A 139,632-nucleotide genomic window follows, 5' to 3' on the forward strand; every position below is an offset into this window, starting at 1 on the left:
TACCACTGTGAACCCCCAGGTGCATCGGGATATTGGGGGTACTGTCCACTGAGGAGATCGATGAAGCTTGTGGCATACATTGAAATAGCCCAGTCAAAATCATGTGTACCGCTCCAGCTAGGCGTCTACTGCGTGGAGTCAACGATGTCCTCATGATGCATCGAAGCTGTAGACGGAGGTGTCATCGTAGTATGAGGAGGTTGTGTCCACTGAGGGGCCTATGAACCCAGTGTACACTGCTCGGGCTCAGGTGCCTGCGTGCACTCCTCGGCCTCAGCACCGGAACGTGACACATAATGTTCCGAAGCCGAAGGTGCCTCTCACGACTGTGCGTAAATGGGTTCATCATGAGCACTGGATGAGCGCCTACTATGGGTGGCACAAGACGAGTCCATTGCTATTAGATAAGGTGTTATACTCAACGACGGCACAATTTAGCAAACCAGCACCACGAAAGTACTTGATCGCCGACACCGGGTCGTCATTGTCAGCATCTTCTTTATCCCTGCTAACACCGGCTTCATATCCATGCATCCTGCATCTACATCAGAATGATCCACTCTAGCTCAATCTCTACCGGAACTGCCCTCCCCGACATGCCCTCCGTCCTCTTCATGCATCACCTGCTGGCCTCATCCTTCCACAATACTCACTGCATCACCATGCACCAGTCGTGCCACTATGTTTATGTACACCCCTATATCAAAGTTCTCCTTCAATACCTTGCGTGAGTACAAAGCCCATGCGTTGTTTTTTCTTATCTCGAATAATGTATGGACAATGACCGAGTTGTTTGAAACAACTCGTGGCTGTACACCCTCTTGGACAATAGTATAAGATTGCTGGTTTACATGCAAAAGTCTTATAACATATGATTTCAGGTTATCTAGGTCATTAGGTACTTCAACCGAACTCTCTATGTGCTGATAGTTTTGAATTGTTACGAGCCTCCCGTGCAAAACTGCGGGACATTTTCTATAATAAATATGAAAAATCATATCATATCTGATAAACAAAGGTACATCTAATAAAATTACGACTTATATGTTTGCACGATACACATGCTAAATATATAAGTAATTAACAATACTAATTAAATAATCATTATTAAATAAAAATGAAATAATTAATATTCAATAATGAATTAAAATATTATTTAAATTAACATGAAAATTATATTGAGCAAATATTCAATCTCCTTATAAATTGAGACTGCACTATTGACATATTCATAGATTTTTTTGAGCTGAGCTGAGGTGCCCGAGTTTTTTTAACTAATCAATTTCGCGCTAATTACTATTATACAATCTACTAACCTAAGCAAATAATTACTATTACACAACAACATGCTAATTACTATTACACTACCTGAGCAAATAATCAGATTCATATAATCAAACTAAACAAATAATTGAACAAATATAATTATCGAGTTAAACACTCTAATTACTATTATTGCTGCAAGTACTAATTAAAAACATAATTTTAATACTTATGTATCTCGCGTTGCTGCTGCTCCTCTCATCGGGCTGATTCTCCTCTCCTCGCGCTGCTTCTCTTCTCTCAATGCGCTGCGTTGCAGCTTCTCCTCTCCTATCCACCTTAGCGCTTCTGCTCTCCTCTCGCGCTTCTGCTCTTCTCTTGCGCTATAGCTGCCCTCATTTTATAGCATAGAGTGGAGAGACAAAAAGTGACACAAATTGACCGATTTGATGGGGTGCCGAAAGCACGGACAACATCATGTGGGCAGGGCACCGAAAGCATCCTGACTGTATTCAGCACCTAAAGTGCCGAATACGGCACTATTTTCCCATATTCGGTACTCGGGCTAGACTTTTTTCGATATTTCAGATCTTGAAATCGGATTTTAGGATTTTGAGGTGCCGAATACAGGTGCTAGATTTACAAATACGCTGGTCTGTTATCTATTTTGGCAAATACACCGATGTATGTTGTCTATTTTTCTATTTTTACCCTAAGTTCTTTGTTCATTCGATGCCATTTTATTTTTCAGTACAAATTTTTCCTATTTGCTAATCTAAGTGAACATTGAGAGAGCCTCTACAGAATGTTGGATTAAGAGAGGAACCATAATTTCCTTTCAAGTTGTCAAGTCTCCCATGGTGTTAATAGTCAGTCGAACATGATTTCACTGAGCTGGCTCAGGTTTAAGCTGATTTGAGGCTTGGCATCCTCTTAATAAAATCCCAGCGGATGTCCACTCCTCGGTGCTCATTTTTTTTATAATTTCCTTACAAGTTGCAATTAAGGCATTTGAACAGTGACACAGTCCATTTTTTATATAAAAAACTGTATAGAGTACACTAAGTTCTTTGCTATGGATGTCATTATACTCATAGGATGGAAGTAGAATATTTACTCCTATCTGTTAATCTCAGTTAAAATATTGAAGAGAAAGAGCCTCTAGAGAATGTTGTTGATAGTGGAAGAAATTAATATGCTGGCTGTGATAAGTAGACATATCAGTGGGAAGGCATATACGGATCGACAATATGCTTACAAGTTTTTTTCGATAAAGAATATGCTTACAAGTTGCAGTACCAGTATGCCACATCCTCTGTTTCTCTCTCTCTAAATAAAAGAAAAAGCAACGCCACAAGTTCCTGGGAACCGGAAAGATTATCCTTCGAAGTGTGATATTCGTCAGATTAATGGAGATGGTACGATGAGAAACTATTTAACGCACCCCGTTGCAAACCAAGGTACATGGCCATCACCTGCCGTAGTCAAATGGCTCACTAAATTTCTAGCAGTATATATGGTTTTTCATTCGATTATAAATATTTATCATTTTTTTAAGATCTAATTAAAATTTTAAAATTTTATTGTCAATAGCTTTTAAAATATTTAATTTAGAAACATAAAAATATCATTTATAGATTTATCTTAAAAAATATTTTCATAATATTATATTTTTATAATAATATTTTAATAGAAAATAATAGTCAAAATTGTATATCAAAGATAAAAAAATAAAAAACGATAAATATTTATGATCAGAGGGAATATGTGTTTAGCTGTTATGCAAGATCTTTGTTGTTTTTGTTTTTTTAGACGCGCCACTTTTTTATCTTCAGAGAAAAATCGACGAAGTAAACACAAACTCTTTATTTTTTAACTGAAGAAGTACATACAAACTCAGTGACGACATCGCTGCCGCCCCAAGCACTACGGTTGACTTGCATAACAACACACACGAAAGGCAATCCTTTCATCATCAGAGAGGCACGTCTTCATTAAACAATGCGCTCTGATGTCAATCCGTTCGGTCCGGCGTCGGAACGTGCCAGCGACCTCTCTTGATGCGTACATCTGAGGCCAAGAATATCATAACACTTCAAGCTAATCTCCTTGCCGTCGGTGAGCTCAGCTGGAATAGATTAACGCAGCGCCCCTGCAGGCTGCGAGAGGCATGCACCTTACCGACGGGTATGGAGCCGGTGGTAAGACTAAGGGAGGAGTCGAACCGGCAAGGTTTGAGTCCCGTCTCGCACCCCTGGCCTCCAAAGCAGTTGGGGAAGCGTCGATAAAAAAAAGCACCTAGCTAGCTTGCAGATAAGGCCGTCATGTGCCGACGTGCCGTGATGTAGAATTAAGGTGTTAAACAATGTAAAGCGACACACTTAGCACATAATCATTGTATGTTTGTAGTGGTGGTATTATATATGTACTGGCCTAGCTTATCGCTAGTACTGGTATATGCATGATTATGCATGGTGTAATCTGGAGTGTTTGACTAGGAATAGAGGATTGGCAGATTTTATTTTTCTTTATTTCGATCTGATCTCTGGCGTTGACGGAGTCATGGAGAGGAAGCTGTTTCGCCAACTAATTGGTGTGATTGGTGTGCTTACCTTTGTCCTGGAAAGGTGATAGGTCTGCCTGTGAGTTGGGTTAGAGGGCGAGTGAAGCATTCGTTGTTGCTTTTTTCGTGTTTATCTCTGCATATTTTAATTTATTCATGATGGGTTGACATTTTTGAAATGACTACACAAAACATATCTTTGAAAGAAAGAACATAGTTCTTGAAATCGCTCATCATCACTGGACGCTGGGGCTTCCGTGGCAAAATTTCTTACTAGGTTTATTGCATTTTTCATGCAGGTGATTTTTTTTGGCTCAAGTACTTAATTAGGTCGTATATCCAATGACCACCTTAATATGAACAAATTTGTTAGATTTCAGGTGACTAAGATATTGCAAATTTTTTAGTCATCTAAATTTGAACTAGCTTTAGGGTTTAGGGTTATGGATTTAGGTTTGTAATTTGGAGTTTTAGGGTTTGAGGTCGGGATTAACTTGCTCGATGGGTTTAGACGGATGGCCAGAGGAGGCCATTTGGACAGGCGGTGGTGGCGGGCAGCGGGTGGGATGGCTAGGTGGCATAGTGGATGAGGGCCGGTTGGCGTAGAAGGTTGATGGGGGCATTGCACTCGCTGTGGTTAGCGAGGTGGAGGTTGACGACAGCGGATCGTCAGAGATTGAGGAAGAGGGCAATGCGAGGGAGCTTCGCTGGACTTGAAGAAGAATGGGGTGAGGAGGATGTTGGCGAAAACAAAGGGAGGAGGCACGTCAGGGAGGGAGAAGAAGCTCCGGTGAGCCTTGCTGGAGACGGGTGCCAGCAATGGCTAGAGACATCATGCATTGGACATGATAATGGCGTTGAGGTAGGAATGGGTTCGAAGAAAAAATAACGGGAGAGAGAAAGAGGGGAGGGGAAATGTAAAAAAAAAAGAAGCCGATCGGAACGGTTACATTTAGGTCGAACAATTTCAAAAAATGACCAAGCAAAATACATGACCTCAAGCAACTAAGGAGATGGACCCATAAGCAGATTTGGCCATCTATTTGTGTAGTAGTAACCATACTCGAAAGAATTGGTTATGCGAATTCTAGAACCACATCTATTTTGATTACATCTAGGTAAAAGATTTTGTATTAGTGACCATTGACTTCTTTCAACAAAATATAATACTACATCTATTACTTTATGTAACATACCCACACGTCCAAGGATTCAAATTTTTTTTAATGACAGGATAGCATTATCTTAGCCTCTGTATCATTAGATGCACGTAACTGTTCATTATTATCAATGTTTTAAATCTCCGGCTATAGCTGCCGCTATAGCTAGATATCTCCGCTGAAAAGCAATGACGCTAGGAGAGTGCAATTTAGCCGCTACGGTTTGAGCGGCGCTATTAGCGGGCGTTAGTCGGATATATCCGCTAAATGGGGCGACAAATAGCTGCAGCTAAATCAGCCTGCGGGCCTGAAATCAAGCGCGGGCGTGGCCCAAATTTCCCCAGCCTCTCCTGCTCACACTCGAAAAGGAGGAGGCGGCGGCGGCTGCTGCTTCAACCAGCGGCGGCGGCGGCGGCGGCGGCTGAGACCGGAGGCGAGGAAGACCACCTGCTTCCCATCCCCACTCCTCAGTCCTCACTCCTCAGTCCTTCCTTTCCCCCAAGCGTCAGCGGCGGCAGTGGCAGACTAGCAGCTCACCATGTCTCAGCCAGAGCAAGAGCAGCAAACAGGCATGTTTTCTTCTCCTCTCTTCGACAGATTCTAATGTTCATACTTCTTATTGTAGATTCTCAAGTTTTGGTTGATCTTGTTCTTGTGTGGATATGTTGGCATCTAGGACAGAGAGGCAAAAGTTCATTTTTTTCTATGTGCGCTTGTACAGTTACCAGTTAGTGAATGAAATTGAGACATTCATGTGCACAACAGTAGCAATTAGCAAATAGTTACAGACATTTACGTGGACTGCAGTAGCAATTAGCAAATGAAATGTACCTACTATGTACTCTGTAGTCTGTTCAATTGTTCATATGTTTTGTGAAAAAAAAAACAAAGGTCCTGTTTATAGCTTCTCATTTATTAAGATTCATGTAACTGATATGACTTATGAGTTATGAGCAGAAAGTTTGTCAAAAACTTAAAATAAGCATGACTGATATGTTGCATTTTGTGTTTGCATAGGTAACCCATCAAGTGCTGCATCTGCCTCAGTAACAAATGCACCAACACCACAAGCTGCTGTCAACTCAGATGACCCTGCATGGGCTCATTGTATTTGCCCAGATTTAACTAAGAAGCATTGGCTGAAGTGCAAGTATTGTGACAAGCTATGCACTGCTGGGATTACAAGAATTAAGTACCATCTTGCTGGCATTAAAGGATTCAATGTTAAAAAGTGCTTGAAAGTTCCAACTCCGGTGAAGGAAGAGATGTTTGCTTTGCTCACAAGGAAGACAGAAGAAAAGGATCAGAAAGCTAAGGAAAAGCAAAGGGACAGAGACGAAATTGACATAGATAACTCAGAAGATGAAAGTTGTGGTGAAGAAGATTCTAATCATGGAAATGAAGTCCTTGTGGTGAAGCCAAAGCCAACAAAAGGATCCAGTAGCTCCAGATCTGTGGCAGGTGGTGTCACTATTGACAAATTCTACAAGCCTCATTCTATAGAAGAGTCTGTTCAGATGATGCATAAAGGAATTAAGCTCAGCAATAAGGTTCAAACAACATTGACAACTCAAAAAAGAGAAGAGAGAAGGGATAGAGCTTGTGAGTACATATGCCAGTTTTTCTATGAAGCTAGCATTGCACACAACACTGTCACCCTTCCTAGCTTTGCCCACATGCTTGAGGCCATTGGGCAATTTGGCAGAGGTTTGAGAGGGCCTAATCCTTATGAGATGAGTGGACCATTCTTGCAGAAAAGGAAGCAAAAGGTATTGGATGGTTTCAAGAACCACAAGGAATCATGGGAGCTCACAGGATGTACAGTTATGACAGATGCATGGACAGATAGGAAGGGCAAGGGAGTAATGAATTTAGTTGTACACAGTGCTCATGGGGTTTGCTTCTTGGATTCAGTGGACTGCTCAAGTGAGAAGAAAGATGGCAGATACATATTTGACCTTGTGGACAGATGCATAGCAGAGATTGGGGAGGAAAATGTTGTCCAAGTGGTGACTGATAATGCCAGTGTCAATACAACAGCAGCAAGCTTATTGATAGCAAAGAGACCCTCAATATTTTGGAATGGATGTGCTGCTCACTGCCTAGATCTCATGTTAGAGGACCTTGGAAAGCTTGGACCAGTGGAGCAAACTATTGCTAGTGCAAGACAAGTGACTGTGTTCTTGTATGCTCATACAAGGGTGTTGGATTTGATGAGGAAATTTCTTAAGAAAGACTTGGTTCGCTCTGGGGTTACTCGATTTGCCACTGCTTACTTGAATCTGAAAAGCTTGCTAGACAACAAGAAAGAATTGACAAGGTTGTTCAGATCAGATGAGCTCAATGACTTGGGTTACTTGAAGAAGGCCAAGGGGAAGAAAGCCAACAAAGTGGTGAGATCTGAAGGATTTTGGAAAAATGTTGATATAGCTGTTAATTTCTTTGAACCATTGGCTAACGTGCTGAGAAGAATGGACAGTGATATACTAGCAATGGGATTCTTCCATGGATTAATGCTTGAGGCAAAGAAAGAAATTTCTGAGAGGTTTGACAATGATGAGAGTCGCTTCAAAGTTGCTTGGGATATCATCGATAAAAGGTGGGACAGCAAGCTCAAGACTCCACTACACTTAGCTAGTTACTATTTGAATCCTTACTTTTATTACCTAAAGAAGTCAAAGATTGAGCATGATGGATCCTTTAGAGCTGGTGTGATTGCATGCATTACAAAGATGGTTGAGGATGAAGAAACCCAGGACAATATAATTGAAGAACTCAACACGTATCAGGATCAGCAAGGGACATTTGGACATGAAATTGCCATAAGGCAGAGGAGAAACAAGAATTTTAATCCAGGTGAATATATGATTGAAGAAGTGAATCTAATATGAATATATTATATGATTGATGAAACCATTGTGTAACTCTTCTTAGCTTGTTTATGCAGCAAAGTGGTGGCTAAACCATGGCACAAGCACACCAAATCTGAGGAAATTGGCATCAAGAATTCCGAATTTGACCTGCAGCTCCTCAGCCTGTGAGAGGAATTGGTCTGTATTTGAACAGGTAAAATGCAAAATCTAAGAAAACTCCTGAAATTTTCATTTATGTTTATCCCTGCAATGCTACGTGTGCAATGTTTATACTAGATAACTACTGTCATATGCATGTTTATACTAAATCTGCAATCTTTGCTCTCCAATGTTGTCATTGTTATTTGCAAATTTTATATTATCTATCCATGACTTATGTTCACTACTTCACTCATAGGTTCATACAAAGAAGCGCAACAAACTACTTCATGATAGGATGAGAGATCTTGTGTTTGTGAAATTTAACTCCAAACTAAGGAACAAGAGGGAGAGCAAAGACAGAGATCCTTTACAGAGGGAAGTAGATAATGTCATGGGTGATGACGAAAATGAGTTCATTACTGGTATTGTAGCTTTACCAAATGAGCTTGCTGAACAATCGTCAGAAGATGGACCATCACAGGGAGAATCAACATCACAAGCACAAGTACAAGCAAAAAGAAAGAGGCCTGTGCACCCTAGGAAGAAGAAACAGAAAATTAGGAGCCTGCAGTCTTTGTTGCATGATAATTCAGTGCAGCAGTCCTCATCCGACTCAGAAGATGGTGATGGCGACGTTTCAATGCAATCCTCTGATTCTGATAAGTCTCCTTGTGCCTCTGATTCTGACTGATCAGTAGATGCACTATTATGTTTATTAGTTTGTGTCAAGTCATCAAGTGTCTTGTTGTGATGAACTGATGATCCAATAATATCTATTTCAAGTGTCTTGTACTCCATGATGAGTAAATGACTATTATTAACTTGTTAAGTACTTAAGTTATGATCTTGGAGCTCATATTTGATCCTGTATGAACTTGAACTTGTACTCAAATGTTACCTGTATGGTTGTATTGTATCAGATTATCATTTATGTCAAATTTCCACTCTATTTTTTTGCAATACCGCTAAACAGTTTAGCTGCCGCTATAGCCAGCTATAGCTGCTCATAGCTGGTACAAAACCTAACAGCTAAAGGTCTTAGCCGGAGATTTTAAACATTGATTATTATAAAGTCTGAGCAAATGACCAATTGACAATAAGGTTGCAACATAACTTTCAGAAGACACATAAAAGATAGAAAAAGATATTCAAGCACAAATTCTATTACTACACTTCCACCCATACTTGGCAAAAATTTCCATCACTATTGTCCATAAAAGATGGCATGCAACCTTTAAGTGATAATGTTCGTCCTCCTTTTGTAGTCCCGACCAGAAACATGCCCAATGTGTTGCCCTAAAAAGAACCCGCATAGAAGAATGAACTTGTGCTTTATCAAAAACCACATCATTTCTGCTTAGCCATATTGCCCAGCATATCGCACTTACCCCAACAAGTATTTGGTTCTTTAGTTTAGGTTTTACGCCCCCTAACCAAGTTTCCAGCATATTAGCCATACTAGTTGGAGGACTCAAACCATAAGACACTTGAACCACACGCCAACTGAATCTATCAAAAGAACAATCAAAAAATAAATGTTGTATCGTTTCATCAGCATTACAAAGACAATACTTTAGAAGACCCTTCGATTGTCTTTTAGCTAGATTATCTTCTATTAAAATTACCTCTTGTTGCAAGTACCACATAAAGATCTTTATCTTCAACAGAAACTTTAACTTCCAAATGATGTTCTTGTGGGGAACAGCATTGTTGTTAATTAAGGCCTTATACATGGACTACACAGAAAATCTTTCATTTTGTAGAAGAGACCACTTAAAAGTGTCTTGCTGGTCCTCAAGCTGGACATTAAACAACAATTCTAACCAGATCATGCCAAGTAACCAAATTTTCACCATATAAAGGTGCACGAAAAGAACATTTAGAGACACCGAATTCATCACTTTAGCAACTTCCCTTTCCTCTTCCATGCCCAAATATTGACATTCAACTCAGAAGGGCGTGAGGCCAAGTTCCTCATCGGGTGGAGACTGAGGATGAGATAAGAGGGCACTGGCTGACTATTGCGACGACGATTAGAAGTCGGGTGAGGGAGGAGCAGCTAGAAGTGAGAAGGAGGAGAGGTAGAGGAGAGTTGTTGGATTGATAGTTAAGCGGCAGTGGCGGCAGGGAAGGCCTTGGAGTCTATAGGCACTGATGGAGGGGATGACGAGTGGATGCCGGTCGGGGCAAGGCAGACTGCTCATTCCAGTCTAGATCCGCTTCATGATCACCGGATCAGTGGCTCTGGGTCGAGATTTTGGCTAATCGCAAGAGAAGAAGAGGAGGACTATGATGATGTGGGGTTGAGTGTCATCCATTTCCTCGGGTTGTTTCTTGGGCATAGCTTTGGGTGCTAGTTACACAAAGGAGAAAGTGATGGAAGCTGAGACATACTTAGAAAGTTCTTTGGTGAAGGCTAAGGTCGCAGCGGTGTTGGCACCTCCTAACTCAGATCATTGAGTTACACTACCAAGGAAGATCATGAATGTAGTCTCGCAACATCGACGGAGGAGAGACAATCCATGTCAGGGACCTCTGCCACCACGACGTTTCTCACCGTTACGGTCTCTTGGTGATGTGGTGGTGTCCGATCAGAGGAAGGTGAGTGAGCTATCTGGGGGTTGCGATTGTTGGAGGCAGGAGATTAGTTGAGTAGGGGGATGAGGTCTGCCATCGGGAGTGGTCAAGTTCAGATTCTTGCATCACCAGAGCGTAAAGAGAAAGTGTAGGACCGAGATAGATGACTAGATAGGGGTGAATAGGTGTCTTAATAAATTTATTTTGAAATTGACAATTTTCTCCTATTTTATTACCCAACTCGCTTCAAAACCTCAGCGGAAGCAAAAACACTAGAGGGACTATTTAAGAAGGGAAGTTTCGAGGCAACATGACTTCATGGATGGTATATGACCTATAGGTTCGATTCAAGACTATTCCATATGTCTTTGTGCACAAAAGCCTGCAATTTTGAATCAACACGAGTTACCTACAAAAAAACCCCCAAGTTGATGGAATAGAGGTAAGGGAATCTAATACCCACTTGTATATATATGTGTGTGAATTTTGTGCCTCGAATAACAAGGTAAAAACATTCAGCTTAAACAAAAAAACAAAAATCAACTTGAAAGCCAGAAAGACTCGCACCCGAGGCAAGAGAACCAAAAGAAAGAGACTAGAAAGAGATGTATATTTGCAAATGCGAGAAAATAAACTTCATTAAGCATAGAGATCAGCCCAATTTTAGGCAGATTATAAAATATTTTCCTCTCACAAAAACTCTAACCTATTAAAAAGGCTAAGCCTATCTTCTGCTCTCCTCCAAAACCTATCACAAGGCTCTCAAATGGCTAGCTCACCCTCTCCCAACAGCCATAACCCTCTATTTATAGGTCTTTGGAGCTTCCTTGGATACCAAATTTTCTTGTTCCAAAAATAATCCCTCGCTTACAATAGCTTCCTACCTACCACGAGTGCATTTTGGTCCATATTATGCTCCATGCAACGAACGACCATGACACCTTCACGATTTAGCTTCACTCGATGCTAGCTTCGTGATGATGCCATATGCACTTCACCTTTTCACAATTTTGAGGCCAAACCGTAAAACCGCCTCTCAGGCTTCTCAGAGCATGACTCACTTCTGCTTTCTTTGACACCAAGCAAGCATCCCAATGTCAACACGTGTACTTCATCTTGCGATCTTCATCACCGGTAAGTCTCTCCCGTTCCCGATCCCTCAAGCCACCTTGTCACTTGCACCGGCATCCTATTCATTTGACTTTGTCAACATGCCATCTTCATCATTCTTTTCAAGTTTTGTTTGACCTCCATGTGCACAGCTAGGATCACCCTTGACTCTGTCTGGCCTCCTCAATTGTCTAGCACAAAGCACCCCACTCGGCCCTGATCATCCCGCCGTCGACCGCTAAGTTGTATCCATCACCTGCACACAATGAGATAAGCAAACATATTTTTCCAAACCCCATATCATCTCCAGGTTAGCCAAACTCAAAATGCTCAAGCCAAAGCATGTCTTAGAAATTTTGTGAACACCAGATGTTCTAGTGTGCAGCCACTAAGCACCGAAACATCCAATGTGTGGAACTTCCTCTGTGCCCTGCAATATATGCTCTCTGCAAGAAATGGTCTGGTGAGTTACTTCAGTGCTCACAAATTATCACACTGGATCATCTGGTGCATGTAAAAAGCCTCCAGACCAATTTTGCATCCTTTCTACAACAATAGCTCTGGTGTACACCCCAGTGCTCACAGTGCAATCGTCGAACAATCCGGTACACCTTTTCAAAATTGACGCCAAGACTTTCTTCTCTGCAGGAAATGCTACGGCGCTCCTGTTGCCCTTACACTGGACCATCCAGTCAGTAGACCACCATCAGACCATGATTTTGCACTTCTCTGTTAAACAGTCAGGTGTTCTTCCAGTGTTCACACTAGACTATCTGGTGTGTAGAACAGCTCTAGCGCTGAAACCTACATCTCTGTTAAATGCTATGGTGCTATCACTAAGTGCTCACCGAATCTTCCCGTGTGTGCAAATACACACGCACTGGACCATCCAGTGAGTGCAAATTTTCCTAGACTTTGACAAAACTATGCTAACTCTATTTCCTCCAATTTTGGTTAGACTTATAATTGCAACACATATACATGCTTATGCAATAAAAATATCATCAAACCAAAGAAACACTTTATCAATCACTCATCATGTAAATCAAGGCTCATTTCAACTTGGTTTCTCAGAAAGGTATTCAAATTTTGAATTCATGGGAGCGTGAATATCCTAAAATTATGGAATTCAAGAAGGTGCCGAAACTAACACCCAATAGTTTGTTTCCTGGTGGGACCAAGGAAATCCCATTTCGATCGCTACCGGCTCTAGTAAAACTCTACACCTGATGCGGCTACCTCCCGAGGTGTTTTTCGTTCTTCTCTAATATCTATTTGCGGGGCTCTCTTCGGGGAATGTCATGCTCTAGTAAAACTCTGCACCTGATGCGGACTAGATGAACGTCATGCTCATGCAATTCGGCCCTATTCAGCGGAAGGGTGACGGACCCGCCTACATGACTGAGTTCCTGTCGGATCTACAAGGACCCATGAGAAAGTGGATCCTCCAGTTCCAGGTACCTTGCAATATACCTTTTCATTTTCTTTGCGATTTCTAATATATTTTACTCATCATGATTTGCATTATTTCAATCCCACATACATCCACCCAGATGCCAGTGTGTACGCGGTCGCGAGGCACTTAGAGTGCTACCTACTTTGGTTGTTCGGCTGGGTTATGTTTACCAGTGGCCAAGGCCACCTGGTGTTAGGACCCTTCTTCCATACGCGAGGGGAATCGCAGATGCGGATCCCGACGAGGTCCCCCAGTTCAGCTGGGCCTCCGCTGTCCTGGTGGTGACATATCGGGCCTTGTGCGACGCAAGCACGAAGAAGGAGCCACTACCCATATTTGCTGGGTGCCCACTGCTGCTGCAGTAGTGGTCGTACAAGTGGTTCGCGATCGGCCAGCCTATTGGAGAAGTCCCCGGACCCTGAGGAACGGTACGGGGAACCTGAGGAGAACGGCCCACCATGCGCTTGTTGTGGTGTCGATGTCATGTACGTAGGAAACATAGCTCTGCTTTACTTGCCACATGTTTTTAGTCCGGTTTCTTACTATTTTTCTCTAGGGCCGCATTGGGCGCACAAGCAGGTCCACAACGTGTACGAGCTTTTTAGTTCGCAGTTCGACTGTTTGTGTCCAAAAGACGTGGTATGGACCCCCTATAACCACTCAAAGATACACCACTGTGTGCCTATTGGTCTGTCCCCATTGTGCGGTCGCGACGAGGACTACTAGCTTACAAAGAAGTCGCTCGTCTTTGACATCTATGTTGAGGAGTACTCATCCCATCGTGTGATGAGACAGTTCAGTCTCTTCCAGGTGTTCCCCCTCATCAACGTTCACACTATTCCACCCCACATTCACAGTTTACTAAAATAAAATATATAATCCATAGCATTCGTCTCATTTATAGTCTATCTAATGTGGTTGACCTGCAGGTATACTCGTGGCCAACTAGGTGACAACCTTTGGGCAGATCGCTTGGCGTCATACGTCTCAGCATGGGCCCATGCCCTTGAGGATGTCGTCGAGAAGCCTCATCCTTTCACCGACTTAGCCTATAAGGAGTACATGCGGTGGTAGACCTACGTACACTTACATGGGTCACCTACACCCCAGATATTGTCCGGCTGCAAATCGCTTCAACTACGGAGGCCTACATAGGCCTTTGGGATGAGGATGCTCCATTAGCGGTATGTTTAATTAACTTTTCATTTTCTAAATATATAATCTCATATGAACCGCTACAAACTAAAAAAACCTATTTTATGTTTGTTTCAATAGGCTGATATCATATACGATATCCATAGGAACACGGCTGGAGCCACGGGATGCCTCATACAAGGGATCCAGCTTAGTGTGACAGATGTAGCAGGATTTGTTGAACGGGTTTTTGATAAGACCATGTGGGCCCTGAAGCTTATACCTCATGCAGATCCACCACAGACACCATTGGTGCCCCTTCCAGGTCCAGTGGGGTCCACGCAGAGTCGTGTAGGAGGTTTGATGTGCAACGACCTCTACTGGGGCTAGCATCCACACCGCCACCTCGACCACGCCCTGTAGAGCTGGTAACAATAGGTACGTCTTATTCGCACGCACGTCGATTAGAGATATTCTTTTTGTACCGATGTATTTATTTTAAAAAATATGGTAGGTGCACCTACACACTTAACGCCACAGAGACCTAGACCATGGCCAACGCCGACACCTTCACCGTTTGTAATCCTCTCAAGTAATGGGCGCCAATATACTACCTCATTCAATATATTCAATACTATATCTAATATAATCATATGTTTGCAGGTTACTACAGTGATGAAGTCGGGACGTCTGCATTTGCACCTCCACCGTCCACACCCTACTTCGGTAGTCCGATCTGGCTGTCTACAACTACCCATGTGTACCATACATGTACAATATTTCATTTTTGCTAATACATTCATTTTCACATGTATCGTGTCTAATAAATTCATCCGTTCGTAGGCCTCGCAGATGATTATGCATGGACGTCGGCGGCAACATCACAGTCGTCATACCTGAGTTAGGAGGATGAGCTTGGGTCGGACCCTTCATTTGACATCGTGAGGGACTTCTTCGGGGGCACACTAGATTACGACATCATCACACGAACCTAGTTGGCCAATGCTCCCCTACCAATGCGTCAGACCCTAGAGGAGGCCTCGACACCCGTGATCGCTACAAGACCTACCAGGCAGGTTGTTCTATTGGACAACCTGACCTACTCTATGGGCCATGCGAGGGCAAACCAGTGGTAGTGACGACAAGACCATGATGGTGGGAACAGTCGACATCAGCAGGGAGAAAGTAGTAGGATTTTGTCTTTGCTTTCGTAACTTAGATGTTTGTTTCATGATACAACTTCGATTCGCAAACTAGTCTTACATATTCGAACGTGTCTACTTTCTATCTACTACATGTTCAGACATTACTACTTACCATGTCATTAATGCATTTCTTCATCCCATGTGACATCACGTTACCAGCTTCTCAGAGTAAAGTCACCTCTCGCTACCACCTTTTCAGGGAGATCCGACCCCTTACTATCAACATTTCAGATTGACGTAACCGCTCACTACCACCTTTTCAGAGCGATGTGACCGCACATTGCTGACTACTTAGAGTCCAGTGATCGCTCGCTACTGTAAAGCATCCAATGCATGCACTATCTACAAATTAGATACCTACACTTGGTCCATATACCGTCGGTCCTGCTTATAAAATACAAGGCCGAAGCAATGAGAAGGTCATGACATCATAATTTTCCAAAACCGCACTAGCATCTGATAACTAATATCACACCATGGCTGCCTCCTCAAGTAGACATTTCTCGTGAACATCCAAATTCTCAATGATAGCCCTATAGACTATGAGAGAAACCCAGGCAAAAGGTGATAATATGTTTAAGGAGGAGAACCTGAACAAAGTGCTGTTGAAATGACATACCATGACCCATTGTCCCTGTTTCATCACAAAGGAATGGTGACAAATGGTAAGCTATGTGACCTCCATGGACTTTAAGACACTTGTTAGAGTGCCGTTAGAGATATATCAGGGTGTGCGAACTAGCCGACTTAACAAAGTATTTTAGCAAGTGAGTACATACCATATTTATGCACCCTCAAAAGTACGATGACACATTAAAGTACGTTCATCGTTATTACATGTCCTAGTTATTTGTTATGTTGCACTTCTAATATACATTTATATTTTCATATGCTCTTTTTGTATACTAGGTATTTCCTTGTGATGAAGAGTTATTGATCAAACCAATCGATAACTTTTTAGAGTTGCATCTGCCTTTTGGTGACGACTGCCTACCTGAACATAACTAGAGATGCAGAGGTGATCATTCGAGACCTTCATGCCATTGCGAAAGAGGTAGTGGTTTGAGCCGCCTTGAAAGAGGTGGTCGTTCGACAATCACCCCAAGAGGACGTGCTTCTACCACTTATGCCACAATTGAATAGGTTGGCTCCGACGATGATGACTTCGTGTTTACTCCTCAGAGAACTCCACGTCATTATGAATTCTCTGACGACAGGGCAGATGACTAGGATCCTAACTTTGATTATTTTTAGTATACATCGGTACCACGTAGACCAAAATCCTCAAAATAAGATTGCCATTGGATGACCCAAGAGATAAGGCACAGATAACTTCAAAGACCATTTTGTCCATAATATTTATGCTACTAATTGTTTGACTTGTAGAATTTAAGGTGGTTCTATCATTTTTAATCTATTAACTAAGTTGTGGGTGCATCTTAGATATAGCCTACATGCTAGTAGTGATGTTTAAATTCTATATACTCATCTTATATACACGTTCTATTTAACATTCAGTTTGGTTTTATCATTTCACTTACATAGAATTATTCTATTTTCATCAAGATTTTTTATTTTTATCTTACATAACTTATAATATTTTTGTTATTTTTATTAAAAAATTAAACTAACCGTCCCCTCAGCCGATGATAATGATGCTTATCGTACTCTGAAAAAGCGATAAAGGAAGGGTGCATGGCGGGGCTACCTCAAATCTATACTTCTCCATCCTAAACTCTTCTCTAAATCAGTTTGTATCATCGAACAATTGTATCCTTGTGTCTTTTAGCAATAGAACTATCGTTGCTTGGTGTGAAATTAGATTTGACAAGTGGATACGTGACAGGTACAACCTTTTGAAACTCACTGGATGCCAATTGGCACGGCACGACCGACTCAACCGCGCATGATTAGCGCGTAGGTGCGCTGCGGGCACGTGTCGACGCGCCGTGCGGCTCAAGCGCGACGCCCGTGTGGGGCCTGGAGCTTGACGTCGGGTTCGGGCTGAACTGCTTCGTACGCGCGGAAGTCCGCCCGCCCTCGCGCGACGGGCCGCCGAGTGCCGAGAGGCGAATTACGTGCGGGGCCAGGCGCCCAGGCCTCCCCTTGGTTCCGCCCGCCGGCGGACGCACAGAAGTACAGCACGAAGTCGCCTCGTCGCGATCACGGGAGTTTGGAAGGTTTGGTGGTGGGTGGGGCTGGGCGGCGGTCCATCGTCACGTGGTGGTCGCCGGCCGGCGGTGGCGGTGCCGGTGGAGCCCGGGTCGGGCATGCTGTCGTGGACTTCTGGTTAGAAAAATGCGTGCATGGTGCCCGGTGTAGTTTTCCGGATCATGCGTGCCGAAAGCGAGGTGCCGGAACGTGCTGGGACGGACGAAGGCTCTGGATATTTGTCACGAAGCGTGCCGCTACGCATAGACGTGCCAGAAAGCGTGATTGAGCGGTGCCTCCCTGTTTGTGTCGCGTTTTCCCGAAACAGGTTTAACGATGGAGTACTTGTTGCCTGCTTGGCATTTTGATCCGGGCATTTTTCCCAAATACCTGGCACTTTACTATACCTTTTCTTCTTCCCACTAGCAATCGTACATGTGTTTTACATATGTAAAGTTTATAATAATATGATGAGACCAAAATAAATTTTATGGAAAAAATAATTAGAAAATGAAAAGTTAAGGATGTACCTTATTGATCATGTATTAATATTTTTTAATGCTTATAACGTATATTAATTATAAGTTTTTAAATTGATTTAAAATTTTCAAACAATTGAGATGGATGAGACGGAGAACAACTTTGATTGCAGATCGTTTGATCATATAAATTATACGGTGAAAATCGTTTGAGTCCCTATTTTATAAAAGTATAGATTTAATATATTTTTTCTGGAGTCATTTTCTACGTAAAAGAGTAGGGAGATTTCGCGAAGGAACGCTATACGCATGCGTAAAGTTGCAGATCTGTTAGGTATCTTATTTCTTGTTGCTGCGTCTCTGGCTGCATATGCATATGGCCTGCAAAGTGCTAGCAGTAGCTATCTGGCTCATGTAGCGCGTCTTGATCATTCGGAAAACCTCCAAAATGGATGTTTATAGGTCATTTTTTAAGGCAACGCAAAAGTAGTTAATTGATGATGCATACACAGCATCGACACAAATTAATGCTACCTCCTTTGTGGTTTGATGGGTAGCAGAATTAAACAGTAGAGTAGTGTTCAGATTCTTCAGAACTCAACGAAAGGATGGAACGGGGATATGTCCAGTTGAGGGCACGCGTAACCTAGGATTTGATTCAAGAGATAGAATAAAAACAGTACACGCATTTTTAGTGGGAGAGAGAAAAGGATCATGCTAAACCAAAGCTGATCTTCGATTCTATTATTATTTGAGAAAGAAAAAACCATCATATTTATTCTTAAGATCACGAAATTACATGTTAATTAAAAAAAAATCTAGATCGCTCGTTGTAATGGATATCTAACAGTCTAGATTAAATCAAAGAGCGCATATCAAATATGATTAATAAATAGCTAAATTTAAAAACCAAAAAGTTTATATAAATACGATTAGTAAATATCTAAAGTTTGAATTAAAAATTATAAAAAATACCATTCAATTTTCATACGGTTTGAGAAGCAAAATATCTAAGTAAAGGGACTAAATAAAATTAATAATAATTAAAATGGGGTTAGAATAGAAAAAAATAAAGATACGTATCAAATATAGTCTTATAAAAAATCAAATTATTATAAAAATTAAATGGCTAAATAAAGAGTCCATGTAAAATACAATTAATCAATAGCTAAAGTTCATAATAAAAAATTTATATTATTATTTGAGAGGAAAAAGGAGCCACTACATTTGCTCTTAAGGCCACGAAATTATCATGTTAATCAAAATAAGAAAAGGATATAGACAACTCATTATTATGAATATCTAACAGTCAAAATTAAACCAAAAAGTCCACATCAAATACAATTAATAAATAGCTAATTTGAAAACCAAAGAGTCCATATCAAATATGATTAACAAATACCTAAAGTAAAAATTAAAAATTATTGAAAACTAGCAGTTCAATTTTCATACAGTTTGGAAAGTAAAATATTTAAATAGAGAGTCCAAATAAAATCATTAATAATTAAAATTGGGGTTAGAAATAAGGACCCATATCAAATATAGTCTTATATAAAATCAAATATCGAAATAAAGAGTCCATATAAATACAATTAACCAATATCTAAAATTCATAATAAAAAAACTAAAATCCTTAATAAGATAATAGATTAAAAAGCATCGTGTAACTTAATGTTGTCACATCAAGTAGGCAGCAGGCAAAGCACAACATGCAGGCAAAACAAACCTATTCTGATTTTTATTTTTATTGAGCTACTTACATTTGACACATAATGTTAACAGTTAATCAAAATATGTATGAATCGAACTAGTACATGTATATGATTTGGTACAAATTTGTAGTATAAATAATTTTTTCTACTAACATAATTTTTATTTTTTTTAATTTTATGTATTTTGTAACTAAATGATATTAACATCATAAAAAATTAAAGAAACTGATTTTTTAATCAAAGATTATTATAATAAAAAATTATAGAAAGACTAGCTACGTTATTAGTACGAGTCATGTTACTAGTTGAAGCTAATAAGTGGTTCAACATTGTCCAGCACGCATTATTCCACGCGAGTTATTCGAGTGTTCAAGGAATGCATCTCGACCTCATCTTGAGCTCTGCATGGAGACGAAGAAATGGTCGCTTAATTGTTTACCGAGCAAATCGCAATTATGTCTGCAGCTCGTAGTTATCCTTAGCACCCTGCACTAAGTTAAGTCCTTAAGCTACGTACAATTAGTTTTTTTTTTTAAACCTACACAGAGAGATATTTGACCGCCACTTGTTCGAATCAGTCATCAACCTCCGAAGGCATTGCACTCCACAACAACAGCGAGATGCGCACGAAAGGATAACGAAAAAAAATGAAGGAAAGAAATGACATGAGAACAGTAGATATTAGTTTTTTAAGTAAGTTCAGTCTTCTGTATGCTAAACTAAGCTACTGATTTCTAAAACAATTCAGACGACAAAAGCTGATCTAGCTGCTGATTCACTCCCCTTTCGGCATGCAGCTCTTTGATAACCCAAATCATGCATACACTGATCCTTCATAGCAAATGCAACAATCGGTTGTGATGTGATTAATAAACTGCACAACTGCTTCAAACTCAGCTTGAACCCACTATTAATTGAATCGATCATACCGTCAAATTATTGTGAGTCTGGTCGGATCGCTGAGAGTCTAGCCCAGAGCAAGAACTAAACCGGATGCGACTTTAGCAGTACGCAGGCGAGCTGCGGGCGCGGGGGTTTGGAGCGCATGGAAAGCAATAGACGCACCAGTCTACGGGTTCTTCTCGATCAGTGCCGTCCAACCATGTCCCAGTGCGTTTTTGTTAAGAAAGTGCTACCACCGAGGGTAGTTCAATGATTCTTTAAGAGAACGATTTTAAAATAGAGATATAATATAAAGAAAAAGTTATCTATTTTTTATTTATCTATATTTATAATAATAATTGTTGTCCTGTATATATAATATTAAAAATCTTAAGAGATAAAGAACTATTTTAAGAAGATCAAATCTTTATAGATCGAGACAGGTCCAAATTCTGTTGTAAAACTCCAGGTTTCCTAACACTTTCCTTTCAACACTTCTCGCGAAATGTATATCTCTCATCAAAACTCCCAAAAACCTAGTAGAAAAAATTAGGAAAAAAAAGTAAATAGCTCATGACACAGTCACACGAATTGCCTCGTTAAAAACCTTAACATGAGAAACTTCAGGAAAACTCATCTAAATAAAGAAGAATACAATTCATAAAAAATGATTCATATAATCTTCATGATTAATTTTAGGTAATTAATCTTCTTGGCTAAGATTTAATTTTTCATACGGTATTATATGAAAATTCTCTTCCTGAAATGTTCAACTCTCTAAGTCTCATCATCTCAATTCCTTGAGCACATCTTTCAAAAGTAGATACAGGGAGAGACTTAATGAATATATCTCTATGATTTTCATATGACTTGATATGCATTACCTTTATTTCGTTCATCTTATACAATTCATGATTATAAAAGAACTTGAAGTTGATATGATTCGTTAAGTTGTTTTTTACATATCTCGATTGTACTTGTACGACACATACATCATTATCTTCATAGATAATGGTAAGAGTGTTAATAGTGATCAAACCACATGATTGCTAGATATGATTGATCACTTTTCTAAGCCATACGTATTTTTATATGACTTTCTGAAAGTGTATCTAAGCCTTATATGTGGTTTTGGTAATTAATAACAATACCTATAGATTAACAATGGTTGTAAGAATTGTTAGTAGGTTGTTTCATAGGTAATGCATGGAGAAGAGATATGCATCAAGATAAATGAGCTATAAGTGACGCTCGGGTAAGTCAATAACAATATCTATGGACTGACAATTATGTTTAGAATTGTTATTAGATTATTCCATAGGATATGCTAAGTAATGAAGCATGTATTCATTGAGAAATGCTATGAGTTCAATAAATTGCATCAAAGTTATTGAGATCTTGAAAGTGCCTAGAGGGGGGGGGGGGTTGAATAGGCTTTTCTGAAATTTAAAACTAAAAACAGCGAATTAAACTGCCGGATATTCCGGTGAAGTCCGGATACTCCGGTATGGTCCGGAGTATCCGGTCTAGTCCGGAGTATCTGGCCTGACAGGAAATTTCAGAATAAATTTGAACTAAAGGCTACAGCTAGATTCTAAGAAGTACACTAGGTCAAGTAGATATTACTAAGCTAGAATAACAGTTAAAACTAGCAAAATTGATACTATAGCAAATTAAATGACAAATTACCAAATGCACACGATCAAGTAAGTTTAACAAGTAAGAACACGAGAATATATCCCGGAGTTCGGCCACCTCACAAAGAAGTGCCTACGTCTCCGTTGAGGAGCTCACAAAGAGCCGGGTCTTCTCCAACCCTATCCTCTTCTAGCGACCACAAAGATCAAGCTAGAAATTCTTACTCAATATGAAGATGCTTACAAACTTCCCGAGGCACACCACAAGTTTTGGGTGCTCTTCAGGCGACTCCTTTCCTTCTAGAAACCCAAAGCTTCAAAAGAGATGATCGCAGTAAATGCTCGATGAAGAAATCAATGCTCAAGTGGCTTGAACCCTCTCCAAACACACACTCTCAAATTTGTGCAAGTTTTGCTCTAGAGATGATTGGAGGGGCTTTGAATGCTCTTTAAGTGCTCAAGAGTTCTCAAGGAAACCAGCCACAGCAAGCTCTAAATGCTATGGAGAGAGGGGGCATTTATAGCCCTCTCTCACAGACTAGCCGTTACTGTTTTTTGTCAGAGCTTACCGGAGTATCCGGTGTACACCGGAGTCTCCGGTCCTAAATCCAAAAACGGCGTCAGAACGGTCACGAATGTGTCAGAACTAGCCGTTACAGTTCTGTTTCATTACCGGAGTCTCCGGTGAACACCGGAGTCTCCGGTCCTGACAGATTTTCCAAAACAGACTAAGTCCGGAGACTAGCCGGATCCTCCGGCATCTCCAGGTACCGGAGTATCTGGTGAACACCGGAGACTCCGGTCTTTACTATTTTTTATCAAAAAGATTAAAAGCTAACCGAGAGCCTCTGCCGGAGTCTACCTCGGAGACTCCGACTGCACACAAAACATTTTACCGGAGTATCCGGTGAACACCGGAGACTCCGGTCTTTTTCTTGAAAAGATTAACCCGTAACCGAGACTCTCTACCGGAGGCTAGCTCGGAGACTCCGGCGGAACGCTGAGTACCGGAGTATCCGGTGAACACCGGAGACTCCGGACTCAGAAGATTTTTAGAAAGAGTTTCGTGTCCGTGAGTGAATGTGTCTCTCAATTGGGTGATTCTAAAGGATCTCTTGAGCATTGAGACACTAATCAAGCAAATGGATTCATCCATCTAAGAAAAAATCTATCCTAGACTCAATTTCAAAAGAAAAAAGAATTTAAGCCCTATCTTATATCCTTCGTTGATTCTTCAATTGTTTCGACGGGCGTCAAACGTCATTTACCTTCACGACTAATGCTCATACCTGTTCAATACTCACAAAGCATGTTAGTTCTTTAATCGTTTTGTCATCAATAAGCCAAAACCCACTTAGGGGGCCTAGATGCACTTTCAGATCTTAGTGATGCTTATGAGAAGAAGAAAAAACTCAAAGAAGAAGCTTGAAGTATGAAGGCTAAGTTACTTTTGGAGATCAAGTAACTAAAGGTATGAAATTATCAATTAAATTTTATGAACTAACCCATGTGCTTTGTGCTTGAGAGTGAGTTGGGGTTAGGATCTGTAAGAATGCATAAGTTGAATTAAAATCATATATGCCAAGAGTGAAGAACAAGATTGGACTCCATATTTGATAAAGGGAATTCCTTGACTATGTTGAATATAAAGTGGTTTTCTATGGTAAGACGGTGAAGGGAAGCAAGACTCGGCCGCGATGGATCATTCGTAGTGAAGGGCAAGAAAATAGCTCGACGCTGAAGGACCTAGGCGATGGTGTAGAGCGAGTGAAAGCTTTGCGCCAATTGACTGTGTGAGGCTATGGGAAGCTATGAATGATTCATATCAATCATATAAAAAATTAAGAAGAAATAGAGTGAAGATTATATGAAAGTTGGCAACCCTCAAAGTTTGAAAGAAAGAAGCGGTACTTGAAGGTATTCAAAGGCTCAAATTGGTTAAGACGAGTTTTATATTTGAATTTGAGTATAGGTATGCCGCGCTATTAAGAGGGATGTAACGTAGAGCTAATTGTCATGTCTCGGTGCTCAAGAGTTTCTAACCAAACCCAAGTGAGAGTTCTTTTTAGAAATCCGGAGCGGGAAGTATGGAAGTGTCCGAATTGGGTTTCAGAGTGTTCCTAATTTGATCAAACATGTTTGGGATCATGAATTTTGTTGGGATTGTAGACCTCTGAATAAGCTTTCCATAGAGTCCAAAATCGTTGAAATTCGACTTCGGGATCAATAGTTATCGTCGTTTTTTAGGGGTCGGTTCTGTTGAACTCGGATACTCCGGGTTGTCCGGAGTTTCCGTGTGATGTTCTGAGTCGAGTGGTCTGTTAAGGTCTTTTTGGTTTACCCGGATACTCCGGGTGAGATTCTGAGATAGGGTCTCGGTTTGGGCTTTTTTAGTTTACCCGAAAGACTCTGGGTTGATCTGGAGACTCCGAGTTAGTACAAAAAATGCTATAACGGCTAGTTTTTGGCAGGTTAGGTATTTATACCCCCTCACCCTCATCCTTCAGAGCTGCTACAAGTGCACGAAAGAGAACACATTTTAGAGCCAAAAGAACCCCTTCCCACTCTATTTTAGTGAGAGATTTGAGAAGAAAAGGGAGTTGGGTTGAGAGATTGAATGCAAGTGAGCTAAAATCTATTCTTGAGCACTTGAGTTCATCATCAAAAAGTTCATGAAGCATTTGTTACTTTTGGAGGTGAAGTCTCCTAGATGGCTAGGCGTTGCCCGGTGAGCTCCCGTGCTTATGGTGAGCCATGGGAAAATTTGTGAAGGTCTATCTCGCCTCCGCATAGAAAGAGATAAAATTAATGGATCGTGAAAAGCGATTGAAAGAGATCCGGCTCTTTAGAGCTTCCTCAATGGAGACATAGGATTCATGGTGGTGAATCCGAACTTCGGGAAACAAATCTTTGTGTCTCAATTTCGGTTTGTTTATTTTTTTTTGTTCTTGCCTAATATGTTTTGTGCTTTGAGACTAATATTTTTTAAGTGAAATTTGTATTTAGTCTCTTGGTAAAATGGAGGGTATTGGAGACTTGGCTAAATTATTTGAAGATTTATCTAATTGATTAAAGAGCCAAATTGTGTAGAATTATATCTATTATTTATCCAATATCACTCTATGAAGGTAATATTCTATCACAATATCTTAAATTCATATTCTTGTTCATTGTGTTAGATTTTTGTTCAACACAATTTTCTGAAAAGTTCCAGAACTCGGAGTTTCCGGGTTAGGCCGGAGTATCCGAGTTTTCCAAAACCCGGAAGGTCCGGGTCAAGTCGGAACATTCGGGTTTGACAGAAACCGGAAGTTTCGGGTTCTATCCGGAAACTCTGGATTCTGAAAGTTCTAGCTCTTTGCATATGTAGGTTGTGTTTCTATGCTTGTTTAGAGCTTGTGCTTATCCTAGCATGTGTAGACTTTATTACAAACTTGTCATACCTATATTTCATATCTTAGTTGGTAAGAAAAGCTATGAAATGTAGACTTACACATACTAGATTGCTTGCTAAGTGTGCTATGAATTTGTTTCAGTGCATCTAACTTTTCTGACCAACTAGTATGTGTAAGTCACATAACTAGTATGTGTAGAATACATTGCACATTCATTTGTTGATTGTGTGGTTTTTTAGCCTCATTCGATCTTAATTGTCTTTGTTGAATTTTATTTGGCTCTCTTTTGGAGACAAGCAAAAAACTACTGCTAAACTATTCCTTCTCTCCAATTTCCTTCCTCTCTTTTATATTAACTCCAAAGGTATTCTAGAACTCCAAAAAAATTTGTGCCTCGATATCAAAACGAGATGAACCTAATTTAAATTGGATTCACCCAAAATCCTAGACGAGACTTAAACTAAACGAAAACTCTAACATCGGTTATTCTAAAAATGCAAAGCAAACATCAAACCACCATCTGAAATAACAAGCAAAATCCAAAATGCTTAACAATTAACATGATGCTTATGTTGCTTATGATGCATAACTATGCTTAAATACACGATTAGGAAATTGGAACGTGACAATAAAGTATCAAAATAGGCCATAAAGCGGCTAAATAGTACCACAAATATTCCCTGGATTCGATCCAGGAATGCAGGGATTTCATCTTGTACCTTCAAGGTAATCAGTCTTATTATTAATTTTCTAGTAGCACATGCAAGGCATACAAAATCTTCATGATTTAAGAAATTATTCACATTTATGCCGTGACATTGTGAGTTAGTAGTTATATTCCTTATCAACCTAAGAACAGGGTGACCTAATCTATCATATCATAGGGAGAATAATTCTGCATTACGAAACACAGTCTTCAAGGTAATAAACACTTTAGGTACCCTAATGCGCTTGTAGTACAAGCCACTGCACATGGAGAGAAGTTTTTCTAATATTCTCAATATCACGCTTAGTGATGTGTAGGTACTCCCTACCATCTTCTTCACTAATTTCCACATGGAAACTGTTAGCGCGGATGTCTTTAAAATTTAAAAGACTTTTTGTAGATTCAGGGTACAACAATACTTATTTAATATGCAAAGTAGTTCTCATATGTAGTATGACTGTGGCTCTTCCAAAACCTACAATACATTTATCACTATTGGTGACAATCATCACTTTTCTAGGACTATTTCTAATATATTGAAAATACATATTTTGTCTTAAGATGGTGCTTGTAGTTCCACTATCCATAATATACACTTCTTCCGTTTGGGTGCAACACATATTTTATAAATAAAGCATTCAATCATTCATATGCAAGGAAGTAACAACAAGACTAGATGCTTCATTAACTATCAAAAAAATTATTTGCTGCTAGGTTTGCTCTTCTAGTGCTTACATTTATTCATTCAATCCTCCTAAATTCAGCAAGTAATTAAATAGCTAATTACTATAATTCTAGATAGAGTTTGCGAAATATCCGGCTACTTCATCTTCAATGGATTTTTTTCCGCTTCATCATTTATGGCATCTTCTATAGCAGTGGAGGGAAAAGTAGAGGCCTCCACATTCTTTATTGGGACGTCTTTCATTGCTAGGGTGGGAGCATCATCAACTTCCATATGAGATGTTTCTCTTTCAACTAATGATGCTATGTCCACTTCCATCCCCACTGCAATGGTGAGGTGTGCTTCTGGCTCCTCCTTTTTCTTTTTCTGGTATGCTTCCATAATATACTTTGGTGCTTTGTAGATTCGGGACCAATAGCCCCCAAACACCGCATTTATAGCATGTCTAGTTCTGCTCACCATATGGCCTGACTTCTTCTTTGTCTTACCATTATCATCAGTAGGCTTGGCTTTGTCTGCTACCACTTTCTTTTCTCCCTTCTCCCGCTTCTTATTGTGGTTCTTACGTGCTTTGAAAGAGCTGTGATTGACTTCTACGCCATTGCTCTTCCCTTATGGTTGGGATAAGAAGTTCTTGTTTATGAATTCGTCCTGAACTTCATGTAGTTGCAACACATCAATCAGTTTAGAATACTTCTTGTAATTCGATTGACAATGATTACGTGCAGATTTTGACGCATTCGGGTGGAAAGTGGAGAGAGCCTTATCAATTTTCTCCTATTTTGTGATCTCTTTCCCACAGAGACACAGTAGTGTGCGAATGTGGTGCAACGCGGAGTTGTGATCTCTGACATGCTTGAAGTCACATAAATGGAACCGAGCTTATGCTTGAAGTCACATAAATGCTAGTGATGAGGATGTTGAGATCAACTGTCAAACTTATGTCGGGCACAAGAAAAATTGGAATTTAATTGAATATACTAGAGCCCAAAATACATATTAGTATGATCTCAATAATGATGCAACTCTGCCTCACTTTTATACCATGACACAACAAGATGCTTTCTATGGCCATCTCCTGTGCAAAAAAAATATTTGATCACAAATGGATTGATTGTGCCTATGTAAGAAATCAACCTAGCATGATTGTCTTAACTAATATCTTCCAAGAGCTAGGTCTTTATGAGTTTGTCAACTTCAAGTGTGATTGGAATGCAACGGTCATTCGTCAATTTTATGTTATTGTTGAAATATCTCACGATTCTCAAAAAATTGAGTGGATGACCGGATCTAGGAGATATGAAGCCTCATTCAGAGAATTTGATCATGCCATCAGAATTCCTTTTGATATTGTCGATGATATTATTGACATCAACAATGAAGAATGTTTGGCAGAAGAAGTTTGAAGTACTTTCTATGAACCAATAGGGGTCGTTCCTAGAGTCACTCTTGGGACAATTACAGTCTTGAATGTCCTCCATGCTACAATCAACAAGATTGCTAGAACCACTTTTATTGGAATATCATAAATCACATCATGAACAGGAGAAAGATCAACGTGATCAAGTTTATGCTCAAAGCCATTGATGATATCACGGCAAGCATAACTCTCAATCTGTATTTTACTCCACACATTATGTCCCTTATTCTTATGAAGACAAAGTTTCGAAGATCTTCATGTGATTGCAAGCACTTGGGATATCAGCCGTTCAAAGTAAACCCAAGTATTCTACGGAGGGGTCAGGATGCAGCTCAGGGAGGATAGCATGATGAGCCTCCGCACTATGTTCCTCCACCTTAGCCTGCTCCAGAGCTAGTTCCCCCTTAGTGGGCACCTCCGGTAGGGTTCTTTGACCCCTATATGGTCTCCATTCAGTAGGGATTTCAGCAAAATTTGGATTCTTTCCAGGCTAGTTTTCAGCAAAACTTTTATCAGCCTGTGATGTCAGAACTCCAATCGACTCGTCAGTCCATTTCCCTAGCTCGTGAGGACATGGCCGCACTTCATGCTCAGAACCAAGAATTGCATGACATGTTTCACACTTTATCTCTTGTATAGCGATAGCTTGATGATCGGTTCACTGCTTTCTCCGATCACTTCTACAGTGTTTATCCTCGTCGTCCTCCTCCTCCTCCTCAAGGTGACTAGATCTTTTGGTATTTGATGCCAAAGGGGGAGAAATGGAAGAAGTGAAGAAGTTTTTTTCTCATTTATCCGTTTTGCATAATTGTTTAAACATTGTAATGGACTATGTTTGCATCTTTACTTCCTCTTTAGTTAAGAACTATGTGATGAATCTATGTCTAAATATTGCAATATGTTGAAGTACGTTTATTTGCTAATCTCTATGTTCTAACCTTATTGGATGTCTTGAGGAAAATGCTATCAAGTGACATATTGATTTTTAGATATCTCAATAATTATATCTCCTTCCTCGGATCCATATATACAAGGTAAACTCCGTCGAAATTCTCTTCTAAATTTATGACTTGTGTCATTTATCCTCTCTTTATTCTTATGGGTATATGTGTAAGGGGAGCTTACCTTGACTTGAGTTCTTTATAGCAAGCTATCCTTTTCAATCTCAATTACTTAAAACTCTTGCTATGAACACTCACCATCGAGTCTTCTTTTTGCTAATGGCTAAAAGTAGGCTCAAAACTCAATTTACATCACTTGTTAGATTCATTATTATCAATTACCAAAAAGAGGGAGATTGAAGCATTTAGACCTCTAATTCGAGTTTTGGGAATTAATAACAATATATCTTTGTGGACTAACATGTTTGAATGAGTTATGAAAAGGTTAGTCACAAAGATGTTGCAGAGCTAGAAGGTGCATAAGTAAAAAAGCATGAAGAATGGCTAGCTTAAGGCAAATGTATAATTGTAGGGTATTTTCTTTTACCGGTCAATAGTGTTTAGAGAAAAAAAAATTAACCGGATTGATAGGATAAGTGATGTACTATTAAGAGGGGTTAAAGTGTTTACTTAAGGTTTCTATGGTACCAAATTGCTCAAACTTGCATATCATATAGGGTTGAAATTTATAGTTTGAGAAAAACCATCGAAAAGACTGCTTTTGTGTGCTCCTGTGTGTTGGCGGTCTGACCGAGCCAGGCGGCGATCTGACCGCTGTATAACAAACCAGGGCAGTCTTGCCTCTTTGAGAGTGGCGATTTGATCGGCCCTTCGGGCGGTCTGATCGCTGTATAAAGTCCTCTAAAATTCTAAGCAAATCTAAGTCTCGGTCTGACCGAGTGCCTTGCCGGTTTGACCGAGAATCATAGAGAGAGTTTTTGTTCCTACGGTATGATCGCAGGGTCCGTTGTTCTGACCGCCTAGACTGTTCCGATCTGACCGAGGTGGATGGCGGTCTGACTGCCAGGATGTGTCAGAATTTATTTCGACTGTTGCTTGTAGCCGTTGTACGGCAGTGGTTTGACCGCCACTGGTGCTGCGGTCTGACCACCACTTGCGCAGAGATGTCAGAATGACAGTAACGGTTAGATTTTGTGAAGATGGGTATAAATATGGGGTTGGCTGGCTCATTGATGGCACTTCTTGACTCTAGCATATAAATATAACACTTTGAGCTCTAGCCCTTCACTCTTCCTCTCCATTAGCTCGGTGATTGCATCTTTGAGAGGTTGAGAGTAACCAGTGCATAATTTTCAAAGAGTTTGAGCAATTTGGTACTTGTAATCCTTCAAGCAAGCATCGTCAACTTATTACTCTTGGAGGTTGCCGCCTCCTAGACGTCTTGGAGGTTGTGGCACCGACGAGCCCTTCAAGGAAGATTGTGAAGGAGCCGCGATGATGATTGTGAGAGGTTTGAGCACGCCTTGCCGGAGTGGTAAAGTGCTTCACTAGTGAAATTGAGGTTTTGAGTAGTTCTTGTTCATTGCTGGATTAAGGTCAAGTTGATCGAATTAGCCCTTCCTCGTGTGAGAATTGAATACTTGATACAGAAGCGGTTTGAAGCTTGAACTCACCTCAATGTGGATTAGGGGTAATCGGCAAATCACCGAGACCACGGGAAAAAATCTCTTGTGTCATCTTTAAGCAATTTACCTTATCATTGAGTTATTTACTTTCATGCAATCTACTTCAAGTAATTTATCTTCCTAGATTATAAATTGTTGCATGTCACCCTAGATTTGCAAATATCAACTTAGGTCTTAGTTGTTCTTCATATTTCTCTAGTAATCTTTAGTTTATTTCCGGAAGATTTCTTGATCGCTTAGCAATTAGTTTTAAAACCGCCTATTCACTGCCCTCTAGTCGGTATCCTTGATCCTATAGCAGCGGCAATTCTCATGCGGGATCTGTGGAGGCCGATGAGGCGGTGGTGCAGCGACAGTGCTCGTGTGGGATCTGTGGAGGCTGGCGAGGCAGTGGTGCAGCCGCAGTGCTCGTGCGGGAGCTACGGAGGCTGGCAAGGAGGTGGCACAGCAGTGGCGCTCATACGGGAGCTATGGGTCCGGCGAATCGGTGTGTGGCTCGCTTCGTGCGACAACGACGTTCTACAATAATGGTGGCGTCGCGCTTCGAGCCGGGCGACTGCAGGTGCAGGGGTGGCACTGGCGATAAGGCTGGCAATTTCTATGCCAACGGCAGTGCTGCTTCGGGCAGAGATCTGGTGGAGATTCGGCGGCACTGTAGCTTCAAGGCGGCGGTATGATCAAGACAGCTGGAGCAGGCGACAGGGCAAGGCGGAGATGGCTTTTGGCTTCATGCCGCCGGTATGTCCTATTTTTTTCTTCTTTCTTGTGGTGGTGGCCTTTGATCCACCGTGTACATGGCCGACTTCATGCTATCGGTAGTGGTGTGGCGAGGCCGCCGGCTTCATGGCGTGGACCCCCTCCCTTTTTTCTGATCTGTGCAGGGTGGTCACCGGTATGCCAGCCGGTGGTGTGGTGGTCGGTGGCTGCGGGCCCCACCATCTCGCCATGCAGGTTCATTCATGTGTTGTTACTTTTTACGCCAGGATGCCATTGCTTGAGCTTATCGATCTTGTGAGCTACTGTTCATTGCATACTTGGTGCTATTGATACATATACGATGCTATAGATTTGTTCTGTATTATTCATTGTTACGGGCTATACGATTCATAGATCTATTTAGTCGTGAAAACAGTAGCATAGAGAAAACGTACCGGACGATCTCATACCTTTTAATCCTTGCAAGTGAGACGATCTGATTCCCTAGCTTCTCCTAGCAGAGTCTCGTGTTGATAACATGTTAAGAAACTGCTACTACCAATTATAATCCAACGATTCCTTAAGAGAATGATTGTAAAAGATAGACGCAATGTAGAGAAAAAATTGTCAATTATTTATTCATTTATATTTATAATAAGGGTAATATCTTGTATATATATATAGTATCAAAATTTTCTAAAAGATTGAGTTAATCGAAAAAGATAGAGAACTATTTAAAAAACTAATTTGTTAAAATTAAAATAGACCCAAATTATATTATAAAACTACATGTTTCCTAACACTATTGACGGCAACCGAAAGCATCATCCCAGCACCCAGCGCAGGCCTCACGAATCTCACATCCGTGCGGCGTCCTGCGCACGCATCGCGACGTCCGCCGTGGCGCGAGGCGATCGTCGCCGAAGGGTGAAGTGCGCGTGGGGCCCGGCCACCGACCACGATCCCGTTCCCGCCGCACGACGACACCGCGGCTTTTTCTTTGCCCGCGTGGAACAACCCCGCGAGGTGAAAAAATCGCCCCGCCTTTTGGTCCGATCCACGCCGGGTGCCCGACCTTTATAAGCGCGCCTCGCGCGGGGCGCCCCTCCGAATCAGAACCGCGCGCCCCATTGGTTCGCACACCGGTCGCCCGCTTGGCAGAGCCTCGCTCCCCGTTTCCACGCGCGGCTTGTAGGCTTGTAGCTCGGTGCAATTTGCGGCGGGCGGCCGGGGTACACACGCACGACACACCTAGTTTGCAGTTCGGGGAGTTGGAGGCAGAGTGCGTTGGGATGGAGCCGGCGCACAAGGGCGGGGACGGCGGTGGAGGCCGCGGGCGGAGGTGGAAGGGGAAGGGCGTGAGCGCGGAGAGGCAGCTAGCGCCAGTTTTAGAAGACGCGCCGGCGGCCGCATTGCTCCGGCCCCTGAAGAAGATCCGCAGCCCCGATCGCCGCCTCCAACGCTCGATGTCCTCGCTGGCATCGGCCCCCGCCTCCCCTGACTCATCCTCTGTTTCCAATCCCTTGTCGCCGCCGGCGACATCGTTGCCATCGACGCGACATATATTTCCGTTCGCGTACGATCTGGCTCCGGCGGCATCGGCGGCCCCGATGCTCCTGCCGTTGTTGCAGTATTCCAGCGTGTACCAGCAGCCTCTGCCGCCGCAGCAACGGCAGCCTTTTCAGCACCAGCAGATGATATCCTTTGGCAGCAGCCAGCAGCAGTTCGGGGCGGCGAGTCCTCTGCTCCCGCCGCAGCTCGTGGCGCCGGAGGTGCAGCAGCAAATGCTGCTGCGCTACTGTAGCGAGGCGCTGAACCTGAGCCCCCGAGGATTCCGTGGCGGGGCCGTGCCGCCGGCGCTGTACCAGCAGCTGCTGCGTGCGCCGGAGCGGCTGAAGCTGTACCGCGGCGTGCGGCAGCGCCACTGGGGGAAGTGGGTGGCGGAGATCCGCCTCCCGCGGAACCGCACGCGGCTGTGGCTTGGCACCTTCGACACCGCCGAGGACGCCGCCATGGCGTACGACCGCGAGGCCTTCAAGCTCCGTGGCGAGAACGCGCGGCTCAACTTCCCCGACCTGTTCCTTGGCCAAGGCCGCGTTGGCGGGAGCGGACGAACCAGCGCCAGCGCCGCTGCGTCGTGCTCCTCCTCCTCCTCGTCTGCTCCCCCGACGCCGGACGAGACCACGAACGCGCAGCAAGCTCAGCATGAGCAGCTGCTGCGCGAACAACAGCAGAACCAGCATAGAGAAGAATCCTCCAAGAGGGAAGCGAAGCCTCTGCTCCCTGAAGCAGAGCAGGCAAAGAACTCGGAACCCGAACAGAATCCTCAGCTCCAGGCAGCGGATCAACAGGGCGGCGAAGGCAACACGGCCATGTTCCAACCGTCGGTGACGTCCAGCGGCGTGTGGGGCCCGGCCGACGAGGCGTGGTTCAGCGCCTGGGGTCCCGGCAGCTCCGTCTGGGACTACGACATGGACAACGCCCACGGCCTCTTCCTCCAGTCTCGCTTCGCCGGTGAGCCGACCGGCATGGACTACGTCTCCAGCGGGCTGGAAGTCCCCGTGACACAGGCTCCAGCTTCTGCTTCCTCGTCTCTTCTTCCTCCTCCTCCCCCTCCCCACGGTCCAACATACATGTGTCAGGACTGAACACACATGCCCATCTCTGGTCATCGCACACAATCTTCACACACAGCAAGTAACTAGGTTGTGGGATGCTCACAGGCTGCAAGTTTTAAGAGACAACTTGTGGCATCGCACAGTATGGTCACATTCACATCGCAGGAGCATCTGAAGGACCTCCCTTTTATCTGGACCTCTTTCTGACCACTTTCCTCCTGAAAAGTTTTCAGTGAAAACTACAAGGAAGCCCGGCTGCATTTTTCAGGCTGGGAGATAAGGATTGGCCTATATTTCAGTCGCCATCCTTGTTGATCATTCCATATGATTCATGGTTCCACATCTCATCATCTGTTTGCTGCAAGATTTGTGTTTGCATGCTTGCATATGCAGTAGTGTTGTGGCTTTAGGGATTCCTAAAGGCTTAAAAGGGGGAGACGAGTTTTATGCTCTCCTCTGCTCTTTAATTCATGTTTATCTTTTCCGCAAATACTTCATAGTTTATATACGAGTGTCAGTGTGTGTGCCTTGACTTGGAATATGTACTCTTATGTAGTGTCAGTTTCATGATTAATGAGTTGGTAATTGCTACACGAATTGTTGTAGTACTCTCCTCCCTGTCTTCGAATTCATCTCAAATTTTATGAGATGATCACATGAACAGCTTAGTCGCACATCCGGATTAAAAATAATAAATCATATACATTTTACATGTATATCAGAATTAAGTTTCATACGTACAGTGGCTCTATAAGTGATAACATAGCAGTGTCATTATATAACGATAAGATTTATTACAACAAAATCCATAGGTCTTAAAGAAAAACACTAAGATTACTTTCAGCGATAGCGGGTATTTTATTCATCCACAGGCGTTGTTCAGGGGAACACCAGCCTAAAACGTAGTCTTTAGGTTGAATCTTCCTTCACCTAAAACTCAGCTCTATTGGCCGGGTTGTCCTCGAAGTCCTCACCTTTTTAACAACATTAAGAGGTTGGGAGAAGGCAAATTTTTGTGAGTATATAGAGTACTCAGCAAGTGTGAAAAAATATGACATAAAGTCTTAAGGCAAAAAAAACTTAACTCAGGTTTACTGGATCTATGTTATTCAACTCAGGGAAGTCCTCACCTTTTGAACAGCATTAAGAGGTTGGGAGAAGGCAAATTTTTGTGAGTATATAGAGTATTCAGCAAGTGTGGGAACATATGACATAAAATCTTAAGGCAAAAAAAAAACTTAACTCAGGTTTACTGGATCTATGTTATTCAACTCAGGACTCAAGAAGAACTTAGCAATCCTATTTACTATGTGTGACGACACCAACATTAAAGGAACAGCTGATCGGATTCCATCCGACAACCTGACTTACTAGATATTCTATATCCAGCTACCAACTCATTAGATTATCACCACCCAACTACCAGAACTAACCATCCAAGATCCCCACTAATCATGAAGAAGCTCAAGACCACTCTTGACTATTAGCACGACTGATCGATTAGTTTTATACTCTACATAAGTTACACACTTTACCCACGAGTCGTGATTCCCATTTTGCTTCACACTACAAGGCCTTTACAAAGCGTCTCCAAATCCATATACATCCAATAAGGTTTCACCGCTAACAGAGATTCCATCCACTGCAGAGGCCCCCTCTTGTGCTACTCAACAGTCAAATGGTGTGTACAGAATAAGGAGGATATCTAATTAATTGGCCAGGTCGTACCCATATAAGCATCGTAGTTGCGCTATTTAGCCAGGTTACATGCTCTAAAAACCGGTCCCTATGATCTAAAGCAGGTACATGCACATCACCCATGCACACACAACGATCATATCAACCAAACTAACCTGCCTAGATCCCTATGGTCCATATTGCAACAAAAGATTACCCAAATCGGTTCATGCTTAATAGACCATTAATCAAATTAACATTTATCCCACCCGACTTGATAGCACAACTAAACATTTCTACCCATGACACCCAAACTATAACACCAGCGACGAAGATAACCATGGAAAGTACTAATAAACCCTAAACATAAGATTCATATTGACAAAGCATGCAATTAGAAAATAAAAACACACTTTCCTACAATAGGGCCAATGTGATCAAGGGCACTTGCCTTCAACAACGTGTTGCTCAAACTCCTCAAAAGTCTAGTCCTGCATATTCACGAATCGCTCGCCTCCTGATGCAATCGCGTTAACCAGAAACAATCAAGCACAAAAATCTAAGAACAGTATACCAAACAGTAGCAAAGCATTATAAAAGCCTGCTAACAGAGAGTACTCGCTGCTACGATCACGTGGGCGCAAGAATCACCTAAAATGGAGCTATAATGAAAAAGTTATGAGGGTTTTAAGCTATAGAGCCTTTTCTGTAAAAGAACAAGGGCTATTGGATAAAAAGTAGAAAGTTTCAGGGGCTAATTTGTAAAAGTTTAGGGACCTATATGCAAATAAAGAAAACTATAGGGGCTAAATGTAATATAACAGGGGCTGATAAGGGCTTATTTGTGAAAACTGAAAAGTTTAAGGGCCTAAATGTAAAATTACCTAATTTTTGAGAATTAAAAGATTTGTTTTTTGACTGAAAATCCAATTTATTGGGTCATGGTGATGTCACTGTCTTACTAGACAGCTAACTGGGCTCAGTTGCTGACGTGGACGTGCCACGTGGGACGAAAGCGCACGTGTGGCATGCACATGTGGCAGCACTGACTAGGCTTAGGCTCTTTAAATCTACACCGTTGATCTCAAAACTGGCGGTTACGATTTAAAGGGGCGAAGGGGTATCTAAGCATCTAATCTTGACCGCACGTGAGGGATCCGATGGCTAACGACGGTTGGGGGAAGTTTGGTGGCCGGCGGTGACAGGGAGGCGGGGGCGCCGCCTTGGACAAGGCCAGAGCATCACCGGTGATGCTCGATCTAGTGCTACGAGCTACCAAAAGCGACGAGGAACGGCACAAAGTAACGAGGTGGCGACGTGGATTCTCACCGAGAGCTTCACGGTGACCGGCGATGGCTCGGCGGTGGTCAGAGACAGTGAGAAGGTGACGACACAGTCGGAGCTCGGTGGGGGCTCAGCTATGGCGATGGAGAAGCGAAAATTGAAGATCAAGAAGGCTAGCTGGCGGTCCTGTGAAAATTGAAGATCAGGAAGGCTGGCTGGCGGTCCTGCGATGCCGGAGAGGTGGTTAGCAGGCCTCAGGGCACAACGGAGAAGGCAGGTGACAAAGCTCGGCAGTGAAACTCACTAGAGCTTGGCAGAGGGTGGCTTGCGGCAACGGAACATCATCGAGGAGCAGCGGAGAAGATGCCCCATGCTCTTGCGAAGCCGACGGTAGGCTCGGAGTCGCTTGTGAGAGCTTGGACACGGTGGACGTCACGCGAGGTGCTCTGTGCATTGGTAATGGCGGTGACGAGGCTACGGGGATAGGGGAACATGAGGGTGATGGGGTGCTGCGGAGGCCATTTAATAGCGCGGAGAGGGAGCAGGGTCGTTGCAGAGTCATGGGGCGTGGAGGTAGATCGTGGGCGTAGTGGTTTCAGTAGGGGTTGTGGCCGCAACGTGCAGGAGCAAGAGCGAGCATGGGCGCGGGCGTGTTGGGAGTGGGAGGTTGGGGCTGACAGGCCTGCCTAGCTTGCCGATGAGAGAGAGCTAGGGAATGGGCTAGGCTTCAAGCATAGAGAGATGGGTCGGCCCAGTGGAAAACAAAACAAGCATCACAAACCAATCCCCTTAGGATGAATCTTGCTTTCGAGATTCAAAAAGATCGGAGTGGAGACGGGGAAACTCTGCTTTTAGATCCTCTTCTCTCTACCAAATGGCTTCCGCTTCTGAATGATGCTTCCACTGTACTTTGCATATATGAATCCTTTTATTCCGAGTGGCACGTTCTGATGTCTCGAGAATCTTGACAGGGTATTCTGAATAAGAGAGATCCTCCTGCACATTCAATTTCTCTATTAGCTGCTCTTCTGGAACTCTCAGACATTTCTTTAATTGCGAGATATGAAACACATCATGCACACCAGAGAGCTGGGATGGCAATTCCAATTGATAAGCTACTTCTCCTCTTCTTTCCAGTATCTTGAACGGTCTAATATATCGAGGTGCTAGTTTTCCCTTGACCTTGAATCTACGAAGACCTCTGATCGGGCATACCTTGATATACACAAAGTTTCCAACTTCAAAGGTCAACTCCTGACGTCGATTGTCTGCATAACTCTTCTGCCTTGACTACGCGTTTCGTAGGTTGTTCCAGATATCTTGTACTTGCATTTCTACCTCCTTTAAGATTTCTAGGCCAAACACTTGGCTTTCTCTGGTCTGATTTTAAAATAGTGGGGTTCTGCACTTCCTTTCATATATTGCTTCAAAAGGGACTATCTTTAAACTCGCTTGGTAACTGTTGTAATATGAGAATTCCGTATAGGGGAGATTCTTATCCCGACCCTTGCCATTCTTTAAAGCACATGCTCTCAACATATCTTCTAGAATCTGATTGGTCCTCTCTATCTATCCATCAGTCTGTGGGTGATAAGCTGAGCTAAAGTTCAACCTGGTGTCCATGGACTCATGCAGACGTTGCTAAAAACGTGATATGAACTGGGTACCTTGGTCAGATACTATCCTCTTGGGTACACCATGAAGGCACACAATCATGGCTATGTACAATTCAGCGAGCTTTGGTCCTTGATATGTGTCCTTAACTGGTATGAAGCAAGCTACCTTTGTTAACCGATCCACTATAACCCATGTGGAATCATACCCGGACTATGTCCGGGGTAGTCCCACTATAAAATTCATGCTGATTTCTTTCCATTTCCACTCAAGTACTTTCAGTGGTTGAAGCAACCCTACTGGTCTCTGGTGTTCGGCCTTAACTCGCTGACATGTATCACACAAGGCTACATATTTTTCTACCTCACGTTTCATCCCATACCACCCGTGACAATTCTTGAGATCCTGGTATATCTTGGTGCTTCCCGGGTGAATAGTGTAAGCTGAGTCGCGAGCTTCTCTTAAAATAGACTCTCGAATAGACTTAACATCTGGAACACATATTCTTTCCTTATACCACACCACTCCTTGCTCATCTTCCATGAATCCTAGAGCCTTATCTTCCTTAATGAGTTGTTTTATCTCTAGAATCATCTCATCTTCCTGTTGGCCCATTCGTATATCATGCTCTAAATTAGAATCCACTTCCATTACAATTGCATCTGCGCTGGATACAATGCCCAAATTAAGCTTGTCAAACTCTTTGCATAATTTAGGTTGTCTTTCTTGTATAGTCATCATACTAACGTAGGTTTTCTGCTCAGAGCTTCTGCTACTACATTTGCTTTTCCGGGATGGTAGTTGATTCCCAAATTGTAATCCTTGATAGGTTCTAGCTATCTACACTACATGAGATTGAAATCAGGTTGAGTGAAGATGTACTTTAGACTTTTGTGATCCGAGAAGATCTCGCATCTTTGCCTTATCAGGTAATGTCTCCAAATCTTGAGTGCATGAACTACGGCAACTAATTACAAGTCATGGGTAGGGTAGTTCTCCTCGTGTTTCCTTGACTGCCTTGAGGCATAGACTATTACGTGGCCTTCTTACATTAACACACATCCCAAACCTTGGCGTGAGGCATCACAATACACAAGAACAGCTCTCTGTGTCGCGCATGTTTAACACTAGGGCGGTGGTTAATCTCTTCTTTAATTCATTAAAGCTGGTCTCACGAGTGGGGGTCCACTTAAATTCCTTCCCTTTCTCTAGCAGTTTCGTTATTGGCTTAGCAATCTTGGAGAAGCCTTTTATAAAGCGATGATAATATCCTGCTAAACCTAGAAAACTTTGAATCTCTGAAACCTTTTGCGGTGGCTTCCAATTTAGAACGTCCTTCACTTTGCTGGGGTCAACGGATACTCCTCTTGCCGAGATGATATGACATAGGAAAGAGACTTCTTTCAACCAAAACTCACACCTGCTCATCTTGGCATACAACTGATTCTCCCTGAGCTTCTGCAGTACCATCCTCAAATGCTCCTCATGCTCTTTCTCATCCTTCAAGAAAACCAAGATGTCATCAATGAACACAACCACAAACTTGTCCAGATAATCCATGAAGACCTTTTTCATGAGGTATATGAAGTATACTAGAGGGTTGGTCAATCCAAAAGATATCACTGTAAACTCATACAGACCATAACGGATGACAAAGGAGATATTGGGAATGTCGTATGCTCGAAACTTCAGTTGATGGTAACCTGACCGAAGATCAATCTTGGAAAAGATGTATGCTCCTTTTACATGATCAAACAAATATTCAATGCGAGGCAAGAGGTACTTGTTCTTAATGATCACATCATTTAGTGCACGATAATCAATGCACATTCTTTGAGTTCCATCTTTCTTTTGCATGAAGATAACCGAGGCTCCCTAGGGTGAGGTACTGGGGCGAATAAACTCCTTGTCTAATAGCTCTTGGATTTGCTCCTTGAGCACAGCCAACAGGTTAGCATCCATTTTGTATGGTCTCTTATATGTGGGGGCAGTGCCAGGTAGTAATTTAATAACGAACTCAATGTCTTGGTCTGGTGGCATACCTGGCAACTCTTCAGGGAAGACATTTGGGAACTTGCTGACTACTCTGACTTCCTCCACTACCTTGGACTGGTTGAGCCTGATATTCTCTTATGATTCTACTGTAGCTTTGAACTCCACCTTTGTGCCACATGTATGTGTCAACTGAATTGTCTTGGTGGCGCATCCTATCACTCCATCAAACTTAGCCATTCAATCCATTCCCAGAATGATATCTATCCCTTTAGACTTCAAGACGAAAAGATTTGTACGAAATTCTATCCCTTTTATAGCAAGGATTATCTTAGGGCATACATGCCTCGATTCCATTTCTCCACCTGGAGAACTAAATATCAACCGATTTTTCATTATGGCTATCAGCAGATTATGCTTTTCTATGAACTTAGTTGAAATAAAGGAATGTGTTGCTCCGGAATCGAATAAAACTGTAGGAGGGTGTAAGTTGGCTGGAAACATACCAAGTACCATATCTGAGGTGTCCTGGACATCCTCTGCTGCAACGTGGTTGACTCGCCCACTCATGAAGTTCTGATGAGGCTGCTGATGTGGCTGACCTCCAGGATGGTTCTGCTGCTAGTTGTTGGTCTGACCCTACTATTTTTTGGAACACTTATTAGTAAGGTGCCCAAAGTTCCGACAGCTGAAGCATGAGCCAATGTTACTGGGTCCCTAGCCAGTGCGACCCTATTGTTGTTGGTTCTGGTTCACTGGGCGTAGGGTGTGGTAGTTGGAGTGCTGCTGCTGCTGCTGCCTTAGCTGATTGAAACATCCCAAAGTCTGGTTAGGTGCCCTCTATTGCTGGTTCTAACCTGCATGATGGTACACCTATCCTGTGGGTGGTGGGTTGAAGTGGGGATGGGTGTTGCTGCCTAAAGACTGACCCTGCAACATTTGCTTGCGTTCCTCTCCTAGATTATGTTTCTTCTTCTCCAGAATGAAGGCTCTGTCAACAAGTTTCTGGAAGCTCATGTACTCATTGGCCGAGAGGGAATACTGGAGTCCAAAGTTCAAACCTTCCAAGAAGCAATCTTGTTTCTTCTCATCAGTGTCCACATCTCCAAGGGCATAGCGGGATAGCTGCGTGAATTTAGTAAGGTATTCACGTACTGATATGGGACCTTGCTTTAATCCAAGAAACTTCTTTTGTTTTAGTTCCACTTCCCCTGCTGACACATGGTGCTTGCGAAAACTGTCCTTGAATTCTCTGCAGGTGATATCTTGGGGGTCATCATGGGCTGCAGTGTAAGCTACCCATAAATCTGAAGCTGGTCCTACAAGCTGGTGAGAAGCGAATAGCACTCTTTCCCTGCATATGCACTAAGAAATCTGTAGCTTACTCTCAATCATCTTGAGCCAATCGCCGGCGTCCATTGGCTCGACTGCCTATGCAAACGTAGGTTCTTGGTGCTCAGGAAGTCCTTTAGCTTGTTCTACGGCTGCCATGCGGTAGTGGTGCCTGATAAACTAGGGGTGCCTATTAATGTCTTGCCACAGCCTGCGCCAGTCCCTACAGAATCTAAGTCTGCGCGACCATCATCTGCATTGGGCCCACTGGGTTTCGGTTGGTCCTCCTGTTCCATGAGGGAAACGCGTCCTAGTTGTTGTCCTAGGGGTGAGCATTGGGTTGCTGCCTTTGACGTTGTTCCTATTGGCGCCAGCATTGTTCGCATTCCTCGTGTTCACCATCTAACGGTTGCAAGAACATGTTGGGAACGAGAACAGGGCAAGGATAGATGAAGCAAGACGACGAACTCACAAGTTAATATATATTAAAGATAGATACAACTACGAAAGACAAACTTTCACATCGCATCGACACATAGAAAGCAAACCTAACACACAAATTCACAGCATAGAAAGCAAACAGGTCCATTATATCATGAAATAGATGACTCTAGACGACACTAAGCTGCTACTGGAGTAGACCACTAGCTCAGGAGTTGTATCCACCCTCAGAAAGGTCTTGCGGTGCAACACGCAGAGTGGCATCGAGGCGAAGCTTCTTGCAGGAGGGACAGCGAGGCAACTCTGGCTCGGGCCTCTCCGTTGGGTCTTCCTCTGAGTCATCTATCATCATAGCCTAAAGGGTGTGAATCCTCTTCTCTTCCTCAGTGAGCCTCAGGTGCACGTTGTCTAGCTTATCAAGGGCTCTGTCCAGCTCCTCAGTCAAGGTGACAATGCGGTGAACTTGCTCCACCAGTCTGGCGTCACCCTCCCTGTTGGTGGCAGCAAAGGTGATCTCCAAGCTGTCACTCCTACGCTGCAGGTAGTAGATCTACTGTGTAGTCTAAATAGTATTGTGGTACTCTGTGTAGAGGAATGAAAGTGCCTGGCAAATTGCATCACAGATCCTAGCTACGAAAGTCTCTCTCGGGGCAAGGGTCGAGTGGATCCGGTGCACCTTGTGGCCATCGTCGCTCAAGTACTTCTCAAAGATGATCACCTCCACCATCCAAGTATAACTGTCGTTACTGAGCAAGGTAGATCAGGGCCTCCTGGTAGCCCAAACCCTCGAGGATCGTCCAAAGTTTGCGAGGGAACTCCCCCGCTTGAAGTCCAGAAGAGTGAAACTCCGCGGGCGGCTGGAACACCAAGTAGCCTCTACGAGAGCTTTAGTAGGAACGAAGCCTCTAACCTGCTTGTGGGGCATCTGCTTCATGCGGGCCATCTAAAATTTGAAAGAGAGAGAGAGAGAGAGGAGTCAGTAACCATTTCACAAAGATTTTATAATAACAGCAATAGAAAGGAGGGTAGAAACGACACTAGTAGAGTAAAAATTTTCAGAAATTAGTTTTTGATAGAGATATGTCCTTAATGGCGGCCATTTCTAGCTAGGCTTGCGTCCTACGGTCAACACGGCTCTGATACCACCACTGTCACATCCAGTTTCAAAAGAACAAACCAGATGCATTCCACATGTATGCCAGGATCAAGTTTTATGCATGTGGTGACTTCATAAGGGATAGCATAACAATGTCATTACATAATAATAAGATTCATTACAACAGGACACGTAGGTCTTAAAGAAAAATATTAAGATAACTTCCAGCGATAGCGGGTCTTTCATCTATCCACAGGTGTTGTCTGGGGGAGCGTCAACCTAGAACATGGTCTTCACGTCAAAATCTTCTTTCGCCTGAAACTTAGCTCCAATGGCTGGGATGTCCTCAAAGTCCTCACCTTCTAAGCAGCATCAAGAGGTTGGGAAAAGGCAAGAGTAAGTACATAGAGTACTCAATAAGTGTGGAAAAATATGACATGAAGGTTTAAGGCAAGAAAGGCTTAACTTAGATTTACTGCATCTAGTCATTCTAACCTAGGACTCAAGAAGAACCTAGCAATCCTATTTACTATGTGTGACGACATCAATTAAAGGAACAGCTCATCGAATGCCATCCGACTACCACACTCACAAGTTATTCTATATTCAGCTACCAACTCATCGGGTTACCATCACCCAACTACCTAAACCAACCATCCAAGATCCCTACTAATTATGAAGAAGCTCAAGTCCGCTCTTGACCGTTAGCATGACTGATCGATCAGTTTTATACTCTGCAGGGTTGCACACTTTTACCCACGAGTTGTGATTCCCATTTTACTTCACATTTTCGAGGTGTAGAGACAGGGCCTCACTACAAGGCCTTTATAAAGCGCCTCCAAATCCATATGCACCCACTAAGGTCTCACCGCTAATAAGGATTTCATCCACTACAGAGGCCCCCTCTTGTGCCACTCAACAGTCAAATGGTGTGTACAAAATAAGGAGAATATCTAATTAATTGGTTAGGCCGTACTCATTTAAGCCTCATGGTTGCATTGTTTAGCCGAGTTACATGCTCCACAAACCGGTCCTTAGGATCTAAAATAGGTACTTGCGCATCACCCAATACGCACACAGCAACCATACCAACCAAACCAACCTGCCTAAATCTCTATGGTCCATGTTGCTACAAAAGATTACCCAAACCAGTTCATGTTGTATAGACTATTAATCAAATTAATATTTATCCCACTCGATTTGATAGTATGACTAAGCATTTCTACCCTTAACACCTAAACTACAACACCAGCGATAAGGATAATCATGGAAAGTACTGATAAACCGTAACCATGGGATTCATATTGACAAAGTATGCAATTAGAAAGTAAAAAGACATACTTTCCTACAGTAGGGTCAATGTGATCAATGACACTTGTCTTTAACAACGGGTTGTTCAAACTCCTCGAAAGTCTGGTCCTGCAGATTCACGAAATGCTCGCCTCCTGATGCAATCACGTTAACCAAAAATAAGCAAGCACAAACATCTAAGAACAGTACACCAAATAGTAGTAAAGCACTATTAAAAAAACCTACTAACGAAGAGTACTTGCTGCTACGATCGCGTGAGCGTAAGAATCACCTAAAACGAAGCTATAATGGAAAAGTTATGAGGGTTTTAAGCTACATGAGCTTTTCTGTAAAAGAACAAGGGCTATTTGATAAAAAGCATAAAGTTTTAGGGACTAATTTGTAGAAGTTTAGGGACCTATATGCAAATAAACAAAACTATGGGGGCTAAAAGTAAAATAATAGGGGTTGATAAGAGCTTATTTGTGAAAACAGAAAATTTTAGGGGCCTAAGTGTAAATTTACCTATTTTTTGAGAATAAAAGGATTTGTTTTTTTACTGAAAATCCTATTTATTGTGTCTTGCTGACATCATTGTCTTACTAGGCAGCTAACTGGGTTCAGTTGCTGACGTGGTCGTGCCACGTGGAACAAAAGCGCACGCGTGGCATGCACACGTGGCAGCGCTGACTAGATTTAGGCTATTTAAATCTACACCGTTGATCTCAAAACTGATAGCTACGATTTAAAGGGGCGAATGGGTATCTAATCCTTTAATCTCGATCGCACGTGAGGGATCTGACGGCCGATGACAATAGAAGGAAGTTTGGCGGCCAGCTGCAATAGGGAAGCGGCGGCGCCACCTCAGACAATGCCGGAGCATTGCCAGCGATGCTCGATCTAGTGCTATGGGCTACCAAAAGCAACGAGGAATGGCGCAAACGAACGAGGTGGCGACGGGGATTCTCACCAAGAGCTTCACGACGACCGATGATGGCTCGGCGGTGGCAGCGACAGCAAGAAGGCAGCGACGCGGTCGGAGCTCAGCGGGGGCTCAACTACGGCGATGGAGAAGCAAAAATTGAAGATCAAGAATGCTGGCTGGAGGTCCTACGATGCCAAAGAGGAGGTTAGCGGGCCTCAGGGCGCAACGGAGAAGGCGGACGATGGAGCGCGGCGGTCAAACTCACTAGAGCTTGGTGGAGGGTGGCTTGCGATGACGGAACATCGTCGAGGAGCGGCAGAGAAGATCCCTTGTGCTCCTGCGAAGCCGACGGCGGGCTCGGAGTCGCCGGGGAGAGCTCGAACACGACGAACGATGCGCAGCAGTGCTCTGTGCGTCAACAATGGCGATGGCGAGGCTACAGGGCTGGGGGAACATGAGGGCGGCGTGGTGCTACGGGGGCCATTTAATAGCGTGAAGAGGGAACGGGGTCGTTGCGGAGTCGTGGGGCATGGACGCGGATCGTGGGTGCGACGGTTTCGGCCGACGGTTGCGGCTGCGGCACGTGGGAACGACAGCATGCGCGGGCGCGAAGGGAGCAGGAGGTTGGGGCTGACATGCGGGCCTGACTTGCCGATGAGAGAGAGTTGAGGAGTGGACTAGGCTTCGAGCGCATGGAGATGGCCTGGCCCAACAAAAAACAAAACAGGCGTCACACTGAGAGTATGTCCAGTGGAATTCTCTGATTGCGATCTGTGTGTGTCTGCGTAGCAATAAGTTGCATTCTCAGTGTCAAATGTACATACGTCATGTACTCCTATACTAAACAATAAAGATAATTTCTTATTTGCTATTGAAAAATAAGGTTGTACCTCTTTGTCATGAGAAAAATATATTTATTTATTTGCCATAGGTTAAGTTTTTCATCTCTTATGTGCCACTGTCGTCCCTTCTCACATCAACTTGCTGTTAAGTGAGACACGAAATGACAAAAATGTTCTTCTACCTTCTTTCCTCTTTAGTCTTCTAGTTAGTTAATTAAATTATACTACCGTGCATCCATCTTAAGTCGTCCTATACTCCTATGCTAACAAGAAATTGATCCGGCCTGAAGATCCGCTGACCCTTGGCCTAGCCCAAAAAAAAAACACTACTGTTACGAGGAACACCTGAGCTCAGCCACCGAGAAATTAGGTTCTAGTGTGGCCGAACAGCAAAAGCCCAAACATGCACTTTGAGCAGGATTGGAAGGTTGTAGTACTCGTATATGGGCCTGTATTGTTATAGGGCGGAAGCTCAATTCAGCCCGGTGAAACACACCTCCGCGGGGAATCCGGAATCCCGAATCCCGAATCCCAACTGAAAAGGTCTACCTCGAGAAGTCCAACGCGTTCGTTGCCAATCATGTCGAAGCCGCGGCCTCTCTCCCCGATGCTCTCCGTCCCGGAGAAGAAGGCCGTCACCGCCGAGGTCTTCCGCGACCGCCACTTCTTCGGCTCCGCCTTCTTCTCCGACATCCGCGACGCCCGCGCTGCGCTCTCAGCCCCGCCCCAAAACAATCACACCCAACAACCCTCCTTCCGCCGCAACCTCCACCTCCGCTACCACCGCCTCCTCTCCTCCGCGCGCGAGGACCCCTGCGCCTTCGACGAGACGCTCGCCTTCACCTGGCACGATGCCTTCCGTCCCCACCTCAGGCACGCCGCCGCGTCCCTGCGCTTCGAGAAGGCCGCCCTCGTGTTCAACGTCGGCGCCGCCTCCTCGAGGATCGGGGCGGCCGTTGGCCGCGCGACGGAGGCCGGGGTCAAGGCGGCGTGCGCGGAGTTCCAGCGGGCGGCGGGGGCGTTCCGGGCGGTGGGGGAGATGATGGAGGGGGAGGAGGGGGCGACGGTGGATATGAGCCTGCAGGCCGCGGCGATGCTGGAGCGGCTCATGCTCGCGCAGGGGCAGGAGTGCTGCTTCGAGCGCGCTCTCGCCGCGGGGACGTCGCCGGCGGCGTGCTCCAAGGTGGCCAGGCAGGTGAGATTGGCTGCCCTGTCTTCTGTATCTTTCACAGTGACATTGCACTTGCTATGTCTCCGTTGGGGTTTCACTGCACTGTGGCAGCACACATCACATTTTTTTGCGAATTCTAGTATTGAGTAAATGCCACTCAGTGATCCATATGTAATGCCATGAAATTGTTTGTTATCTTAAGATGAAAAATGTCATGGTGGAGCAATGTTGCGAGAAGATGTTAAGAATGCTTATTGGTGTTGTGTGAACGAGGAAGTAAAGGTAGGAATCTTCCCTAGTAGATTCGTCAGGCAGAACAAGTAATCTTGATTGGAAATACGCATGCTGTATTTACAGTGAATCATGGACTTGCTAGAGCGTGAAAAGGTGATGTTTTGGAAATTGCCATGCTTTGTAGTTAGTGCCAGTTGCATTATCCAAATTATATTCTCCCCATTATATTCTTTTTTTAAGGAATCCCAATTATATGTTCATAGAAACAAGGCCTGAGTTCCACCTCTAGTGGTCTTGAATCTACCAAGGATCCAACTTCCACTGATGATGATGAATATGTATCAGAAGATGTGAATTGGGGTTAATGACTCCAAGTAATTGATGAAATTACTCTTTTATTGAATTGTAGTAATATAAGTATGTCTTGCTATAATTTCTCTAGTACCTCTATGTGCCTTACGACCATTCTTCATCACCCGGACATATTTGTTAAGAGAGACAACAGGCAAACATGAGGCCAGTTATGAATTAATTCACAAGCAGCCTCACAGGTACTGCATAATCAGAAAAACTACCACGGTATTTTCTTTGCATGTCTCAGTTCAACATTTGTTACCGCTTACCAACCTCCATATTAACTATCAAATCTAAGAGTTTTTTAAACTAGTTAAAATCAACTAATACTATCATATAGATTTAAATATAGTTGCAGATTGGTAGAGGTATCTGTTTGTTTTTCGTGGGATCATTACCATGGACTGTTTACGAATGAAAATGAAGCCATATTAGACTTGTCAAGCCAAATGTTTTCATTGTGTCTCTGATTACTTGTCAAGCCAAATGCTTTCATTGTGTCTCTGATTACTTGTCAAGCAAAATGCTTTCATTTGTGTCTCTGGTTACTTGCAAACTAAATGCTTTCATTGTGTCTCTGGTTCTGGTAGCCGCCAATCCTTCAGACCTTTGCTGCTCATGCTCCTGTCGCTGGGAATGTTACAGATTTACTTCCATAATCACTGCAACATTTGTTGCAGAGTGAACGCTGAGTTGCGAAGTTGGCTGAACACGTGAGATTTCAGTCCATTAGTTGTGAGTTTATGACTGCCTAGCGTCCATCCTGAGTGTGAGTCTGATGTCATATTATTCCTTAAAAGGTATGTTTTTTGCAGGCTGACATATCAGCATTCCAGGAAAATAATAACTGGATTATATTTCTTGGATTAAGAAAACACTGAAATAAAAAATCCCTTTGTAAAATGCTTCAAAAGTTTTAGGATTAAACCCGTAGGTTTGTATAAGTTTTGCGACCTTGGTATAAATCCTTAGAGAATTACAAATTACTCTTTCCCTTATTTACTTATTGGGATAAACATCATAGAGAGACTTGTGGCGATGGCGTGAAGGTAGAACAGTGCTTAGAGCAGAGGGTGCACGGCTGGGTACAAGAAACACAGTTAAGAGAGGGAGAGGAACCCGAGGGATTTTTCACTCATTTATCTTTGTTTCATTCATGGACGGGATAGTCTAAAAGTTGGAAACAGTCCATAAGGAAATGTAAAGGACAGTAACAAACCAAAAGTAAATAACTTACTTGGAAACTAATGATCATAATCCCTAAATTGATGTTGCTACTGCTACCGATGGTATCTTTCCTAGTTTCACTAATGGCCGTAGATGACACTTTCTCTCCTGTCATGTTATTGAAGTGGCAAACTGGATATCATTTTACATATATTTGTACATTGCTCATCAGTGAAATATTTTATTTTGTTCCTTGCGTAGAAATACATCCTAGTCTGAAAGTAGCAAACCCTTATGTGTCCGGCTTTATGCAGGCTGCCCTGTACTACGAAGAAGCGTATGCTGCAGTTATCGCCCCTCCACTACAGAACCACTTTGGAAGATCATGGGTATCCGAAATCCAATTGAAAGCTGCTCAGTTCAATGCAGAAGCTTGCTATAGGTACGCTATTGAGCTCCATGAGAAGACAGAAAACGGTGAGGAGATAGCTCGACTGCAGGTTGGAGTTAATGCAATTGTGAATGCTAAGAAAACCGCCAGGGGAGCCCCTGGACCCCTTTATGATTCTGCTTCCAGATTAGAACAAGATATGAACCTGAACTTGGAGAAGGCAAAAGATGAGAATACCCGCATCTATCTTATCCGAATTCCGGCTGTCAATTCGCTGGCTCCTCTACCATCAGCTTCGCTTGTCCGTGCTGCATCCCTTAGTGAGATCTTTGATGCAAAGACAGAAAGTGGCGATGCAAAGACAGAAAATGGCCCTCAACCTTCGTAAACGAATGCTTGGAGATTGTGACATTAGAGAACGACACGCATTACTTCAATTGCATTTTAAGATTGTCTACCTTAGTAAATTTTGCAGGGTCTATTATATTTTTATTATATTATTTTATTCTTTTGCTGGGAGTGTAAATAGGAGCACGATCCGGTCCTCGTAATTTATGTGGAGAAGCAATTAGGATTTGCCATGACATGTTATCATGGGCTATATGGATGACTAGATCCAAGAATTCAACATTTTGCTGGTAGTTTCTATCGTTTGGTGCTCTTGAGGTGCTCATCTGCGTCCACCGGTTCTGTAAGCCTGTGGTGTTGAGGTTTTAAGCAAACTGAGTTATGTGTACTCTGTTCTTTGTGTACAAATGACGTTCTTCTTGCTACTGTTTCATCGTAGCAACGTACCCCGTCGCTTTTCAGAGGTTCAAGCGACTCCACTGCTCTCAGTTTTCTGATTGATTATTTCTTCCTTCCGTCCCCAGCTTCCAGTGCCGTGTTAGTTAGCCTTGTAACTCATCGGGTCTCGGCTCTTCGCAGTCTGGACAGCAATGCCGGAACCAAGTAGACATTGTCCATAGTGTTATGCTGCATAAAAGTTCAGGGCAGCCAGTTTGTTTCCTGGATACTAGCTTCACTTGCCAAGAGGCCCAAGACGAGGTGGTTTTACTTGAATATGCGTCGCTTCCTTGTTTCATCTCGGTTCACGCTTCGCTCATAGCGTTGGACAGCGACACGTACTGGTGACTTCCTCAAATCCTACCGTATCTGCGCAAATATCCGATCGACGAGCGTTGTCGGGACGCGCGAGCCAACCAACCAGCGCGCAAATATCCCGTCCGTTTCGCGGGAGAAATGGCGAACGGATTTGCGCGCGCGTGCGTGCGTGCGTTGTCAGCACGAGCAGCCCCGGGGGCAAGCGGCCAAACGGAGCCGGGGTCATGTGGCGAGTCGCGGGGAGCGTGAACCGTGAAGGCGTTGTCCAACGGTAAGTCCTCGCCCTCGCCTGTCCTCCGGCTCGGCCACGGCGAGCAACCACAGCCAGGCGTGCACTCCCCGCCTTATCCAGTTGATTTCGTGCTGGACGCAGTGGAATTCGCCAAATTCCCAGCATTTCCGGGGCCCAGATGCATGCAAGGGAACCACGGCATCAATCAGCTCGGGCGAAACCTTACGCAACTCGCAGTGCCGCGCCTCTCTCGGTCTACCCGCTCCTCCGCCTTTCGTTGCCCCGCTTCTATCCTCTCCTTGCCTCTCCCGCGCCCACCACCTGTTCGACCCAACTCCCTCCATCCGCCGCCCGCCGCACCTGACCCTCCCAATGGCGGCGGCCACTGCGTCCGTGGCGTCCACGTCCACATCCTCGGTCCTTCTCATCCGCCGCCTCCCCTCTCCGGCGCCCGCGTCCACCTTCGCCCGCCGCCTCGGCCCGCCGCCGCCCCGCCGCGCGCGCCGCCTCCTCCAGGTCGCCCTCACCAGCGAGGTGTCCTCGGACGACGTGGCCGCCGAGGAGGCCGCGGCCGCGCCCAAGATCGGCAGGCGGGTGCGCGTCACGGCGCCGCTCCGCGTCTACCACGTCGTCAAGGCGCCCGACCTGGACATCCAGGGCATGGAGGGTGTCGTCAAGCAGTACGTGGGCGTCTGGAAGGGCAAGCGCATCACGGCCAACCTCCCCTTCAAGGTCGAGTTCCACCTCTCCGTCGAGGGCCAGACGAAGCCCGTCCGGTTCTTCGTCCACCTCCGCGAGGACGAGTTTGAGTTCGTCGGCGAGGAATGAGGAGTGCGTGACTGTGGACAAGTAAGATGGGCGCCGTTTTTATAGAATAATGATGGCCGCGGCGGCGGCGTGTGTATATTGTTCCGGCGTGCGATGACAGAGATGCAAGAGGGTAGGAACTTGGAAGGCAAGGCAAGCTGTTTGCTCGCTTGCTGTTGTGCTGCTCTTCCTCTTTCTCCTGTTCAGCATCTATTTTTCAGATGTGGGGAACTGTTCGGATGATGATCGATAGTTATAATAGTGATATTTTTGTTGCTGCTTGTTGGTTATGCTTGGTGCTAAGTTATTGTGCTGATTGTTCCAAGACTTCTGTTTGTCTGATTGGTATGATAAGGTATTGCAACTAGGAATAAGGAATTTATATCCTTGGACTATTAAATCTGGGCAATTTTATATTTAGGGTGCCACATTTTTGTTAGCTGGAATTTGGTTAGGTAAGTAGAGTTTTTTTTGGCGCTGCGAGAACCATTTGGAGCAATTTTAGCAGCAATTTTAATTTGGTTCCTTTCACTTACATCAAATTGCTGCGGTGTAGTCGATGATGTGGTCGGAGGTCAAGGACGGCCGTGGTCGATGCAGGCACGATGCGATTTGCACGTGCTGGTCGAGGACGATGCGATGTGGTCGAGGCGACGTGGTCGGGCGGTGTGATCATGCGCGTGGATGGAAGGAACCGATGTTGTCGTGGCGAGGTCGGAAACGCGCGAGGATGACGAAGGGCGGTGAGCGACGCAACAAACCGATCGTAGATCGAAAAAACCAAGAGAAATACCGATCAACGATCGGCGAGTGAGAAAAACTCGATCAAGAGATCAGAAAAGGACTCCATAGGGCAGACGATCAACATGATCGGTGACGCGAATCCTAAGTACGGACGGCGCTGCCCCAAGTGGAGATCATGGAGATTGATCGCTCCGGGGGCACGCGGTGCGAAAGCGGATAGCGGCTAGGGTTTTGTGGTCTAGAATTAGAATATAAACTCGTGATACCATATAGGAGGAATAGAATTGGTGGAATTATATGTATTATATTGAGTCTTGAGGGCTAAATATATAGAGTACAAATGCCTTAGATATCAAAAAATCCTAGAGATAAGATGGAATCTAATCCTAAACTATCATAACAAATAGATTCTTATACATCATATACATATACTCTAACAAAAATGTTGTACCCATCAGTGGCGGAGCTTCAAGAAGATAGCAAGGGGGCCAAGTTAATGGATAAACCTAAATTCAAATCTTCTTTTGTTACTATGTAGCTGATAAAGATTAGTATTTTCTAAAGAGAGTTCCTAGTCTAGGGGGCCATGGCCACCTCTGGCCATAAGGAAGCTCCCATACTTAGACGACATGAGATATTTGTCCTGCTTTTTTTCCTACGTCATTTACCAGGTGAGTCCATACGAACATACAGAATATTGCATTAGATGCACTCATACTTGTAATTTTCGTCCAAAAAACGGAAGCAATTAAAAAAATTGAAGGAAGCTGGAAATAATTAATATTTGCAGATATCCGGAAAAGGAAAAAAAAAAGGCCTTGCGTTCCAAACGCACAAGTCCGAAGTAAACGAGTTAGGCCGATGCGCCGAGCATGCATTTTCTGAGAGCAAAGCCCACAGCCAACCAAGCGTTGGGCCACAGCTCGAGCCCACCCGCCCCACTCCTCAGCGCCTTCGCCGTCAACCCAAAACCTCGCTCTCCTCGTCGAGTCGAACCGCGCATGAAACCCTAGGGTCCCCGCCTCCCTCCGCAATCCGCCATTGCCCACCCCGATGCAGGCGTCCTTGCGCCTCTCCTCCCACGCCGCCACCAAGAGGGGTAAGTGAAGCAAGCGTCCAAACGCGGTTTGGCTCGCGCATCCCGTGTTCGATCGAAGCTCTGGGTTTTGGTCGCTGCGGTGGAGTGATTTTGTTCTTTTGATTGTCCCCCCTTCTTTTCCCAGTGGTCGCGGGCGTCTCTAGCAAGATCACGCGTTCGTGCTACCGGACCTCCCGGGGAAAGGCACATGCGGCGCCGCTGTCTGCTCAGGAGCCGCCACCGAAGGGGCAGAAGAGAGTTACAAAACAGGAGAGGAGGATTAGGATAGAGGAATTTGTTGAGAAGTAAGTGACTTTTGCTCACTAGCCATTTTGGTTTTAGCTTTATTTTTGGGTTCAAAAGTAGCAAGTGCGTGACCTTGGCTCATTGGCATTTCTAAATTCGGCTTGCTTTGCGCTGAACAATAGACAGTTTTGGCTGGTTGTGCATTAAGAATCGTCATTTCTTTACCGTTTCAGTAATTGCAATCTGAAATTTAGAAACTAATGCGGAAATATAGCAAAACTCGTGCAGTTGTGCCCAAATCTGATAAAAGAGCGGCTATCATGCATAGACTTTATGAAATAGCTTTGTTTGGTCTGGTTCAGTTATACTCATACTCTTAAATCGCATGCTTCTTTGTGCTCCTGTTTGGCGCAGGTATAAGGCATCAAATGAAGGTAAGTTCCCCACCATAACAAATGTTCGCCAGCACGTTGGAGGTAGCCACTACACGGTGCGAGAGATAGTTCAGGAATTGGAGTATAATAATGCAAAATCGCCACTGGTTAATATTAAGGCAGCTCAAGTTCAAGGCTCAGCTGAATTTGCTGAGCATGCAAGGCCTAAGGATGACAATGGAAAGAATCCATCCAACTGTGAAGCCTTCAAAAGCACTGTAGATGGTGAACTAATCTCACAGGAAGATGCTACTACCAGCACTGAAATCATTGAAAAGGTTCACCCTTTTTTGCTTTGCTTTTATCTTCAAAAGATAATGTTGGCAGTCGTTATTTCTATTTGGCATTTCTTGAACATTTCTATTGGACAATTGAAAGCGTGATTCAATAATGTATATGTTCCCCTGTCACCGAGAACCTTATTTTTATATGCTAACAACGTAACAATATGTTGTTAAGCAGGCTGAAACTTGGAGATCTGTGGGCTCTTCTCATTCCAATGCTGAAACAGAACCTGCCAAGCAAGATTTGAACACTTCAGAAACCATTAAGAATGCAAATGGCCCAACTTTATTCAATCAAACAGAAAGTGACAGCATGCAGGTCCTAACGGTATGCACTCAAAATATCTTCTGGAGATCATTATTTGTATTTAGACAAAGATTTGTAGACATTTCCCTTGAAATCAATGTGCATGTGCAGAACGAACCTTCCTTATCTTTGGGAGTGGAGGCTAAATCAGACTCTGGGAACCAGCAAGGGGAAACAGATGCTAACAAATTAGATTTGGACGATACAGAAAATTTCATGAATGCACGGGAATCAACTGTATCAGATCAAAGTGGAAGTGACAATGTGATCAAGTCAAACATGCGTGACCGGTATTACTCTATTACACCATATATGCTTTTTTGTGTTATTAAAACCAATGCATCAACAATTGATTTGCTAAGCTTTATAATGATGGAACTTGCTAGGTTTATATGATTTAATGCTTTTGGTATGATCAACTACTTAGACTTGGGAAGAGGACTAATCCCATCATTTAGTGCACTCAGATGACTAGTTCAGACTGCGAAAGATGAACCTCTTATTGGACTTAGGTAGATGACTAGTTCAGACTACGAAAGATGAGCCTCCTATTGAACCTAGGTAGAAAATTTGGTAAACTAGCTGTTGATTGTCAGGTCCTGGATTCCCAGGAAATGGTGGGATTTTACCAACCAGAACTGAGATTCCACCAATTTATACCAAGTCATTGATAATTTCACATCGACTCTGGTCTTTGGGAAAAGACTTTATTTGATCAAATATCGAGAACCTTGCGACTCAGCAAGTTTTACCTGAAAGGCTGAAGCAAATTGGTTTCTGACTGACTGACTTAGAATTCAGGTTTGTCAGGGAGCACCACAGCCTGAAACTGCCTGGAACTTCCAACGCTGGTGGCCAGGAACTTGGTTTAGGATAGCTTTAAGAACTTTGGTTCAGAATGCATAGCTAATTTTATATGTTGAGCTGCTCTAGTGTCTATGCAAGCTAACATCCTTAGATCCATCAGCGAAATTGCCGAGCAGGGCTACTTCATAGTTCAGACAGGACACGGTAAATATCATAGAACTTCAGCTGTTTTCTATTGTGTGCTGCATCACTTGGATGCTTTGCAGAGTTGCACTCTTGCTCAATTTGTTTGATACAACTTGTTGCTTTTTAATGTTAATGTTGGATGTCATGGTCATACTTTGTATTGTATATTGTGTTATGCAGAGAACACGGCCCTAAGCATGAGCTTGAAGAATCAACGAACACAGGTCTTTTAGGGAGTTTGAAATCTTTTGCTTATGGGATCAGGAACTTCTGGAAAAAACTGTAAATCTGTCTTTGTTTGGGTGCAATCTAACAGAGTCCCCTTTGTGGCGTCATCAATTTCTGAGTCTGGAGCAAATTGTAAAGTTTTCTGGAGGCTACAGATCTACTGACCTGTTCCCCTTGTTTGGCGTTTGTGATACTGGAGTAATTTGTAAATTTTTCTTTTTATGCCGAACAGAATTAGTGGTCTAATTCCCGATGTGATGTTTTGACAAAGCTACATATGAGCATATTTCACAAGTTCACCTGGTATCCAAGTGCTGGTCATAGCTGCATCGCTGTGATGCTTATTGAACACCGGACTGGCTACTGTATGCCTTAGTAACTGACTTCGTTCCGTCTTGCAATGTCTCCTTGGATTACGTACTGATGTGCTGTCTGCATGTTTGGAGACAGTCCGCTGATTAGCAACTTCCTGAAGCGTTTTCCAGGGGAAAGTAACGCACGGGAAACATGAGTTTCAGTAGGGGAACTGGCCTTGAGCACTAACTGTTGATTTCTGATCCAAAAATATAAATGCATTGCGAAGCCAATTTGGTGTTCATCTCCGTGGTAACGCAAAATAGAAGCAACGATTTTCAATGGGGAGCAGCATCCTCAACACATCTTTTCATCAAATCCTGATACAAACCAAACATAAACTAACAGCACAAAAAAACCTAATATACAATCTACGAGTTGTTTTGATCTCTTAGACGGCTTTTGAGTTTCACAGGAAACAGATCGGGTCCCCTAGGAATCTGGGAAAAAAATTCCACGTTCTAAACGTATCCTCCGCGACAGATTATTCTTCATCAGAACTCTCGTAAGTTAAACCAAGCAAGCTTCCAGTTGTATTCTGTTGCTTAGCCTGTGTTGGTTCAGCTGGCTTTGACGTTGTTTGCTCAGCACTGACCTTCCCATGAGACGATTCCTTCTCACCCACAAGTGGTACCGATTGATTCTGCGATGAAGACCTCTTGCTAACAGAATCTTCTTGGTCATGCTTGGGCATATCGCTCTCTGCTGGCTGTGAAGGGCTGCTAACTTTTGGCCGCTTTGGTTTGATCCCAACAATATTCTTCAAGAGATCCTGCTGCCTGCCAAAAAGCACACGCCCAATCATCAGAAAAGAAGTAACAGGATCCTGGCCGCTTTCTTGAAGGCAGTTTACCTTATATTGCTTTTAGGTTTAGGTTCAACACGAAGAGCCACAGGGACAGCGGGTGTAGAATCCGCTAAAATCGCTGCTTTGTAATGTCAGAGTTAAAGAAAGCAAACAGATAGGAACTCATACTGCATGTTATTTCTATCTCTATTGCACAATTCCAACCAAAGGAAGGAAACTGAATTGTAAAGATGTGAAAAGTTTCATGCTGATATAGCAAGACCAATTGAAGAGGTTATACTATGTAATTCAATAAGGGATATCTTAAAAGCAGCAAATGCCCGCTTCTCCGTACGACGAAGAAGACGCTCTGCATCTTCCTCAGCTTCCATTTGCTCTTTCAGGTAAAGCAAATCATCACTGTCCAATGCTGAAGAACACAAGAGTAACATAGAAAATAAGGTTAACAAGGAACCTGCATGAGTCTTCTTATAAAAGAAGCATGAAATACCTCCTCGCCCATGAAGGTAGCCTCCCCTCTCACCAGCAACCTCTTGCATCTGTTGGTATCACCGCCGAGTAGAGAGCAAAATCCCTGTCAGGGCACGTTATAAGAACACTGTACACTGCCGCCTATTGGAACTGCTAATCAGGCTTTTAAGAAACAGTGAGGCATCTCAAAGACCGATGACCACCAAATTAGTATTTACCAACAAACTAGTACTTCTCTATGACCACCTAATCAGACTTTGTTATCTTACCAATAGATTAGTATTGGTACGAGCAGAGATGCATGCAACCTCAACCCGAGGCAACCTTTAACTTTTATCTTCTCACCATGTAGGAGCCAGCCAAATATATCCCTAGGATGCAGATTCTGCCTAACAGAAACGTCTGTAATGCACTCACGACCAGCTCAAATGCCACGGTGGTTTACTTATACACAGCAATGTCTTTTGGTTATAAAAACCGAAGGCATATACTTCCAACTGCATGGTAACTACCTGGGCAAGCTACAATTAATTGGCACAATTCAAAATTAGTATTTAACAATCTAATTTAAAATCTCAATAGTTTGGCTCAGTAAAAAAACAAGTTGAAGGGTACTGTGCTGCCATCTCTACTTCTCCACCAATCCATGTAAAAAAGCAAGTCTCTGCCAAGATGCAACATACAACACAAAATGGTATTATTGAAGCAAAACTTGGCATGTCTATTCATTCAACCATCCAGACTATTCATTGTGCGATTTGCACTTAAATCAGTTATCGGCAGCAAGCACCAGTAATCCCCTCTAAAGTCTAAAGCAATAAGATGGCCACCAATGCAGTTACCATACTTCAACAAAAGTAGAAAACTACATGCCTAATTCAAATATGCTATTGCCTAACATGCCTACGTTTTAGCCAGAAAACTCAACACCAAGCATACAGATATACAGCGAAACGGTAATTCCGTGGCAGCGATTGCAAGACGATCCGGTCTAACCTTTGCAACCATGCGCTGGAAGGTGATGTCCTCGTCATCAATCTTGTCCTTCCCCTTCCCCAACTTCCTATCTGCGCATGCACAACCCCCGACACCTCATTGAGGAAATCAATGAAAAAAAATCCGGAGGGGGTAAAAAAGAGGGTGCGGCCGTGACTCGGTGAATCGGTGAAAGCGGGAAAGGGCGCACACCTTTGGGGTCGCTGAGATTGGTGTACTCGCGGACCTCGCGCCCGGACATGGCTGAGGCTGGAGGTCGATGGGAGGGAGCGAAACCCTAACCCAAGTCCGCGTGGAGGCTTCGAGAATCGAGACTAGTCGTTTGGGCGCCTCCGGCTCTCGTCTTGCTGGCGGCTGACTGACTGTGTGAGGATAAAGAGGCGCGGTCGAGTCGCGTCTCCCAGAGCCGTAACGGGTCCAAGGAGGGCTGGGCCTGGACCTGGGCCCTACTTGATACAGATCCGACATCTGGTAAAGTCAAGTGGATCCATCCGTCCGATTGAGAAGAGACAGCTGAGATTGATTGGCACATATTTTTTTCAGTACTTCAGATTGATCCAATATAGGAATACAAGTTTTGTATTTTTTAGTCTTACATGGACTTAAAACTCAAAAAAAAAAAAAATAGAAATTCATTCCCACTTAATTAAGTTAAAAAAAATAATAATACAGAACTACTCATTGTGTATTCACTTGCATGTCTAATCCAACAGCATTGATCACAGCCAAAGCAGACAAGGTCGTCAGTTCATGTAACAAAAAAATGTATCGTTAATACAACAACGGTCGGTTCATGTAACAACATGTATCGTCAGTGTAACCGCAACGGAAGGAATCCGCTTGTCCAATCATAGGTCGATCATCACAAGGAGGAACATTTCATCTGGTCTTCAGATGATACAATTCATCCACACAATAATACAAGATTGCCAGTTCCTGATTACGATACCAGCATCTGTGGTTTATTTGTGCCAAATCTGCTCTTGTTTCTTCTCATACCATTCTTCACCTGAGCTTACTCGCTTCTCTGATTTCCCTCAAATGGACCGAACTGGAGAACTTTCGCCGAAACATGGTGGTGATTTTATTTTTATTTTTTGGAAATGACTATTGGAATATTACTTTGCTTAGAGTATCGGTCTTATTTCAAAGGAGCTCATCTCTTTGATTTAGGTTCTCTGGACCATGCTGGAGGCAAAACTTTGATGTTAGACTTCTCTGCTTCCTCGTCGTTTTCTTCTTCTTCCAGAATCTCTTTGATGAATGCCTCTTTGTTTTCTTTGATGCAGTTCTGCAAGGCAATGAAGGGGTTGACACAGTCTGATCCCTGCAGAGCAAGGAGAAGCAAGCTGTTGTTATTCAGGAGAAATCCGATACAAACTTATCAGATTCTACTAGCAGTGGAGAGTCAAGCTCAATTTTGATGTGAAAAATGAATTCAGAAATGAAATTATACAAGTTTTGGAAAACAATAGAAACGAAAATACAACAAGCTCCACTTTTCCAGGAAGGTTTGATCAAGATAGAGCTATTTGAGTAATCATGCAAATAATGATTATCAGCTTCAAATAAAAGGATTTTTCTTATGTTTCATCGATCAACAATAATTCGGACATATTGGAACTTAAACAACAAACTCTTGTGTCAAGTATAGAAAAACTGGCAACAGAGACATGAACACATAAATAATCATATATCACGAGACAGAAGTAAAGGTAACAAAGGGCAAAAACATGATGAATAAACAAGCAGCTTATTAAAAACACAAATTTTACAAAGATTTCATCTCTGTCTTTTCACCCTATGTAAACAGAAAGGTTTCACAAATTACTAAATTCAACCTTCTCTTCTTTGGTGCTCTTGAGATAGCAGGAAAATGCATAAATAAATTGGCTCCCACAAGGGCTTTTTTTCAGATCATCTAAACATGGACACTCCAGAGCTTTCTGCACCTTGACATCAATTGACTGCAAAAAGTAAACGGTGCAATTTCACTTTTGTCTCCATATTTTCTGAAAATAGTCGCATATCTAAGAATCTGCCTAAAGAAAGAGAAAAGTTCACACCTCCTCACTCCTATTTCCATCAAAAGCCATAGCTTCTGCATTTAAAATATACATTAGTGCAATACAACCCATTACAAGCTCCAAAAGTCCAAAGCAAACAACGAAAATTATGCAGATTCACAATTCTTTCAACATCTATATTAGAACAAGTTGGTATAACAGAAGTTATGTTTCCTTTATCTAATAGGCATATCTGTTAGACTGATCTCTCACTAATTAAGCCCAACGGCTTAATTAGAACCTTGACCCGCGCCCTGATCGGGGGCGTCCAGCCCATTTTGGCTGGTGGGCCCCCGTCGCCAGCGCTATAAAAAGAGGTGGGGGCCGGGGCGCTCGGTACGAGGTTCACCGCGCCGCTAGTCACCCCACCGACACCTAAACCCCAACCGATCTAGAGGAGAGGGCGCTGTGCCGACGGGAAGCTCCACCTGGCCCTCTGCGTCACGCCCTGGACTACGTGCGCCTACGTCACCATCGTCGGACGCCGGCGAGCCCTTCTGCCCCGACCGTCGCTGCCCTAGCGCAGAGCTCCACTGACGAAGCAGAGATGGCGGGTTCTAGCAACCCTACTCCAACCACTGGAGTCTCAGGTATGAACCCATCCATCTCCCCCCTCTCTCCCTTCTACTCTCGGTAGTGCGGTCATCAGATTATCGAAGATGAACATCACATTGCTATCAATGGCATCAGAGCCCACAACCAAACCCTAACCCTAACAGTTCATCTTCGACTAGAAGGGGGGGGGGATCTCTCACCTCTTCTGGCCGTAGATCACCGCCGTGGGCGGCAGAGTACTCGCACCGCCGCTCGACGGCGTGCGGCACAGAGCCGAGCCCCGAGCGCCTCCTCCGCGGGCTCAAGGGGTCAGGCACCACCGTGAAGCCACTCGACGGCGGCGCGCTCACCCCTAGGGGAGCGCGCACGCCGGCGAGGAGCCTCGCGGCGGCACGGTCTCTCCTCTCCGGCGCCGGTCGCCGCGGATCGCCTCGGTCGCCACCGTGTCGCCGCTCGGTCTCGCGAGAGAGAGAGGAGATCGAATGGGTTAGGGTTAGGGCGAGGGGCGCGGCGACGTCGAGTTTTGTTCGGCCGAGATCGCCGCTGCGCCGTCCGATCCAAATGAATGGCTGAGATCGACGCGGGCGGGCGCGGGGGCGCGCTGACGGGCCGAATTGGCGACCCAGGCCCAGGTTGCGGCCTGGGCGCGCGTCAGCCGTCGCGGGCGCGTCCGCCGCGGGCCGCTAGCGGGCCAAATCTCCGGCCGGGCCGTCAAACAGTAAAGGTTTTCGACCAAAAAAAAATAATAATAATAATTAAGCTGGGCCCAACAGTAACGGGCCGAAAGTGAAATGGATGGGCTGTCAAGGCCGAAATGGCGTTTTCAACAGTATAAAAGTATCTATACTGTTTAGTATTTTCCAGAAAGTATTTAAAATTGTTTTCCACTGCGTATTTTCATTATTAAATTCAAACCAACGGGAGAATTTAATTCTGGAAATGAAAATGATGATTATTATTATAATTTTGTTATTATTCTGACCAACGTTGATTAATAGCAATATTATAATAATATTAATGTATAATCTCATGTATTAATTCTATTTCTGCCCAACGGTGATATAGAATTAGTGCAGGGAACAGTTGTATGTTTTGATTTTAACCAACGCTGCAATCAAGGCATGCAATTGTGGTGTCATTTCATGTTCTCACATTATTTGAATTGTATTTTCAGGAGGGTACAACTTGATGGGTTGTATCAATGAGATTCCAACTCTGAAAGGTGACAACTATTCAGAATGGAAAAAGAAGATCGACCTAGCCTTCATCTTGGCTGAGGTTGATTGGGTAGTCACCACACCGTGTCCTACAGATCCTGTGGCACCGGTGAGGGAGACAAACGAGGCTGATGCCGCTTGGGCAACCAGAGATAGGGATTATCAATCCCAAAAGATGGCCTATGACCTTGAGCATAGGAAGTGGGTCACTGCCAACAAGAAATGTTTGGCAGTGATAAAGAACACGATTGAGCCTGCTATTGTGGGTTCGATCCCAGAGTGTGACACTGCCACTGAGTACCTGAACAGAATAAAGAGTCAGTTTACTGGCTCTTCAAAGACTTATGCTACCCAGCTGATAAAGCAGCTGGTAACAGAAAGATACTCAGGTGGAGGCAGTGGCATAAGAGAGCACATACTGAGGATGAGCAACTTGGCATCCAAGCTCAAACCAATGGATCTGGCTCTAAAGGATGAGTTCCTTATCCATTTGATTTTTGCTTCTTTGCCAAAAGAGTTTGATACATTTGTTGTGAACTACAACATACAGCCCGAGAAGTGGGATTTAGAGAAGCTCATTGCTATGTGTGTGCAAGAAGAGGAAAGGATAAAAACTTCACATGGTGGTTCCATCAACTATGTGAAAGAGAATAACAAGAAAAAGAATTTCGATGCCAACTCTCCAAAGGGCAAGGGCAAAGGCCCCATGCAGCATCAACAAAAGAAATTCACAGTGGAGAAAGATCAGTGTCTTCATTGCAAGAAGACGGGGCATTACAAGAAAGACTGTCCCGAATTCTTGAAAATGATAATGGCAAAGAAAGGTGAGAACATTATTACGTTCATAAATGAAATCCTGTATGTGAGTTATTCGAAATCTACATGGTGGATTGACTCAGGAGCAACTGTTCATGTTGCAAACTCATTACAGGGATTCCGTTCGACGAGGACTACGCAAAGAAGCGAAAGACACGTTAAAGTCGCAAATGGAGTCCAAGCAGATGTTGAAGCCGTTGGCGACCTTCCTCTGGAGCTTGCTGATGGATTCACATTAATTCTTAGAGATGTGCTTTATGTTCCCTCTTTACAGAGGAATTTGATTAGTGTTTCATGTTTGGACAATGATGGATATGATTGCCATTTTGGAAATGGCAAATGTAAGATAACATTCAATAATGCATGTGTTGGGATTGCTATCTTACAAAATGAGTTATATTTGTTATCACTACGTGATGAAGTAAATGTTATATGTGATAGTGAAAACGTATCCTCGTCTGCGGATGTAAACAGAAAACGAAAGCGAACTCAAGATGCATCGTCGAAATTATGGCACTGTCGTTTAGGCCATATTTCGAGGGGGAGAATAGAGAGACTAGTAAAGAATGATATTCTTCCTCCATTAGAGTTCGCAGACTTAGAGCAATGCAGAGATTGCATAAAAGGAAAATATGTAAAGAAAATTAAGAAAAATGCCAAACGAAGCACAGGAATATTAGAAATAATCCACACAGACATATGTGGTCCATTTCCTGTGAAAAGTGTGGATGGTTTTGACTCGTTCATAACATTCACAGATGATTACTCCCGTTTTGGCTATATTTATCCAATTAAAGAAAGAACAGAAGCATTGGATAAATTTAAGATATTCAAAGCAGAAGTTGAGAACCAACACAGTTTAAAGATTAAGATAGTCAGATCTGACCGTGGAGGGGAGTACTACGGTCGTCATACCCCGTATGGACAGATTCCTGGACCTTTTGCAAGGTTCTTACAAGAAAATAGAATAGTAGCCCAGTATTCGACACCGGGCGAGCCTCAGCAAAATGGAGTAGCTGAAAGGCGTAACCGTACCCTGATGGATATGGTGCGTAGTATGATGAGTTACTCATCCCTACCATTGGGTCTATGGATAGAAGCATTAAAGACAGCAATCCATATTCTCAATAGAGTACCAAGTAAATCGGTGCCCAAGACACCGTATGAGTTGTGGACAGGGAGAGTACCCTCACTAAAGCATTTACGTGTGTGGGGGAGCCCAGCTGAGGCCAAAGTGTTTAACCCAAACATTGGGAAGCTAGATCCCAAAACAGTTAGTTGCCATTTCATTGGCTATCCTGAAAGATCGAAAGGTTATCGTTTCTACTGCCCTGATAGACATACAAAGTTTGTGGAAACGAGACACGCAATCTTCCTAGAAGATGAGATGATGAGGGGGAGCGTGGTAGCTCGAGAGTTTGACCTTGAGGAGAAGCGGGAATATGTGCCCACTCCGTTGACTCATGAGCCATTCTTCTCACTACCCGTTGTAGCTGCACCGACAGTGGAAGACACTGTGATGCAAGCACCTGTGGTTGTCCCTCCTGTGGCAACAACGAATGAAGATGTGGAACCTGTGCTTCAGGAATCCATGGAAGCTATTGCCACAGATCAAGGGGAGCAACAACAGCCTCAACTTGAAAATGTTCCAAATGTGGAGGCTCCTAGAAGGTCTCAAAGAGTGAGAAGATCAGCTATCCCTGACGATTATAAAGTGTATAACATCGAAGAGTTTCAAATGGAAGGTGATCCTACCTCGTTTGAAGAAGCCATGAGAAGCGAACACTCATCCAAGTGGCTTGAGGCCATGGAAGATGAGATAAGATCAATGAGTGCCAACGAGGTTTGGGACTTAGAGGTAATTCCTAAAGGAGCCAAAACAGTGGGCTGCAAATGGGTCTACAAAATAAAATATGACTCCCAAGGGAATATAGAAAAGTATAAAGCGCGACTTGTGGCAAAAGACTTTACGCAAAGAGAAGGGATTGATTACAAAGAGACCTTTTCTCCAGTCTCATGTAAAGATTCCTTCAGAATCATAATGGCGCTGGTAGCCCACTATGGTTTAGACTTGCATCAAATGGATGTAAAGACAGTATTCCTTAACGGGGATTTAGACGAGAGTGTCTATATGGCACAACCGAAAGGCTTTGTCGTAAAAGGAAAAGAACGTCTGGGATGCCGCTTAAAGAAATCCATTTATGGGTTGAAACAGGCTTCAAGGCAGTGGTACTTGAAGTTTGATAAGACAATAAGACAGTTTGGGTTCAAAGAAAATGTAGAGGACAATTGTGTATATTCAAAGTTTAAAAGTGGAAAGTATATCTTTCTGATCTTATATGTGGATGACATCTTGCTTGCGAGTAGTGATGTCAGCCTAATGAAAGAAACAAAGAAGTTCTTGTCCTCGAACTTTGATATGAAAGATCTCGGTGAAGCTACATATGTTCTGGGAATTGAGATACACCGAGATAGAAGCAAAGGGGTATTAGGACTGTCACAAAAGGCATACATAGAAAAGGTCTTGAAAAAGTTCAGTATGCATAAGTGTAGTGCCTCACCTGCACCCATAGTCAAGGGCGATAGATATGGGGATTTTCAATGCCCAAAGAATCAATACGAGATCGATCAAATGAAAGTGGTACCATATGCTTCAGCTGTCGGGAGCTTACAGTATGCGCAAGTTTGTACACGCCCTGACATAGCTTTTGTCACCGGGTTACTTGGCAGATTTCAAAGTAATCCAGGACCAGAACACTGGAAATTGGTAAAGAAGGTCTTGCGTTATTTGCAAGGCACAAAAGGCCTCATGCTAACGTACAGAAAATCAGATTCCTTGCACATAGTAGGGTACTCGGATTCTGATTATGCGGGAGATGATAGAAAGTCCACGTCAGGGTACGTGTTTACTCTCGCAGGAGGAGCAATATCATGGAAAAGCTCCAAACAAACCGTCACTACATCGTCCACAATGTATGCCGAGTTTGTAGCATGTTACGAGGCAACGGGGCAGGTGAACTGGCTAAAGAAGTTCGTACCCGGTTTAAAGGTGGTTGACGACATCTATAGACCACTAAAGTTATACTGCGATAATTATCCGGCAGTACAGTACGCTCACAACAATAAGTCAAGTGGTGCTGCCAAACACATTGACATAAAGTATTACGTTGTGAAGGATAAAGTCCAGGATCAAATCATAAGTCTCGAGCATATAAGTACAGCAAGGATGCTCGCGGATCCGCTAACGAAAGGCTTACCACCCAACGTGTTCAAGGAACATGTAGCCGGCATGGGGTTAAGGGATAGCCTGTGATTCCTGGACTACTAGGGCCCAAAAGTCAAAGAATCTGTTTCAAAACAGAGACGTGCTTGTAGCTACCAAATCTATCGGCGATTGACCGTGACGATGAAGTATGCTCTATGCAACTATCTGTGATGGAATGGGATAAAAGTAAAAGTTTAAAAGTAAAAGTGTAGAGTGAGATCAAGGGGGAGAATGTTAGACTGATCTCTCACTAATTAAGCCCAACGGCTTAATTAGAACCTTGACCCGCGCCCTGATCGGGGGCGTCCAGCCCATTTTGGCTGGTGGGCCCCCGTCGCCAGCGCTATAAAAAGAGGTGGGGGCCGGGGCGCTCGGTACGAGGTTCACCGTGCCGCTAGTCACCCCACCGACACCTAAACCCTAACCGATCTAGAGGAGAGGGCGCTGTGCCGACGGGAAGCTCCACCTGGCCCTCTGCGTCACGCCCTGGACTACGTGCGCCTACGTCACCATCGTCGGACGCCGGCGAGCCCTTCTGCCCCGACCGTCGCTGCCCTAGCGCAGAGCTCCACCGACGAAGCAGAGATGGCGGGTTCTAGCAACCCTACTCCAACCACTGGAGTCTCAGGTATGAACCCATCCATCTCCCCCCTCTCTCCCTTCTACTCTCGGTAGTGCGGTCATCAGATTATCGAAGATGAACATCACATTGCTATCAATATCTTCACGGGTCTTGGATTCAAAAGCTTAACACTTATTCTTGAATGAATGAAGCGGTGAAACTCACTGGGAACTATCTCATATTACAACATAAGAGAAATCAGTTAAATAAGGTATCAATTTTATTCTGCGGGTGATAATATTAACGCATAAATCCTACATTCAACTAGTTCTAAGATCAATAGAAAGCAGAATACGATCATCTCTGAGATAGGAGCATTGCCTTCAGCCACATTCAATGGCTATATCATAAGATCAGAAGAAAGCCACGTATTGACAAGAAAACACTATGATGGAGGTTTTCAAATAATTTCATAATTTGTTACATACATTGTTCGCGCTAAAGATGAGCTACACTGTGCAACAACCTAAAGGAACAGGCAACAGTTGCATAGGCCACCACATGTATCATCCGTGAGTTTCTTAACAAGGTACCTAATGTTCTTAAGCAAGGACGGAGCTAGAAAATTTTCATCAAGGGGGGCAAAGAGCAATGTATAAACAATGAGGGATGCCAAATAATGGTTTTTATCCTCTCTGCAAGCAGATTAAGGTGCTAACTAGACAGGTTCAACAAGCAAGAACAAATCTTGGACCACGATATACAACAACAAACTAGTTGGCAGCGAGGGTGGTGCGAATCACAAAGAGCAGAGTCCCCCCTCCCATTGCGTAATCAGCACCGAGAAAAGGGTTCGACCTGCGGCCAAAGCCTCAATGCCGGAGGAGGACGGCGGGGCAGCGGAAGGGATCGGCCCGGCTGCCGCTACCGATGGCCCGTCTCCACGGGCAGCGCGGCGCTCGTCTCGGTCCATGCAGCAGAGAGGCGTCGTGGAGGCCGCGGCGAGTAAGTTTGGGTCTCGTTTGGAGGCGGCGGCGCCCCGGGGGGGAGGGGGGGTGGGCAGAGCTAGTGGACCAAACGCTAGCTCGTCCCTCCGTCGTATACCTGCACGGGACGGGAGTAGCCACACCAAGTAGTGCGCGTACTTGGAAAGGATGACGGCTGAGTCGGAGTCAGCGGGCCGCGTGGGCTCGAAGAAAGTTTGGAGTGTTTGGGGCTTGTTTGGGTGATGTCCATAATTTGTCAAACTTTTGTATGACCAGTGTGGCATGTCATAATTTTTTGGCAAATAAAACGTTCGCCAAGGCAAACTATGGTATGAAAACGAGTCAGCAAAAACAACCAAACAAACCTGAAGTGCCGAGTGGAAGAGCCTAATTCGATTTTCTTTTCTTTCAGAGGAGTATTTGCCATACTGGGTGATTTTGGTGCAGTTGGGATCATGGACTTCGTGTCATATGCAGAGGAAGAATAGGTAAACCATGCGAGCGAGAAGGAAAATGTTATTGAAATTGCTCCAACATCGATGCAAATGAGGCTGGAGAGAGAGAGAGAGAGAGGAGAGAGAGAGAGAGCATATCGCAGGATTGGTCAAGAGTATGATTAGAGGCATCCACTAGCCAATATTCCAACTGATATATGTATTAGCAAATTTGCTTTTCTTTATATGTTCGCCTCTCCTTAAAATATCGCTCTACTGTGTTTGGACCTACAACCTCGCTTAAAAGAAGTGGATCAAACATATATGGACAGGCCAAAATTCAAAATTAGACAATATACCTGAACGTATTTAAAAAATAGATAATATATAGTTGTATTTATTAATTTAGCATTTTTATTCGGCACACGGTGTGCCGAATACGGCACTGTTGCCCGTATTCGACACACCGTGTGTCGAATATAAACTATATTCGACACACGGTGTGTCGAATACGGGCAACAGTGCCGTATTCGGCACACCGTGTGCCAAAAAACACTTTTTTGATACACGATCATGTCACATCTGCTTTTTCGGTGCATTGTCATGTCGGTACTGAATAAAGTGTTTTTCGGCACACGGTGTGCCGAATACGGCATTGTTGCCCGTATACCGTATTCGGCACACCGTGCACCTAAGTCCTTTCCCAATTTTATTTATTTTGAAATCAACACAAGAGATTTAGGGCGCGTTTGGTTACAGATTCTCACCCGATTCTCAAGCGTTTCTTCGAGAATACATACCAAACGGTGAGGTGATTCTCTGAAACGGTGAGATGATTCTCGTTGAAACGTGAAACAGCTTCGGAGGTGTTTCTCCGATTCTCGGAATCACCTGCCTCTGAGAAACGTTTTTCCGAGAAACCGAATCCAAACCAAACGCGCCCTTAATAAAGTCATGCGATCAAGCAATGGATTGAAAAATTGTCGCAGAAAAAGTAGAGATGATAAATAATGCACATTGATCACAACTATGTGTTAGATGGCGCTGGCCACAACTTTTTTTTGACAGTATTGGTCGTAGCCTTACAGTGTACTCCCTCGTAACATTTAGTCAAATTTCTAAAACTTTAACTAACATTAGCTTTTAAAATATTTAGTTTAAAAACTTTAAAGTTTAATAATAGATTTTCTTAAAAAATACTTTTATATCATAAATCTATTAGATTTTATAAATATTTTTTGATAAAAAATAATAGTCAAAAGTATACATAGGAGACTGTTTTTTCTTTCAAAAACGTCATATATAGTTTGTCTACACATTTGTCAGTAGGGTACAGTCATCGTATCAAGAAAAAACAAGAGATTATACAGCGCCGTCTTTTCTACTGGAACTAGAAAGGGCATTATCGATGAATCAGGAACCAAGGGTCCCCGAATCTCGAGGTCAGGTCAGCAATCCGTCACGTGGTGCCATCCCGCGAGGTCACATCCGTAAGGTAAAAAAGACTAAGTCCCGGGAGAGGGCGCTCGGGGCCACAGTCAGTGGTCCCCGAGTACCCGGGTTCCTCGATGATCTGCGAAGACGAAGTGCCGGGAAAAAAGTGCTCGGAGAGGTAAACGATGACCCCCGAGCACCCAAGTCCCCCGACGATCAGGAAAACCAAGTACCGGGAGGGGTGTGCCCGGGGCCGCGAGCAGTGGCCCCCCGGGCACCCGAGTACCCTGAGGACCCACTGAAAGAAGTTCCGGGAGAGAGTGCTCGGGCTGCGAGCTGCGGCCCCTGAGCACTCGCTCCCCGAGGATCCGTACAAGCATGCCCGGGAGAGAGTGCTCGGGGAGGTGAACAGTGGCCCCCGAGCACTCAGTTCCCCGAGGACCAAGGAAGGGCGTTCTCGGGAGAGAGTGCTCGGGGAGGTGAACAGTGATCCTCGAGCACTCGGTCCCCTGACGACCCAGGAAGCCCCTCCGTCAGTGGCCCCCACAGGGGCCCAGCAATGAGGCGTCAGCCGGTGAAAGGCCCGAGGCCGCATTTAAGAGCGCGCATGGCCTGTCACCTCCAACTGCTCCCGCCACGCTCGGTGTCAGTTCCTGCCACATTCTGGCAGAAGGGCGTGGGGAGATTAAATGCACGGGTCCCATTCCGTGCCATCCGGCGCGCCTCGGGATAGCGTCGCACGGCCCAAGGCGTTCCGTCTGCTGCGCTGCTGTGGCAGGCGAACAAGACAGGGCGGGCACGCCGGGCTGCTCTGTGACTGCCCGGTGGGCCCTCTCCACGGCGCCCGTTGCCAGTGCCATCATGGCGACTGATGACCGGGCGCGGGGCGCGTTTTCAACCCCCGTCACTTCGCACAGAGGCTCTGATGACTCCTTTTCCATTTATGGCACCTTGGTACCCGTGCCCTCCCATTCGGGGCACGCTACTGCCGGCGGGTATTTAAAGCGGCCGGCAGCACGGACAAAGACAGGCGAAAAAAGGTCTTGAGCATGGTATTGGTGGTGGAACGCGATGAGTGCTCTGGGGCAAGATGCTGGGTCCCAGCTCCCGACCGCTCCCGAGCACTCCCCGATCCTCTCGGCTCCTCCCGAGCAGGGGGTCGAGCCCGAGCACTTAGCTCCTCCCAACCAGGGAGTCGAGCCCGAGCACTTGGCTCCCCCCAACCAGGGAGTCGAGCCCGAGCACCCGGCCGGCCCCGACCACGTCGCCAAGCTCGGGGGCTGTGACAGGCCCTCGGGTGAAGCCGCAGTCCGGGGCCGCCGTGTACTGCGACCGGTGTACTTCATCAGTGAAGTCATTTGGGATGCTAAGACAAGATACCCCCAAGCCCAGAAGCTGCTCTACGCCGTGCTCGTTGCTTCCCGGAAGCTGCGCCACTACTTTCAGGCGCACAAGGTCTCGGTGGTTACCACGTACCCACTGGGGCCCATCCTCCGGAACCGAGAGGACACCGGGTGCGTCGTCTAGTGGGCGGTGGAGCTGGCGGAGTTCGACCTGCACTTTGTCAACCGCCAGGTGATCAAAAGCCAGGCGCTCTCTGACTTCGTGGCAGAGTGGACGCCCGTCCCTAAGGTCGACCAAGAAGAGATTTTCGCATATCCCGGGCACGATGCGCCCGGGTACTGGATTATGCACTTCGACGGTTCCCTCACACTGAAAGGCGCGGGGGCCGGAGTGGTTCTAACCTCCCTAACAGGTGAAGAACTCCGGTACGTCGTGCAGCTGTAGTTCCGAGCAACCAACAACATGGTGGAATATGAGGGCCTCATCGCTGGCCTCCGGGCCGCGGTGGGCCTCGGAATTCGTCGCCTCCTGGTCAAGGGAGACTCCCAGCTGGTGGTCAACCAGGTGTCGAAAGAATACCAATGCACGGATCCTCAAATGGCGGCGTACGTGGCAGCAGTCAGGAAGCTGGAGAGGCACTTCGACGGCCTGGAGCTACGGTACATCTCTCGCCACGACAACGCTCTGACTGATGACCTCTCTCGCCTGACCTCTTCCCATGCGTGCGTCCCTGCTGAAGTCTTTGAAGAAAGACTCACACGGCCTTCCGTCCTGCCTGCCGAACAGGACGAAGGGGAAACCTCGAGCCCAATTTAGGGGACCCCGGCGGCGCCCTCAGTGGGAAGCCCCGACAGGGTGCCGCCATCCGGCGAGTGCGCTACGCTTGCTAGCAGTTCTCAAGATGCCTCGTGGATGGACGAGATCCGAGGGTACTTGAAAGAAAAGTTCCTCCCTGGGGATGATATCTCTGCTGAAAGAATTGCTCGGCAGTCCAAACGCTATGCCATAGTAGATGGGGATCTCTACCGGCGTGGCGCAGGCGGCGTCCTCCTGAAATGCATCACCCGGGCAGAAGGCGGTGAGCTTCTCGCTGAGGTCCACAAGGGCGAGTGCGGTGGCCATGCATCGTTCTGCACGTTAGTCGGGAAGGCCTTCCGGCAAGGTTTCTACTGGCCTACAGCCCTCCAGGATGCTTCCGAGCTAGTTCGGCGCTACAGGGCGTGCCAGTTCCACGCAAAGCAGATTCACCAGCCAGCTCAGGCTCTTCAAACCATCCCCCTGTCATGGCCTTTCGCGGTCTGGGGGCTGGACATTCTGGGTCCATTCCCCCGAGCAATTGGGGGCTATGAGTACCTCTATGTCGCCATCGACAAGTACACCAAGTGGCCGGAGGTGGTTCCAGTCGTCAAGGTGACCAAAAACACGGCGCTCCAGTTTATCCGCGGTATCACCCGTCGCTTCGGTGTCCCGAACCGGATCATCACCGACAATGGCACTCAGTTCATGAGTGCCCTATTCGGGGACTACTGCGAGGACCTCGGCATCAAGCTCTGCTTCGCCTCTACCGCTCACCCTTGGAGCAATTGGCGGGTCGAGCGCGCCAACGCGGAGATACTGAAGGGGTTTAAAACCCGGACCTACAATGTGCTCGCAAAGCACGGAAAAGGGTGGATCGACGAGCTGCCTGCCGTGCTATGGGCCCATCGGACCACGCCAAGTCGCGCTACCGGGGAGACTCCTTTCTTCCTTGTGTACGGCGCTGAGGCGGTCCTCCCCTTCGAGCTCAGTCTAGGCTCCCCTCGGGTGCATGCCTACTCTGAAGGCGAACAGGAACAAGAAGGCGCGACGACGTCGACTACTTGGAAGAGCGCTGGCGGTGTGCCGCCGTCCGAGTAGCCCGCTACCAGCAAAGCCTGCGGCGCTATCATCAGCGTCACATCCGGGCCCCGTCTCTCGAGGTGGGGGATCTAGTTCTCCGACACGTCCAATCGCGTGAAGGAAGGAATAAACTGTCCCCTATGTGGGAAGGTCCCTTTACCGTGATCGGTGTCCCGCGAGAAGGCTCCTTTCGACTAGCTGCAGAGGATGGGCAGCCGCTCCCTAATGCGTGGAACATCGAGCATCTGCGCAAATTCTTCCCGTAGATGGCATGTATGCGTGCTCAGGTCAACCAGGCCGGGGGCTTCCCCCCCCCCCGCCCAAGTTGACCGGGGCTACCACTAACCAGGTAAGTCACCCAGTCTTGTAAAAATTGTCAATACAATATATATGTTATCAATGTCCAGTTCTTATAATGTCCAGTGCTTATGTCAAATTTTATTTTTTTTGGAAACCATATGTTTAATCTGTCTGGTGAGATGCTCGATTGTGCAAGAAATTTTTTTTGCTCTCTCATTTTCCCTGTTGATAAAAGAATCCCGATCGGTATGCGTGCGGGTAGTTGCCGCTTACTCATGTCTGTCGTGGTAGGCTGTGGTGTTCGGTGTCGTTGCAGTCCCCCGGGCATCACCGAGTCCCTGGGGTTCTCGGGTAATCCTATCGCTTGAGCAAAGAGTAGTCCGGAGCCTAGGCCCCAGGGGCGGGCTGTCGATGCTCGGTCTGGTCTGTCATACCCGGGCGCCACCGAACCATAGGACCTCTGAGTTATGCCTTTGCCTGTATAGTCCGCTGGTCTGGGTATTCGAGAGGTCTCGAGTCGAAAACAAGAGCAGTCTATAATAAGTACCGCACTAATAGAGCGTACCAAGCAAAGAATCTTTCTATTTTTCTCGAATCACAGATCAACAATCAAAAGCAAAAGCAGCTCGACCTCGAGGGCCTCAGTGCCCAGGTCGCTGCTCGGGCCTAGGGGTCCTCGGGTGGTCCTATTGCTCAGGCATGAGTGGTCGGGATCGCCTAGTCCCGGGCTCCCCATCACGCTCCCCAGTGCTCGGGCGCTCCAGCCGAAGGAACCAAGTTCCCGAGCACTCCGAGCTCGGAGCGCATACCTCTCCTGGATCGGTCGGCCGAAAAGCTGGCAGCTGTCCGGTGAGTGGTTAAATTCATATGAATTTATATTCAGTAATATATTGTTCCCGAGTTATCCTCGGGGCCCTCGTACTCTAATCTGTTCGGTGAGATGGTCTCCTCGCGCACAAAACCCTGCCACGTGTTTGCTTTTCCCAAAACGACAGAACGGACAGTAGAAAGGTGTACCGTACAAACGGCGATGTCTGACCAAAGTCCTTCATGGTGGTCGTGGTGTTCGGTCCGCTTAAAAGGCCCCGGGCACTACCGGGCCTCTAGGGTTCTCGGGTAATCTCACCGCTCGAGCGAAGAGCGGTCGGGAGCCTAGACCCTGGGGGCGGGCTGTCTGTGCTCGGTCCGGTCCGTCCTAGCCCGGGCACCACCAAACCGTGGGGACTCTTGGTCGCATTTCCGCACGCACGTGTCTCCAGTCTGCCTGTTTGAGTGGTCGCAAAATGGGAAAGTGTTCACTGGTTGTGGCGTGCTCCGTGCTGGATCGACCTATCTCCCGAGTAAGGAAGTTCGTGCCTTTGTCTCTTGACTTAGCCGCTGCGGACTCGCGAGGCCTCAGGGGCTGAACGCGCAAAGAAGGCCTCACTACTCGGGCGATGAGTGGTCGGGGCAACTTCGTTCTCGGGGAGGGAAAGGTCGGGCTCGGTCTGACTGAGTACTCCTCGAGACATCAAGTGAAAAGAACAGAAACTTCATCAAGCATTTGGAAGAACACTGGAGTTGCGACCCCAAAGAAAGGCTTCCATTATATTCACAAGAAAGGACAGCTATTCTGAGGGATCACTCCCATATTTACATCAAGTCAAAGAAAAAGAAAATTATAAAAGCCTAATCTGAGTCGGAGCCGTCGGGCTCAGAAGGTAGCGAGGCCTCCTCGCCGCTGCTCCCTGGGTCCGGAGTCGGCGGTGCCTCCCGCATGAAGCAAGCTGTCACCTCGGCGGCGACACCCCGGACTGCTTCCCGGGCGACCTCCTCCTCGGCCTCGACCACCCCTTCCCTAGCTGTTTCTAGCGAGAAGTTCGGATCCCGGCTCAGGTAGCAGGCCAGGACGTGCTCGGCCACCGCTTGGGACAAGCCACACCCTTCCCGGGCAGCTAGCTCCTGCACGGCCTGGGGAAGCGCGTCGAGTCGCTGGCTGATTTTCTTGAAGCCAAGGGCGATGTGGCCGATGCCCGTCCCCTTCGCTCCCACGTGGACTCGCCCGAGCCCGGCCACCCTCACGGACCTTCGTGCTTGCTGAAGGATGTCTTCCATCATCAGCTTCACATCGGTCCATTCGGCCCTGGCGGTCTCGAGCTCATCCTTCATGCTCTGCAGCCACTCCTCGAGGCTCAGTCTCTCGGTCGTGCTGGTCGGGGCGGCGTCGGGCGCCGGGGCTTCTGCCCGCTTCTGCTTCACCTGCTCGGCGAGGGCAGAGAGGGCCTGCTCCCGGGCAGTCAGCTCTGACTCCCACATGGTGGCCCGCTCCTCCCGAGCAGCTGAGGCCACCAACGCCTCGGCAGCCTCCGCCTCCCAGCGGGTCAGCAGCTCCTCCCGGGCGTCTAGAGCCTTCGCCGTCATGCCGACGTCGATCTCGCGGATCGCAACGTCCTCCTCCCGACCCCGGAGCTCCTCCTCCCGACGCTGGAGCTCGGCGCGGCTCTGCTCAACCTCGCCCTTCTGGCGGGCTAAGTCCACCTGGGAGGCCTCCACCGTCCTCTCGCGAGACAGGATTGCCTCCTCCCGAGCCTGCACCAACCTCTCCCTGGCGAGCACCTCAGCGGCCTGTCGCCGCGATGTCTCGGCCAGGCGGGCGGCTTCTTCTTGCTCCTGTACGACCTCCATGCGTATACCCTCCAGGGCCTCCCGTTCCGCCTCTATCGTGCGCCGCTCATTCTCGTTGACGGCGCATGCCGCGGAGACACGGGCCTCAAAAAGGCGACTGCCCTCGGCCAGTTGCTCCCTCTCCTCAAGAAGGGCGGCGTGGCCTGCCTCAAGCTGCGTCTTCTCCCCCGCCACGGCCGCCTCCAGTCGCTCGATCACCTTCTGGGCGCTTCCTAGCACGTCCGGGAGGGGTTCTGCAGGCCGGCTGGGCAACAGCCGGGCGCTGGGTCCCCTGCGAGACCTCTTTGAGGGGCTCGGGGTCCCCGAATACTGCCACGCAGGCACCGCCCTCGACGAGGCCATCCGCCCCGCACTCGATGTGCTTGGGGCGGGCTCCGCCGGCGCAGGTTGCTCGGGCGCGACCTCTGCCATTGGCTCAGGGCAGGGCGGCGCCTGTGTCTCTGTTTCGGCCGGCACGCTCTGCGGCTCCGGCTCCTCCGGTGCGCTCAGCGGCTCCGGCTCCACCGACGTGCTCGGCTCAGGCGCGCTCGGCTCGGGGGCTGGAGCCGGCCTCGGCACCTCCGGCCATCCTTGGTCTCTGGCGGCGTCCGTAGGTGGCCTGAAAAAGAAAATAAGGTCAGTCTCCGAACTCACTCTGGGCAAGGCATGCTCAGGGAAAAGGGGGGAAACTTACGCAGTTTTGGGTCTTCGGTATTGCCATCTTGATTCCGGGATCCTGTATTCCGGGCCTGACGGCTTTGGACCGGAATCCTCCCTCCTCCTCTTCCGCGGGGGGCTCTGCGAGGCCGTCACGGGGTCCATCTCTGGCGGCGGGTCGGCTTGGGCACTCGCTGTGCCCGCGCTCTCGTGCCGGCCTTGGTCTCCGGGTTCCAGACCAAGCCTAAGCAGATCAAGGTCTGGTTCTAGAACCGTTGATGCCGCCTCCGTCGCCGGCCCCGCGCCGGACGGTTGGCCGCCCCGACCTCCCTCCTTCGCGCCGGCCCGCTGCCGAGGTGGCGATGGCGACGATGAGGACGTCGGCATAGGAACGAAAGTTCGGGGGCGCTTCCCTTTGTCCCCCGGCGCTGTCGCCGCCCCACTGCCGGCGGCGCCTCATTCACCGGCCTGGCGGTTGCTTCCTGCAGCTGCCCAACGGCTGGCCTGCGGCCCACCACCCGTGGCGCTCGAGCCACCGGTCTGCGCCTTGCTGCCTGCGGCCTGCTTACGACGGTGTCACCGCCGGGGGCACTCGGAGCGCGGCCGGTCACCTCATCCACCCTGGGAATCTGGATAGTCCCGGGGTTCCGACGCCCTGGCTGGTCGACCAGCCCCTGGACGTCGAACTCCGGTAGCATTGCTTGCAGAGCCACCCGGTCCGGGTTGGCGTAGAGCACCAGCTCCTTCCATGGAAGCTCCGCCCGGCCCAGGTCATCCACGCCGGTCACCACCCGGAGCAGGCCCCTCAGCGCCGCATCGTCCAGGTCCCACTCTGCGCCGATTTGGGTCCTCGTGATGTCCTGGGGGCCCGTGTACACCCAGCAGGGCCGGGCCCGCTTCCGCAGAGGCGCTAGGCGGCGACGCAGATAGTCCGCCACCACCATCACCGAAGTGAGCCCGGCCTGGCGCAGGAAGTCGATTCGCTTCAGGACCGGCTCCATCCGCTCGTCCGCCTGCGGCGACGCCTCCCAGGTTGGCCTCTAGGGCTCCACCACCCTCTCTGGCAACATCAGGCGGTCGTGGGGACTGACGTCGACATAGAACCAGTCACGTCGCCAGTCGTCCCATTTGCTTCGCAGCACCTGGGGAATGTATTGCTCCCCCAGGCCGTCCCGCAGCTGGAAATTGCAGCAGCCGGCAACATCAGCAGTGGAGAAGCCCCTCTTCTTCTCGGCCGGCCGCAGCACGAAGAAGTGTCGGAAGAGCGACACCGACGGCGGCACCCCCACAAACATCCTGTAGAGGTTGGCGAAGACCGCCAAGATGACGACGGAGTTTGGGTTGAGATGCACCAGCTGGATCCCGAACGTGTCGAGGATCTGGAGGAAGAAGGTCAAGAACAGCGACACCAGCCCGGCCGCCACGAAGGAGGTAAAGAGGACGATGCGCTCCGGCCGGTCCGTCACCGGTGGGAAGCTCGCCGGCGTCACCACTGAGGCCTCCCGCTGGCCTTCGGGCACCATCAACTTCCGCACCTTGTCCGCCGCCTCCTCGTTCGCGAGTCGGGACTCCGGCAGCACGCTGTCGAGTGTCTTGTCGCGGCGGCTTCCTCCCACTCTCAGCATCTTGTTAGAGTGGGGGATGATTTGGAACGGTGGGGGAAAAGTGGTGCTCTGATCGCCTAAGGGAAGATGAGGGCTCAGGAGCGCAAGGAAGAAGAAGGCTTGATTGCAAAGACGGCGTAAAGAGGGGGGCGGTTCGCTCCCCTCCTCCTTTTATACTCCAGGGAAATTCAAACGTCGCCTGCCACGACGCGCTCGGCGAGACGGTTTCCTCGGCCAGCACAACCGTCTGGCGAATCTCCCTCGGGCCGCGCGGTTGTCAGCAGTTGCCAGGCGTACTTTCCTCGATCTGCGCGGTTGCCACGCGCGCCGCCAGCCTCGTTATCGCGCGCCGCCAGCCTCGTTATCACGCGCCTCGAGAGTCGACTGGACGCGCGTCCATTCGGCTCCCCGTTAGGCCGTACCAGAAGCCCGGACCGGAAGGGCCAGTGCCTAAGAGTGCGTCGCGTGGCGTCGGTGCTGGGTTCGACCTCGTTGACGACGAGGGGCCCATCCGCAGTCTCTGGGCCATTGCCTGCCAATGGGCCCGGAGGCTGCTGTCGGTGAATCAGGAACCAGGGGTCCCCGAATCCTGAGGCCAGGCCAGCAATCCTCCACATGGCGCTATCCCGTGGGGTCACCTCCACAAGGTAAAAAAGACTAAGTCCCGGGAGAGTGCACTCGGGGCCACAGTCAGTGGTCCCTGAGTACCCAGGTTCCCTAATGATCTGCGAAGACTAAGTGCCAGGAAGAAAGTGCTCGGGGAGGTAAACGGTGACCCCCGAGCACCCAAGTCCCCCGATGACCAGGAGAACCAAGTACCGGGAGGGGTGTGCCCGGGGCCGCGAGCAGTGGCCCCCCGGGCACCCGAGTACCCCGAGGACCCACTGAAGGAAGTTCCGGGAGAGAGTGCTCGGGGAGGTGAACAGTGGCCCTCGAGCACTCAGTTCTCCGAGGACCAAGGAAGGGCGTTCTCGGGAGAGAGTGCTCGGGGAGGTGAACAGTGACCCCCAAGCACTCGGTTCCCTGACAACCCAGGAAGCCCCTCCGTCAGTGGCCCCCACAGGGGCCCAACGATGAGGCGTCAGCCGGTGAAAGGCCTGAGGCCACATTTAAGAGCATACGTGGCCTGTCACCTCCAACTGCTCCCGCCACGCTCCGTGTCAGTTCCTGCCACATTCTGGCAGAAGGGCGTGGGGACATTAAATGCACGGGTCACATCCCGTGCCATCCGGCGCGCCTCGGGATAGCGTCGCACGGCCCAAGGCATTCCGTCTGCTGCGCTACTGTGGCAGGCGAACAAGACAGGGCGGGCACGCCGGGCCGCTCTGTGGCTGCCCGGTGGGCCCTCTCCACGGCGCATGTTGCCAGTGCCATCATGGCGACTGATGACCGGGTGCGGGGCGCGTTTTCAACCCCCGTCACTTCGCACAGAGGCTATGATGACTCCTTTTCCATTTATGGCACCTTGGTACTCGTGCCCTCCCATTCGGGGCACGCTACTGCCGGCGGGTATTTAAAGCGGCTGGCAGCACGGACAAAGACAGGCGAAAAAAGGTCTTGAAGCGCTCAGGCTGAAAGAACTCGGCAAGCTCTGCATGATTGAAGAAGTTAAGGAAGTAGAGAAGATCGAGAAGTCCAAGGGCACCCAAAGCCAACAGATACACACAGACCGAAGAACAAGGAGCTCCAGGCTCTAGGATAGACAAACATTCTTGTAACTAGCATATTCCTGAGAGACATTCCCAGGACATTTATAGCATCCACATAGGAGTAGGGTGTTACACCTCTGTGCGGCCCGAACCTGTCTAAACCCCTAGTGCATTTACTTCATTCCGCATTAGATCATTCCACCCCCACCAGCCATCGCATTCATATCCATTTATTTCTCCGGCAAACATATTCAGAATCATCCCCTTGGCTGAATCTCTAAAAAGGGGTCCCTCAGGATCCCTGCGACAGGAGTTAACCCTCCGACAGGCGTCTTGGTCCCTGTTCAGCAGGCCGACGCATCACCGTGCGCGGTGAAAGCATCGCAAAAACAGAATCCGACAGGCCATCCATCGTCAACCCACAAGCCGGTGTTCCAAAAAAAAACCACAAGCCGGTGGTTGCAGTTCGCATTCCCCATACCACCCCTTCCAAGCACGGCGAGCTGGCTTCCAGTCCCCGACATCCCGACTACAAGCCGCAAGCACGCAAAGGGCATTGTGCCGTTACAAAGAGGCGGAGCCGACTAGCCGAGGCAGGTGTGGCGGAGAGAAAGTGGATAAGGGGCACAATAGTTATTTGATATGACTGAATAGTTAAATAAAAATTAAAACCTATTAATTTAGGTAAAATTGTAAAGAATTAATGATGACATAGTTTTTATGGCAATTTATCGAAGCTAGAATTTTGATGATAAATAGTCAAAGCCTACCTTTTACGATGCCAATTCATCAATTTTCTCATGAAAAACCTGTCGGGTTACAAGAGGCACAAACACAAGCCTTCCGGTTTCAGATCAAAATCCTCTGACTTCATCACGGGTAGAGGAACAGTAAAATGTGATATGGTGAATGAAAGTGTATCTAGGTCTTAAATATGGTTTTGGTAATTAATAACAATACCTATGGATTAACAGTATTATTGAAAATTGTTAGTAGGTTGTTCCATAGATGATGCATGCAAGAGAGATATGCATCAAGATGAATGAGCTCTAAGTGATACCTAGGTAAGTGATGACAATACATATGGATTGACAATTATGTTAAGAATTGTTATTATGATTATTCCATAGGAGATGCATAAGAAATAAAGTGTAGATTTGTTGAAAAATGCTATGAGATCAAAAGAAATGTATCGTTGTCATTGAGCTCTTAGTGATGCTTATGAGATGAATGAGAAGCTCAAGAAAATTAATAATAAGCATGAAGCCTAAGTTGTGGAAATCAAGTAACTAAAAGTATGAGATTATCAATTAGATTTTATGGACTAATCCTCGTGCTTTATGCTTGAGGATGAGTTGAGGTTAGGTTCCATGAGAAGACATGAGTTGAATTGAGATATTCGATATTCCAAATTGGAAGAAGCAAGATCAAGACAAGCTTAATGGACAACTTGTGTACTTGATACTTGTGTTTTATGCCTAAGTGGTGAACCGAATGAAGATGATGTGAAAACAGAAGTCTTCCATGCTTAGTGCATGAGAAGTAATCAAGTGAACTTTATCAAACTTTCGGAAGATCAAGTAAATATTAAAATGAAAGAGAGGATGATCATCGTCATCAAGAGAATAGGAGTTGATGGCGAGTCTTGGAGATCTATAAGAAGCATCGGGCCTTAGACGATGTGTTTGTCAAGTCCGATGGGATTGCTCAAGACAAAGGTATAACTAGAATGGATTTTCTAATTTTACCGGTCTCAAGAAATTTGGTGGGAGATTGGGTTATAGGATAGATAGTCGTACTATCAAGAGAGACTACTAAAAGCATTACTCCATTATTGTGTCAAGTGCTCATACCATATGCTTAGTGCGGGATGGGTTTGTGTTAAGAGTTCGCTTTAGGAGTCCAAGGTATCTAAAAGGTATTTTAGATCTAACCCTTTGTGTTGTCGGCCTTATTGTCCAAAAGTGGTTTTGTCCAAGCCTTTATGGTGTTTGGCATGTTTCATATGGTTCCTAGTTTAATTTTGGGGGATTGAGCTCTGAAAAACTGGAGAAAGTGTTCGAATCAGTCTTCAGAGTGTTCCTAGCTTTGATCCAATATTTTTGAGAACATGAATTTAGTTGGGATATGTATCCATCTGAATAAGCTTTTCGTAGAGTCTAAAATCACTGAAATCGGACTTCGGGATAAAAAATTATCGCCTTTTTCAGAGTGCCAGCTATGCTGAAATTGGAAGTTCCTATGTGTAATAAGGAAGTTCCAATGTTAGTAAAAAATTATGATGTTTTAGAAATCTGGTGCTCTCAGGTTTGGAGTTATCTTTTAATCGGAAGTTCTGATATGGGGGATTGGAAGTTCCGATGTGTGCTGAAAATAGGCTGTAACGATTAGTTTTTGACCATTGGGATTTATGGGATCAAAAGTTCTAATCGTGGGATCGGAAGTTCCAATATATTCAGTTTGAGTCCGACGACTAGTTTTTCAGAGTGGGGTATTTATACCCCTTAGCCTCATTTCATAGGGCTGGTTGCTTGGCTGGATTTGTGCTGCATGTGTGAGGTGTTTGAACTTGACGTTTCACCTTTGAGTGCTATCCTTCCCTCTCCGTCAAGATTTGGTGAGAATCAAGCCTTTGTAGCTTAGTGAATAGATGGAGAGATGTGTGAAGGGTGTGGTGCTTTGGTAGTCCATGGTTGTCGTATTAGTTGCATTTGTTGAGCACTCAGCGTTGACCGTGTATGAGATTGGGAGTTTGTTACTCTTGGAGACTACCGTCTTCTAGATGACTTGGTGGTGGATTGCCGGTGATCTCCTCGGGTGAAGATTGTGAGGAGGCTTGAAAGTGGTTGTGGAACTCACCATCTCCAGATTAGAGGAAGAGTTGATTATAGTGGAGGTAAGGAGTGCATGTGTGCAATATCATGAGGAAAATGATTGAAAAAAGATTCAACTCAAGTGTGACTAAGCTTTCTCAATGGTTTACTTACTCTTGTGCATTAATTTGATATACATGCTTGTATGCTTATTTGTATGTGTATAGAGTTAATTTCGTGATTATGAAATATGTTATTTTAAATTGATCGGAACTTTCGATTTTAAGAATCGGAACATCCGATAAACAGTAAAATTGGAACTTTCAATAAATAGTATCGTAACTTTCGATGAATAATAATTTTAGAATTTCATTTTAGAGTTATCTTGCTAGATTTAGATAATCTTTATCATACCCTAAGATTGTAACATTTATATTTATTTAGGTGATTGTGCACTAGTTGAGTCCAACATATTTAAGTTTTTCACTTGTAAAAAATCCGTTAGTTTATTTTTATTGTAAGTTTATGCAAACAGTAAAAGGGGTGAAGTCGTGTTAAAACGTCTATTCATACCCCTCTAGACGACATCATTATCCTTTTAGTAAACAGTACCACGACTTTAAATACCCTAGCAAAAGCACTGCAATAACGATACTATAGCATTACACTAATTTACTATGATTATGGTACACTGTAGCACATACTTTAGTCCATCCATCGATCCATGACGATTTGAAGGTCTTATTGGTACAGCTAAAACTTATAAGTTTTTGCTGAAAAGCGGTTTTTGCTGAAAAACGGTTTTTACTGAAAGCTATTTATGACTTATGGTTTTTGATTGTTGACTTTTATAAAAAATTTGTAAGTTCTTAGCATACCAAAAACTAAAAAAGTCACTTTCAGTCAGCTTATCAGATTTTGGTATATTTGTTTTTTTATTGTGATTCCAATAATTCAGATTTTAGTTCTCATAATCTAAAATCTAACTGTTTAAAATATACATTATATAATCTAAAATAAATAATACTAAATTATTAGAATCTCTCTCCTCTCTCCTCCCTTGCGGACTCTCCCTCCCCTCACGGTGTCTCTCTCTCCTTTCGCGGTCGCTGACGTTGATGGCCGCTAGAACATCGCCTTCTCCGGATCCATGTCTAGCAGTTGCACCGCTGCATAACAAATCTAAAGTCAGATCGAATCCACTCCTGGTCTGTGCCACTACCCTCTGGTCTGTGCCGAGGGCCTCCTATTCCTGTGGAACACGACGACCTCCGCTATCAGCCTCCTCAACCCGCTCACGCGCGGGGTCACCGACCTCCCTGATTTCTCCCCCATCTTCGCCAAACGCGTCCAAGGCCGTACTAGACAGCGCGAACCAGTTCAGGGGTCTCGGCGTCATCGACGGAGGCGCCGCCCACCGTGGTGCTTTGCTTGGACGGTGAGGTTCCCATGATCGCCTGCATCAGGCCCGGGGAACTGCGCTGGGCTCTCGTCGAGACGAGCGAGCTCGCCGGCGGCGCGGCCAAAGTGTCTTTCTGTTCCGTGCTCTCGCTGCGCGGGCGCGTCTACGTGTCGAAGTCCACAAGCGACGTGCTGGCCGTGGAGCTCCACCCGGTGCCCCGGCTGGTGTACGTGATTAGGCAGACGGTCATCACGAGCACCGCCGTACTTCCGGCCACGCGCTCCTTCTTTCTTGTCCCGTCAAGTGACGACCACGCCGGGATGATCACGGTGCGCGCCAGCCGAGGTCGTGGTGAAGTTGAGGTGTTTGAGGTGGACGTCGACAAAAGAAAGCTCATTCCTACAAGCACCATGGGCGCTGGCCGCGCGGTGCTCATCGGTTCAGCTCGAACGCTGTCCATCTCTACTAGGCTGTTTCCTTCTATCGCTGCCAATGCGGTGTACTTCTGCACTGGATCTAGATGTCGGCTGCTGTTCTACGTCTTTTGCCTCGATAGCGGATGGGGTTCTCCGGCGCATGGATTGGGGTTCTCCGGCCATAGGGTAGGATCTTTGTTAGTTCCATTCAACCTCGACGTTCATCTGGCTTGGCACATAGATCTTTTGCACGTGGCAATGTAGAGGGGGTGTCAAGTTATGTGTATGTTCATATCAAACTGAACTGAACTGGTTATGTGTGTACGTACGATTTGAATCCGCATTTGCCATCGCATTTGACTTGTACCTTTCAAGCATAGTTACACATTAATTTGTACACGTTGAGCATATGTACGTGTTCAATTCGTTGTTTGCTCGTTTCTTTGTTGGATGTTCGGTTGTTTTTCTTCTTGAGAAGTTCAACTTCTTTTTCGAACACGGGGATACCCATTTCCATTAAGGATTTAACGAAATTCACCGGTACAACAACAGAGTTTAACATCTCCAGATCCAACGATAGAGATAACATCCTAACCAGCAACAGAAACTCCTAAATATACGGAGGAACCGAGTTCACTACCACAGAACATTCCAGTCCACTGTTTCTGAACTCTATCAATACCAGCCAGCCAAAAGGACTAAAGCTAAAACGACAAATGAACTGGGAACACTCAAACGGGTTGTCTACTTCCTCGAGGTCCTTCTACTCAGTTTCCATTTACTCCTGGGAAGCAGCAATAGTTACCCCTGAACTGGTTCGCGCTGTCCAGTACTGCCTTGGACGCGTTTGGCGAAGATGGGGGAGAAGTCAGGGGGAGGCTGATAGCGGAGGTCGTCGTGTTCCACAGGAAGAGGAGGCCCTCGGCACAGACCAGAGGGTAGTGGACGGAGACCTCCGGGAGGTCGACGCCGATGATGGAGGCGCCCGTGACGACGTTGAGCAGCCGACGGCGCGTCTCCTCGACGTAGTTGGAGAGCATGACCCGGTTGCGGGGGAGGAAACGGCTGTGCAGGCTACGCGGGTCGTCCGCGGACTGCCTCCACGGCTTGCAAACGGTGCGGAAGCGGATGTACTCGGTCAAGTCGACGCCGAGGAGCCGGTCGGCGATCTCCGCAGTAAGATCTGGTGGAAGCTTGGCCCAGTTCCTCCTACGAACGAACATGCATGCATGTCACGGTCAGTCGCGATTCAGAGTCGCTTAACTAAAGACATAAATGGGATGAAAATCTTGGCACCTCTCCGAATTATTGCGGTCCTGTTCATGCATCCGACGCCGAACGTCACAGGCGGCCTGCCCCTGCCTCTGTTGTTTGGACATGTGTGATCGGTCCGAGTACACCCGGTGACCACGCTCTTCGATGGGTTTAAGGTGCAAATGATAGAATGGCTAAACCAGTCTTCGCAGCTGGTGTGTGTGCAGAAAAGGAGGGAGGCGCGCAGGCAGGAGGCTTTAAGCTATGTGATGACTGGTGAAATTGCATTGCGAGTGTTCCATCTATACACTGCAGTTTTGAGCTGAGAACCCCTCCCCGAACTTTGACTCTACCGAAATAATACAGTAAACATATCTCCCAAGTAACTGTCGATGTGCTATGTTGTACGAAGAATGCCAGCTTCTTGTGCATAAACACTCTTGGACACATCAACTAATTGTTCCTTTCTGGGACAAACACCCGTTGCTTGCAGTCTAGTAAAGGTTAATGACTCAAGCACCGAAGTGTATCGATCTCTGGTGGCATCTTTCAGTCGCCTCGCTGGCAGTGTGCATAAAACATCCAGTGTGCACGGTGCAGAGTGGCGGAAACAATCGACAACATGCATTGCTTCTGGAATTTTTTTTGGAAGTATTCTGGAATTTTTTTTGCTTCAGCTGATTGGTATTGAGCCCAAGTTACTCGACACGAGTAGACGAGAGCTGGGCCTGAACAGAACTGCTATGCAGACCAGCCCAAATGAGTGGAGAGGACTGGAGGCACATCGTCATCTACTGAATCATCTGACTAGCTATATCCGGTCCAACCCCGTGCCAAGGCAGATCCACCTACACAAGCGATGCGTTTCTTCGGTCCATGGCACGGGCACAGCTTGTCTCCAAGTAATGAAGTATCATTCCGTGCTCAGTACAACCTCGTTTCGAGCTCCCCTTTACCAGCGCGACAGTGATACGGCCGGACGGACCGTGGATTCCAGCAACCGATGGGAACAAGGCCAATGAACTGAGACTCAAGCACTTGTCAAGTTGCTGAGAGCAACCAAAGCATGCTCTGCTTCTGCAGCATCTGGCGTGACCAGAACCTGAAGAAAGAGAGGAAAAGTGACAGCAACAGCTGAAGTGAACTGCCCCTCACTGCTATCGTGTTAGGCCCGGAATTCACCTGCTTCTCGTGAACATCGTGAGGGCAGTTGAGTCGAATAGTTTGAACTTGAACATGCCAAATGACAGCTACCACTACGGGCGAGTCTACGATCACGGAGCTGGTTCAAGCAGCTCGGTGACCTGGTTATGCTGCATGAGCAAACTACGGCAGAATCGGAAGGTGGTCGATTGCTTTCTTGGATGTATGGCGCCACGAACCGATCGACCGGACGGACCACCTTTGTCCGCTCGACACATCGCTATCTTACGACGGTTTCCGGCACGTCGAGGTGCCGTCGCATTGCGGGGGGCGCGCACAGCTGTGCCACGGCCGGCCCTAAAAAGCGGGGTTCCTCTTGCCGCTGTTCCCCAGGCGCACGAGCCGCTGCGCAGAGCATGACCGGCTGACCCCATCCCATCCGACCCGTACACACAGTAACGCTTGCGTCCATCTTCTGATCTGATCTGACATTTACCGGTCCACGTCCTTCCTCCTCCATCAATGCCCATGCAGAATTTCTTTCCTCTCCTTCATGCTCCTGGACTATGGAGCTGCTATGATACTTTTCATCGCTGATCTTTTTCTCCTTTTTCTTTCCTTGAGATCACTCATGTTATCCTCTGGGGAGGACAGGAACATGATCCTACATTCCACCATCGAAAGTTACGAACCCACCAGGATAAGATCATCATTTGTTTTTCCCTGAAAGGATCTCGACTGATCCCATCTCTGTGCTTTTTCCAAACAACCGAATTCTCAAAGGCTGGCTGGAAAAAAAAATCCCGATGAAGAAAGCTACGCACTTTTGGGAGTTTGCGACCTGAAAACTTAATATTAGTCCTAAAGGAAAAATAGGTAACACTATGAGAGGAGTGTGCAATGACTTGGCGTCTAAAAAGAGTGGTACGTGTCGAGAGACTTGGCCAGGACTAATCAGAATCTTCTTGCCTTCATTGAAACGAGGAACATTCTTGCCTCAAATTGCAGTCAGAAATCAGAATAACAATGTTCACTTTAGTTGATGGCGACAGCCACCGAATTGGCTAATAAAGAGTATTCAGGAAGTTCTTGCCGTTTCCGTGTAGAGCTTGCGTTGTCTGTTTGATTTGGTAGGTCTTCCGAGGATTTATGTTTAGGATATGGCTAATGCATGTATGTGTATGTATTAGCCTATCTGTCTGCACACTTTAATTAGAAAAACTATTTGATTAGAAGTCTGTTTTTTTAATAAACTATCTGATTAAGAAACCCTGAGCCCATCCGCACTCTAAGTTTTCGTTTCTCGCTGTTCCTAGCAGAACTAATCTCAGCAATGCCTCCAATCAAAAGACATAACATAATCATGCACGAGACACAAAAAATATAGAGATTAGTGAAAAACAAGCAAGTTAAGCATCCAAAATATACTGTTCGGAAGAACAAACATCAATCACTTAAAAGTACTATATCCAATGAAAAATATTAGGAGACATAAAAGGTACAAAAGGTAAGTCTGCTCTCTAGTATCAAAGTGTTTGTTTAGGTGTATCCTAAGCATCGGTCCATGTAAATGAAGAACAAAAATATTAGTTAGTAGTGATTCTTTCAAAAATAGCAGTTGATGCACAGATTTTTGCTTGGGGCATCACAGAAACTAAACATTATATAGAGGGAATGGTTATATGAATATTCAAATAATTTGTATGTATTTTTTTCAATTTCATGCAAATTCTTATGAACTCAAAGAACAAATTTGATTATAATTACAAGAATACAATCAGAGAATATTTGTTTTATTTCCAATATATACAAATTTGAAGAGCAAATTTGCTTCATTTACAAGCAAATCTGTATATACTCATAGTGCAAGATTGTTTCAATGTACAAGCAAATATATACAAATCCAAAGAGCAAATTTGTTTCCACTTACAAGAAAATTTGTACAATCTTGGAGAGCAAACTTTTTACATTTTTGAAGCAAAAATATAAAAAATTCAAAGAGCAAATTTGTAAAACTTAGAGAGAACAAATCCATAAGGATTTAGAAACCAATAGCTACATATTAGTAAGCAAAATTGAATTCGCTACAAACTCAGGGAGAACATACAGATTTCACATGCAGTTCTGCTTTTTTATTGCATATGCGAGTACATGTTTGATAGCAAAACAAATAAACAAAATATACCTCCCAGATTTGCTTTTTTGTGAGTCTGAGCTGCTTTAAGGATTTCACGAATGAGATTTTTTCCCCCACCGAATCAAACTTGAATTCTTAGGATAAAACTACTTATCTAATGACACGTTTCAATGGACCAAAAAATGACAACAAACCAACTTCAAATAACATCAGATTTAGTCATTGTTCTCACTCAATTCATTTCGTGCTAATGTAGTCATATTACTAGAATTGATAGAATTTGTGGGATTTGCTTATGTAAACTCATATATTTGCCTATTATGATTACTAAAATTGTTGGAGTTCTAAGTATAATTACTCGACCTAAATGTTTCCCCTAAATGCTTCACTGATTAAAAAAATACTTATAGTATATTACGGATTGCTTTTAGAAATAATAAAAAATGCTTTCATCGTGTGCAGGTCTTCCATGATGGACTTGAACCTATCACCTCTTGATGAAACCAGATAGAGCATGCTCTTCTACCATATATAATTAAACTGGTGTAGGGGCATACTGCAAATGATTTGGATTTACCAACTGTGTCAAAACTGAAGCTTTCATTAGAGGATACTCACCTTGCGATCCAAGCATTTTTTTTTTCTATGGGTGCAAATGGTGGTAAGCAAAGTGGTGGTTCTGCAAAAGGCCAGGATTTAGAAGAAATTTTCTCATCATCTCAAGAGCCTTATGTTGGCGTGACCTTTGATATTGCAGAACGTGCTAGGAGTTTCTACAATGTCTATGCTACACCAAACATGATTGTCATAATCTAGGAAGTTGCTTTTTATGACATGAAAATACTCACATATTTGCATACACTGATTTTAGTACTATATGAGAGTTGCTTTTTACATAAACCAAATATGCTTGTCATAATTCAGGAAGTTGCTTTTGTATGACATGAAAATGCTTATCATATATTTGCATATGCTGATTTGAAGAGTGGTAAGCTATGTACCAATTTCAAGTTGAGCTTCCTGCTTAACTTCCTAACATCATTGTTTTTATGTGTGAGCCATTTGTAAAACATCCACAAAGAGGCCACACATTTTTGAATTTTGTCTACTAAATATTTGGGACATCCAAAAAAGACTATATCTAATTAAGCTATCAGGAAGTTACAATCTATTTTCCTGTTGGTGGTTGATTGGTAATCATGGTCAAAATATATTACGCACGTGATATCTTACTAAAAAATATCCTCAACTTCTATTTAGTGGATGGCCACAAGGGGCAAGGCTTTGGAAAAACAATAGATAAATGCTAGTTAGATTGGGGTATTGAGAATATGTGCACAATTACCTTGGATAATGCTACTTCAAATGATAAAATAGTAGACTACTTGACTAGTTCTTTGAAAAATAGGGGTGCTACTTTAGCAAAAGGTAAACACATTAACATGAGATGTGTAGCCCATATCTTGAATCTTGTGGTTCAAGATGGATTGAAGACAATGGCTCCTTCTTTTCCCATATTCGTAGTACTGTCAAGTATGTTAGAAGCTCCACTATACGGATGAATACGTTCAAAAGATGTGTGAAAACTAGCAAGGTAAAAGGAAAATGTTTGGTTTCTCTTGATGTGTCCCCTTAATGGAATTCAACATATGATATGTTAGAAACCATTGTTGAGTTTGAAAAGGCATTTGAAAGGTTTCGAATCGATGATCCCTCCTACAAGACATAGTTGGGTGTGAAAATGAGGTTCTGAGTCCTAAGGATTGGGAGTTTGTAAAAGAATTCAAGAAATTTCTTAAACGTTTTTCTGATCTTACAAAAAATGTTTTTGGATCTCAGTATGTTACTTTCAACACTTGCTTTGAAGATATTGCTGGTGTTAATTATTTGATGTTCGATTGGAGTCAATGTGATGACGACGACGATCGTATCTTCAAAAATATGGCTGTTGAAATGAAAAACAAATATGATAAGTATTGGAGAGAGCATGAGAAGATGAATCCCTTGATTTTTATTGCAGCTACACTGGATCCTAGGTATGGCTACTGAAATGTGTTCTTTTCCCCTTCTTTTTGTTTGCTAATTGGCTTGATCACTCACTAATCTTGCACTTTTTTAATGTTTATTCAAGGACCAAACTATCTCATTATCTGCATATTGTTATTCACTCGGCATATGGGTAGTTTAAAGGTGATATGATTTGGGTCTCGACACAAAAGGCATTCTCAGATCACTTTGGTGAATACAAGAATTTGTACTCTCTAGCTGGAAGCCAAGGTGGTAGTACTGTGCAATCAGATTCAACAAATATTATGAGATCTATATACAGCAAGAATACGAAGGTTTGCACTAGAGGTGGTCTACCTGTTGGTGGTAAAACTGAATTGGAGAAGTACCTAGCTGAAGATATAGAACAAGATTTTGCTAAATTTAACATTCTCACTTGGTGAAAAGACAATGCAGCTCGTTTTCCTATCATTTCACGAATGGCTGCTGATATATTTGCCAACCCCATCTCAATTATTGCTTATGAATAAACTTTTAGTACAAGTGGTCGTCTTCTTGATGATTTTAGAAGCTCCTTAACTCCTAAAACCACTCAAATGCTTGATATGTGCATGTGATTGGTTGCGTGGTTCAAAATGCATAGACATTGAAGCCACTCAATCAAATATACAAGAGCTGTCTAAATTTGAAGGTACTTGGCATTGAATTCTATTTGTTAGTAATGAAAAGTCCTTGAGCTAATAATTTTTCTTTTGTGTCATGTAGGTACCGACGATCTTATAAACCAAGATAGCGATGAGGATCATATTGTAATAGCAAGTGTCTTCTCTCCGGGTCCACCTTTCAACATTGAAGAATGAGGACATACTGTTCAAAATCGGACTCGTGGTGTATGTCAAAATATTGTAACAGCATGATCATTCAGACATGCTGTTCACTTGTTCAGTGTTATTCCAATTATCAAAATTGGTCTTGTAGTGAAGTGACAGTAGTATTGGTCAAAATTAGACTTGTGTAAGTATGGTTGTGTATTTTTGTGATTGTGAAACGGTCTGAACTCTGAACTGTTCCGTTAAGCTGTTAGTTGATTGCAGTTGCAGACTTGATTAGTTGATTGCACTTGTAGTCTTCAATACTTGATTGTTGATTGCTTATTGTGTTTGTATAATGGTATCGCTGATCGCTAATATGTGATGTGTCGAGTCTACAATTTGTATAAAGTTTGGTAAATATGGTATTTTCCGAACCAAAACAAAATGATTTGGTATTAACTGAAACCAAACTGTAAACTAAAGAAACACCATAGTAACCAAATAAATAATACCATATTTATGGATACACCGTACTACTCAAACGAAAAAACCCGACCAAACCGTCCTACTGTTTGGAAAGAGGGTTATAGGATCTAAAATCCTAGGATTTAGTATAAACTTGAACTAGATCTTAAAATTTCATAGAGCATCCTCTCTCCCAAACAGCCCTGGTAGGATTAAACAATCGAAGTGGCTCCCGTCAGCGATTGATTTCAGCGCCCCAGATTAACTTGAGCTGAGTACTCATTGGTTATCTTGTCCAATTAAACATGCCGGCAGTGCCATTTCTCTATAATCATATGATCCGACGGAGAAAGCTCATCTCGCAATGCAACAGTGAGCCCGTGACCGCGAGCTGCCAGGAACCTTCCAATTGCCGAAGCGAGCAATGCTGCTGCCTAGCCGATTAATGCACGGCGCAGAAACTGCAGAGGGATACCTTTCCATTTCGCTGCCGATCCTTCAATTCGTTAACTGTTCCTGCCCTATCAATCAATGCGCAGCGCAGGCGGTTAACGGAAAAGCAGTCCGGCAGCTCTCTCCCGCCGTCCCGCGCCCGTGCGGTCCCGCTCCGAAGAGAGAAACTATGGGTGCTTTTGTTGACCGCTTGGACTTTTTTTAGGTTGTAGCTTATATTTTAGAATGAGTAGAATTGGGTGAATATAGTATTTTTAGAAAGAAGAATGTTTAATTATCTATATAGATAGATGTAATGATCTGGTATTAGAAAATGTAATGAATATGTGAACGTGTTTAGTTGAAGTACTGTAATAGATACAATGAGTTTGTACGTGAGACTAACGAGCAGTCTTGTTGTAGTACTGTAATAGATATAATGCATTCATCAGTCTAAAGAGAAACTCAATTCGAACGAATCCATTAGATTAAATTTCAACCATATAATTATATAATAGATACTATTACAGACAATTAAATGATATTATTCGCATAAATATAGGCAAAGGCACCAGTACCGTACTGGTAAAACCTTTTTCTTGGTACTCCGTATTCACATGGAGGGAAGGGCACGAGGCGAGAGAGTCTACTGCTCCGGGCTTGGAGCCTGAACGCGACATAAAAATCCAAGCGCACTGGCGCGAGAATCCAAGACGCAGCGGTGAATCCCGCAAGAAGTTCTCGCCAATCCTCATCTGTGTCTGTCCCGGCGCGGCGCAGTGCGCTCATGTGACCCACAGGATGAGGTCCACCCCCCCACTGTCCCAACTCCATTCCGTCCGTCCGTCTCGCAGCCCCGCCGGCTGCCGCATGTCCCTGCGCTCAGCCTACGATCCGTGCAAGGCTACCCTTGCGGGCTTGCCAACCTGCTCACGGCTCACAGGCAAGGGACGACTAGTTTCCGGATTTCTACTCGGAAATCCGATAGCAAAGAGGAGTATAGACGCGTCGCAGGTCGCAGCATTAGCCGAACCAGGTAGAGGCATCGAAAAAGCGGTGAGCCAAGCAGCACAAGCTGAAAAGGGCTCGGAGACGCCGAGACGGCATTATATAGGGGTAGTACGCTTGCCTCGCTTCGCCATACCGTCCCCGTGCGCCGCGCACGTTCCACCCCGCCTCCGCAAGTAGCGCAACCTACCGCGACACAGTAGGGTAGAGTGGCGGAGTAGAGACTGAGGGAGAGGCGAGCCAGCGCGCAGGAGTTTGCCTCCGCTGCGCGCGCGCGTCGTCTTTGTCCAGCCGTGCAGGAGGAAAAGGACGGCATGACGGCCGTGGTGGCGGCGGTGGAGGCGGGGGTGGTGGCGGTGGCAAGAGGCAGGAGCAGCAGGCTGGTGTCGAGCCTCTACTGGCGCCTGCGCGCGGTGGTGCGGCGGCTGCAGTCGGAGCGGGCCAGGCGCGGGCGCCGGTTCAGCTTCCACTACGATGCGCTCAGCTACGCGCTCAACTTCGACGACGGCCGCGCCGCCGCCGCCGACTTCGCCCTACTCCAAAGCGACCCGCTTCGGTGACCGATTGCCTACTGGGTTTCTTCAGAGGTTGGGTTCTGCAGTTTTGCTTTTGCCAGAGGCTGGTGTACGAGAGATGGTAGGGTTTGTGTTCTTCGCTTCTTGATGTGATGATTAGGACCTGCTATTTCGGGTGATGGGAAGGCAAATCCCGTACTGATTTCGCGGCGATGATTTGCAGGGGAGCACTCGCACGCGTATTTGCTGTTTTGGTGCTTGTTTTTCTCGATTTCTTGCCGGTTCCCCTGCATTTCTTTGGCCGCTCATGCTAGAGAGCCGTCGTGCCGATGCTTGTACAAGACAATTTGCTCTTTTGTGAGTCCTGACATCGGCAGCAAGTTCTTGCACAAGCATTACAGCAAACAGCAGCCATATCCCCTATCACTACTAATCCAACTGCTTCTATGCACTAAAGTAGTCTTGAACATGTTCTTGTTTCGTCAAGAGATGTGTTATCGGTGCGCATCAGTATCATATCACGAATTTTCGTGAGCTGCACCTACCCCTACAAGCTTAACTTTCAAACTCGAAGGTACTTACTCCAAGGAAAATGGTGGCTAGGTGACATCCCTCTGCTGGCTCTCAAGTCTTATTACTGTGTTACGCAGGGAAAAAAAGAAGTAGATGAGAGTAAAAATAAAGTTGATACGTAAGAAAATTTTCATTTGAAGAGCTAGTTGTAGAGCTTTGATAGGCTCCACTCTCTCCCCTGGATAAGTCAGGCTCCGTTAGCCTAGGCTGAGACGGGGAGTGATCTGTAGAGCTCTCTTGTAATGTAGAGAAGAGAAAAGATAACTGTAGTGAAAATAGTTTTATTAAATTATGATTATAATTTTAATGATAAATTATAATATAGTTATGAAAATTAATATGTTTGTTAAAAATATATGTTCTATGAATATAATATATTAAAAAGTTATCGTAGCTAAAATAAAATTTAATTGAAGTAGAGAAAATTTAGGATAATTGATCTTATCGGAAGACATGATGTATAAGAGTTTATACTTATCAGATTATTGTATATAGAGGTTGATATTTTTATCGGATAGTTTGATGTTACGTGTGTTGAATTTACTATAATTTTTTATTAAAGGAGTAAAATGCTAATGATCAGACAGTCTGTTGATCTATAGAGGGTAACATCGAAATATTTTTTTAAGGAAAAATATGAGTGCAACATACTGAAGATCAATCTATCATAATGTTTAGTGTTTGGTTTGTGCACACTTGAGTATAGTATTGGAGCATCTTTTTAGAGATAATTGCAAGTATTGAAGAATAAATATTAATTCATTGGATAGTTCGGTGATCATAGAGGTAGTTATACTGGAGCATTTTTATGAAAAAAAAAGAATGTTTAACTCATCGGTTGGTCTGTTATGAATGAAATGAATATCGAATGAATTCACTGTAGTATTTTTACATATAGAGATTGTAAAGGCTCGAATGGTTTAAGATAACTTATCAGAAGATTCAATGATAGATTTAAAGGCATAAGAAAGTGTTCGGTGTTTACAAAGATTGTGGGTGGAGTTTTAATGATTAGTTTCTGCATTTATACTTACCTCTTTACTTAGTTATTTGATAATGTGGTATGTTGTTGGAGTCTAGATGAACCTTATATATACTTAGAAGATATAAAGTCACTAAAATTCTTAAAGTGATCATCTAAGACGATTAAGCATAAGATTAGAATATTTAATACTTATAGGTTTAGAGCAAATTGTAACTAAGTGCTGCAGCTTGAAGAAGGGATCAAGGAGTGATCCTAATTTAGATTGAATGGTATGTCAGTACCTTAGAGTTTTAGTGATTCGTCGATATCTTGTGTATTGATATCTTGTCACCCACTTCTTCAAAAGATCTCTTTTTTAAGGTTATCATCACGTAAGTCAACACACGAGCTATCTTATGGCTAAAAGTATGGATAACGATGTAAGTGATAATAGATCCAAGGAGGATTTTTCTCCTATGATGAATTTCTTTATTTAATCAATGAGCAACAAAAGGTTTTAAAGCAACAATTAAAAGAGTTTAATAAATTTAATGCATTTAATAATATTCATGCTACATTTATTTTTAATTATAAAATATTATTGAGCAAATTTAATTTGCTAAACAAGAATTATGATGAGCTTAAGGCAATTTTTGAGTGTATTGAATCTCAATCCAAGGTTCTTTGGAGCAATCTATCTATCTATTTAATTTTAATCATAAAGTAGATATTTGCACTTCTTTTGATGATTTAATTGATATATCATGTCACTTCTTTGCAATGAAATATGTGTTATAATATTTTTTAGAACCATCTAATGAATTCATTGTAAAAAAAATGATGAGCTCAAGCAAAAATAGAAAAGCTCAAGAAAGACAACTCAAGCAAGAAGTAGAAAAACTCAAAAAAAACTTGGTAAGATTAAAGAGTAAGAACTATATCTATGATATGTTTTAAATGTCATAAAGAATGCCACAAATCCTTCCAACGCAAACAAGTAAAAAAGGAAACCAAGAAGAAGAAAAAAATCAATGAACATCTCTAACAAGACTTTTAACTTCTACACCAAGTTTAACTAAAAAATAAGACTAAAAGCAACTACTATAAGCTTTAGAAGAATAATAATGGTAAAATGGTTACACAAATAGTTGGGAGAAAGAATCAGGGTGGAACCAACCTATTTGAGTGCTAAAAGAAGTCATCACTAATATAAATAGGTCTTAATCGGTTTGAGTTCTAAATAAGACTTAATCTCGAGACAGCTATTAGGATTTAGAGACTTGGTTCACAAGATAAAGTGAAGATTCACAAGATTAGATGTATTGATAAAGATTATAATCATCATATGCCCAAATCTCTATCTAAAGTTAAATAAGGCAGATATGATAGATCTAGATGTAAAATCTTTTAATTATTGTCGCTCATTTGTCTTATCTAGGATTATGTGTGCATATTTCAATTTGTTGCAATGCCTAATATATATTTTCGTATAGTATGTTGATTCTGTTTATCTCTAATCTATGAGCAACTTACATGGTTTATTATTTATAGATTCTTTTTATGATATTTGTTTTATAATTGATATCTTTTATATGTAATGAATCAATCTATAGAGTACCTTTTCTATTGTTATTAATCACAAGTGTATATATCTTGTAAGCATTTAATATTTGTATGTACATATTTAGAGGAGTATATCATATGGATTGTAATTTTGAGACTAGTATGTGTTACTAGATGTATATTTTGTAGTCTCATAGAGAAATCAATACGTTTGCGGAGGTATGTAATATTTAAAGGCTTCAATTAGTATCATTTTTAATTCATTTATATATTTAAAGTACCTTCACACATGATATAATTTAACTTCCTACATTGACTTATTATCCAGATGTGTATATTGTAACATTTCTACCTGTGGTATTTATAAGTGGGTCTCATTATATGTGTGTATATATAAAAGGGAGTTTAGATTATATCATATGAGTTTTATGAATTATGATCATTATTTGCCTTTTCAATTGATATCAATATCTTATATCCTTACAATTACTATATTTTTTTAATTAGTATTATTTTATTGGATCATGATTTATGGAACTCTTTCTTATGTGCTATAACGATTTTCCTCTAGGTCAACATATGTTTGTAGCCCCTTTTAAGATTATTGATAAAGAGGAAAAAATTTGAACCAAAACAAGAAGCAAGATACAAGATATTTAGGAATTCTCAAGAAGCAATATGAGGCACCTAGATTGATAAAAGGGGAGAAATTCTTATATAGGTCAATCAAGAGAGATAGTAACAATAGAGAAGGGAGAGGCACAATAAAACAAGACTAAGTGGGAAGAACATGCATCCAAGCAATGTGGTAAGGATTTTTTTTTTTTGCTTTTTATGATTGGTATCATTTATTATTTGCTACTTGTTTTGGTTGTGTTGTCCTCAATCACAAAAAAATAGAGAGATTATAGCGAAAATAACTCTATTAGGCTATGATTTTGATTTTGGTGATTAATCACCGCATAGTCATTAAGACTAATATGATTGAAGAAGGAATCAAAGAGTTATCCTAATTTGTATCAAGTGGTGCGTCGGCACCTTGAAGTCTTGGTGACTCGTTGGCATCTTGGGTCTTGGTGGTTCAAGCTTATTGACCCTTAGACTTGGTGTGGAGCGGCGGCAAGGCACATATACGGGGATGTGAAGACCCTTGCCTTATGGCTCAAGCTCCGAAGTAATTACGATGGTAAGTGACCGGAAGAGATACTAGTGGTGAGACCTGACTTGGTGGCTTTGTGGCTCATCGTGCTTGAGATCTTATCTTGATGACTTGATAGCTATGATCGGAAGAGACTTGACGATCAGGAGAATATCCTTTGTGGAGTTCTAATGTGGATTATAGGTGACTTTTATGTTATCGATAAAAATTCCTTGACCAAATTTGTCTCACTATCTTATTTATATTTCTGCATTTATATATTTGTAATTTAACTTGCTAGAGTTTGTTATAATATTTTTGAGAGGTAAAATAGACACACTAGATAAATCTAAAGTATATTTAGATAGAATTTGATATAGATTTATCTTGTGAAATTTTATAACAAATTTATTTTAGATTTTTAAGTGTTCTAATTCACTTTCTGTTAGTATATTACCGTCCTCGATAGTTTTAAGGATATAGAACGGCGGAGAATGAAAATTTCAACTTTAAGGACTACTCTTAATTAGTAGTCTATATAATTCACATGATAATGTGAGATCCTTGATATATAGGGAGAAATCTCACCTTCATCTTATCATGAATCGTCTCTTCATAGCTTTTAATTTTTTTAACAATTATTAAAATAATATAGGCCTCTATAATTTTAACACTTAGTATTAGGGACTGAACTTGTTTACGAGGCTGAAGTATTTTGCAATGAACAAACTATAGCTAGTCCATTGGGTGACCTGATTCCTGAGTGCAAGAATACTGTAGCAATAAGCCATATGAACCCAAGCGCATAAACAAAACAAAATGACAATGAATATAGGTATATTTGTTTTAGCTTGTTAATTATGATTATAATCTTCAAGATAAAATAAATAGGCTGTACTGTAAAAGCTGGATTATATAATATAGCTCTTAAATTGTAATAATTCAGCATTTCGTCTTTTACCAATTTCTGCAGTTGTATAATTTAGCTTTTACAATTCAGTTTTTTACAATTTACAATCTAGAAGTTGATTTTCACAATCCACAGCTAAAATTAAAATCTAAAGTAAATAGGACGATTCTACAATACATGATTCATAATCTGGGACCAGATTACTTTCACGATCTATAATCTACAAGCTGATTTTCATAATCCATAATTAAAATTAGAATCTAAAACAAATAGAGCAATTCTACAATCCATGACTTATAATCTAGGACTAGATTATACCATAATCCAGAAAAAAGTTGCTTTTAACAGATTGTGACATATTTATCCACTATGCCATTACAAAATAACAGTTTGCTTCTTTCTGTCTTCGCTTCTTTCTCCATTGAAGGTAACACTTCTCTCGTCGTCCCTTCGAATCTGAAGCGTCGTCGCTCTAGTGCCTTTCTTTCCCAACTCCAGCGTGACGCCACACACGCTGATCTCCGCCCACGTGAGCGTTGCATCGTGATTTCGTGGCTAGAGCATTGCACCATCATCACAAACATGCCCGCGACCTCGCCTTCAGCCCCTGCCCACCACAATAACGCCACGATGAGAATATTCGTCGATAGCCGGATCTCATCGTTGTCCCATCTCTTTGCACCATCTTTGATGAAGCTGAATCTGGCTATGGATTCCTTAAGTCCGTGTGGTGCCACATCACCCCTTCCTCGTCACATCTGCCAACAGAATGGCCACCACCGTCGAAGATTGAGCCCGCTGCCGCAGCACCTGATCTTTGTCTTCGAGCGCCACCACGTCGATCTCCCTCCTCGGTGAGTCCCTTCTCCTCCTACTTGCCTACAGCACCACCTCGACACCTAAAATCCGTTTTGTGGGTCAGCTTAGCCCCTCCCTCACGAGAGCGCCGCCACAATGAGCTCCCTAACTGTCTGTTGTCTCCCTCTCTCACCCCACCTCCTCGCTCCTCCGATTGAACCAACAACACCGTGGAAGATGGTGTGCCGTTTGACGCCGTGTGTGCAGGTACATGATACCGAGGCCATGCAGGTGCTCAAGGCGAACACTATCTTCCGCGTGAGGGAGCAAGTCTGTAGGGGAGGAGGGAGAGAGGGGAGATATTCTAATAATCTGGTGCTATTTGTTTTAATTTGTACAATCTAGATTCTAACAGGGATGAAAATGGAATGGAGAATTTTCGGACCGACCAATATTGTTTTTCGATTTGTTTTGATCATTTTCCACTTTATTCGGTTCTAATTCGGATGTGATTGGTATTCGGTTGGAAATATTCTAACCAATATCAGAAATAGTTTGGCCATTTTACCGACCGAATACTTGGAATACCGATTTCGATCGAAAATTTCCGAAAGCATTTTCGATTTACATCCGACATGGGCCCCGGCACTCAGGTGCTAGGTAGGTAGCCCATCGGCGTCTCAGCGTTCAGTGGCCATTAGCCCACATGGCCGTCCACTTGGGCCCTATGTTCATTATTACGAGTTATAAGTTATGTCGTTGTATACTCGAGTTGAGAATGAAACGTATCTCGTCGGTTGTACGGAGACTTGCCGTTTGATTCATATTGTACGGGACGGTGTTTCTAATCTAAACTATCGGTTCTCGATCATAATTGACATATTTTTGTTCCAATGGCTCCGTTTTTAAAGTTTCTTATATCTCCAATATTGCAATTGTTTCTGACATTACCGGCTCCTTTTTTTAAAGTTTCTGATATCTCTGATATCGTATTCGTTTCCAATATTATCGTTTTCGATTTTGATCATGAGAATAAATGTAAAAGTGATTTAGAACATTTTCTGTTAATTTACTACCATTTTTATTGTTAGATTCTATATTGTGAGAATAAAAATTTTAAATTATTAAAATAACAATAAAAAATAAACATGCCTTTAATCTGAAATTGAGCTAAGGCCTTTTCACATGACGACTGAAGACTGACGAGTCACAATTCTTTGGGGCAAGGGAAGGGAAGGACAGGGGCACAGGGTTGTTAGTTGTTGCTGCAGAGAAAGTGAGGAACCTACCGTCCCATCCGTCCATTCTTTCCTCCGTAAGCCATGGTCCTTCCGACGTAAAAAAGCCAACGGGCAGTGGTACTCGGCGCCCCTGCAGGTCGTATTGTGCCGTCCAATCGTTCTGGACTGTGGACTCAGCTGCTGAACTTTGCTGTGCACTCGATTTTGATTTATTTTTTTATCAGTGACGTTATCAGGTTTTAGACCAGACTGGTGCGCACTGCATTGCAGAAGGACCTAAGGGTCTGTTTATTTTCACTTTAAATTGTGAAAAACAGTTTTTATAAGTTGAAGAGAAAATAAACAACTAGTTTTTTTCTCATATGGTAACAATCTACTTTCTGGATTTCTACAATCCCACAATCCATTCCCACTCAGCTTCCCTTAGCTTTTGCTTTGTGAAATAACCATAATACCCATCCAAGTTCGATGAAAATTACCCGCCGCTGCCCCTCTGTTACCCCCTGCTCACGCGCACCCCCGAGCCCGTCTCCTGCACCCACATGCTCCCAGCCTGTCTCCAGCACCCACGCGCTCCCCCCCTTGAACCCTAGCGCCGCCGCCACCGACGAGTTCGACGCCGCCCTCTCCTACCGAGACGGTTTGGCCAGTGCCACTCCCTCGCCTGGCGCTGCTCCCTCGCCCGTAGCATCCCTCCGTGCGCAGCTCGTTCCCCGGCGACGGCGCGGCGAGCAACTTCCCCGGAGACGACAGATCTCCCTCGCCCGGAGGATTTCGCGGCCCGGCGCGCTTCGGCGTTGCGGCGGCCTTGTTCCGAGGCGACGGCGCGGCGGCCTACTTCTCCATTGGTGGTGCGGCTACGGTGCATGCGCAGCCTGACGTCCCCGGGGCGACAGTGCGGCCGCGTACAAGGCCCCTCGGCCCTCCCGCGCGGGCGGCGCAGCTCTCGTTCCAGGCTCGGGCGGCACAACTCTTGTCCCAAGCTCGGGCGGCACTGCTCCCCTCCCAAGCTTGGCGGCCGGCGCTGCTTTCCTCCCTGGCGCTGCTTCCCTCCCCGGCGGCGCTGCTTCCCTCCCCGTGCGTGCCATTTGCCTCAAATATTCAGTACACTCATATACAATCGATTGAATTGCTTTGAATCACTTTGGTTAGATTATCTGTGTGTACCTGTGCAGCATTAGCTACTACTCTTGTTTTGCGGTTTGCATCCTAGCTATGGTTGGGTCAGATTAGTGGGCATGCTCTTTTATTTTGCTTTTCCTCATATCTGTTCTGGGTGTTAGCTTTCTATATAAGTTTTGTGTTACAGTTATCTTCTCATAAATATGTTTATGTGATGATGCATCATCCCTAAATCCATGTGCATTGAATCAACTACCTTTCCTTGAGGTTGTAGTTGAATGGATTTTTGATCTATCTCTGTTCTTTCAAATAATTAATTTGATGCATTATATAACATCCACATGTTGGCATTCATACTGCCAGTTGAATTCCATGCATAGTTTTTGTTCATTTAGCAGCACAATGTCATCAGGACCATATTAGGCTGATGGGGATTTGTTCCTGTAGGCCTTTAGTGCCTTAGAAGTGGCAATGGGTTAACTTATTGTTTGTTGCATTATCTGAGGTGGCATGACATGTTTTGGGAAACATGTCACTGGATTATGATTATGTGGGGCTGTTCATTGCTTTGAATCACTTTGGTTGGATTCTGTACACTCATATCTATCATGTGGTGTTTATATTTTGCTCATGTGGTTTGAGAATTTCCGATTGAAGTTCGTAAGGTAGAAACTAATTGTGATTGTGAACTAGCCGTGGTAGCACTCAGAGCCAATACATTAGTGTTGTGTGTAGTGCTACCAGCTATTGTGGATATTGACTTCATAATATTTCCATTTGCAGCCAACTTTTGGCATTTCTCCTAATATGTGTTGAGGAAGGCTCATGTAGGCTATGATTCTTGAGTCTGTTCTGTTGTAGAAGGCTCATGTAGGCTATGATTTAGGTAGCAGAGGGTTGAGAAGCCTTTGTTAACATAGATGCTTAGATGGTGACAATAATTTTTCTATCTTTTTGGGGAAGGAAAAATACATTATGCCAGTTAGCTGCATCTTGTTGTCCTGAGCTACCAATCTGTACAATTCATTATGTCAGTAATTTTTCTATCTTTTTGGGGAAGGAAAAATGCAGTGAGAGGCTTCCTGTTACATACCAATCATTACCTCTATTACTTTTGTACCGAATAGATGGATGAGTTTGACAAAACCGATTGGAATACCTTCAACACTACAACATTCTGTAAAATATGTGTTGAGGAAATAAGAGCTGGGAATAGGCCTATTGGAGTTATGACTACTAGAGGCTATAAAAACATAGCTGAGAAGTACTTGTTAATCACGGGGTTGCATCATTCTAGAACGCAAATGAAGAATAGGTGGGATGCACTTAAGGGTTTGTATAGCTTCTGGCTAAGGCTTAACAAAGATACTGGTCTTGGATGGGACAATACTAAAGGAACGGTGACGGCAAGTGACACTTATTGGAAAGAGAACACAAAGGTACTAATTTCCTAATAATGTCCATCATTTAGAGAGCATGTATTGTAATTTTCATCTGAACTAATATTATCGTATAATGTTTGCAGAATCATGCGGAATGGAGGAAGCTCAAGAATGGTCCACCTGAGTGTCTAGATGAGCTTCATATCATGTTTGATCTTACTGCAGTGGATGGTTCTTCTTCTTGTGTTCCCGGAGAAGGAATTGGAGAAGAAATTGGAGAAGGGGGTGGTGAAGAAAATGGCAGAGAGGAGAGCAATTCAAAGGGCAGTAATCCACTAAAGCGATGTAGTAGTAACCATGATACTAGCCCAAAGAAGAAAGTGAAGAATCCCATGGTTAAGATAATGAAGGGCATCTGGGAGACTATGCAGGCTAATAGTGTTGTTGTCAACAAGGTGATGCAGGGTGAAAAGAGGTTTGAGTCCATTAAGTAAGTGATGAGCTTGGTGGTGGAGTGCGGGGCAACCGAAGGATGTGTAGAGCATTTCATGGCTAGCCAACTCTTTGTAAAGGCTGAAAACCGTGATGTATTCCGCACCTTAACCACAAAGGAAGGGAGGCTCAGTTGGTTGAAGATGTGGTGCAAGAAGGAAGGATATTATTAGTCATCTAATATTAGCTTGTGTTAATTTATTTTTGCTTTAACCTATATTTGACAATGGTTATGTAATATTTTCTTGAATCTATGTATGACAATGGATATGTTTGAACCTATGTATTTGTTGCATTATCAATGTGAATTATGTTTGACAATGCCTATGTTTGAAAATATTGTAGATGAACATGTATGGAAGTGATGATGAGGATGAAGCATTTGAGGTTGCACGCAATCAACTTGATGTGCTTGAACAGTATGGAGCAATATTTTGCACATTTGGTATGTACTATGCCGACACTTATCTGAACAAGTCAGAGAGAAGGGAATCTATTCTATCGGGTCATGATTGGGTTATGCATACCATTAATATTCCAAAAGATTGCTATGACATGTTTAGGATGAGTAGGCAACTTTTTGATAGGCTTCATAACTTGTTGGTGTCATCTTATGGTTTGAAGTCAAGTAGCAACATGAGCTCCATTGAAGCTTAGGCATGCTTTTATGGATTATTGGGGCCCCTCAGTCATTTACTCAAGTGAAAAACCGATTTGAGAGGTCAAAGGAAATAATTAGTAGAAAATTCAATGAAGTGTTGGATAGTATATATCTTATGTCAATAGATATTGTGAAACCAAGGGACCCAGAGTTTACAACGGTGCATCCAAGACTTCAAGGTTCTCGTTTTGCACCACATTTCAACAATTGCATAGGTGCAATAGATGGTACTCACATACATGTTGTTGTGCCTGTGACAAAATTGGTTCAACATGTGGGACGTCGTGGATATTCCACTCAAAATGTATTGGCTATATGTGACTTTAATATGAGGTTCACTTTTGTTGTTACGGGATGACCCAGATCGGTACATGACATGAGGGTGTTCAATAATACTATACAGAAATATGCGGATAAGTTCCCATTTACTCCACATGGTATAGCAATATATTCTATTGATTTCATCTCACTTTGTTTCAATATCGAAAACTATTTCTCATGTTGTACATTATTTTTGTAGGAAAATTTTATCTTGTTGACTAGGGTAATCCCAATCGAACGGGTTTTCTAGCTCCTTACAAAGGGACGAAGTACCATTTACCAGAGTTTCGATAAGGCCCACGTCCTAGTGGCAAGAAGGAGGTATTCGACTATTTGCATTCATCTCTTCGCAATGTGATTGAGCGCTCATTTGGTGTTTTGAAGATGAAGTGGAGAATTTTACTGGACTTACCAAGTTATCCTATGCTAAAGTAAACAAGAATAATACATACATGTATGACTCTTTATAACTTTATTCGAGATAGTGCTATGAGTGATACAGATTTCTACATGTGTGATCAAGATGAAAACTACATACCAATACCCTCTCAAGGGAGTAGTGAAAATAGTGAATTAGGAGATAAAGAGGGAGATATGAATGTCTTACTGATAGCATTGCTAATGCTTTGTATGCCATGAAAGAGTAGATTATTTATGGAATGATATTGGTATGGACAAAAAAATTAAAGTTTGTATGAATGATGTATCTATAACAATTTAATTATGCATTTTTGTATTTCACAAATAAGTTGAGCACTAGCCTGCAGGGAGAGCTAGAGATCTCGATGGATTGTTGACAAGGCCTACAAGGCCAATGTATCCTGATTCCTGAGCAGGGTATATATATCCAATCCAAGTACACGTATCCATGTATGCACTGCTTAATTAAACCTAGAATAACTCCTATTGTTTTTACCTTGAAATTAAGAAGCGACAGAAAATCAGCATAGGTGTTTGTGTAATATATATGATACATGTACTCTATTCTGAATGGGAAAGAAAAATTAGAACTGAGAATTATATCGCTGATGATATGGTAGGACCCTGATCAGCAACTAGCACATCGCATTATCAGGGCACTCAAGACAAAAAGGGTATTTCAGACTTTAGACATGCACAAACAACAATCCAATCTTTCCAGAATCCAGGTTGCCAAACAGTCCTCAGCTTTCCACAATCCATAATCCAAAAGCTGCTTTTCAGAATCCACAGCTGAAACAAACAGACCCTAAGCAGCCCAGCTAGCCTAATAGTGTAAATAGTCTAGCTACAATATTTTATAATAATAATCTTTAATTAAAAGTTAGTCTTTTATATTTTTCTACAAGTGTTATGTAGTTACAAAATACATAAAATTAGAAAAAAAAGTAAAATTATGTTGGTAAAAATGAAAAACATTTATACTTCAAATTTGTACTTGAATCATATACATGTATTAGTTCAATACATTTATATTTTAGCCAACCACTAAAATTGTGTCAGTTATAGATAATTCAACTAAAATCAGAATAGATTTGTTTTACCTACGTGTTATGCGTTGTATATTGTATGCTTGATGTTTCTTAATCTATTATTTTAGAAACAATTTTGATATTTTTAATTATTTTAATTATTAATTTTAGCTAATAAGTGGCTCACATGGTTAGCCTCACTGCAATATTTTATCACGATAATTTTTATTAAAAATTAGTCTCTTTTAGTGTCATTTAGTTAAAAAACATAAAATTAGAAGAAGAAATAAAATTGTGTTAGTAAAAAAAATAGTTATACTTGCTAAATCATATATATGTATTGGTTCGATTTATATACGTTTTGATCAACGGTCAAAATCATGTGTCAAGTGTAGACAGCTCAATCAAAATTAGAATATATTTGTCTTACCTGAGTAGTGTACCTTGCTCGCTGGTTGCTGTTTGCTTGATGTGACCACCTTGAGCTACATGATACTTCTTAATATATTATCTGGGTAAGAATTTTATTTTTTTCATTATTTTTATTATGAATTTTAGCTATTGATTAATTGTATTTCACATGAACTCTTTATTTAGGTATTTATTTTTATAATAATAATAATTTAATTTTTATAAGACTATATTGGATTAATTTGATTTTATAATAATTTTATTTTTTATAATAATTTTATGCGGCGGCGTGCTCCCAACCTGCAGGTGCAAGAAGAAACAGAGAGAAGAAAGACATAGAGGCTGACATATGGATCCATTTTAATATTTTGTTTCAATAATTTACTGATTGGGTTGGCACTGAGCAAAATGGCTGCCACTTGTCATATGCATGTGGATTACACAGCCACGTTTTTGCGGCGTAGGACAAAATCTGGTTAAAATCATGCAAGGAGAAAAACATTCAGTTTAAATAGCTGAAGGAATAATAATATCTAGTTTCGTGGTTGAGGGGATGAGACTGCTACTGAAGTAGCAGATTTGGCTTACCTCAGGCGCGAGCCTGTTGTGTGCGATCAGTCCGCCCTACCCAAAATAGTTGAAGAAGCCGGGAAGATGTGAAGACAAGTGTCACGTTCCTCAATGGATCAAACATCAAATCAACACAGGCATACGAAGTCCCTCAAGTTCAGTGATGTATATTGCCTAACACAGGGAGGAATACAAGTGGGAAAGGGGAAAGCACTATGGAGAGTAGCAGCCTAGCCTGAGAGTAGAATGACGAGGAGGAAGAGCAGCAGACGAAGAGGACTCAAAGCAGAGAGCAACAGAGGGAAGGAAGATTACCGAAGGAGGAAGAAGCTGTTCTGTTTGTGCATCGATGGTGTGTGCACTTGCTTCTTATCCGTGGCTTTCGGCCGAGTGGGCCACACCTCCCTTTTGAAGTCCAGCCCGAAAGCCCAGTCCAGGTCCAATCCATAACATTCTTCCCCCTTAGACTTGGCTTGCCTCCAAGCTGACACCATGAATACCGTGAACGGTGACTCCTTGAACTCATATCATCGAGGTCCATGACCTTCCGTCGATTCCTTTCCACAAGCAACCTCAGAAGCTAAAAGTAACACCTAAATGTGCAGCAGCCAGTCATGTGCTTCCAGTATTGCTGCAACAAGCGATTCATCTAAATCTCCACCACACTTCAGCTAAGCCACCATGATCATCTCCCTCCAACTCTGCGCAACCATCTTCGAGGGGAAAATGGCCACATCACCAATGGTATATGCTCCCGGAACAGTTGCTTCAAAGAAGACATCTGTCATGATTCCACCCTTCCCCTCAATATCCTGACCTCCTCCAACAACGACAACAACAATGTCAGCTTCAAGTACTATGCCATCCTGTAGCTTAGCTGCTATTACATCATAGTCTTGGATCTTCAGTGCTGCTCTAAGCTTAGTGCCAATATAACCGCCTCCAACAACCACTGCCTGTCCAGCACAAGGAGCTGCAACACCAAGAATAGCTAATGTTCTGAACATACGAGTGAACCATACTAGATAGTTGTAGCCACATATGGTAGTATCTCAACATCGTTGCTTCTAGCCAAATATGGTAGTATCTCAACATCGTTGCTTCTAGCAACTGCTGCATCCAATTTTGGTTCTTCTCCGGCAAATTTGGGAATTTTGACAATATATGTGACCGTATTTATGAAATTAGACAACATGTCGACGTATTTGTAAATCTAGCACTCGTATTCGGTAACTCAAAATCCGAAATTTAGCTTGCGGTAACTCAAATTCCGAAAACACCCCGGCCCTACAGATTTCGGCAACTTAGCTGCCGAATACGGCACTGTTCACCGTATTTGGCACCTCAGTTGCTGAAAACTCCCCGTATTCAGCAATTGAGGTGCCGAATACGGTGCACAGTGCCGTATTCGGCACCTGAGTTGCCAAAATAAGCCGACCGACGTCCCGTCACTCTTTTGGCCGCGTCACGTCAATCTTTTTTGTGTCACGTCAATCATTTTTTGCTTCCCGTGATGCTTTCGGTTGGTGAATTTTTCATGCATGTGCTCATTCCAAAACATGTCTCATCTTTGCTTTGGCGCCGCACACGTAGAGGTGTCGGTGCTGCTGAATCAATTGAGGTCGTTAGAGGAGAAGGGAGCACCAGAGGGAGCAGCAGCAGAGCAGAGATGGGAGAAGAGAAGGGAGCAGCAGAGGAGGAACGCGAGGAGCATCAGCAGAGGAGCAGCAGCTCGAGTATAGAAAGCAGCAGAAGAGGAGCAATGCGAGCAGCAGCAGCGCCAGTTTAATACTTCGAGAGCACTCACTTTCGTACCGGTTAGTTCTTAGATTACCTATTTAATACTTAGGTTAGTAATAGTATTTAGAGTAATTAGCTTATTTGGTTAGTCCGTTTCGAAATAGATTAGTTCTTTCGAAGTAGATTGTTTAATCCATTCAATTACATTTATTTAATTATATTAATTTGATAAATTAGAGTACTTTGATTATATGAATTAGATTATTTAATTACGTTATTAGAGTACTTAGATTATTTAATTAGAGTACTTAGTTTATTTAATTAGAGTACTTAGACTATAAAATTAGATTATTTAATTACGTTATTAGATTACTTAGATTATTTAATTAGATTATACAAATTAGATTATTAAATTACGTTATTAGATTACTTAGATTATTTAATTAGAGTACTTAGTTTATTTAATTAGAGTACTTAGATTATACAAATTAGATTATTTAATTACGTTATTAGATTACTTAGTTTATTTAATTAGAGTACTTAGAGCACTTAGTTTATTTAATTAGATTATATGAATTAGATTATTTGATAAATTAGAGTACTTAGATTAATTAATTACAATGCTTAGTTTGATTATATGAATTTGATTAGTCTATATAATTAGATTATTTAATTAGTTTGATATCATGAATTTCTTTCAGCATTGTAATTAGATTGTGTCCTTAGTATAATTATATGAATGTTATTATCCGGTAAAATTAGAAAAAATTACGTGTACCTTTGTTTAGTAGATACAATATCATGAAGCTTGTAATATATTCTAATTTGTTGCTCACCTATTTGTTGAACCATGAAGCCTTAAATCATTATCATGGCTCATGGTGGTCTTCCCGAGCTTCTTCAGCAGCGGTACGACGAGAACCATAGGGGAAGGATGATATTCACAGGGCAGCAAGTACCACGTTTATATGTGCTATTTCATTGCCACGATAATTTCGAACTAACTCTGTACATGTATTGGATATCTCTTGCAGTTGGGTCCGTTGCAAGCCCGGAGTGTTCACAAGATTAAGGAGTTAGACCCTCGATTCCATGAGCCACTCGCATGAGTAGGACTACTACCTTTCGCTCTCATGATGGCCGAAGCTCCCATGGCGGGCGGTGGCAGGACACCTCTACCGGCGATTGATGAGGCACTGCTCACAGGTCTCGTCGACCGGTGACGTCCTGAGACGCACATGTTCCACTTTTCTTTTGGCGAGATGGCTGTAACATTGAGGGACGTGGCCATGCTGACCGGGCTGCCAATCAGGGGCGCCCCGTTAATAGTTTCGCGACCCGCAAGGGAGCAGTGGAAGGGTTATGTTGCGGATAGATAATTATTTGTTATGTAATGTACTTCAAATATTATAGTGCTATTAAAGCTTCATTGACCATCTGCATCTTATAGGTTTGGTGTGCAATACGACGGGAAGGATGCTGGTCTCTCCATGTCCTGGGTTTATGGGCTGCCACAGTTCGGTCCATACCCACTGGATGCGGACGAGGCTACACTTATGCAGCACTATGAGGTGTACTTGTACGTCCTGCTCGGAGGCATCATGTTCTGCAACACGGCAGATGATTATGTCGTCCCCCATATTGTATGGTTAGTGGCCCACCTCGCGTCACATCCTTATGAGCCTACATCTTACAGTTGGGGATCTGTAGTGTTGGCTGCAACCTACAGAGGTTTGTGTGATGCAACCCAGCGAATAAAGAGGAAGGCAACTATTACAGGGTACCTACACCTCTTACAGCTATGGAGTTGGGACTACCTCCCGGTTTGCAGACTTTGGGGTGCTCAAGTGCTACTACCCAGTCCACATCTCCGATGGCATTGCAGATGATATAAGGCCGACGATGGGGTATCGGTGGATTCATGCCAGGCTAAGATGGAGTCAGCAGCAAGACCATGGTAACTACTCCCGGGTGATCAGTGACCTGGACGTCCTCAGCGCTGATCTCGTGGAGTGGGATCCATGGCGTATGGCACGAGTGAAAGAAATTGCAGATGGTGGACTCCTCGCATCCTCTTGTAGCCGTGATGCAGACTTATGGTTGACCACATGCTTCTTGTTGTACATGAACTGCGTGGAAGTATATTCTCCAGAACGTGTACAGAGGCAGTTCGGGTACCGACAGGTGGTGCCAGTACCACCACCACGAGACGTTGGACAGGCGCACGAGTAAGTGTGTTATTGTATGTTGCCTTAGTATATTGGTTATCTATGTTAACAAATTATAACTGTTTATGTCACGTACAGGAGGAGCTCACAGGGGGGCGGAGGCACGGAGAAGTGGGCATCCAAGAATGCCGACTACATACGGAGGTGGACGGAGTCAGCTGCGGTGGATGTCATCATTACTGCTGGACAATATGACGAGGCCACGTACTGGGACTACCTTGCTTGGTACCGTCCGCGCACGCGTGCCACCTTACTCAGCGGACCTGTACAGCCGGGCCCCAGACCCTTCCCCAAGGATCGTGCCCGCCTACTTCATGTTGTGGTAAGTAATGCGTTACTTATAATGGTTTTCTTTGGAAAATCTCTGTATTACTGACATGTTCCTCATCTTATACAGACTGAAGAGGCGTATGAGATGCATACGCAGGCGGGTCAAGCTTGTGGGGAACCAAGCGGGCCATCATCGCGGAGGGATCATAACCCTCTCCGGGAGTACATGAGGACTAGAGGATCCTGCTTCCTAAACGCTATACGTGGCCCAGGTGGGTGTGCCTCGCAATGGAGGGGGTATGACTAACCTGCCATGGACCCGTCTCGTGCCTCCCACAGCAGGCGCTCATCCAGTGCCCGTGAGGAACCTGTCCGGTCACAGTCACGACATACATCTTCAGCTTCAGCGCGTCATGTCTCATGTTCCGGTGCTGAGGCCGAGGAGTGCACGCAGCCTCCTGTGCCCGAGCAGTTTACGCTGGGTTCACTAGCACCTCCGGCTACGATGACACCTCCGGCTGCAGCATCTACTCATCAGGAGGACGTCGTTGACTGCACGCAGCAGACCCCTTGCTGGAGCGACACTAATGCTTTTGACTGGGCTGCTGCAATGCATGCGACCGCCACCTTCACTGATCTACTCGGCGGACAGTCCTCCCAAGATCTCGATGAACCTGAAAGTTCACATTGGTACCAGCATGGCGAGCCTTCGGCACACTGGACTCCATCGGAGCACGTTCTAGGGCCGTCCACACTTCCGCACGAGGATCCTTCGGTATGGTACATGCAGGGCCGAGTTAGCGGGGCGGGATACACGTTCGGTGGGGTTCCCACAGGGCAGGAAGATGATGATGACGAGCAAGGGCACGCGAGGCAGGGGCCTGCGCAGGCTGCTGGGATGAGAGCCACACACCCGCCTGACGCTTACACTCCTGGGGATTGCGTGAGGCGTCGTCGCCGTTGAGTAGCCAGTGCAATTTTTCATGACACATGTATTATTGACTTTAATGTCGAGGTCATCCCTATTATGTCTTATTCATTGTATTGTTAATGTAATAAATTCTCAGTACAGAGGTAACAATAGTAGTTGTAAAGCATACGTAACATGGAACCCGGTACAGAGGTTACATACGATGATGAAGATTACATGTAACATGGGGTTTTTCATCTTAGCGTGAATAGACCCTACACATAAAGAGCGGACAACAACAAACATTAGCATGTACGATACGCCTAAACAACATAATAACATGCTGCTGCTAAACCTAACATGCCTTAAGGAAAGAAAATATACATGGTTACAATAGATGCTCAGGGCGAAGGAAAGTGGCAACGCAAATTAGCGTAAGAATTTCAGGTGTGATGGTCAAAGCTATCCGGGTAAGATGGTTGTCGTCTCCGAGGTGGTTCTGGGAAGTTGTAAAAATGAGTACGAGCAAATCCATCATCATTTCAGGGTCATCAGTGTCCTCCGGAGATGGAAGCCTCGGAGGGCGGGGTTGTTGTGGCATGAAATCATCGTCGTCATCATCATCTTGAGGTATCACGGTGGTACCACGTCCTATTTCCCTATCGGTTGTATGGCATCTCGATGTTGTGCGTGAACATCCTCTTGCAGTGTTCCTAGAACCTTCTCCTGTATTGCTGCTGGAACGTCTAGGAATCGGGGGCATGAAATCGTCATCGTCTTTGTTCTCGTCATTATCTGGATGATTCATAGAGGTCGCCACTGTACCCCTTAGGTTCGCTGACTGTCGTCGTCTTCTACGCAAACCAGGCATCACACCCCTGCCGAAGAGCATATACATCGTCAAGAAATGTGAGATTTCTTTGTTGATCAACTGTTCGTCTTCCGGGAACACCTGACGTAGAAGAGGAGCATTCGAATAAATGAAAATAAGATAAGTAGGGTGACCAAATAGAAAATGACGAACCTGAATATGGGATGCATACTGGTCCAACGACATCAGTATCATTCTGTGCCTCCTAGAGAAACCTATCACAGAAGGATGGTCGGCCAGTTCGCGCACCCTGAGATACATTTGACGCCGCTGATGCAAGAGGGCCCTAAGGTCCTCGGTGGTTACACGTTGGAGCGGAGCGGTTAACCTAGAACATATGGGTCTTGCATGTAATTTGGCCACGGCTTGGATTATGTTGTTCTCCTTTAAGGGATCATCATTTCCTTCACGCACAACCTGTAAGGAGGCATTAAGTGCTATAGCGATCGTTGAAGGTGTCCATGGAAAGCCTGTACTAGAGGATCCCGCCATAGATTTATTGATCACTAACTGTAACACTCTGTCTCTGCATCAAAACACGGATCCATGAATATTTAAGAAACAGAAAATAATAAAAAAATTTACAATAACAATACAATGGTTGTTGCTAGAGGTGTTGTCATTTCATAGTTAAAGCAGAGCCGTGTGGTCACTTCTTGTCTAAAGGGGTACAATGCCAACCACATAATACAAAATAAGTAGTACAACTAACAGGTGAATAACATTTTACAATACAAACCATTTATGCGAATAGCTTCTAAGAATAAAATAAAATGCAAAGACTCTAATACAGTTCAGTTCGATAGTGGCCTGATAGTTTACTGATGGGTCGGGCAAGTCCTCCTGTCATGGCCAGGTTGTTTGCAAAGTTTGCACCTGCGTAGGCCATCAACAGCATCTGCTTCATCCATGTCACCTTGTAGCCTCGTAGATCTAGGTCTTCCAGGATCTGTGCGTCGTGCTCATGGATAAGGTATCCACTTAGGCCCCTCGATCGCTTTGTAGTTGGTTCCAATGTTAAAGGACCGCATCTTTGGAAGCTACGTGCTCCTCAATGCATCGATCGTGAAGTACGGTGATACGTACTGTGATCCGTCATTACCACCTATGTCCCTGCAAGCGGTTAAGACATGCGAGCACGGGATATGGTGCAGTTTTGGCTTATTGCATGTGCACTTCACCTTGTTAGGCCCAAGTTAACATTGATGCACGGTGTCCCCTGCGCTATACCCTGAAGCATACCTACGGTGGCATATGACCTCAAAGTCATTGTTAGCCAGGTTGTAGATCCTCGACTGATGAAAGTGTGCCATGCTCCTCCTTCTGGATATGATTTGCTCCACCTTAGGTGCGAACCGCATGCTGCACTTCATAGCAGCATTACCACGGTCTCGAAAGTAGTCCGCCGTTCTGTAGAATGTGAGCTCAATAATGGCACACAACGGGAGGCCCCGTACTCCCTTTAGGACATTGTTGAACACCTTCGCTATGTTCGTTGTCATGATAGTGTACCTAACATGGGATACAATAATTTTAGAATGGCTATTTGCATAAAAATTGGTACAATATGATCATTACAATTTTATGCGCTAACCTGGCACCGTGAGTGTCATGGATTAGGGCTCAACGCTCCGTCGGCTTCCCCGCTATCCACTGGCTAAACGTACCACGTGAACGACTAACGATAGTTTGGCCCCCAACCATTTGCGTCCGCAGATGATCCTCCTCTGCTTGCTGGTCTGCCATCATCTTGCGAGTGGTCTCATTTAACTCTCTCCATATCTCGTTGAACTTTGTCTGCTGGTTCTGAAGACATAGCCCTTTGAATCTCTTTACAAGCGACTTGCTGCGGTACCTTGTGTACAGGTTCGCGCCCAAGTGTCGTATACACCATCTTCTCTCCACATCAGGCCATATAATGGAGCAGTTTGTGCTATCATGCAGCACGTCCAACGCATGCAGAAGACCCTTGTTGCGGTCTGAGATGACGCAAACTCGTTCCCTATTTCCCATGACACGTGTCCTCACCAAGGTGAGAAACCACAGCCAACTATCATTGTTTTCACTCTCAACCATTGCAAAGGCGAGAGGAATGATCTGATTATTTGCATCTGCCGCCATTGCTATCATAAGGGTACCATGGAACTTGCTGCTCAGAAATATGGCATCCACGCATACAACCGGCCTGCAATGCCTAAATGCTTCGATGTATTGTCCAAAGGACTAGAATAACCTAATGAGGTATCGGTCAGTGGTGCTATATGACCCATCATCTAGCCTGATCGGCTCATCCACCATGTTCCACTGAGTCCCTGGATTCGTCATGGCAATCTTCTGCAGCAGCCTCGGAGCATAGTTGTATGACTCTTCAAAGCTTCCAAACAGCATCTTCAACGCCTTCTGCTTCGCTCGCCATGCGGTGTGGTAATTGATAAGCACGCCAGTCTTAGTGTGCATCTCCCCCATAATCGATTTTGGTGACAAACAAATTTCCGTGTCAATAAGGGTGATGAGGAGTTGGGCTACGAACCTCGCATCAACGGCATGGCTCACATTCCTAATAGCCTCTTCGCTGCAAGTATGTGGGGTGTGTCTACTGATCACAAAATAGTTCTCATATTTCGGCTGATGTGCCCGTACGAAGTAAGGGCAATTCGGGTGCTTGGTACACCTTACCTCATACTCCATAGGGTTAGACCGAGCGCACTTGTGGTCCCTTCTTGTTATTACAGCATAGTTGCTAATAAAGTGGATAATCTCCCCTCTGTTACGAAATTGTTGCCCGACCTGAATGTCGCTATTCTGGTATCCCCAGTTAGATAAGGTGTTATACTCAACGACGACACAATCCAGGAGCCCAGTACCACGAAAGTACTGGATCGCCGGGACCGGGTCATTATTGTCAGTAGCTTCTTCATCCCCGCTACCACCGGCTTCATTATTCATGCATCCTGCATCGACCTCAGAAGGGTCCACTCTAGCTCCCTCTTTACTGAAACTGTCCTCCCCGATATACCCTCCACCCTCTTCATGCATCACCTGTTGGCCTGAGCCTTCCACGGTAGTCACTGCATCACCTTGCACCAGTCGTGACACTATGTTTACGTACACCCCCATATCAAAGTTCTCCTCCAATGCCTTGCGTGAGTACAAAGCCCATGCGTTGTTCCTACTCATCTCGAATAACGTATGGACAACGACCGAGCTGTTTGGAATAAGCCGTGGCCGTACACCCTCTAGGACAACAGTATGGGACTGCTGGTTCACACGCAAAAGACTTATAACATGTGATTTCAGGCCATCTAGATCAATAGGTACCTCAACCTAACTCTATATGTGCTGGCAGTTCTGAATTGTTACGAGTCTCCCGTGCAAAACTGTGGGACGTTCTCCATAATAAATATGGAAAGTCATACCGTATCTCCTAAACAAATGTACATGTAATAAATAATAAGTAAAAAAATAATACTAATTAAATAGTGCATTACTTAACAATACTAAATATTTAAGTAAGTAACCATGTTAATTAAATCATCAATATTGAATTTAAATGAAAGAACAAATATTAAAGATCGAATTAAAATATTAATTAAACAATATGTAAGTACTAATATACAACTATTGTGAATAAGTACTAATATACAACTAATATGCATCTTTGTTACTACTGAACACTATCTTCTACGGTTCTACTAAACCTAAGTGATTAAACTAATTAATCAAGTTAATTGAAATAATCAAATTACTTTAATAAAACTAATTACCTTGATTAAATCACGTAAATTCATGTTATTAAATTAAGTAAAGAATCTAATCACACTTACTAATAAAATTCATATAACCCAACTAAACAAATAATCTAAATACTCTAATTTATCAAAATAATATAATTAATCAAATTTACTTGAATGAATTAAACAATATACTTACGAAGGGACTAATATACTTCTGAACGGACTAAGAAAAATCTAATTATAATTACTAATTAACTACGTAATCTAAGAACTTACCTGAAGGAAATTGAGCGCGGCTGCTGCTCGCGTTGATCCTCTCCGGCTGCCCCCTCTGCTCGAGCTGCTTCTCCTAGCGTTGCTCCGCTGCTGCTCTCTTCTCTCCACTGCTGCTCTCTTCTCTTCTCCCTTCTCTCCTCTGCTGTTGCTCTTATTTCCTCTGCCAGCCAGCGTATTTTATTAGGCACAAAAGTATCAGCAACCCCGCACATGGCACGCATACACCGAAAGCATCGACACGACGCGATATGACAAGACGCAGGGGCGACTGCAGGCCAAGCTTATTTCGGCAACTCAGTTACTGAATACGGTACTGTGCACCGTATTCGGCAACTGAGTTGCCGAATACGGGGAGTTTTCGGCAACTGAGGTGCCGAATACGGTGAACAGTGCCGTATTCGCACCTGAGTTGCCAAAATCTGTGGGGCCAAGGTGTTTTCGGAATTTGAGTTACCGCAAGCTAAATTTCGGATTTTGAGTTATCGAATACGAGTGCTAGATTTACAAATACGTCGACATGTTATCTAATCTCGTAAATACGGTCGCAAATACGGTCTCCGGCATGAACGGTTAAGCCAGTCTGCACATGGTACTTGATGCACCGGTCCATCAAGGTGTGACCAGCATGAGCTTGTTCGGATCAACCTGAGCCTCTCCATGTACACCAGACGACCTTCCCGATCAAAGCCGCGGTAGCCCCAAGAGTAGTACCGTAGTTCGTTACCATGCTTGTTGAACTCAATTTCCTCCAAGGTTGTGTCAGCTCCAAACTCCTTCCTCCATCTCAGCATCTTTGCCCGCATTTGCGTTAACATATAAGATATGTTCACACCAGCTACTCCAAAAGGATATTCCCATTCAGCTCTCTTGCCATCCATCTTGTGTAATAGCCTATGAAAGGAATTTGGGTAATGTCTGGCAAAGTATACTAGATTTTTCAAGGACACGAACCCACCGGCCCTAAAATCTGTTGCTGGACCAGAGTTCTGCCAGCCAATCTCTTTCCACAGATCTGATTTCAGAGGAGGAGTTTGTCGATTAGGATAAGCCAACCTCGAAAGTTCTTTCAGAGCATCCTGATGCTTCACAGAATAGCAGTCATATGACACATCTAACCTTTGTCTCAATAATCTCAATCTTTCTTCCTGTAATGGACTGAGATTAACTGGAACATGACCATTTTGTAACTTTGGGAAGCAGAAGAGCAATCGAAGAGTCTTGCTAGCGAAGTTCCAAATTCAGAAATAAACCTTACTATCTTTCTTGCTGCCTGTGCAATAAAAGTTGATAGGAGATGTGCCCAACAAAGGCGCTCCTGCCTTTTCCCATCCCAGAATTCTGACCGTGTAGTAGCTTCGTATCTCTTTGATTTATCTTCATGAGTATCTACTAGAACTGGTTCTGTTATGGAATCTGGTATTGTTGTCTTCATATGTTTTTCACTTGTTTCCTCGTCGATGGCGTTCTGAACGAGCAGCATGTTGGTGGATACGCCGAATACGATGTCTCTCATGCGTGCATCCGTGTCGCAGTGCCTCACGTCCTGCCGCAGCACGGCGTCCAGGTAGTCGACAACGCCGTCGGCATTGAAAATGAAGCACCCGATGAGAAGGCTAGGTAGTGTTAAGCGGTTGGTGGGCGTCGAGCGGTCGAGGAAGCTGGTGGCGGCGATGGAGGGGGGGTTGTCGGCACTGTGAACGGCATCTGGTTCTCCTTCACGCTGAGGTAGACACTGGCGCCTCACGACAGTGGAGTCAGGGTGACCCTTCTCGCGACGCGAGCGTTGCTTGCGGTGACCATGGTCGGCGCACTCCAGTCGCTCGTGATGCAGGCGTACACTCCCGAGCTCTGGGACATGCCCGACCTGCCGTGGGTGCCCGCAACGTCCAATATACTCCACTGATGCAGGGGCCACCTCTTCTGATGTGAAACCCACGCGCTTCGCTTCTGGCCGATGCGGTGCCTGGTCAGGGTGGCAGTGGTGAGGTGCAACAGCGATAGGTGCAGACGTGGTGACATCACTAGCGGAGATGGGAACGGTGCTGAGGGCGCCTTGGTGGGCTCATCGCGCCTGACATTAACGTCCGAGGCGTCCATCTACGGCTAAAACTCGAATGGTGACGGCAACGCGCAGGTAGCCAGTGTCGAAGGAATACGGGAGTGGATGATGGTGTGCCGTATGCCGGGGCAGAGGAGAGCGGAGTAGGTGTGGTCACCGTGGCTGTGGAGGCTATGGAGGCTATCACCGTAGCGCTAGCGTGGAGTCCCGTTGTCGTTCCAGGGCGTGAGCTTGGCTCGGGCGCAGCAGCAGAGATGGCCTCCAATGGACCAGCCGTGGTCGCAGTAGTGGACATGGCATGGAGCACGGCTGCGGGGGTGCACACCGGTGTGGAGGTGGATGCAAAGATAGGGGTGGACACTGGCATATTTGTAGACGCAGCGGTGGCCGAGGGTGTCGCTGTGCTAGCAGCTCATCGGCTAGGATGTTTTCCTTACGAGGGACGTGCTAGACTTCAAAAATGAAGGAGCGTCACTCTAGCTTTCTCACTTCGGAGAGATATGTCGTTGTCATCTAGTCAGAGCACAGGAAACCCTCCGCACCTGGTTTACGGCCAGTAGAGAGTCCCTAATCGCTAGTGGACGTTTTACCCCTCATGCGGATGATGCTCGTATTCCAGATTAGAGACCCTCATACTTCGCATCATTGTTTGATGGCCTTAAAATATAATTGAAATGTGTATCTGAAGGTGTCACTGGCGTGTGGGGTCGAGATCGCTCCAGCCCCTAGTCCATTCAGTGTGCACGACCTGTTGATATGTGTGATCCTGTGCATGTTCGTCTCTGATCATAGAAAACCCTCACCGCTCGATGACCAGTACCGCTCCCACGACTTGTGTGGTTAGCTGCAAATAGGGCAATGACTCCTCGACTGGTCGAGGAGTGATCAGTACAGGACTAGAAAAAGGGTCACCTGTTGAGATCTTGGAAGGCTGTCCCATTCCTGGTATCCTCTGAAAGTGGTCCTTCTTTCTATTAGAAACTTGAAGAACAGAAGACCCTTTTTCCAGTTCTCGAGATGATCCTGCCCCAAAAGGCCACATACCCAATTAGTTTCAGGGTACCCTCTTACCTGTGTGGGGATTTTGCCTGCCTTATGGTTTTGGATCACGCTGTAGAGGTCGCGTTAGCGCAGGGAATCACACAAGTCATAGGGTTGGCTGCCTCGACGCGACGGGGGTCTCCGAGTGCTCCCCATTGTATGAACTATGATGCAAACTTTCTGTTGAGCCTTAGAGCCCTCGGACTCTGATTCGGTGTCCCATTTCTAGAGCACACTATCTCATCTGGGTCGTATCGCATGACGAACACCTCACAATGACCGGGGTCCTCAGATTGGGACTCAACAGTTACCATGGGTCCTGCAATAGGTAGCTCAATATAATCTTCAATGCTTATCGAAATGCAGAAACGCACGCCCCCTACCTGGTGCGCCAGCTGTCGAGGGTTAGTTCCTGATAATGATTTCAGGGTGTACCGGTTGATGGGTGCGTGAACAACACTTACAGTGTGCGTGTGTTTGTGATAAACTCAAGAACACATGGAGTATCTAGATTCAGGCCTCCTTAAGGATAAGAGCCCTATGTCCTATGTATTTTATTATCAGAATTTTTTGAACTAGTTATCCCTCCTCTACAAACCGGGTCCTCCGCTCTTTATATACTAGAGAGAAGTAAAACTTACAAGTGAGCCATTTTCTGTTGATCCATATCTTAGCTAAACATCTCACCCTTAGGCTATAGGCTATTTAAAATGGGTGCACACGTGCCCTTTTTGTTTTGATGAAGCAGCCGAACCCTTCCCATCCTCTGGACACCTCCACGCTTACGCCACCTTGGTCAGCCGGTATGCCCTGTCCCATAACCGGTCTCGCATGCGCGCCTGTGAAGTAGTCTAACACGCCTGCGAGTCCGTCTCATAACGTTTAATACTACGGGATAGGGTACAACACCATTGCGCTGGCCATGATCCGTCCGTTGGGGAGGAGTGCCTAGGGAAGAAAAACACTTGAGTGGAATGCATTTAATGAGAATAGACTGGTCAGATGAGTAACTGTCCCGCGACCAGTGAAGGTTGGTCGCGAAAATCCCTTATGTGGTAAGGATCCTGGTCGCGAAGATGCAGACTAATCGTGCGATGAAACCCTAGTACAGGAAATAATCTTCTACTAACTGGATATTAGCTAGTGTTGGCCCTTAGAACAGAAGACCCCTATTCTATACATTGACACTACCAGATTTGTAAAAAAATCCTAGATTTAACCTCTAACTTATTTCAACATATCAAAATAGAATACCTCTTTTCTCCGGTAGGGCTTCGCCTTCAATTTTTCCTCCCTCCCCTCCCCTCCCTCTGCTCCTCTCCTCCCTCTCTCCCAGGTAGGTTGGAAGAAAATGACTAGCTGACGTTGGCAAGGCCGACCTGGCTGATTTTAATATCCAAAAGATCTCGCCCACTGTTCAGGAGATATTAGGCTATTGTTGTAATTTTTTTTTAAACGGACGTGTAACTTTGTAAATATTAAAGAAATATAAAAAATTCGTGTGAGGGAGATTTTGTTTTGGTTTTACTTTTGTTCATATTCTTTTTTTTTCTATTCCTTAAGTTCATTTTGTTTTTTTCGTTTGTTTTTAGTGATAAAAAAGTTCTAACCTTTTTGCCTTCACGTGCACTCAGACTCAACAATTGTGAAACTGGATTCAATACTTGGAAATGCTCTGCTCAACCTTTTTTTTAGCCTACGCGACCTATCGCAACAATTTGTGCAACCTAATACAACGATTTGCAAAGACATATTCATCGTTTAGAAATATTGTAAAAATCTACAAATGTAGCGAAAACCAAGTGTTGAATATAAATGTTGTGAAAATCTACTAAGGTTCTAACAAAAAATTAACCAAGTAAGACGGGAAATATGTTTATTTATTGATTCATTGAGAACTCAGACATCCAGACACGCATGAACTGCGAATTATTAGCACACAACACAGCCACACTGACAGTCGTAATGCGGTAAAGAGCGTGCAGTCTAGTCATATCCATGCATCTGACCAGGTGATCCCGTATTCGCCGACCTCGTCCCCGGTTATGCCCAGCGCGTCCCACACGGCCTGGGACGCGTCGACGATGTTTGGGCGTCACGGCGGCTGGTAGGCATGCGGCTTGTCGCAGCCGTGCAGGGAGTCGCACTCGTCCACCACCTTGGCGAGCACGAACCTGCCCTTGGCGTTGATCCGTATGTTCTTGCCGCAGCGCTTGCCGTTGGCGTACCACCCCGTGGACAGCGCCACGACGAGCTCGGTGTTCTTGTGGAACTTGCCGTCGCACTCCGACGGGTCCCCGCCGTCGCCGCCCGCCTCGAAGTCGTTGAGCGTCATGATGGCCTTGGTGCTCCCTGTGACCGGCGGCGAGCACCGGTACGTCGGGTAGGACTTCCCGGCCTTGCAGCATTCGTCGCACGAGTGGGTCTGGCTCGGCCGCAGCGTGCCGCTAGGATGGCACCCGTCGGCCAGCTCGCGGCCGCGGTGGTCGTCGCAGCTGCAGCGACCTGGCAAGGCGACCAGCAGGAGGCCTGCCAGCGCAAGCACGAGGAAGCTGGTGGTCGACATCTCGTGATTAACTTTGTTGTGAATTGCGCATTCTGATCGGCGACCCCTGTCGCATTTTATACGGAGCGACCGCGCGTAGGTGCATGCACTCCATATTTTCTTGGTAGTATTTTCAACTTCGTACTGGTGAGCGCGAGAAAAAAGGCAAACCGATGCGCCAGTGAGGAGGATGGCTTAAGAGCTTGAGATGTGTACGTATAGTACGTGAACTAACGGTGACATACCACGCTGACAATCTCCCGACTACTTGCTCGATCGATCTTGGTTTGCACATGGCGCCTCGGCGATGTGGCAGAGATGTCAATGGTCCATGAGAGGCGAAAGGTGCAAATCGATTGCGAAGTCGACTTCGCCGGATGTGCCGACGAGCAGTACTGAGGGAACCGTGCACCTCAAAGTTTCGAGACAAGAAACAAGAGCCTGATCCAACCGTCGGAGCTGAAAATATTGGCTTGACTAGCCTAACGTACGACGCGAGAATCGAGATGACGAGATGGAGATGATCTTCCGCGTCAATTGAAGTTTCGAAGACATTGTAACTTTTGAGATGACATAACCAGTACCGTTCTTATCCAAAATAAGAGCAAAAATATAAAATTAGATAACATACATGACCGTATTTACCGAAATATATAATATATCGTTGTATTTACAATTTTAACATTCGTATTCGGCACCTTTTTTGTTAAAAATTGATTTTCGGTATACCGTATATCGAAAATACCATATTCGGCACACCCTGTACCGAATATAAACTGTAGCACCGTATTCAGCACTGAAAATGGGCTAATGAACAGTCATATAAACAGTAACAGCAGTGCGTTTTAATTTCGCTTTCCCTCTTTTTTAAAACGGTGGTCTTCTGTTACTCTAAAAATTTAAATTTTTTTATGTGTTCCATAATCCATGTGCAACCCATTTTAATTATATTTAACGAAAAATCCTTTGTATATTTAAAACTAAAATTCTCCAAAAAAGACTACTTTTATAATTTGTAATAATTGTTACTGTCTCAAATAAATTCCCAAAAATCTAGGAAAATTCAATAATATTATTCTTATGTTATGAAATAATTTATAAAATTATTTTCAGCCCTAGTTTATATGATGAAAAAGTGAGTTCCTTTCTAATGATTCATTAACATGAAATGATAAAAATACATATAAATGAAGCATTACAAAGGAACTCACTTTTTCATCATATAAACTAGGTCTGGAAATAATTTTAGAAATTAGTCCATCATATAAGAAGAATATTAGTGAATTTTCCTAGATTTTTGGAAATTTATTTGAGACACTAACAATTATTACAATTTATAAAAGTAGTCTTTTTTGGAGAATTTTAGTTTTAAATATACAAAGGATTTTTCGGTGAATCAAATTAAAATGGGTTGCACATGAATTATGGAACACATAAAAAAGTTTTAAAATTTTTGGAGTAACAGAAGACCACCGTTTTGAAAAATAGGTAAAGCGAAATTCAAACTCACTGATGTTACTGTTCACACACGGTACTGTTTATTTTCGGGCGCACGGTGCGACTAATATGGCATCGTAGGTTGAATATGATGCTACAGTGCTATATTTGGCATATTGTGTGCTGAATATGATATTTTCAGTGTGCGGTGTATCGAAAGTTAATTTTTGGTAAACGAGTTGCCGAATACGAATACTAAAATTGTAAATATTATGATATGTTATCTATTTCGATAAATATGGTCGCATATGTTACCTAATTTTGTATTTTTTTTCCAAAATAAGGGGTCGGCATATTTAAGAATGGATATGGGAATGATGCCGGAATGTTCTGGTTGCTTGATTAAGTAGGAGATCAACAGGTCTCAGTAACGTCGCTCTCAGAATAAAAATGCTCGCTGATGGAAACCAGAGGAACATATGGGACGTTGCTTCTATGCAAATGTTTGCTTCATTTGAATAAGAACTAGGTTTGCTTTAATCAGAAGATGATATCAACTTCACTGACGTACAGAGGAAAAGGATAAGGAATGATAGAAGGGGTCAACGACTCGAATATGGTTGCACTTAAAAAACATTGGAGAAGCGGGGGATCGAGCATGCAAAGCAAGCGCTATACCATTTGAGCTACATCCCCACTTTGAGAACTGAAAATAATTTCTCAATTTCAAGCGTGCTGTTGTTGGCTTCTTACGCGGCCAGACGATGCGAGCTCGGGAGACGGCTGACAGGCCGCGGTCTAGGTGGGGGAGCGATCAGCACACGAAGGGTTGTGCAGCCTGAAGCCGCACGCCACCGGCGTACGGACCACGGCCGCTGCGGATGCTGACGAGATGACGGACTGCGCGTATTGGCAATGTCTGCCTGCCTTCACGAACTGAGGCTGGTTCTGGCTGGTCGGCGCATAGAAAAGACCAAGACACCGACGATGGATGCAGTAGTATTTCGCTGTACGCCTGTACTCCATTTTCGAACAGCAAAGGCCGGTGAGAGTTCCAAGTGTCACGGTGCCAATGCGCCACATGACCCAGAATCGCCGCCTGAAACAATGCGGGATTTGCGGGAACAGAACTAAGTTGGGGCCTCTCAGACGAACTGATTGTTGCCTGATTGCTCCCTTTCATAGCTAGCTCGCATGGAGCTAGTGCAGTAGGTGCAATTTTGTTATACATGTTGAGAAATCATGACTACTAGGTATAGTCTAAAGATCATAAAAATAATTATATAAAGAAGATATAATATATGAATTTTTTTTATCATCTATGTTTATAATGAGGGATTTTACCCTGTATATATAGTATCAAAAACTCATAAAAGATATAGTCTAATCTTTTAAGAGATCGAGATGGATCCATAATTAGTTGTAAAACTCCAGGGTTCTTAACACTCCCCTTATACACTTCTCATGAAATGCATATATCTCATCAAAACTTCTTAAAAATTCAATAGGAAAACTTAGAAGAAAGAGTATATAGCTCACGATATGGTCACACAAATTATCTCATTAAAAATATTATTATGAGAAACTTAAAAAACCTCATCTAAGAGAAAAAGAGTATAATCCACCCAAAATGCTTCGTATAATTATCATGATTGACTTTTGGCACTTAATCTTCTTGACTAGGATTTAATTCATCGTATAGGTATTATGTGAAAATCCCCCTAAAATATGCAACTCTCTAAGTCTTATCATCCTAATATCACGAACACATCTTTTAAAACTAGATGCAGGAGAGAGACTTAGTGAATAAATTTGCATGATTTTCACATGATTTGGTATGCTTACATTTGTTTCATTTATTTTATACAATTTATGAGCATAAAAGAACTTAGGGTTGATATGCTTCGTTAATTTGTTTTTCACATATCCTGATTTCACATGTGCAACACATGCAACATTATTTTCATAGAGAATGATGGGGTGTTAGTAGTGTTCAAATCATATGACTGTTGGATATGATTGATCACTCTATTAAGCTATGCGTATTCCCGTGCGGTTTCATATAATTATTTTTGAGTGGTTCATCAAAGTAGATACAAGACTTTGCTTTGACGATTTCTAGGATATTATAGTTTCACCACATTAAAAAACATAGCCATCCGGTAATTTCGCTATATACTGGTCTGACAGATACCCAATATCTACTCATCCAACTAGACTTATATCCTGATTCTTTCTGTAGAACAGATCCTGATCTTTGCTACCTTGCAAGTAATACAGAATATCCTTCATGCCCTTCCAATATCTTTTAGTGGGCTCTATACTGTATCGTGCAAGTAGGTTTATTACAAACACTATATCTATCCTAGTGTAATTAGTCAGATACATCAGTGCACCTATTGCATTTAAGTATGGGAATTCCAGTCCCAATACTTCCTCCTCCTCCTCTCTAGGTCTATAGGGATCTTGATCTCCTCCTCCTCTCTAGGTCTATAGGGATCTTGATCTGTTTGCAATGACCTTCTGACCATAGGATTTTTTTTTTGCAAGGAAATGATATTTGAAAACCAAACCACTCTAACACTTTCTGAGTATAGTTTGACTGATATACAAAAATTCTACCTGCCACATGCTCTAGCTACATGCTTAAGCAAAACTTGGTTTTACTGAAATCTTTCATTTCAAATTCGGACTTCAAATACAAGCTTGCTTCTTCAATTTCTTTTTCTGTACCTATGATATTCAGATCACCTTAATATGCAAAAATCCATTCTGGGTCCTGACTATTTGAACACATATATCAATTTCTTCAATATATTTCTTCGATCCTAATTCGACAATGGTATTGCTTCAGGTACTTTCATATTAATGTTCGAATCAAGGCTCATAAAGATATACTATCACAACATCCATCAATTTTATTTTCAACTCCAGGTTGACTGCCATTAAGATCAAATATCTAACGGTAATACTATCCATCATCGGGAAATAGGTTTCTTCATAATCAACATATGGTCGTTGAGTGAAACCTTATGCAACTAGTCGTTCTTTGTACCTCACAATTTCATTCCTTTCATTCCTCTTACGAATAAAAATTCACTTGTATCCTACTAGTTTGATGTGGTGAGATATGCGGTATACTGACTCAAAAACCCCTCTTTTGTTCAGGGATAATAGTTCAGCTGTTATTGTCTTCTACTAGCCTTTCCAAATTGACCTCATTCTATATTCAGTGAGTGATGTAGGCTTATGGTCATGATCTATAACTATGATAATTTTATTTATGAAGTATATGTCGATTATTGTAGTTACTCTATTCCAAGATTCTCCTGAATTCACATAGTTCATTGCTATTTCATGATAAGTTGTACTCTCAGGTGCTTCTTCATCTTGCTCTTCATTATTTCTTTCGAGTGCACTTTTATGTGCTTCCTCATTAATTCTTACTATGGGAACAAGGTCCTTTAGTTAATCAGTGTCGATTTCAATATGTGTATTTTCGCTGATTTCTTCTTGTGTAGGAAGATTCAAATCTGGTATGACTATTTCCTTAGGTTCCATACTATCACTAGGTTTCAACTGGCTCCCCTTCTTCTTCCTTTAGGGTATTTTTATAAACGGCTCTAGTAGCTCTTATTTCTCACTTTTGCTAGACGTCTCCGGCTACTTGGGACTTGAGGAATCGAATTTCTTATCCGTTTATTATTTTTTAGAGCTCCTAGGACAAGATGAGAGGTAGCTTCTTTTAGTACTTTCACCCTCTCCGATGTATTGTGTGCAAGCATATGCGACTTAGTCACGCTCTCCAAATTAAAAAAATGATCATGCAGATCGTTTGCTAATTTATGCAAATCAATAATTTTTTGTACTTTATCATTTACTTAACTAGTGCAACGATCATGTGCCGCAATTTCTTCTATCTGCCAAATAATTTTTTGATATTTTTCATGCAAAGGTATATTTCCTTCCCTTAATGATGGAAAATTATTTTCATCAAAATACAGTTAGCAAAGCGGGCCATATGCATATTTCTAGTTGTTGGTTTTAAATATCGGATTATGGATACAGTCTCATAGCCAACATATATTCGAAATTTTCGTAAAGGTCCCATATCAGTTCGCTGTGACAGTGGTATTGGCACATAAACCATACATCCAAACTTACGTAAATGGAAAATTTTCAGAATTACCTCTTGCACCGAGAGGATGTTATAGGAGGATGGTCTATAATTGAGAGCTGCCGCATGTAAGACTACATGTCTCCAAAATATAGCGACCAAATTACAGTGCTGCAATAAAGGTCTAGTAATCAATTTATTCTTTTTATCAATGCTTCGGCTAGTCCATTCTGAGTGTGGACGTGCGTTACAGAATGTTCAACTTTAATTCGAATACCAGTGCAATAATCATTGAACACTTCAGAAGTAAATTCTTCAGCATTGTCCATTCTAATAGATTTCACTCGATGGTCAGAAAAATTCCTCCTAATTTGTATGATCCGCGAGATCAACTTTGCAAAGACGTGGTTACGGGTAGATAATAGACATATATGCGACCACTTTGAGGATACGTCTATCAATACCATAAAGTACCGGAACGGGCCAGATAACAACTAAATAGGACAACAAATATCCCCCTGGATTCGATCCAGGAATGCATGAAGTAAAATAAACTTCATTACAGCAGAGATCAACCCTATTTTAGAAATATTACAAAGATTTTTCCTCACAAAGCTCTCATCTAATACATAGGCTAAGCACTCATCTTCCTCTCCTCTAAAACCCTAGCATAAGACTCTTGTATGGATGGCATAAAGGGCTCAAAATAGCTAGTTCATCTCTTCCTATAGCCATACCCCTTTATTTATAAGTCTAAGAAACTTGACCCCTAAGTTTTCTAGCTTTTTTCCATAATTCCTCTCTGTTGTAGTACACTCGTACCTGTCATCGAAGGTATTTTGGTCCATTTTCTTCTCGATTCATCAGACGGCTATGGCGCCTTTATGACTTATCTTTGCCTTGACGCAAGCTTCACGATAGTGCCATGTAGTCCTTCAGTCGTCCCACGATTTTGAGGCCAAACTGTGAAACCCTAGCACGCTTCTCAAAACGCGACTCCTCACTTGTTTACACCTTAAGCAAGTGCTCTAATGTCGATACATATACTTCATCTTATGATCCTGACCGCCGACAAGTCTCTCCCGCTCCCGATCCCTCGGGCCACCTTGTCACTTGCACCGGTAACCCCTTTGCTACGATTAAGAGCATAGAGAAGCTTGATCGCTCTCTCATGGTTAGAGTAGGGCAGAACACCAGTGGATAGATGATTGCTAACGATCCCATCAAAGTGAGCAAACATCACATCCAAAGACTCTCTAGGGTCATGCACAAATATTTGATATTCTTTGCTATATGTGCCTTGGCGTCTAGTCTTAATCTGATTAGTGCCTTCATAAAAGACACTCAGAATAGACCAAATCTCCTGGACAGTACGGAGGTGCTAGACGCTGTCAAACTCATTCTGACTAAGGCTTGTGAACAAAATAGTTCTAGCCTTGTTATTGGTCTCATACTGTTCAATTTGAAGCTGAATCATGCGAGCAGTAGGAATCATATAGTTGAAATCAACTATTTCCCAAATTACACTTTCTTGGCTCAGAAGATAAGCCTCCATGCGCATCTTTCAGTACAAAAAATCTCGACCATTAAACAGAGGAATCTTCTCACTTCTCTCTATTATCGTCTACGGATCACAAAGCCAATAAAGGTCAATAAGTGATTAAATCGGCTCTGATACCAATTGTAGAAACGATATCGGTGACTAGAGGAGGGTGAATAGATACCTCAATAAATTTCTTGTGAAATTGATGGTATTCTCCTATTTGAATCACCCAACACACCTCAAAACTTAAGCAGAAGCAAAAATAGAGAGAAGTTTTAACAAGAGAAAATGGAGGCAACACGACTCTATGGATGGTATATGAACCATATGTTTCATTTAAGATCAATCCATGTGTCTTAACACTCAAAAGATCACAACTTATACAGAAACAAGAAAAAATAAACACCAAGCAACGAAACTCTCCAAGTTGATTATCTAGAGTCAAGAGAATTCAAGATCTCATCACTTAAGTCTGTACGCGAATTTTATGCCTCTAGCAACGAGAAGAATGACCTCACAAGGTGTTGAAATTTTAGCCAAAAATCAAAATGAAATTCAAATCCAGAAATCGAAAAACTTGCAAACTTACGAGGGAACCAATAGAGAGAAACTAGAAAGAGGTGAGTACAATAATATAAAGAAAAATAAACTTCATTGTAGCAGAGATAAACCCTATTTAGGTAGATTATAAAGATTTTTCTTATAAAACTCTAACTTAATACATAGGCTAAACACTCATCTTCTTCTCCTCTAAAACCCTAGCACAAGTCTCTCATATGGATAGCACAAGGGGCTCAAAATAACTGGTTCATATTCTCTTATAGCTCTACCCCTTTATTTATATGCCAAGAAAACTTGGCCTATAAATTTCTTAGCTTTTTCCCAAAATACACTCATACCTACCATCGAGAGTATTTTGATCTATTTTCTTCTCGATTCATAGGACGGCCATGGCGCCTTTACGATTTAGCTTCATCTCGACGCAAGCTTCACGTACCCCACAGTTTTGAGACCAAACCGCAAAACCCTAGCACGCTTCTTAAAGCGTGACTCGCCACTTGCTTACACTTTAAGCAAGCGCTTCGATGTCGACGCGCGTACTCTGTCTTGCGATCCTGACTGGCGGCAAGTCTCTCTGCTCCTGATCCCTCGGACTACCTTATCACTTGCACCGGCATCCCTTTCGCTTGATTTTGTCAATATGTTGTCTCCATCCGCCTTCCATATTTTGCTTGACCATCATGTGTTTAGCTAGGATCACCTTGACTCTGTCCGGTCTTCTTAATCGTCTGATATCAAACACTCCGCTTGGTTCTGGTTATTCCACCATCGACCGCTAAGTTACATCCATCACCTGCACACTATGAGACTAAACTCCAATTCCAGTTAGTTCATAATCAATATACTCAAATAAAATTCCAAATGAATTCAAATCACATTAATACTAATACAAAACTAAATATCATCAAACTAAATAAATACTAAAATCAATCGCTTATTATAAATAAATAAATCATATTCCAACTTAATTTCTCAAACTAGTGTTACAAGCCAACCACAAATTCCCAAACACCCCTTGATCTTCTGCAACTCTGATTCCCCCTGCTCTGCTCCTAGTACATGGGTAGCCCGTCTTGGTCCGACGCTGCCGAGCTAGCTCCAAATGTTTGGTCTGAGGAAGTACCAGAAGCGATCTGATAAGTAGCGGCCAATATTGGCGGTGCAAAGTGATGATATCAGTCAGGAGATACATCCCTATTCACACATGCAAGCTCCCAGGCCCTCGGACGCGTGATTCCAAAACTCTCGGCCCGAAAAGCTAGCCAAGGCTGCAGGAACTGCCGGTCCCAACCCAACCCCAGCATATATACATCTCCTCACCAACACCGAGCGATCTAGACCCTTCAACAACTGCCACCGTGCCACGGCGTGCGTCGCACCGTGGACGAGGCACGAGACAAAGGCACACATACTTGACAAAAGCCAGCAGTAGATTACTTCACAGCCGAATACCGAACAGCAACGGCAAATTGGGCCCGGGACCTAAACCCACCACCCACTGTCGGCAATGCACAAGGCCTTTCCGCGTCGGATCATTGTTAATTGGCATCGATGATCGATAACTATGCTTTCGACTGGAACGCACAAACCGAAGAAGAAAAGCTTGCGCATTAGTGGCTGTTTGGTTCTCGCTCAAGAGGCCAAGCCAAATTTAGCAATGTTTAGGAAATTTAGCTTCCGTCGGATGTATGTTTTTTCTATAGTTGGTTAAAAAATTTCTATAGTAAAATTATGTAATATTTTAGTGTTTAAAATGAAAATTAAAATTTTAGTTTGATCCTAAACCGAACACTACTTTAGTTATGTTGATTTTAACATGATCTTAATTTTAATATAGTCAAATTTTAACTTGATTTTTAAAAACAAGAACCAAACAATCCCTATATCATTACATTTCTCACAGAACCCATCCTTATCCGCCGAGAGGCGGGGTGGAGCCCCCGCGCACGCACGATGATCTGCGATTTCCCCCTGTAATCTATGTTCGTATCCGCTGCTTTTCCGCCGTGCTTTGAGCGCCTTTACAAACAGGCACGGTCCCCTTTTGCCGTCAGACTGCAACCGCCGAGTCTCAGTGGGGGGTCAATTTCAAAAGCCGCCCTGCTCTGCTCTTTGGCGATCTGCGCAAACATTTGGATCAGGGGAAAGCTAGGTCGACCAGTAGGTGCTGACTGCTGAGCTATCAACTTTGCTGATTTCTTTCTATGGATCGCTTGCACCTCCTGATTAAGGAAAGAACAGTGGGGAAGGATGGCCAGCGTTCCTAGGGGATCCCCATGGGTCGTTGTGTCTCCTAGGTTGCTCCTACTGGTCGATCGGTTGCTGATTGATAAGCTGGACACTTTATCTTTATAGTGGCAATCTCTAGTTCAGCTTATATTCAACAACAGCCACCGAATATAATGATTTGCATGTTAAAATATGGTGAGCGAAATGCTTGCGTAGGTCCTTGATCGAAGCTGAAACCAGTGGTTCTGAACGAAGCCATTTTATCGAACCAATGGTGGGAGTAGAAAACCTTGATTTGTACCAGATGTCCAGATGCATCTAGAACTCCGGCTAGATTAAAAAATTATGTTGAAGTAGCCTTACTACCAGTTTAACTACGGTTTACGGATTAGTCTTCTAGAGTTCTAGATTCATCGACGCTGCAATTGGTACTTGGCCTGCATGTATGTCCGAAGCGTCAAGCTGATAACTTTAGTTTTCCTGCTATGGATGTAATCTTGCCATACCTTTCCTTTTTTATCAAGCGGAGTCCTTTTTACCCGAGACTTTCGAGGAAGGTGCGGAATGGGGGGCTCATCCCTCACCGGCTCAGTCCCCATCTTGGGGCTTATCACTAGACTCCACGCCCTGTCCGCAAAAATCTTTCTACATTTGATGGAGCAAGGAACTACCGGAGTGTTGTGCAAGTTTTCGCTTAGATTCCTCGGTTCCTTTCCCATTTCATTCTGCAAGATGGTTCTACAAAGAAAGGTCGCCCTCGTCGTCGTTCACCCTTTCAAGCTTCAACCGCCAAGTGTTGTACTACATTAATTCTTCCTACGAAACGCGCAATAACAGAAGTACTAAGCAACACATATAGAATCAGAGATCAGTTAGTCTACGACATTAGATTATTCAAATGTTCTAAACTCCAAACGAACATTTTGTTCAGAGCCCGCGTATTAACATATTGTAGAATCCTCAACTTAAAATATCTCATCCACGCAAGTACATGGTCCAACATCAAACTTTATACATCAGGGAAAAAAAGAAGAAATTCCACTTGTGAAAAGAAAAACTAGAGGAAAGGGAAAACGAAAAGGAAAGTAAGTAGTGGCAAAAGGAAAACAACAAGCAAAAACTGGTTGGGTGCACCCACGGGAGGACCAAGAGTAGGCTGGTGGTGAGATTTTGGTGGTCCGGAGCGAAATATACTATATTAATATTTTCTATCATTTAATGGTGTAGCAAGTAGCAAGATAAGACTTATAAAAAATAAGTTTTTTTAGAGCAAAATTGAGTAAAAGAGAACTTCTTGGCAATGTAATTAGCAAGAGGAACCATTATGCTAATCTTCTTGTCAAAGATGACGGCTCTTGCCTCGTACTTGTAAGGATTGGCAACAATGTCGCAAAACACATCGGTGAGCCCGATGAGGGAGGTGTCCACCTACATGCTGCCTCCGAAGAGCACCCACGACTCGCGGTGGTCAAACGATCCGCATCGGCTAGTAGCACTAGCGTCGTATACATGGATACCGACGATAACACGACATGCAATGTGGGTGGAGGAGGTGGTGGCGGCGGGTATTGGTGAAGGCACAAGGTGAAGTGTGAGTATCGTTTGCTCACCAAGGGAGGCGGCATAGGAGCCGGATCAGGACTGCACAAGCGAAAGTGATCTCATTGACTTAACTACGCACAAGAGGATTGTTAATTTAGGCTACCACTAACCTATTACGAAGGAACCAAAACATCAATGCTGCTTCTTTTGGGTCCACCAAAGGCCAAATCACATGCACAATTATGTAATTGCGACCGCCAATCGATTATAATTTAAACTATTATACTTTGTTGAATCACAAATAGTACACATGTATATCTATATGGGATGTATAACTCTCGCTCATGTTCTTTAATAGATCTAGGTCTTTTTTTTCTTGTGAAGTTAAAAGGCTCCGTCATTACTATATTCTCTCTCAATTTTTAGGTTAGATCCGGCGGTAGATGCTCCAGATCACACCACCGAGCCAAGCCAACCAACCAGCGCGAGCAACGCTGTCAATAGAAAACCGCACCTCGCAACGGGCGCGCGGCTGACTCGAACGCGACGCGGACTAGTGCCCCGGGCCTCCGTGGCCGGCCATAAAGCGGAGCCGCCGGGAGTGGAGAGGGCCGGGCGGCCGAACTCGTGACGGTGTCTCCCGTAGCAAGTGGCCCAGGCCCCTGCGCGCCGAGCAGGCTCCACCGCCTCGTCGCCGAGGTGTCACCATCCCCGTGCTCTCTTTGCAGCGACAATCCTGGGGAGCCCAGATTTTGATCCGATGCTGGATCCCTGGGGAGCTCAGCGACCGGTTTCATTGAAGGGACGCTTGAATTGGTGTTCCTGTTCTCCAATCATTGAAACAAATTTGGTTATTTTGACTTGTGTGCAGGAGTGCTTCTGTGGCTATCCGCTCTTTGTGTGGAGTATAGTATTTCACAAGGCATATGCAAGTATTTTTTTAGATCACGAGGGCGCGCACACACCACACGCGCGTGTGCAAACGTGCCGTCTCTACCTAGCACGAGTCCATGGAGCAGTGATACTGATAACACTCGTGGAGGTCGTTGCATTGTTGCCCAAATTTTACTAAACTAAAAGTAACACTCGATTGCCTTAATTCGTAGAATCCAAGTACTTCTGATGATAATCCAACAAGGAAAAGGCAATGATATGACAAACGCATTTCCATCTCAAATCCGTGACAAACTCTAGGAGTTTGGCCTCGTACGCAACGGCAACGCAACGCCGAGTCAACGCTTCAGCTACTCCTTCGGTGTATCTAATCGACTTAGCAAAAATGGATACTTCCAACTTGCAAGCTCCAAACGACTTGCCGGCAAATAAAGCTGCACACTTCTAGATCTACACACCCACCGGATCCAACCATTTGGTGCCATCTCATGAACTCTGCCAGATACCGAACCCGAATGCATCTCGCATGCATGCGGGTATTGCGAAGAGCACAAATTCCATATGCGCGTACTCTAAACGAGTTCGACATACGTGACTTTCAGAAAAGCGCCGTGGACACAAAATGGTACCAGTAGTCCAGTAGCACTTGACACACAAAAGCTATGGGGCCCCGCGCTCTCGCAAATTAGATAGCCTCCACCGAGCTTTTCTAACGCGAGCTTTTTATCACGATGAGGGAATGAGGAGTGTTCCATCTATTCCAAATTCCAAAGTGCTGAAATAGATGGCCACCGAGGCGTTTGGATCTTTCTGGGGACGAAAGGATAGGCACCAACCCTATAAAAGAGGATTTCCTCTTCTCATTTGGGCCTGAGCTACCCGCAACTACCGCACGTTAGGTATTGAGGCAAAACATAGCAAAGCAGCTTCGTTGTGAAGAGTAAGAAATGGAGGGGTCGACGAGCCAAGGGCATGTGGTTGGGATTCCGGTGAGCAGCAGAGCTTATGGCATCGAGGAGCCGGACTTCCCGGTGGAAGAGGAGACGCCCGATCAAGGCGGTTTCGTCGGTTCCTTCCAGTCCAACCAAGGTGAGAAACTCGCATGTTCTTTATCTGTTCGATTGCGGTTCACTGCAAGGTGTGGAAGAAGGCAAGAAAAGCATGTGCTGATCAAGTTATTGTTCCATTTCAGATGAGAACAGCTCGACAGCCGATCGGCCGACGAGCAAACATGGAAGGAAGGGAGACAAGATCGCTAAGGGCATTAAAGAACATGGTAAGTAATGATGTTCTCCTACATGCGAAAATTGGAAAGTTGTTGAAGACAGTAGATGTTTTCTTTTTCTTGGTCATGGCTTTGGAAAAGTAGACTGAACTTGCTTGCTCCTATGTTTTGCAGTGACTCTTGGGCCCAAACTGTCTGACACGGTCAAGGGGAAGCTCACGCTGGGCATGAGGATCCTCCAGGCCGGCGGCGTGGAGAAAGTGTTCAGGCAATGGTTCTCCGTGGACAAGAACGAGAAGCTGCACAGGGCCTCGCAGTGCTACCTCTCGACGACGGCGGGGCCGATCGCCGGCCTGCTCTTCGTGTCCACGGCCCGGGTCGCCTTCCGCAGCGACCGCTCCCTGGCGGTGTCCACCCCGCACGGTCACAAGGCGCGCGTGCCGTACAAGGTAACGATCCCGCTGCGGAAGGTGAAGGCGGTGCGGCCCAGCGAGAACATGCACCGGCCGGAGCAGAAGTACGTCCAGCTCGTCACCAACGACGGCTTCGAGTTCTGGTTCATGGGGTTCGTCAGCTACAACCGGTCGCTGCAGCACCTCGAGCAGGCCGTCGCGTACGCGCAGGCGCATGACGACGTGCATGGCGTGGAGCACTGGAGCTGGTAGTTTCTTCGTGTGCGCACCGTGTCTTGTGTTGTGTAGTTGGGCTAGTTCTGTGTATGTGTAGGCTGCAACATGTCGTTGTATATTTGGGGGTCGCCTCGTGGATTAATCGGCTGGTTAGCAAGTTGGTTAGAGGCGATCAATCCGGGCATGTGATCTTTTTGGGGGTTGGGGAAGAGGAAAATTCATGAGGTGGAACAGATATCTTTGGGCGCCAATGGCAAAAGTGCCATCAATATCCATTCTTCTCTCGAGAAAAAGATGCGTTGAAATTGTATTGTGCTATCAAAGGGCCTATCGAAATTTTCGTTTTCACACAAAATGAAATCTCGTGCGTATTAGCACCTGTAACTCCATTAAGATCTGGCATAAACTGATGTACAGGATGATATTAAGAGCTATTTGTAGCTACGTTGCTTGTTGCTTTGAGGTGATGTCTGAAGAATTCAGACATTAAGCGTGTTCATAACATATTTTTTAGATGAAGGAAGTATAATTTTGGGTCTCTATAACAACATGACGTGTTTCACCACAATGACTCTAACCAACTGATCACTTCGCTTACCAGTACCTGCGCTTCTATGCCAGTCTATGATGATAGCACATGTCTGACTGAAAGCGGGATTCAATTCAATTCACCGCTTTCCTACAAAATCCAGGCCGAGAGAGACTGAATTCAATTCACAGATTTCTTACAAAATCCAGTCTTGTTCAGTCAGGTCCCTGCATTGATGTATGAACCAAATTGTCTAGCTTGGTTAGGGAAAACAGGGATACAGATCATTAGGTAGGAGTAGGACAGTCTCAGATCAGAGTTCGTCTTGCCCATGAAGTTATCGCCTACAAGAGGGGGCAAGAACGCCATTGGAGCAATATCACCTCACCGTATCACAGATCAGAAGGAGACTTGAAGAGAAAGCTAACCCTGCATTTGCTTCAAGCCGGAAAAACTTTTTCGAATTTTTCCATGGGGCAAAGGTTCTAATGTCAT

The 139,632-nt window shown here is 44.4% G+C and overlaps 9 protein-coding genes, 1 long non-coding RNA gene and 2 pseudogenes across 13 annotated transcripts; 9 read left to right on the forward strand and 3 right to left on the reverse strand.

Moving 5' to 3' along the window:
* The first annotated feature begins 4,517 nt into the window (after window positions 1–4,517).
* Window positions 4,518–8,691, forward strand: LOC133922955 (uncharacterized). Its single transcript, XM_062368456.1, has 4 exons — window positions 4,518–4,698; window positions 6,004–7,842; window positions 7,934–8,052; window positions 8,257–8,691. The coding sequence occupies exons 1-4, from the start codon at window positions 4,518–4,520 to the stop codon at window positions 8,689–8,691; spliced, it is 2,574 nt and encodes an 857-aa protein (XP_062224440.1).
* Window positions 8,692–32,884: 24,193 nt separating this feature from the next.
* On the forward strand, window positions 32,885–35,043 carry LOC133921682 (ethylene-responsive transcription factor ERF054-like). Its single transcript, XM_062366660.1, has one exon. The coding sequence runs from the start codon at window positions 33,125–33,127 to the stop codon at window positions 34,478–34,480; it is 1,356 nt and encodes a 451-aa protein (XP_062222644.1). The 5' UTR covers window positions 32,885–33,124; the 3' UTR covers window positions 34,481–35,043.
* Window positions 35,044–47,477: 12,434 nt separating this feature from the next.
* Window positions 47,478–50,890, forward strand: LOC133921683 (vacuolar-sorting protein BRO1-like). Its single transcript, XM_062366661.1, has 2 exons — window positions 47,478–48,138; window positions 50,184–50,890. The coding sequence occupies exons 1-2, from the start codon at window positions 47,524–47,526 to the stop codon at window positions 50,646–50,648; spliced, it is 1,080 nt and encodes a 359-aa protein (XP_062222645.1). The 5' UTR covers window positions 47,478–47,523; the 3' UTR covers window positions 50,649–50,890.
* Window positions 50,891–51,738: 848 nt separating this feature from the next.
* On the forward strand, window positions 51,739–52,693 carry LOC133921689 (ferredoxin-thioredoxin reductase, variable chain-like). Its single transcript, XM_062366668.1, has one exon. The coding sequence runs from the start codon at window positions 51,969–51,971 to the stop codon at window positions 52,422–52,424; it is 456 nt and encodes a 151-aa protein (XP_062222652.1). The 5' UTR covers window positions 51,739–51,968; the 3' UTR covers window positions 52,425–52,693.
* A 1,328-nt stretch (window positions 52,694–54,021) lies between these two features.
* On the forward strand, window positions 54,022–57,066 carry LOC133921687 (uncharacterized). 2 transcript variants are annotated; one of them, XR_009910312.1, is made up of 7 exons: window positions 54,022–54,246; window positions 54,371–54,530; window positions 54,886–55,183; window positions 55,368–55,517; window positions 55,608–55,786; window positions 56,298–56,507; window positions 56,670–57,066. XR_009910312.1 is itself a non-coding variant. In XM_062366663.1 (6 exons), exons 1-6 carry the CDS (start codon window positions 54,201–54,203, stop codon window positions 56,773–56,775), a joined length of 939 nt encoding a protein of 312 aa, XP_062222647.1. In that variant the 5' UTR covers window positions 54,036–54,200; the 3' UTR covers window positions 56,776–57,066. The 2 variants fall into 2 exon arrangements, 1 of the variants encoding a protein (XP_062222647.1); XM_062366663.1 differs by lacking the exon at window positions 56,298–56,507 and having other exon boundaries at window positions 54,036–54,246.
* Window positions 57,067–57,324: 258 nt separating this feature from the next.
* On the reverse strand, window positions 57,325–106,196 carry LOC133921688 (uncharacterized). 3 transcript variants are annotated; one of them, XM_062366665.1, is made up of 7 exons: window positions 106,186–106,196; window positions 59,539–59,685; window positions 59,347–59,417; window positions 58,370–58,418; window positions 58,181–58,288; window positions 57,925–58,003; window positions 57,325–57,850 (listed from the first exon to the last, which is right to left on the reverse strand). In XM_062366665.1, the coding sequence occupies exons 2-7, from the start codon at window positions 59,585–59,587 to the stop codon at window positions 57,556–57,558; spliced, it is 651 nt and encodes a 216-aa protein (XP_062222649.1). In that variant the 5' UTR covers window positions 59,588–59,685; window positions 106,186–106,196; the 3' UTR covers window positions 57,325–57,555. The 3 variants fall into 3 exon arrangements, with proteins under 3 accessions (XP_062222649.1, XP_062222650.1, XP_062222651.1); XM_062366666.1 differs by lacking the exon at window positions 106,186–106,196 and having other exon boundaries at window positions 58,370–58,453; window positions 59,539–59,608; XM_062366667.1 differs by lacking the exons at window positions 59,347–59,417; window positions 106,186–106,196 and having other exon boundaries at window positions 58,370–58,453; window positions 59,539–59,677.
* Window positions 60,069–68,939, reverse strand: LOC133921685 (mitochondrial intermembrane space import and assembly protein 40 homolog). Its single transcript, XM_062366662.1, has 4 exons — window positions 68,686–68,939; window positions 61,413–61,447; window positions 61,188–61,313; window positions 60,069–60,673 (listed from the first exon to the last, which is right to left on the reverse strand). The coding sequence occupies exons 1-4, from the start codon at window positions 68,798–68,800 to the stop codon at window positions 60,503–60,505; spliced, it is 447 nt and encodes a 148-aa protein (XP_062222646.1). The 5' UTR covers window positions 68,801–68,939; the 3' UTR covers window positions 60,069–60,502.
* On the forward strand, window positions 63,817–64,393 carry LOC133921686 (uncharacterized). The gene is made up of 2 exons (XR_009910311.1): window positions 63,817–64,008; window positions 64,116–64,393. It is a non-coding gene; the product is annotated as an uncharacterized LOC133921686 (long non-coding RNA).
* On the forward strand, window positions 94,518–96,727 carry LOC133920456 (uncharacterized). The gene has a single exon (XM_062365077.1). The coding sequence runs from the start codon at window positions 94,960–94,962 to the stop codon at window positions 95,203–95,205; it is 246 nt and encodes an 81-aa protein (XP_062221061.1). The 5' UTR covers window positions 94,518–94,959; the 3' UTR covers window positions 95,206–96,727.
* LOC133922956 (L10-interacting MYB domain-containing protein-like) lies at window positions 104,597–105,516 on the forward strand (annotated as a pseudogene).
* Window positions 106,197–123,756: 17,560 nt separating the features above from the next.
* LOC133920457 (putative ripening-related protein 2) lies at window positions 123,757–124,464 on the reverse strand (annotated as a pseudogene).
* Window positions 124,465–137,613: 13,149 nt separating this feature from the next.
* Window positions 137,614–139,052, forward strand: LOC133920458 (putative GEM-like protein 8). The gene is made up of 3 exons (XM_062365078.1): window positions 137,614–137,843; window positions 137,947–138,030; window positions 138,154–139,052. The coding sequence occupies exons 1-3, from the start codon at window positions 137,702–137,704 to the stop codon at window positions 138,642–138,644; spliced, it is 717 nt and encodes a 238-aa protein (XP_062221062.1). The 5' UTR covers window positions 137,614–137,701; the 3' UTR covers window positions 138,645–139,052.
* The last annotated feature ends 580 nt before the right edge of the window (window positions 139,053–139,632 follow it).

This window comes from Phragmites australis, chromosome 6 (assembly GCF_958298935.1).
Source record: "Phragmites australis chromosome 6, lpPhrAust1.1, whole genome shotgun sequence".
Taxonomy (NCBI): domain Eukaryota; kingdom Viridiplantae; phylum Streptophyta; class Magnoliopsida; order Poales; family Poaceae; genus Phragmites; species Phragmites australis.

What these genes read in the sequence shown, in the direction of transcription:
- LOC133921685 (XM_062366662.1), bottom strand. Translation starts at nt 68,800, where the DNA reads ATGGACCGAGACGAGCGCCGCGCTGCCCGTGGAGACGGGCCATCGGTA. An exon ending in CATTGAGGCTTTGGCCGCAG is followed by an intron (nt 61,448 to 68,685) that starts GTCGAACCCTTT and finishes TTTTAAATGCAG; the next exon opens with AAGCTATGGCTTTTGATGGA. An exon ending in ATGGAAATAGGAGTGAGGAG is followed by an intron (nt 61,314 to 61,412) that starts GTGTGAACTTTT and finishes TACTTTTTGCAG; the next exon opens with TCAATTGATGTCAAGGTGCA.
- LOC133921689 (XM_062366668.1), top strand. Translation starts at nt 51,969, where the DNA reads ATGGCGGCGGCCACTGCGTCCGTGGCGTCCACGTCCACATCCTCGGTC.
- LOC133921687 (XM_062366663.1), top strand. Translation starts at nt 54,201, where the DNA reads ATGCAGGCGTCCTTGCGCCTCTCCTCCCACGCCGCCACCAAGAGGG. An exon ending in ACAGCATGCAGGTCCTAACG is followed by an intron (nt 55,518 to 55,607) that starts GTATGCACTCAA and finishes GTGCATGTGCAG; the next exon opens with AACGAACCTTCCTTATCTTT. An exon ending in AAGTCAAACATGCGTGACCG is followed by an intron (nt 55,787 to 56,669) that starts GTATTACTCTAT and finishes TGTGTTATGCAG; the next exon opens with AGAACACGGCCCTAAGCATG.
- LOC133920458 (XM_062365078.1), top strand. Translation starts at nt 137,702, where the DNA reads ATGGAGGGGTCGACGAGCCAAGGGCATGTGGTTGGGATTCCGGTGAGC. An exon ending in TTCCTTCCAGTCCAACCAAG is followed by an intron (nt 137,844 to 137,946) that starts GTGAGAAACTCG and finishes GTTCCATTTCAG; the next exon opens with ATGAGAACAGCTCGACAGCC. An exon ending in TAAGGGCATTAAAGAACATG is followed by an intron (nt 138,031 to 138,153) that starts GTAAGTAATGAT and finishes TATGTTTTGCAG; the next exon opens with TGACTCTTGGGCCCAAACTG.
- LOC133921682 (XM_062366660.1), top strand. Translation starts at nt 33,125, where the DNA reads ATGGAGCCGGCGCACAAGGGCGGGGACGGCGGTGGAGGCCGCGGGCGG.
- LOC133920456 (XM_062365077.1), top strand. Translation starts at nt 94,960, where the DNA reads ATGACGGCCGTGGTGGCGGCGGTGGAGGCGGGGGTGGTGGCGGTGGCA.
- LOC133922955 (XM_062368456.1), top strand. Translation starts at nt 4,518, where the DNA reads ATGCGAGGGAGCTTCGCTGGACTTGAAGAAGAATGGGGTGAGGAGGAT. An exon ending in TGGCGTTGAGGTAGGAATGG is followed by an intron (nt 4,699 to 6,003) that starts GTTCGAAGAAAA and finishes GTGTTTGCATAG; the next exon opens with GTAACCCATCAAGTGCTGCA. An exon ending in ATTGGTCTGTATTTGAACAG is followed by an intron (nt 8,053 to 8,256) that starts GTAAAATGCAAA and finishes CTTCACTCATAG; the next exon opens with GTTCATACAAAGAAGCGCAA.
- LOC133921688 (XM_062366665.1), bottom strand. Translation starts at nt 59,587, where the DNA reads ATGTCCGGGCGCGAGGTCCGCGAGTACACCAATCTCAGCGACCCCAAA. An exon ending in TCCAGCGCATGGTTGCAAAG is followed by an intron (nt 58,419 to 59,346) that starts GTTAGACCGGAT and finishes TGATACCAACAG; the next exon opens with ATGCAAGAGGTTGCTGGTGA. An exon ending in CTACCTTCATGGGCGAGGAG is followed by an intron (nt 58,289 to 58,369) that starts GTATTTCATGCT and finishes TGTGTTCTTCAG; the next exon opens with CATTGGACAGTGATGATTTG.
- LOC133921683 (XM_062366661.1), top strand. Translation starts at nt 47,524, where the DNA reads ATGTCGAAGCCGCGGCCTCTCTCCCCGATGCTCTCCGTCCCGGAGAAG. An exon ending in GCTCCAAGGTGGCCAGGCAG is followed by an intron (nt 48,139 to 50,183) that starts GTGAGATTGGCT and finishes GGCTTTATGCAG; the next exon opens with GCTGCCCTGTACTACGAAGA.